Source organism: Denticeps clupeoides, chromosome 17, assembly GCF_900700375.1.
Source record: "Denticeps clupeoides chromosome 17, fDenClu1.1, whole genome shotgun sequence".
Classification (NCBI taxonomy): Eukaryota; Metazoa; Chordata; class Actinopteri; order Clupeiformes; family Denticipitidae; genus Denticeps; species Denticeps clupeoides.
Genome location: NC_041723.1, coordinates 18,295,446 through 18,406,053, shown reverse-complemented (window position 1 = coordinate 18,406,053; position 110,608 = coordinate 18,295,446). Strand labels below are relative to the sequence as shown.

Here is a 110,608-nt window from a genome sequence, read left to right as displayed (position 1 = left end):
CTGTAGTATATTTTTCACAGTAAATTTGCTTTTTGTTTCCTTACACTGATCACCTAAAGTGGTGCTTACCATACAGCTACTGCATGGTAATGTCCAAGGGGCCTTGGCAAGAATGTATGTTACTTACTTCATATTGCAGTGCCCTGTAAAGGTCTTCCTGTCACCCAAAGCAGTAATACTTCAAGGTTTGAAATAAAAGTCACTCATGGGGGGCTTTTAGTGACTGGTTTGAGTGTTTCTCGGGGACGAGGAAGCTCATGCTACATTTGGCAATCTGCGCATGCCTAGCTGGCCATGGTGGGTGTCAGCACTCCTCAGAGTGTGTGTGAGGTGTCAATGAGAGCACAAGCTCGATCATTTTGCCTTTTGCAGAGGAGGACATCTATTTTTTTACCTAGATGCTCTGCCTTTTCATCCTTTTGCTGATGGAGTTTTATTTGTAATCTGCGGCTCTCTCAAATGATCATTAAAAAAAAAAATGATCATTGCAGGGATTTTTCTCCATAGGACTCACATATGCAGCCCTGATAATATTTAAATAGACGTACAAAGAAATGTTGGAGTAATATGCATTGTAAATAAGTGTAACTTATTGGAATAAATTGTTCCATGATAACATAACTGAGGGGTGAAGTGAATAATCTGGTTACAGTAGCATCTGACAATGAACATTTTATTCTTCAAATTGGTGGCCTAGCAGGTAAGGAAGAGGACTCAAATCCTGAACCGCCAAGATGCCACTGATGTGCCACTGAGCAAGGTACTGTGCTCCTTGGGCACCTGTCATGGCTGCCCACTGCTCACTGAGGTTGATAAGTTAAATACAGGGTCTAGTCTATTGGAATCCTATGCATATCATATGCATATCATAGACAGTCAAGCCTTTGATGATAACAATCCTGCTGAAATTATTTCATGGCTGGTTTTCATTATTTAATTGATTTAATAGTTTCCTTATTTAACAGTGTACACCCCAAAAAGAAGAAATCTGGCCTTTATGGAATATCTATGTTTACTTTGGTGATAAATTTTTCAGTGTGATTGCCGTGGTTGTTCCCAGAGAGGTCCCAACTGCTCTAATGTTTTGATCTGTTGCCCAAATAATGAGATCCCTATGAATAATGAATGCAGTTATGCCATATGACCTTGAGGGGGGTAAAATGCATTGATGGGCAGAAAGAGGTGGTCTTGAAACTTTTGAGGAGGGGGGTCTTTATGCAAATAAAGTGGGCTGTGTTCCCTAGACTAATTATCACAGTCATGACCCCAGGCACCTCATCGAATGAATCTTTGATCAATACCCAGTTAACACACAGGCACACACATTGAGAAAGGAGGAATATTGAGTATCTGCACAGAGATTGCAGACCCATGGCTTCAGCTGCTGACTGAGTGGCTGACCATGTTGAGGAGAAAATGGCTACTCAAGGGCTGCGATGGCTACCATCAGATGGGACGAACTTCAGAGGAACCGTTCCACTTCAAATGGTAGCAAAGGGGGTTTTCAAGGCACTTGGTCATACATTTTTTATCTGCAGCTGGCTTTGAGGCAGACAGGAGAGGGGGCGAGGCAGCTGGGTATATACTAAAACCTGGGCTGTCCACGCCAGCCAAAGAAAAACAAAGTCAGGGAGAGGGGAGATAAATAGAAAAGAGCCAGAGACAAGGAATGATTATTATTGCAAAGATGAAGAAAGACTTGGAGTCATTGTTTGTCCCCTGTGATAACATCAACATAATAAGACATGGCATTTTTGATGAAAGAGCTGAACTTTTCTAATGAACTCCTGTAGAGAAAATAGACTTAGATGCCCGGCCAATACAGGAAATATGGCATTGTTAGATGGTCTAAAATTGTTGTTCTGATTTCTGTGTCTCAGCTAAAAGTAGCAAATTACTTGGGGGGTTGTTTAAAGGTTTGTATGGTGAATAGTTGTCTTTTGTATAGAAAATGTTCCAACTTAATCCGTACTTGACACTTGACCATATAATCTGTCATTCTGATGAACAAATTATAGTCTCTTAAGAATGTGTGTTTTCATATATTTTATTTTATTATGACACAAACACTTGTACTATCACAATATTAGTATTGTGATGCAGAGTTAAATATTTTTTGTGTAAATATATGAGTCAAATGTTGACATATTTTGTCATTTATATATGGCTTAAACCCTGATGCAGAACATGGTGCTGTACCTCAACAAAAGAATATGGTAGACCAGATATGAAGCAGACATTTGATCAATAGTTATAAGTAATTCATGTTTTGCTATCATGTTGTGTCTCCAGGGCTTTGCCTACAGGTTCATGAAGTTCACATGTTGAGCTATTGGGTGGATTATGACTGTGTTCAGAACACAAAGCAAATCCAGTCCTGTTTTAAACAATGTGCGAGTGAGTTCATTTTTTATCAGTGCAGTTCCACTTTCTGTAATGATTGACTGTAGGAAAATGCAAATTCAGAGCATTTTTAGAAAGTTACACATTAATGCATCATTTAAAGACAAAGAGCCGAGCCTTTTACTCAAATTTGTGTTTATTCATGTGGTTGTTTGCACAGTGCTGGAATTAACTTGCTGAATGAGGCTTTATTATGTGTTTTTAAGTGTGACAGGTTTTTGCTTTCCACAAGATAACATTTCACATGTTTATGTATACAGAAATGCATACAGAAACACATATCTGAAATCTATGTAATTATCAAACTTTTTTTAAACTCTGTTGTTGGATTTTAGAGAATTGTAAGGGGATAGATCTGGTGGCTGGATGCCCTTCCTCAGGTCTCTGCTGTCAGTTGGAGCTGCACAAAACGGCTTCAGATTTAATGAAAGATTTCCCGGCACTGCCGAAAATCCTCTGGGGGGGCAGCTTCCGCAGTGATGCTAATGTGGTCTGACGTCTGCAGCCTTGTTAAAGTGGACCCTATCACAGAGGATGGGCCACAGTAGAGCGAAATGGAGCACAACAGCGTTAGATCGTCACTTGTATATATAATAAGAAGGGCTTATTATTTCAGAGTTCATTCTAAACCAAATCTACTGAAATGGCATTGCAATTCATTTAACATTTATCACTTTGTTTGTACACTGTAAAGTCTGAAACATTTTCATAACCATTGGACCTAGAGTTATATGCATCATTCTATGACAAGGTATCAATGCCATAGGAAATTCTGCTTTTGTTTATTTACATGGGAAGTACTTGGTAGTAGCCTAGTGAGTAACACAGAAGACCCAGGTTCAAATCCCACTTATACCATTGTGTCCCTGAGGAAGACACTTAACCCTATGTTGCTCCAGGGGGACTGTCCCTGTAACTACTGATTGTAAGTCGTTATGGATAAGGGCGTCTTATAAATGCTGTAAATGTAAATGTAAAGTACTTAGCCCGAAACTCTGGACTCTTTTTTTAAAATCTTGCCCAGACACTGAACTTTGTTACTTGAGATGGAGGCCTTTTTTTAATGAATGGAGAACCAGAGCCCCAGAGTCCTGCCTCTTCTTTCCCCGAGAACTGGAGCATGAAGAACGAAGATGACTAACAGGCAGGTTTCCAGGACACACAGGGGAAACAGAGAACAGAATAAAAAGCCTGTTACTACCATTATTTCCTTCACTGTGAGATTTATTTTTGTAAATCAGTCTTTAATGAGATTTTCATAAAATAAGGTTCAATAGATATTGTTCCCTCTATGTCCCTTGCTGTGTTTTCCCTAATGGAGAAGTTCAGCAGACTTCTTTGAATACTGCATTTAAACATTTTTGTTATCATTCCTGCATATTATTCAAGTACTCTTTACATTCCATTACCGTCCATTGTGGCAAAATAATGTGTTTATGCAGACAATAAATTATTAAAAACCAGGCATTTGTTTAAGTTGCAATAACAATTGGAAAAATACTATATATACTATATATAAAAATTTGCCTAACTCTAACTTCTGGCTTGTAGTGTACATGTTATAGAGTATATTCATTCTGAGGGTGATGGATTTTGCTGCACTTAATGATATATATAAATACATGTAAATGTTACTCCTGTTTAATTAAACCCTAGGGTTAGGAGTATAGACTTAACAGTCTATACTCCTATTCTGGATCTAGTTAATGAAGTGATTTGTTGAGATGTTGGGGGCTGTCAGTAGTTTGAAGTGTATGTTATAGGAAAATGTGTGTGTGTGTGTGTGTGTGTGTGTATGTGTGTGTGTTTTACAGTGTAATCATTCAGAGAGTGTTCAGCTCATTACTAAAGTATTATGGGACTGAATCTTGATTTAGTTGAGCTGCCAGACATTGTTGCTGTTAGATTCTTTTAAAGGTCAACAGGGCTCAGACATTTTAGGAATGTCTGGATTTGGAATTTTTCAGATTTTAAACTATACTGTTCATTGGAGTCCTGAAAACCCTTTATGATCACTCATCATTGTTATAATTTGTTTAAAAAAATCTCTAAATCCAGGTTTATAGGTTTCTGAAATGAGCATCTAGCCCTATACACTTCACCTCTTGTTTCAAAAAACTAATAAAAATGCTTATATTTTGTTTATATAGGTATCCCCTATATTGTGTTTTTAAATTTTATATATTATGCTTATTTTTTATACCTTTATATTTAATGTTATTGTTGTATTTAATGTTACTGTTTGTATTTAATGTTACTGTTTGTATTTTAATGTTACTTGTATGCACCATGGGTCTGAGAGTAACGCAATTTCAATTCTCTGTATGTCCTGTACATGTGGCAGAATTGACAATAAAAGTGACTTTGACTTTGATTATATTTCATAGCACAACATGATCAGAGTTAAAATCCTGAACCACCAAGGTGCCACTGAAGTCCCCTTGATCAATGTGTAAATGAAGACCATAGGTAAAATAAAAATATAAGAATTTGCTATGAGCCATAATCAACATTTATAAATAAACAGAAAAGAAAAAAACTGAAATCCAGTATCTCATATTATACATATATTGAATACAGTACATCTGAATGCTTATCTAAATTATATGATGAAAACATGATATGATTTTTTAAAACTATTATTTAACTATTATTAACTATTATTAATGTTGACCTAATGAATACAGTCAAAAGCGACAGGACATGTAGACACTGTGTGTTGTTATGAGAATAATAGAGATATTTCATGCTTGCCTGTGATCAAATCCTAAATACAAATGTATTTTTTAATCTAAATTAAATGTGATCTTTCTAGTAGCCACTGAGTAACATTAAACTAATATAACTAGTTTTACAGTCTTTTATTAACAAATAAATGCATTCAAGAGGAAAGTGGAAAGAATTTTTTCACAGCTAGATTCTAAAACGATTTTTTAAAGCCACAAAATCAGTATTGATAAGATGTGGTTAAACAACAGCAGCCATTTTCTGCACCCCAGTGAGAAAGCCCTCTGTGAAAACAACAGTCCTGCTGAACATGGCATCTGGATAATATGGAGATTGAAATTTCCTTTACTTTTTACCTCCCCTAATCTTTCTCTCGTTTCACAGAAACACAGAATTTATTGTTGAATTGTACACAATCATGTAATTGGATGATTTTGCTAAATTATTGTTAAGAACACAACTATTCAACTGACATTGAAAAGCCATTTCATCAACATTCAGAGCAAGTCGGCACGTGTTCTTTAACAATAGAGCAAAGAATGTCAATTTAAGGGAAAAAATGAATGTGGTGGATACTTTTAAGCCTGCATTGCACTCGCCTGCCCTTTGCTGAATGCTAATACAATATGGTTTTCTTTCTCCCTCTCCACCCCTCCCTCTGCGCTTTAGCTGAACGTGTGATGGGGAAATCTGTGTGAAATTGCTTTGCCTTGATCTGCTAGTCAGCACAGTTAAAGGCCACAGTGTTGATGATAATTGCAGAGCGTGGGCTTGATTCTGGCAGTATGGTTCCTGCCTGTTAAGTGACAGAATAATTACACATGGGCTTTAATGGCACTCCCAAAGAGTGGCGGAAATGATTTCCCTGCATGTGCTGAGAATGCTGATGGACCAGGTAGAGCTTTAAATCTCTGGCTGTGTCTCTCTCCGTCCACCCTTTGTCCGTCCCAAACATTCCCTGCCTATTACCCAGGAATGGATCTGATTGGACATTAAAGGGGCTGGCCAGCAGTCCACATCGTGAAGTGTCACGCTTTGCTGTTGCTGAGCCATTCGGATCAGGTGGCAATGTGGCAATGTGGAACATCACTGGCGTAGTCTTCGCAACCCAGGCCTGTCCGCCCTGTTTACTGTTCCTGGGCGCTTTCCTTCTGGCTTTTTCAGAGGATTCTCCCTCAACCCTTTGAGGTGCTGAATGGATGTTTTGCCAAAAAAAAAGTTGGCCTGCGTTCCATTTGTCTGCACAACTTCCAGAATTAAGTGCCGCAGCGCAGCAAGCCAGGGTTCACCCGTAGTTCACAGTGAATTAAGATCCAAAGGCACCACTGAGTGAGAGAGGCTGTTAGCAAAATTCCTTTTTTAGCTTTGCTCACATCTTGTTCACTACTGGATTGCTTTTTATACAGTTCTGCCATCTAGGTCCATAAAGAATATTATATTACTGTTCTATGCCAATGCAATAAGGAAAATATTTATTCTGGAAAAAAACATAGTGTTGGTTGCATTGATCAAAAATCAAGTCATCAACATCCAGAAAATGTCTATTTTAATTCACCCAAATGTGAATTTATAGCCCAATTGAATATAGCAAAATAATAATTAACCCTATAGCCTGTAAAAAATGCAGGAAAAGAGGTCTGGTCCTCCTCCCGCTGGCCTGCAGAGGTAATCCTGAGCGTGGCTCTAATTAGAGAACCAGGGATCTGCTGCCATTCTACTAGCGTCCTGTCGGTCACCTTCACCCTGATTTGCCGCCTAATCTCATGCCTTTTTCGCTGTATGCAACTCCCCTGGTGAAGATCTTTGGACGTCCCTCAACAGCATCCTTACCAGTTTCACTCTGCGTTGTGATTGGCCAGAGGAAGTCAGGTGATCTCCAGCAGCTGTAACATTTCAGCCAATGACCTTCTGGTTCCAGCACTTCCTGCTGAGATCCACCCTCCTCTCCTCTCTCAGTCCCTTCCTCTGGTGGATCCCACTATGACTCCAGCATTCGATGATCTGAACCTCCTGACCACACACGACCATTATAGCTGCCGTTGTAGGAAATAGCAAGAGGCTCCGGGGCCCAGCCTGTGATTTCAGCTGAGCCCATCATCCCTGCTCAGTGGCCTGGCTACCTGCCTCAGTTGGTATTGAGCGCGAAGCGTTGCCTCGGGCAAAATCCATCAAAGATGTCTGTATGCAGGGCGGAGAATGTCATGAATAATTTATGCTTCCTTTCGCTCTCTCTATATATGTTCAGCACTGTAAATTGCTAAATGTTTTAGATCCAATTTGCTATGCAGTAAAACTCATTTTTTGAAGTGTGCATTGGCTTGATGAGATAATTTCCAAAAACAGGTTGTTAAATTCATGCACTATGGTTCAGCTCAGCCAGTGTTTTTTTCAGATGTTTGTTCTGTACATTTTCCCCCTTTCATCTCCGTAAACCTCAAAGATGCCGAAGACGGAGAGGATTTTCTCTTTATCACAGCCTTCTGCCTCCCCTGCCCCTAAAGCATCTGTATCCTTTTTATTAATCCATCTCAGGGCCTCTGAAGACTTTTAGTGCATTCATGTAGATTTTGTTTCAGCTGGGATCCCGTCCCACAGACATCACATGTCAGGGAACGTGGGAATTACTTCATGTAAATGAAAGAGTGAGCCAATTCACCAGTGAGACTAGCGCTCCTTAACGAGAAGGAAGCAAGAGGCGGAGTGGCTGCTCTCAGGTAATGGAGGAGCTTTGCTGTTTTCTGGGGCAGGTGAGTTTGCACTTTAGCTGTCAGAGTCTAGTGTGAGCCCACCAAGGGGAGAGATTCTGGGAGTTCACACACGACTGGGCCACCGTTCTCCCCCACTTCACATCAGACAGATAGACATCAATTATTCATCTCCAACTCCATGGCCGCAGCACTGCAGGCAAGGGAAACATTGTGTTATTTATTTATTTCATCATCATTTATTTAGTTAATTTCTCTTAATGGTTTGTCTTCTGTGTCCATTGTCCAATCTGTACCTTTATATCACAATCACTTGATTGATCAAGATCAATTGCATTTTTGACAGCTTTGTTAACGTGGTTCATTGCCCCTAAAAATGGGTTATTTCTATGGACTAATGGAGGACACCCCAGAGAGCACAGCTGTAATAATGGCCCGTGTCTGACCTCCTAGTTCTTCGCACATGAGAGATAAATGTCCACCACTAACTAAAGTCATCTCTAATTCTCGGTTCCAAAATTATTGATGGCTATAGGGATCATTTAAATGGTTAAATCAAAATGAGTGTAGTAAGTATGTGCAATATATTGATCATTTAAATTTTGCCTGCTTATGTACAGGCGCTACGGAATAATACTTAAAGGGGAAAAAATTTAATTTGTTTCCATTACTGCAACTGCACAATGTTTTCAATTACTCTCAGAGGTAGCGAATTACTCTTGGAGGTAGCGAATGAATGACAGGAGAAGCAGGCAGTGACTCTTTAACCAGCAGTAAATTATTGTTCATTACTGCATGGTATGGAGCCCGTGGCAGGATACCAACTCTTGATTGCATAAAAGGGTTTGTCCATCTAATGGGTTTAGCTCTGCATATCTGCATAGTTTAGCAGTGAATGAATTTTGCTCATACACACATAAACTATGCAATTTATACCTGTAACCGAGATATCCAATATTTTCTTATCTTTTCTTTTCATTAATTAAGCCTGTGCTAGAGAATAAGAAATCAACTGTCCACTCTACCCTTACAGAAAATCCCTTCCAGTGTAGCGTAAAATGACGCTAACTTAATAAAAGCTCCTTCCAGTTTCCTTTTAACTGAATCTGACCATTGATTTCCTCTGTGCCAGGAGGTATTGAATAGCAGATGAGTATTAATGCATGTGTGTGCTGGTGCATTACTTTTGCAAAATGATGGATGTGCTTTGGGTGCAAATACACAGATTTGCCAGGATGAAAACGACTTCATTCTGGGTTTCTGCCTCTGTGTCTCTTTCACTCCAGCTCTTGCATTTTGATGTCTATGTTTGATGTTTCCCCTAATCCTGACCTCCACATCTGCATCTGCCACTGGTAAAGAGCTATCGAAGAGCCAACATTGTGGCTGGTTATGAATTATACAGGTAAACTACCTGCTTGTTTATTCATCATTGTCATTTGAGTGTGATGAAGGTCATGTGTCATTAATTGTAGTGGAAGCTAAAAATAGCTATGTTGGAAAGAGGGAGTAAGGAGAGGGTTGTATGCACTCAACTGCCCTTACTGACTGGGGTCCTTTCAGGCCTTAGCGCATGGTTTCCGCTGAAAGCCACTTTAGACCATTCTCAGTGCTTAAAGAGTATCTCCAAACCTCATATGGCTCTGAGGATAGTTAGTCAGCTCTTTGATGTACCCTTAATAGATTAGCTAATGGAACGACTGACTACTGAACACAATTTGATATTTTTCTGCATTTCTCTTCTTTAACTGAATTCTTATACATTAATGTACAGCTAAAATTAATAGCCACATACGCAATACTTACATTGTTTTGTTAGACAGACAGATCGATGGATTGGATTGATGTATGGATGGATTGATGTGCAACAGACAAACAACAATAAAATACATGATGTAATATGTTAAAAGCATACATTTAATAATAATAATAATAAAATAATTAATAATAAATACTCATATAATGTGTGCCATTAAAAGACTCAATCAATATCCTTTAATTATGTACATTATAGAAAATGTGTCAGTCTACAAATTCAAATAATCAATCAAGGGTATCAGACTGAGTGGGACCTTACTAGTCTTATAGACCAGTATAACCAGTACATACAGTGTAGGTTGGTCATTTTGACCCATGCTAACCAGTTTATAATGATTAGGTCACAGGCAGTTTTTTCTGTTTAGATCTAACCACTTCAACCCTGCCTCTGTGTGTCTGGATTCAGATGGGATTGTCTCTTTTTCCACAGCAGGCTGTGTCACTAGGTCTGCACAGCTAATATTAGTGGAGCGGTTGCCAAGGCGGCATTGGAAGTGCGATTCAATGTTTTATTTATTAATTTCTCAGCCACACACACACACACACACACACACACACACACACATACTGCTATATCCTAGCAGCGTTTTTTTTATAATTGTAATCTCCTCGAAAGCTGTTGAGCTGCCACCTTTGTTTTTCATTTCTGATGTGCGTGTGTGCACATCAGAAATCTAGTGATTACACATTGCCATCAAGCATCATTCTAGAAAGCAAACTGTGGCAGTGTCTCTGACAATCAATTTCAAAATGATAAATTTAATGTTGTATTTCAACCACTCTCCTGGTAAAATATAAGTCTAGTTAGGTGGTGCATTAGATTTGCATTTTATATTCTTTATGTGCATAAAGACTCCAGTACTGCTCCAGAAATTGAGAGTAAGGACTCCAGTAACCTTACCTTCACTGTAACACCACTCACAGCTCAGAGCCACGCCCGTGTCTGTCCCCTCATTCTCCTCTCTGCTGTCTCCCACCGCCAAACTCCATCACTGTTTTTATGCCTGTATTGTTGCCGACCAACACACACAGACTATGATCCATTAAGATCCTCATGAAACATGAAAAACTGCTGGAAGGTCATGCACAAGGCTTCTGTGCTGCAGGATGGAATCATGTTTTGGGTAGATAGTAAGGTGACCACCCTTCTGGCAATACTAAAATTAGAGAATGAAATGAAAATATTAATTGAATCAGTACCAACATGTTTCATAACAGAACAGAGAAAAGAATAAGAAACACACAACCAACAGGAAAAAACACAAACAACACAGGTAGACAGTCAGAACAGTAGCCTAGTGGGTAAGACACTTGAGTGTCTTACTGGAGTGTCTTACCAGAGTCACAGGTTCAAACCCCACTTACTACCATTGTGTCCCTGCGCAAGACTCTTAACCCTGAATGTCTCCAAGGGGACTGTCCCTGTAACTTCTGATTGTAAGTCGTTCAGGATATGGCCGTCTGTGAAATGCCGTAAATGTCAGTTATTTTCTTCCTCTTCACTTCTCCATGGTACCAACATGCAAGGATTTAAAGTGACAATGATTCCTCTATAAGGCAGGCTAAGCAGAGCATAAGTGAATCAAGCATAGGCAAATTAGGCTATCTTAGAAAACCCCTGCAGTATAGAAAATGAATGTTTTAAGTATGGGTACTATATGTTTTAGTCCTTAACACACACGTGATTATTCTGTATTTTGTGTGTTGTTTTTCCCCCACATCTACATAAGAATGCAGATTGTGTATCAGCCAGTCTATGTGCTTTCCTGTTTCTCTGATTAATCCAGGCTGGATGACTGGTCTGCAGCTCACTCAGTCGCAGCTCAGTATCACCACCTGCCCTGGAATGTGCATCCTGCCACATGGGTGGCTGTGTGTGTGAGTCTGCTTGTGAGTGTGTTTTACATTGTGTACATATGTCTGCATGTTTTATGCTGAGTTTAAATTGTCTAGGTTTTTTCTCTGGGTTGATATTGAAGTTTGTGTGTGAGTGTTTGCCTGTGATTGAGTGTGTGTGCAATATTTATATATGGAGGTGTGTGTGTGTGTGTGTCGATTTGAGTATTGCTTGTCTTGCTGCTTCTTCACCATCTGTTCTCAGTCAGTGTTGTGGCTTTACTCCATGTCCTCTTGCTTTACTCATTCTTATAGAGCAGACTGCTGCTACCTAATGCAGCCTAATTTTTTAACACATTATTGGTGACCTTTTTGGCTGTTAATGTGAAATAGTGCTTTTAAATATTTATTTCAATGTATTCCAGACATACAGCAAAATTATTGAGATTTTAAGTTGGTGCATTTTTTATATTGTTGATAAAAATGTGTCCTTCTGTTGATTTTTTTACTATGTACAGTTTATCAGTTTTGAAAGGCAGTTGAGTGTTCTGCTGCCGTTACCCAAATACGGGTTGATTATTATATGGTAGCACTCTAGCAGGGTTTATATTTTCCCGTCAGTGACCCAGTGATATTAGAATTTTGTGCTGCCATCTATAAAAATCTCTCAGCTAAAAGGATTAACGAATATTCACATACAAGTAGCTGAGCAGCTTGTGGAATCATTTTCCCTGCATATAGAAAATAAATGTATTGAATGAATTAATTTCCATGATTAGAATGGCTGTAAGCTGTATAATTGCCCTGTATAATGGCAGCAGATTTGGAATCGATAAAAACGTGAGCAGCCAGTGTCAGCTTTGACCTTTCTGTGTGTGCAGAGTGAATGATGTTCTCCTGGGAATTGAAGGACTGCAAATGACACACTTGCCATTTGCCACAGCAAAATTCTAAACAAATCTCCTGATAAAAATAAATGTTCATGTAGAGTGAATCTAGTGTAGTTTCCGCTCCTTACAATCAGTAGTCACAGGGAAACACTCGGGGTTAAGTGTCTCAGGACGTAATGGTAGTAAGTGGGGTTATGAACCTGTGACTTTGTGGTCTTCTGGTTAATAAGCGAGTGTCTTACCCACTAGGCTACTACCACCCTACTATTTATTTTTATGACATTCTTACAGGCTCAGCCCCCCTGGAGAAACCTTATGGTCTGGGAAACATTTAGCCAGCAATGGTAGTATAACCAGTTCATTGACCACTTTTTTTAACACCATCCTATGACCATTTGCATCGCTTTATGGTTTTGGTGATGTGCCACATATCCTGAACAGACGAAATGGACAATCATTTACTGTGAATTTCAGGTCAAACATCTGTTCCTTTGCCAGAGGCTTATTCTGCCCCTCTTCCTTTTGGCCAGGTGGTCTTATACCTCCACATGCTGATTCTCCATATCACTGCAACAACCCACGGTGCTATGGGGTGGGGCGTAGCCAGAACTTCCCCCCACGTATCTTTGTTCACCATCTGCCATCAAAGTTGGCTCTGCCTGCTGTACCTGACAGGCCCCAGGGCTCCAGCCAGCCAGGTGCTGGTGATGCTCACACCTCTCCACAACACCGCTGCCCTCAGGGGGCGACCATCGTTGCTGTGCCAACTGTTTATTTCCATACCGGTGGCACAAATGCAGCCTGGAGTCTTAATTTAGACATAGAAAGAGACAGGCCCTGCTGTCAGGTGAAGAGGAAACAGGGTTCATGAGATTAGCAACAGCATTAATATAATGACTAAACATTTGCACAACAAATATAGAAATAAAATAAGTAAAATTTCAAGTGTATTTCTCGTTGCTGGTCCCAAACCCGGTTAAATGGGGAGGGTTGCATCAGTAAGGGCATCCAGCATAAAACCTTTGGCAGGTTAGATGTGCGGATGGCCAGACTGGCTGATCTGCTGTGGCGACACCTAATATGAGCTGCCAAAGGAAGGAGGGTGGTAGTAGCCTAGTGGGTAACACACTCGCCTAAGAACCACAAGACCCAGGTTCAAATCCCACTTACTACCATTGTGTCCCTGAGCAAGACACTTAACCCTGAGTTGCTCCAGGGGGGACTGTCCCTGTAGATTCTGATTGTAAGTCGCTCTGGAAGAGCTGTAAATAAATGCTGTAAATGTAAATGTAAGGAGGAAGACAAAGTCAGTAATTTCCTTTTGTCACAGAAAATAGTGACCAATATCTTTGGAGGTTTGAATAATACAGCAGATGGGTGGGTGCAAGGTTTATATGAACCAGGGCAATATCAAATACAAATTGTTATGATTGATAGCATTTTAAACTAAACATGAACAAATGTGCCAAAGCAAAATTATCACTTTACTTGTCGAGAAAATAAATGGAATATTTTAAAATATTGACCAACATCCAGATCACGTTTTACTAGGAAATTGCAATTTAAATATTCTGATTGCAGTAATGTCGCTGATATATTATGCTGTGTACTGTACATATCCCCTACTGTGCCTCCGTCTTGTCTGTGTTGTCTGTAGGTGTCTCAAGCAGGGCAGCCTAAGGAGCTGTCAATATGGGATCTGTCACGTGAATCCATCCACGTGACTGGGAGCAACACGGAGATGAGGTAACGTGACTCCCATAAATTGGCAAGATGGCCACTACCAGCTGCTCAGTCATTGATTGGCTTTTGTCAACTAGACTCTGTGCCAGGGGCATGGCACGGTGGATGCGGCGCAAGGTCCTCTATCACCCTTGGTTCCGGAACCCAGTCTGGAACTTAGCGCTGGAGCAGCACCGAGGGGAATGGCAATGTACTTCTAAACACTTTGTCTCTTGTCTTTCACTTCACTTTCACTTTCACGCCCCCACTTCTTTGTCACTGACATATCCAGCCTTTGTGGCAGAAATGAAGACCATGTTCTGCCATCTGGAAGGAGTGGAAGACATCTCATTGTTTATCATCTGCACGAGGGTTTTTCATTAGTCACTCAATTCACTGCGAAATTCTGGACCTTGGCTGCCTCAGGGCCTTGGCTGCCTCAGACTGGGCACTTCCCACAGGGTGCTGGGCACTTCACTGGAGGTGGGCATTCTCTGCAGCAGGCGGGGGCCGTTCTTCTGGGTAGGCATGTCCGCATCCAGAGCTGGAGAGGTTGGTTCTCTGCAAGGCAGTACCAGCAGCGCAGTTGCTGGAAGGAGACTCCCCATCACCCTGTTCTACCAGCTTACCCCTGTGTTGCTGTCTTCCTCCTTGCTGTCCATCTCTCTCCTGTAGTCATCGCACCACAAGTTGTCATATGGGTCCACACAGACCTGTCGATGATCAGGGAAGGGCACGATGGGAGGTGCCAACCCACAAGATCCACCCACGAGATCACCTTGTCTTCGCTCCCATCATCGTCAGTGTCCTCCCAGTCAATGGGGAGGCTTTACAGCAGAGGTCCTGGCTCGACATGGCAAAGATTGTGGGGGTCGTATCATCTGTGCTTGCTCAGTGACCTCCTCGCTGCTACTGACACCCTTGTCTTTGCCAAGGATCAATGTCACACTGAGGTACGACACACTATGGCTCAATCACCGGGAAGAAACCACTCAACCAGTTCACGGGGGTCGGATCCCTGTCCCAGAACACTCTGACCCCACAGATGGTTCTCCAGTGCCCCTCACTGGCGCCCACACTCCAATGCTTTCACTTTCCTCTGCTTTCTACATCTGCGCCAAAACCGGGGAAAACAACAAAGGAACAAACGGAAACAAATCCATGTGGCGATTGCCAGAGATAAAAACAACTATACACATAAATCACACAGTCCACATCAATGTCGCTGCTGGCTCTTGGGCTCCATGACCACACCCTGGGGCAAGATGGTAAGGCTCCACATGGTGGAGCACAGGTGGAATGCACCTTTTTCCAGCTTACAGTACAGTTGGTGGGTGAGCAATCTCTTTAGGACTGCTCTCACATGTTGGATGTGGGTTTCCAGGGTTGGTGAGTTAATGAGGACGTTGTCCAGGTAGTCATTGTTGATGAACTGCTGAAAGACGGGCTGAAGATGGCGACTAGGTCATGATAACAGACAGGGACTGTGTCTAGGACGGGACGTGGGGGTTCTGATGTTTACACAGAGAACGGAGAGGCTGTGGCAGAAGACATTGGTGAGGAGGGTGTAAGATTGGTCCAGAGGAAACGGGCCGACCATGAAGTTACCGGCTGCCCCGGAGTCCACAAAGGCGGTGGTGGAGACTGTGTGCTAGTTCCACTCCAGGACGGATGAGATGAATTGGGGGGAGGCCCAGTCGATTGCGCCGCTTCAATCAACTGGGTGGAATGTTTCTCGGACAGATGGGACAGATGGTGGTGTGAAGAGGAAGCGCGGTATGCACACAGGCCCTCCCGAAATAGCCATTCTCTCTCCTGATCAGTGAGAGCTGCCCGCTCAAGCTGCATGGGTTCCAAAGGTTGTCTGGATGAGTGGCAGCAGGTCGAGGTGGTGATGGTGGAGGTCGGGGAGTCTTGTGCACGACGGGATTTGAAGTGGTAGTTCTTGGATGAGACATCTCATTGTTTATCATCTGCACGAGGGTTTTTCATTAGTCACTCAATTCACTGCGAAATTCTGGACCTTGGCTGCCTCAGGGTCCAGAATTTCATGCTGAATTGAGGGAATTGAGTGAATTGACGGCAATGCCCTTGGATGATTTATTGCGAAGAGCTGGCCCTGTGAATCCACAGCAAGATGGTCAGTCAGGAAATGCCAAAGACATATGAAACCTCACTGGCTCTGCGCATCAACTGCCACCTGCTGTCTCATCCAAGAACTACCACTTCAAATCCCGTCGTGCACAAGACTCCCCGACCTCCACCATCACCACCTCGACCTGCTGCCACTCATCCAGACAACCTTTGGAACCCATGCAGCTTGAGCGGGCAGCTCTCACTGATCAGGAGAGAGAATGGCTATTTCGGGAGGGCCTGTGTGCATACCGCGCTTCCTCTTCACACCACCATCTGTCCCATCTGTCCGAGAAACATTCCACCCAGTTGATTGAAGCGGCGCAATCGACTGGGCCTCCCCCCAATTCATCTCATCCGTCCTGGAGTGGAACTAGCACACAGTCTCCACCACCGCCTTTGTGGACTCCGGGGCAGCCGGTAACTTCATGGTCGGCCCGTTTCCTCTGGACCAATCTTACACCCTCCTCACCAATGTCTTCTGCCACAGCCTCTCCGTTCTCTGTGTAAACATCAGAACCCCCACGTCCCGTCCTAGACACAGTCCCTGTCTGTTATCATGACCTAGTCGCCATCTTCAGCCCGTCTTTCAGCAGTTCATCAACAATGACTACCTGGACAACGTCCTCATTAACTCACCAACCCTGGAAACCCACATCCAACATGTGAGAGCAGTCCTAAAGAGATTGCTCACCCACCAACTGTACTGTAAGCTGGAAAAAGGTGCATTCCACCTGTGCTCCACCATGTGGAGCCTTACCATCTTGCCCCAGGGTGTGGTCATGGAGCCCAAGAGCCAGCAGCGACATTGATGTGGACTGTGTGATTTATGTGTATAGTTGTTTTTATCTCTGGCAATCGCCACATGGATTTGTTTCCGTTTGTTCCTTTGTTGTTTTCCCCGGTTTTGGCGCAGATGTAGAAAGCAGAGGAAAGTGAAAGCATTGGAGTGTGGGCGCCAGTGAGGGGCACTGGAGAACCATCTGTGGGGTCAGAGTGTTCTGGGACAGGGATCCGACCCCCGTGAACTGGTTGAGTGGTTTCTTCCCGGTGATTGAGCCATAGTGTGTCGTACCTCAGTGTGACATTGATCCTTGGCAAAGACAAGGGTGTCAGTAGCAGCGAGGAGGTCACTGAGCAAGCACAGATGATACGACCCCCACAATCTTTGCCATGTCGAGCCAGGACCTCTGCTGTAAAGCCTCCCCATTGACTGGGAGGACACTGACGATGATGGGAGCGAAGACAAGGTGATCTCGTGGGTTGGCACCTCCCATCGTGCCCTTCCCTGATCATCGACAGGTCTGTGTGGACCCATATGACAACTTGTGGTGCGATGACTACAGGAGAGAGATGGACAGCAAGGAGGAAGACAGCAACACAGGGGTAAGCTGGTAGAACAGGGTGATGGGGAGTCTCCTTCCAGCAACTGCGCTGCTGGTACTGCCTTGCAGAGAACCAACCTCTCCAGCTCTGGATGCGGACATGCCTACCCAGAAGAACGGCCCCCGCCTGCTGCAGAGAATGCCCACCTCCAGTGAAGTGCCCAGCACCCTGTGGGAAGTGCCCAGTCTGCCCAGACCATTTTCAGGAGCAGCAGGTTCATTCCAACCCTTCCTTCCCTTGCTGTCAGACTCAGAGAAAATCACCACCATACTCTGGCATCTGACTGGGTCATCTTAAGGCTGGGGTGCAGCCCTGTGGCGGCTGGAAAAGACAGACATGAGTATCTGGGACTTCCTGGAGCTGTTCAGGGCAGAGTTCGATTGGTCGGACCCTGCCCCACCACCACAAACAGAACCAGCAAACAATCCAGATCCCAACGATCCCTGGAGCTGGAAACACCAGGAGGGATGTGCAGGGGTAGGGTCTGCACGTGTCCAGATGTCACCACCCTGTTGTATGGTAAGCAGTTGCCAGATGGTCTTGGACTACCTCCCTGCGTGGTGCAGGGAGAGGAGCTGGGAACACTAGCAGGGACTGTGACATTCCGTGGCGGAGTATGTGTATGTTCTGTTTGTGTGTCTGTCTCTCTCTCTCTCTCTCTGTAATTTTGCAGGGTGGCTCCTCAATCCCATGATTGGACCCCTCCCCCTTCCTGTCATGATTGGTGGGCTGTAATAGAGCAGAGGGCTCAGAATGGCGTCAGCTTTGGGACAAGAAGAGAGGGTGTTGGTGTGAAGTGAGGAAGGTCTTGGTGTGAAGTGAGAAAGAAGTGGTGTGATGTGAAGGACTGTAACCAGAAGACACGAATACTAAAAAAACTCATCACCATCAAGTCAACTAAACAACTTAAGCTGTCAGGCAGGTGGGCCTTCTTTTTTTGAGCTATTCAATATCCACCTGTCCTACCATCCTGGTTCCCAGAAGCAGAAAGCCAATGCCCTGACCCAACAGCACACTCCAGACTCCTCTCCCTCTGAACCCAAAACCATCCTTCCATCCCACCACATCATAGGCCCTCTCCGGTGATCCCTGGAGACTAAGGTCTGGGCTGCCCAGACGTCAGACCCTGGCCCAGCTAGAATCCCCCCAGGATGCCTGTACATCTCCAACACGTGCTGGTCTGATGTCCTCCACTGGGGTCACTCCTCTGTCCTCTCCGACCTTCCAGGACGATAACGGACCATCTCATTAATTCGTCAGGCGTTCTGGTGGCCGTTGTTATGATGGGACATGCAGGCCTACGTGGATGCATGTGATGTCTGTGTTTGGGACTCTTAACACTCCTGCTGTCAGCCCCTTGTGCTCTCTACCAATTTCTCATCGTCCATGGACCCACCTCGCCTTTGGACTTCAGCCTGACTGTGGAGCGACTCTCATTGCAGGAGCTGGAGGTTGTAGGTTGTTGAAGAGGGTAAGACTGAGACATATTACTTGGCAGGACATACTGGGAAACAATGATTTATTAAACAAAAATCACACCGGCATGAGAGCCGAAAACGGGAAATAAAAGAGGAAAACTAAGGCGTGTGCTGATTGCCAGAACTGAAAACACCTAATCATGACAGAGCCCCCTCCATGGGCTATGTCCTCGGAGCCCGAGCAGCACAATACATTATCGAGGAGGAGGTGGGTTGGATGGCACCAACCACCTGCCCTGCTGTGTTCTCCCACTGGAGGACCCGGACCCTCTGGCTGGCTCCCAGACATCGTCCCACATGGTGGCCTCGGTCCCTTCAACCTGCACATAAAAGTCATGGCCAGACCATCCGCTCAGCCCCTTCTGTGTCCATTGGGAAGAAAAGGGGCCTCCTCCTGCATGTCCCAACTGGATCCTCATGCCTTCCAGGAGGTTCTGTGGCCAATGCCTGGTCCGCCCTGCTTACTGCCTAACGGAGGACCCAGCTCTGTCGTGGTGGTGTGGCGTGGAGGGTGGTGGACATCGCCTACTCCACCAACTTTCCCCCACGTCGCAATCTTCCTCCTGGTTGTCAAATTACTGAAAATTGACACTTTGTGGTTACATTTATTTTTGCGATGAAATGTTTTCTGCAAAAATATATATATAAACTGTGTAAAAAAAAATTTCTTAATAACAACTATTCTAATACCCAGCTATTAACAGTAACTATTTAAACATATATTGAGTTAGACCTGGACAAGAGGGGTGTAGAGTGCTTTCATGTCATCTTTTAAACAGTTTGTCCATCTCTTGTCCTGTATTCGGCCAACTACAGCCAAGTCCACACTGTCAGACTGGTATTGTCAGACTGGTATCCAAACTCTAAGTCTGCCAGTCAAGCACATTTTTCTTCAAATGAGGCTGGGTTCTTCTGTAATATCATTTTTCAACACTCACGCCATTAACAAGCCTAACCTCAGTAATGGCAGACAAAAATGAGAGAAGAATCATGGTATTCTAATTGGTCATGAGAGTTGGTTTGTAAAAGCATCAGCTCAGATTTATAACATCTCCCAACTCTGTAATGCGATTACAGAATGGACCTTTGAGATTACAAATCCGTCTCTTTTTACCGCAGCCGGGCCCTACAGGATATCTCCCCACAGCCCTGATGAAATATGGCCGCTCTGCCAAAGCATTGACTGGAGAGGGTACTAAAGCTGTTTTATGCTGTGTAATAATTACTGTTATTATCTTAATGCAGCGCAGTTTTATGATCTCAGAGGCATTTTTTACTGGCTCTCTGGAACCTTCTCAGTCACACTGTTCATCTCCATCAGTCTGGAGCTCAATTGCACATGCCCCCCCTTCCCCCCCACTCCCATCCTCCTTTATGAGGGCTGATTCATTGGAAAGCGGCTGCTGTGTGTTTGGTCCAGTGGGATGGAACTGCAGTTGATTTATGATAGATTGTTTAAAGCCGGAAATGCTGTGGTACCCTACATTATCTTAAACTGCACATTTTCAGCACATTACATTATTGAATTTAACATCAGCAGATTAGCATCAGTCTACGGTCATCCTATACATACTATATAATCTGAAAGGAGGCTATATATTACATTTCACATTTAAAATGAAACTGAATTCAGGTGACACTTATTCAGAGGGAAATTAATTTATTACAAGGTCAGTCTCCCTGGAGCATCTCAGGGTTAAGAATCTTGTTTAGGGCCACAGTGGTAGACAGAAGGATTCTAATCTGTGACTATGTTGGTCATCAGGTTGATAGAAAGTTTGTTACCCACTAGGACACTACCACTTGTCATAATAAATGTTTTGTAATTTCTACTTGCATGAAAGGAATATGCATTTAAATCCACAATTTAAAAATAGAATTAAGGAATGTGCAAAGGATTAGGAACATGGAATATGTTTTATAAGCAACTGTAATGTTCTTTGTTCTGTTCTTTAATTGGCATTAGCATGAACCCCTAACCTCTCTTCATTGTTGTTGTGTAATTTGCATAAAAATAATGGGTGCACCCACATCCACCAGCCCTACGGAGTGGGTGTGACTGGGGTTCCATGATCGTGTTAATTGCATGCGAGTTCTTGCTGGCGCTGGAGCAGAGACAATCCAGGCTGAGGTGTGAACAGAGTGGCTGAAGGCAGCAGATGAGCCTAGAGCTGGAGATCTGGGGCTGAGATGGGGGAACTAGCTACCGGCAGAGGGTCTGCATCAGTGTGTGTGTAAGGCACCCTTATTTCTGTGTTTAAATTAGACTGAATTTATTATTTTCATGTTATTCAGAGAGAAAAGGGGGTGGGTTTGGCAGTTAATAGATGCAGAAGAACCTATACATGAGCATTTTCTAATGTTTTTTTTTGCTGGGAGAAGTTGTGCTTGTTGTAGACTGTCTCATTTGATTTAGATTTTTTTTGTATGTGTGGAACTCAACTCAACTCCATTCTAGAAGAGAGTGTTATTTCTCGGCAGCCTCTGGGTCCATATGTCCTCTTAGTAGACGGGGTGATGTCAAGTCAATATAAATTGATCAATATTAGAGTGATCCCCTTGATCCTGCAATGACACTTCTGGTGTGATGGGATCCGATGTAGATCCAACAAGAGCATCAATGAATGCTGATGAGTTTGAGGCTGTAAATGATATGAAATTACTTTTAAACAAAAAATTAACAGTCATCACTCCATCGTCCCAAGCTACCAACCAGATGACATTTTACTGTTGTTTGTGCCTGTGTCCTTCTGGTTCATATGTAGACTTATCAGTCTCACTTTGGTGCATACACTTAAATGGGAAGTTACACATTTTTGCCTTTGACTCATGTTTGGTAGAGAACATGACAGATATACTGACCACCCAAGGCTGCATGCCAGTATATGGGCAAATGGCACATAAAAAAAGAATGATATCAAATGGAATTGTATCAATTATGTTTATCTGTGGAAAATAATACAATGTTACAGAATATATTGTCAATTCACATTCAACAAATGTTACATGCGCAAAAAAATGCAAAATGCATTTTCTGTGTCTGACCTGAGTACGATCAGGTGCAAGAGGTCATATGTATGGTATTATATTCTAATACCACATCTGGACTCCAGTAATTCTTCCCAGTGTTTCAAAAAAGTGGAAAGGATTAAGCCATCATACATGCAGCCATTGAAAGAGTCGTGTTAAACAGTACCGATCCATTGATGTAGGCCAATCCATTATTCAGAATGGAGTAGCCCAAGTGCCAAATGAATTTGTTTTTCCTTTCCAGTTGGACGCCAAAATAAACGAGTAATCCCAGTCGTATGGTAAATGTGGGGAAATTCATTGGCTTGAGTGTTATTGCTTCTCTGGAAGGGCAGTTGTTCCCTGAGCCAGCAGCCCCATGCTCTGCATCATCTGCTGGTTAATTATCTCCTCCTGCATTCATGATTGCTGTGATTGGAGCTGTTGGAGCAGGTGTGTAAGAGTATGGCGACATGAATATAAACAGCTGACACAGGACATTGTTCAGGACATAAATTTACATTCAGTGGTCAGTTTATTAGATTTAACCCCCTTTTTACCATCTGAAGGCCATTTATCAATCGTCAGTTTCTGGCCACATATTATTTAGATGTGGGATCTCTTATGTTATCAAAATATTCACATATTATTATCACTTCTGGGGGAAATAGAGAGTCCACTATCAATTTGATGACTGTAAATATGTATGTTCCTATAGGACAAGTCTTTCTATGATAGGTAAGGACAGCCTTTATTAGTATGGATGCATGGATGTCCTCTTCTTTGTGTGTAATGTTTTCTAGGAGTTACCTTATGTTCCTTGGTTAGTTATTACCCTTATTTAGTTATCATGTATTCCCACAATCCTATTGTGATTAATGTTATTATTGTGTTGTATTTGCACCCCCTCTAGACCAGGCACTATGCTACCTTCACCTGCATCTGTGGCTTAAAAATTATGCTCCATCGCAAAATTTATTCAACCAAACATTTTCTATAGACTTCAGACATCACAGTGTGAGATTCCACCTCTGAACAACTGACATTGCTTTTAACAACTTCCAGCATTGAATAGTGCATTAGCAGCTTCATTTATAATTAGGTTGATGAGGGAAGTGTATTTTTTTTCCTCATGTGGTATTTGCAAGCAAATGTAGATTGGCGGGTGTGTGGCTCTGTGTGCAGCAGCGGCAGCAGAACAGGTGTTCCCATCACACCTCAGCACCACGGCCAAAGTGAATCAGACAGCAGAAAATGCAGACACAGACATCTGCTGTTTCTAAGAGCATCCGGCACTGGATGTGAATATCAATGCAGCTCCTGCTGGATTTACCAAGCGCAGGGCCTAGCCAGTCAGGACTGCAGGTAAAAAAAAGGGAGAAGTCTGTAATTTTTATCACAGGTACAGAAATAATGTAAGAAACAATCCAGCAAATCATATTGTATGATTTTTAAATAATTTATTTGTATATGGTGCAGAAAATATGAATTTAGCACATACAAATAAGCAAGAATTCTCGCCCTCACAGACCTGTAAACTCATCTATCCTTCACTCTTGAGAACGGTGAGGAAACAGCCCAGAACTACACGGGGAACTGGTCAATGACCTGAAGAAAACTGAGACCACAGTAACAAAGGTTACTATTAGTAACACACTACATCGCCATGGATTAAAATCCTGCAGCATTCGAAAGGACCATTATACAAATAAATAAAATTCATACAGTGTGATTTCCTGGATGTTCTTTTATATTCTGTCTCTGAAGTAAAAATTACAGACTTTAATAATGTTACAAAGATGCTAAATGACTAACTGAAGTGTTTAACCACTATTAAATAATATGATAAGAAGGGTGTAGGATTCAAAACAGGATGAAACAGGGTTTGTTTGTTTGGAGAAATCTGGTTAATCTGATTATGTTGCTAGATTTACCACTGTGGCCTGAGCAAGATTCTTAACCCTGATTATGTTGCTAAGGTGTGCTAGTGTTGAAACAAAATACTGCACATATAACTAAAAAGGCAGACTTCTCTTATGTGTGTATAATATTACATATGTCTGTGTGTATGTGTAATCTGTTGTAACTTTGGAGTTTATATAATAAAAATTGTAAATGTTTGTGTTTTGCTTTCTATTTTCATAGTGTTCTTATGCAGTATACACAGGGGGAAATGGGAGTGTTTGTCAGAAATCACACAGACTGTCTGCAATTGGGCATGCGTGCACACGCCTGTGCGTGAGTGCGTGAGCTGTGCACTCACTTGCTTGACTAATGAGCTGGATGGTGAGGGACGTGGGGGTGAGCTGCATGTCTTTGTTAAAAGGGGCAAATCTTGGCCCCTTTCTCAGCAGCGTGGTCCCAGGAGACGCCAGAGAAACGGCCTAATTGAATCAAGTACACATGGTGCCTCAGCAGCCTCTGTGTGTGTGTATGTTTGTGTGTGTGTGTGTGTGTGTGTGTGTGTGTGTGTGTGAGAGGCTTTAGGCTTTGAAGCTTTTGTTCTCTTCAACACCATGGACAGCACCCGGGGGTCCCACAGCTGCAACTGGTTGTCTACGGCTGGAGTAGAGAGGCATTCTGCTTTCCACTTCTAAGGGGTGTTTGTGTTTATATCTTATGTTGTGTGTGTGTGTGTGTGTGTGTGTGTGTGTGTGTGTGTCTATATGACTTGTGGGCGTTTTGCATCCTATTGTTTGTATTTGCATGTCTGAAGCAGCACATTTGTGTTTGTGTGTGCTTTTGTAGCTTGATGTCTACATTTATTACATTTATGTAAAATTCTATATATAAGAGAATGTGTGTGTGTGTGTTTGTTTTCTGTAAAGCACACTTTGGTAATCTATATGCGTTTGGATCAATACTGAGGCTCTTTGACGTGTGAGTGAAATGAAGACGTGCAGCACATGCCTGTGCAGATGAGGGCTGATGGAGCAGATTTGCTATTTGGCTTCTATATTGTGGGTTTATTTGTGTGTGTGTGTGTGTGTGTGTGTGTGTGTCAACAGATAAGACTGGGCCGCTGGTCATGTTGCTCAGGTGGTAGTACTGGAGAAGTATGAATCTTAAACAGGTCTGAATAATGAGTACATGTATGTGTCTCCATTAAGAGTGACTATACAACTTACTGCGCCCATCTTCCTTCTTCATTACCCTTGTGAATGCGGTTTTCGGACAGCATGCATGCGCTTGCTAACTCCCACCCACCACCACCACCACCCCTAGCTGAACTCAGATAGAGCTCAACTCCTTCATAATGATATTTTTCTGCAGATGCAGGGTAATGAGGAGGAGTCAAGAGCCAAATGTCCCTGCACTGGGCAGCCCGAGCATCTACTGCTCCACTTTGCCTCACTAATGACTTTATTTCCTATTTTGGAATCATTTTAGTTTTTCCTGATGCCTCTTTCCTCCACTTAATGGACTTAAAATAATGTACAATGTGTCACTCTTCTTTAATGTTAATTATCTGTGCTTACAGAGGACAAGACTGATTTGCCTGCTTTAATACATTTCTTTTGTTATGGAAATTGTAAAATGCGTCTATACTGAAAGTAGCCGTTAATCATGTTGAATTGTAATCTGCTGTCAGTTAGCTAAAAATTCTCCTCATTTTGCATTTGAGCCGGTGTGATTTTGTTGATTTGATGTAAGAATTGTTCTTCATTTTAATTAAACCACAATAGTCCAAATCCAATATAGCAGTTTTCTCTTTTCTTTTTTTATAATTTGCTGGAGACAAAACAAATTTCTCTTGCCATGAAATGGCGTCTGTCTTCTGACCATATTTTGAACTCCTGGCCAGAAGTGGGACCTGCGCTCCACCAGTGGCCAGGTCAGTCTGAGTGGCTGCATTGTAATTGTGTTTAACCAATGTATTAGTCCCATCAGCATATATCCGCTGGTAATGACTTTAGTTTGCAGTCTGGAAAACCATTTACAGCATGTGACCGCCATTCAGAGCAGGGATGAGAAGGGGTGGGTCCAGGAAATTATGAGACTGCAGGCGGGGCAGGATGGCAGTGACTCTCCTCTCTCTCTCATGAGTGCCAATTAAAGCGATGTGACCCTGCAGCAGAAAAGCTTTTATTTCAAGGTTATGTAAAGAGACGATTTCCCTACATGTGAGATTACCACACCTCTCAGCTGCCCACGTAAATTGTATGACAATGTTGCCTGTATTCATTGCATGTAACGTGAAACATTTTAGTTATAAATTGATGATTACAGCTTTGAAGTCATAAAAATCTGAAATCATATTACCTTCAAGCAATCACAATTCAGAAAGGTCCAATACTTGAATGGAGATGAATGGTTTAAGGTTTACATTTAAAATGTAATTGTGTAATTTCATATAAATTCAAATGTTTTAAGATGCATTTTCTGCCACTATAAAAAACTAAATTGGTGGCATTCACATGAAAAATGCTTAAACAAAATTGTTACTAAATAAATTCCCCATACACAAAGCCCCGCCCCAGCAATCACTCCGATATTAGGGAGGAACGGGTCATGTCACCCCCCCTCTCCTTGCCTGGAGCACCCCACCCTGTCTCTCTTCTCAGCATCTTTCTGCTAGCATCACACCATGTTCAACAATGAAAAATCCTCTGATAAGAACACATGGAGGCATTTGTAATGATAATAATAACAATGTTTTATTAGCCCCACAAGTGGGAGATTTGCATTACACCATTATTACTGTCGCTACTCTACACTACTGCACTACAATTGACCATTAGCCAGGCATGAATTGTATTCATATGCTGACTGTCAGAAACCCTTAGATTAAAGGCAGTCAATAAGCCCTACATTCAAATTCCTATTTCATCAGGGCTCTTGGTATTGATTATGTGGAGGAAAAGGTTGAGTTCTGCCATCTTCATCCGATGCCATTTACAGTGTTGATAAAAGCAAATCAGTTTTAAATGAGTCTGATGTGCGGATAGGGATATAGATGATGGCGTGCTCTGTAATTTCTTTTGTTAGAATTCTCTACTCTAAAGTAAGAAAAAAAGGAAAAAGACAACAAAAAGAATGCTTGACCAGCCGTGAGAAAAGTGCAGAAGTACAGTATGACCCCCGAAACCCCTACATTATCTAAAGCAGCATTAGTTACACAAATTTGCCATTAATCTGCTCGTCACTAATAAGCGGCAGGGCCATGGACCCCGCTCCTTCCTCTCTTTCCTCCCACCCTCCTCGGGTAACTCGGTCATGTATTTTTTATTGGCCAAACGTGTTTGCAGTTATTGGATGCAGTTGAGACCCGTTGGTTTCAGTTAGAAAAATAATATATGTGCCCTTGCGCCAGAAGGGGGGGTGTGGTGCAATTTCTGAGCTCTTTGCCAGGGGGCCTGGTGGCTCTGGGAGTGAATGGGACCTGTAGAAATCAGGGGGGGTTAGAGACTGATGAGGAATTGCAATGATACCGATTCCAGGACGTATTGCACATGGTACAAAGCAGCAACAGTGTATGTGCAGCAGCCAGCTCATCTCCATTAGAGGAAGAGTCCGGGGGGGGCGGGGGGGGAGCAGCTCCGAGGTAACCGCAAAGGGTCTTGGCCGGTCCGCTGTAGGACCACAGTGACACCTAGTGGAAGTGGGAAAAAAGATGACTGCAGCAGTCGTCCTGCAGCTTGAATCAGGTTTTTCATCTTTCCTGCAGCCCACACTCAGTCTTTCTCCTTGGCTTGAGTCCAGGCTTTATCAGTGAGATCTTCCTGTTCCATTTCTGAGCCAACATTTGCTTTTCCCTTCAGCTCCCATGCAGTCTGGTATAATAAATGGAGCCCACCAGCATCTGAGTATCTGGGGAGGGGGTATCTCCTATTTCATAATAAAGTCTGCAGATCGGAATTCCAAGCTCAGACCTGGCCTTGAGGGACAAAGACGGGAGCAAGAGGAGGTGTGTGGGCGAAGGAGAGTAGGAGGAGAGTGTGTGACTCTGGACGCTATCAGAGATGTGACTGAATAATCAAGGTTGTTCTTATAGAAATCTCCAGTATTCATCCATTAGGTGTGTGTTTCTGTATTTCAAGGTGATGGGGGTGTAGCTAAACTGTCTTGTGCTGACAGTGACCTCCTCGTGTGGCTAATCAGGGTTTCTTTGTCTGAAATAATGTCACCTTTTTCAGGAATTTTCAGGTGGCATTTTCAGGATGTGACTGTTGAATTTCTTTGGGAACTTGTGTTCTTTCTTTCTCTCTCTCTCTCTCTCTCTCTCTCTCTCTGTCATTTTATCTCCACTGACTCATCCTTAGCCGCTGTCCATCGATTAACTGTTTTTTACAGTGCCACTCCCAGCCCCAACCACCACTACCATCTCTCTGGTATCTGGTCCCATGTTATGAGCCAGTCTAGGGGTACGGCCCATAACAAAAGAAAAAAAAAAAAACACTAAGACGAAATGAAGAAATTTAAGAAGTACTTTATTAACATAAATAACAAACATAATAACAAACAAACTCCGAAAAGCAGGCAAACACAACAAGTTGCGTTGGATAGTAGGGGAAGCGCAGGGGTAACCGGAAGTGATGCAATCGGGAAATGCTAGGGAGGCTGGTGGGGTGGATGGCACCGAAAAACGGAAACTGAGGCCCCTTTTATTCTTGCTGTCCACAGCAGAAACAGGTGGGCTCAATTTGCAATCACCAGGCAAACAAACCACAAATACCAGAACGTAACACCCATCTTAAGAGACATGGACTTATGGCACGGCACTGTAAATCCTTCAGGAACATCCTCTCACATAAAAGAGGGTTCAAAGGTTATCCACCGCTTCTTCTTGCTGATCAATTTTCAATCTGCATAAAACCTATCAACAACCCCCCCAGCTCTCTTGTGATGATGCAGTTTTTCTTCGTGGTTCAGTAGAAAAACATTCATTTTCTTTACTGCAGGGATGTAACACGATTCGATAAACCTCTGCCATGATTTTCAATGCTCTGAGAAATCTGGTTTTTTTTTTAGTTGGCAATTTATGTGAACATATTTTCAAATCTAATTTCAAACCTGAGAATATTTCCCCAGAGAAATATGTTCTTATTTATAATATGACTGGTTTAGTTGGAGTCACGTCTCAGATTTGAACCTTCAATTCCTCTTAATCCACAGTTTTGCATTCAGAGGTGCAAGGGGCTCTGTTCATTCATGAAATATTTTGTAAAAGCCAGCAAGCTTTTGTCTATCTGCCCATTAAGAAATCCTCCTTTTTGTTACCTAAAACAATAAACCATTCCAGCATGGCTCCCTAGAGGACACATATTCGTCTTAAATTAATTTCATTAATTGCACCATCTGGACATGATCAGTCATTTTATTGGGGTCAGTGCGGAGGGCGCGGCTCTATTGAAAATGGGTGAGTAGTGAAAACAGCTTGCTGCTGTATGCAGAACAGAGGCAATTTATCAGGCAATAATTTGGTCCATTGACTCTGTGTATACCAAGGTGATTGTTCTATTGAGTTGCCTTCATTCTGCATTTGTTCTTTCTCCCTTCAGTCACAGCTGCAGACCTACAGAAAGTAGAGCAAAGAGGCGAGGGACATGTTGACAAGAAGAAGATCTTTTTTTTAATCTCTGGAGAAATCATCTGTTTTGGATGCGTGAAGATGGAGGGCATTAATGGAACCCATCATGTAACCTTCAAGAAGATTTCAAAGGAGGACACTCTTTTCATGACAGTGATGCGAGTTGCAGGAGTTAGAGGTCATATTTTTTACTGCTGTCCCCAACTGACCCATCATCCAAATCCAATCCCAGAAACAGCCCTGCAGCTCTGCGATGTGCTGTGAATCACATCTGGGATTCATCTTCCCTGCGCATTCATCACTACTGAATTAATCAGGTCTGCTCAAACATGACAGATCTCAAATGACTGCATTTATACATCTACAAAGCCTGTCTGTAACTTTCTGGTTTAAAACCAGAGAATTGACAAAAAAGTCTGAATGTTGGAAGGTCCCAGGCAGGCCATGTGTAACAACCAAATAAAGAAAAGTGCTGTTATTTTTGGTAACAGGCTGGCAAGGTTTAAATGTCAGATTCAGTGTAGGCCATTAACTGCTTGATGTATTGCAATCTTGAAAGGTCATAGGATCCTTTGGGGAGAAATGTAATGCAAAGTGCTCTAGACTGTGGACTTTGTGCTCACGGCTGCATTGAGAGATCAGGTGCATGGTGTTGACTGCATGTCCCGTAGTCCTCTACTCCACCTGGGTCCAGGACCTCAGTGTGTCCTCAGGCCTTGATTGACTCTCAGTATTTATGCTTTGTTTGTTGGTACTGCTGTAGGTGATGAAAGACACCATCAAGATATCTGCCTTTTCCAGTAGCGTCCACTTAATATTGTGTTTTTTTTTATTCAAATAGAAAATTATGGATCAATCAAATATTGTTCACTTTTTTGTCAGCATTTGTATGTTCTGTTTTTAATATGCGTAAAATGGGTAAATATAAAATTTCTGATCCAAATTAATGTGTAAATTGCTGCCGTAAATCATTTTTTTATGTTTTTTGGGACAGCAGGTGTAGCTAAAGCAGCTGTCCTTCAGAATGTCCTTGAAGAAGGCAGCACATTGTCCTTCAAATTATACACACAGAGAGTGAGAGAGAGAGAGAGAGAGAGAGAGAGAGACGTGCTTCAGATGTGCTTTTCATTTGCTGACACAACATAATTAGGATTACGCTGAGCAGGTTGCTCCCACTCAGGAATCAGATGATTTAATTTTGAATTCTGCGCTACCAATTGTGTTCCAAGAATGAGCTGATAATTGATTTTAAGTCTAAATTTACTGTTATTTCATTTAATTCCACAGAGATCAGCATCAATCAAACGCTGTCCAACACCCATCTGTAGTTTAAATGGTCATTGCATTTATAAAATACAAATTTAAAATATTTATTTTCATTACTGATACTGAGGCACTAAGCACAACACTTAAGGTAAGGCGTCATTATGATTTACATAAATAAATAGATAAAACAAGGAAGGACCACAATTTATTATTATGTTTGTGCAAGTGACAAATTGATGGGCACAAGTTTTCATTTTTCGGAATGAGGCTTCTCCTGCTTTTCTAAAAACATTGATAAACATCACTGTTAAAGAGCTTTGACAGGGTAGATAGTTACCCTCCTTTAAGATACAGATAACTACCAAGTAATTTTTTTTTCTCTATTTATACTTTAACCTTAAAGTAGTGAAGTCCCATGCTTATTGCTTTGGGCTACACTTTTTGCCCATTTTTGTAGCATGGACGTTTGACAAATCTCCTGTTAAATCTGCAGTAGTGATGTGAGAATTGTGAATTGTTAAAGAAAACAAATGGATCCAATTATTGATTTGCCGCACACAAGTTAAGGGCTCATTAGGTCCTGTCACACTAGTGTCTCTTATTTAAATTCTGCATCAGAACAGGAGACTCGCATCTGAGCTTCTATCCAGATGCCCTCTCCACCTTGTCTGCTGCTCTTCCATTAGCACTCCGACTGCTTTTTCCACCTCCGCAGGATGGAGAGGGGGAGGAAGGGCAACATGAGAAGCAAAGAGAGATGGTGAAAGGGTGCAGAAACAGACAGGCAGCAAGTGGAGCAAGATGGAGGGAGGAAAACAGACAGCTATAAGAAGGAGTCCGGCTCCTGGGAACTCGCCCTGTTCTGGGATAATTGCAGCTGTGTGCAGACTGGGACTCAGAGCTGTCGGCCCTCTGAAGATTCTATTTGCAGCATTTTTTTCAGGGTGTGACAGGAATACTGATGGCAGGCCAAGATGACTGAGAGGGCACAGAGAAATGTGGACCTTCTGCTCTTTCATCAGTCTCTCTCTCACACACACATGGTTAATAGGTGAGAATCTGTCCCAAATCGGTCATGAACTGACTTTTTTTTCTGACTTTTTAAACATGAGGGGTTCCCAGCATTTTCTGCTGAAGCATTAGACTCTCAGCATCACCTTTCTCTCTCTCCCTCTCTTTAAATGCTAAAATAAGCACTCAGTTTGCCTTTAGATAACATAGCTTCAAGGATGGGCTAAATTATTCATGATGAATTAAAGCAGTCAGTTAAGAAGAGAAATATTTGTTATATTGAAAAATACTCTGATGAGTTCAGCTGGAAATCCTGCACTGTGCCAAACAAAATTTAAATTTCCTTTTCACATGCATAATTTCTGTTAGATGAATAAATTATGTACTCATGTATCCACCTTTAATTACAAAATGAATATTTGGGTACTCCCATGCATTATGTTAAATAAATATTATTTTATTTAAATTTTAGAAATATCATAAATGGAGTGGAAACAAAACAACATTAGTAACATTTGGCTACCACAAAATCAAGCTTGGTGCTTCAGTGCTATGAAGGAATTCTGACTAAGTATTCCAGTGGGCAGAAGGGGATTTTTCAATTGGTCGCCTGCCAGTTATGTTGCCATGGTGACATTCATCAGTAAAGCAGACAAGACATGGACATATTATTACCTCCGTTTTTGAGGCTTTCATTGGGGAGTTTACAGAAAATGTTTTTGTCTTAAGGATGATGAAGGGCTTAATAAGGCTACCTTTGGAAAGTAGTCACTGTGACGCTGTTCATAATCCTGTACTCTGTGTGTGATAAACAGAAAGCATGCAGAGGGCAGCATCAATTGTAACAAAAAAAGACTAATATTTAAATGTTAAAATATATTTACATTGCAAATCTAATTATTATTGGTTCCTGCAGAATTAAATAATCAACAGTTTAAAGTCCTTGGTCAAACAGACCACATGCATGCAGAAAGATACATCAGCTAATGTATAGCTAATAATAAGCCCTGCCATAAAATTGAGGTACACTAAAATTGGCCCAATTTCCACATATTCTCAATCTAACTAATATTCACAATTAGAGCAATTACAAACAAATGAAATAAAAATGTATGATTGGTGTATTTACAGATTTTTTATATAAAAATACACGTTTTACAGCATTTATCAGACACTCTTATCCAGAGCGACTTACAATCAGTAGTTACAGGGACAGTCCCCCCTGGAGCAATTTAGGGTTGAATGTCTTGCTCAGGGACACAATGGTAGTAAGTGGGATTTGAACATGGGTCTTCTGGTTCATAGGCGTGTGTGTTACCCATGAGGCTACTCCCACCATATATTTACATTACATTTAGATGGAACATGTAACATAAATAACTACTTGTAGGTTGCAATGGGATGATATGTAATTGAAAAAATAAATTTAGCTGTGAGGAGGAGGTTTGGGTGAGCAGCACCCTGCTGGTCGAGCACAACAACAGCCCACGCAGATCGTCACCAACATTCCCACTTGATCCATTAAGTGGCAGCCTGTATTTGGCTGGTGGCTGACATTTCCAAAGCAGGAGATCGACTTTGATTTATGATATTGATTTTTCCTTTCTTTCACCTAGGCTTTAGAAAGGTATTGATTTTTATGAAGAAAAGGTCTAATTTATTCTCAACTTTTTTCTCCCCTTTATGTAAGCCTGTTCCTTAATAGCAAAAACTAAGGTTGCTATGGTAGGCTGTTGTAGTAACAGAAGGAACCTGCCCTGCCTGTCACCCTGCCCAAGTCAGGTGGGCAGCTCCTCCACCCGAATTCAGGACCAAGCCCCAGCTTCCTGCTGTGGTAAAGGTAGGAAGGCACACAGTGGTGTTTGTTTATAGAAACGTCAGTTGCTGGGGGGCAGTAATCTCCCACCCAACCCTGCTGCACTCATATTTCATACCCTCAAAGCTACGGTTGCCTGTTGCAGCTGGTGAATTTACATTCTGTTGCAGTGGAGATGGGCTGTAATTGAGTCTGTGTCCTGAACATGCTTCAGCATTACAGGCCACATAAAAGAGCTGTGAGTACTTGCAGGGTCATGCCGCTGCTGTTGGTTTATGTAATGTATGGTCCTCAGCAGGTATACTTTGCTTTGTTATTCATGGCGGGGCTTCGTTATTCGGAATATTTGAATATTTATGTAATTCACACGTCAGGACAAGGATAACTGTGTTGGTAATGTGTTTATAATGTCCAGATTTTTGTGTTATCGTGTTATTGTCACCTCATGTAACATTTTTCAAGGTTATCATATGAGAGTTATCATAGAAAAAAATAATAGTAATAAGGACTGTGAAAGGACTGTTACTAGGAATGTTGTAACTGTTGTACATTGTTGTTCTATGCAAATTCTGACAGGGGATGTGTTTTTCAAATGTATATAAGCAGAATTTATGTTGTGCAGAAACATCTGTATAGTACTAAATATTGTTTGTGTTATAATATTCAGATTGAAGTGCAGACCTGCCTGGTAAAGAGCAAGTCAGATTATTTGCAAGATAATTATGTGCAAATCCCTCGATTCCTGATCCCACAGAGGTGAAGCACGACATCATGTAGAATAATTCATAATTCAAGCTTCTTTCCTACCACAGCTCCAGCGAGAGACATTTGGTCTCCCATCTTTTGATGCGCTTGCCCAGATTCTCCCAGAATACCAGCACTTCTTTAAAACGGGAGGAACACAAAACAAACTGTGAGATTCAGCTTTAATAAAACAGCTACCGATTGATGATGATTATAATCATGTCTGATTAGGGAATCAGGGCTGTAAATGTCTCTAACATTTTGAACAGCCCCAGTGCTCCAGCTCCAGCTGAGGATGCTGGCACAAGAGAGGTCATTGAGCACCAGACAAAAGTGAGTTTTTCACTTAGTACTATAATAAATATATACACATATTTATGTCATATTGATCAGTCTGTAGCACAGCCAGTCCCTATTTCTTCTGGCCATACTTTTGACAACCTCAGAAAAGCAGGGCAGTCTGTTGCCTGTCACTTCAGAGTCATGTGCGATTGGCCGCCTGCTGTTTGCCAAAGAAGAGGTGCTGTGGGTCTGTTTGTCACATGGGGGGTTGGGGGTGTTGGACGATTGAGGGTCCTTGATGAGATGCTCTCATTTAGGCTTTTTGCCATCCTTCCTACAAGACACCTCCAGGCCACCACCATTTCCAGCAGGCCTTCATTTCACACAACATGAATATATTAACATTTAGACTGTGTCCTCTGTGACTTTTGAAAATTTTAAGGGCGAATCAGAGGGATGAATTCTCATGTTTTTGCAAATTTCTGACATTTAAAATTGAGACAGTTTCTGGACTTTTGTATTTATTGTTTTCTTCTGATGAATTTAATATTGTTTTGAATATATTACTTCGACTTGGCTAAGAGGAAATATTTCAAAACCACACTTCAGTGCATCTGCAATATAGAGAATACTGAAATATGAATGTGTTCCTCAGAAACACACACTCACATGGTGTGGTGTAATCCAATGTCTTGAATACAGTACATTGTTGTAAAAGGGAAACAGCATTTTTCCCCTACGATTTTTCGAAAATCATTTTCGGATATTAAATTAAAGGTCAACGATTTAAACATTTGGGTTAGTAATGCATGCAAATACAATCATTGAGAACGGTCTGTGTGTGTATGTGTGTGTGTGTGTGTAGTGACAGGCTGATGTAAAGCTGTTATTCTACCATCACAGAGCAGTTACAATAAGCCATTTTTTCTCTTCATATACAACCTCTTTATTTCACCTCACATGATTGAATTTCCTGCATCCACTTCCTTCTCCTCTCCTCTCACCCCCCCCCTCTCCTTGCCTCCTGTAAGTCTCCCATCTCATCAGCAGTCATGATTATCACCTTGCAAGTGTGTGCCCCTTTCAATTATGTGCTCAATTTCATCCAGAGCTCCTAAGGGAGCGTGCTGGCTCAGATTGGAATCTCCTAATAGTTTGTCCACCGCCACCTTCCCCCCGGTCCATGCCCCTGACTCCCATCCACCCACCTCCACCTATTGTAAAAGTCTATGTGACCCTGACAGAGGATGTGGTGGAGCAGAAACCTCACACTTGTGTAGTGCGCCCTGACTCCTCTGATCACAGCCACACAAAAGCCACATGACAATGCAGCATGTCCAACAATGCGTCCTATTCAATGCCACGCTGAGGCAACAGATGCTTTCTTCGGTGTAAAACATGAGCACCATTGTGTAGGTTTTACAAGCATCCATAGGGGAGGGGGGAAATTCAGTTCTTTTTGACTGTAAATTCATTTACACCTCATACATTGTGCTTATAAAATATTTTATATCTATTTGAAGACTATTGATTGGATTTAAACTCAAAAAGGGGAAACAATTTTGCTCCAAATTCACATTAACTAGTATAAATGTCCCTCCTGAACACATTGTGCAGAATTTGTGATTGTCAAATTCTTTGCAAAGAGTATTTTTACAGAAGCTTGCACTAAATCCATTGACAAAGGATCCATACATGATGAGGGTCAGTTAAGACACTGGCCATCCAAAGCAGTTCCCCTACAGCCACAATGAATCAATAACCTCCTGTAAAAATGTTCTGCTCTGCATATCAGAAAATGATGAATTTTAATAATTCTGACTCTGAGCACTTTGATAAATGTTTTAGACAAGCATTGCATTAGGTGAGGCTGCTGTTACTCCTGTATTGACTGATGAAATTTTCTGCTCATGAGATCCATAGCACTCAGATGCCACCTAGTGGTCATGCCCTGACATTCAGAATTTAGACATTCAGAAAACCCTTTTGAAGCAGGGGTGCTGGACCATGATCTTGCTGATCTACCAAATTCCCAGTTTTAGGTGAGCCAGTCAATCAAACTCAATTGATTCAGGAATATGAAGATGGGAATATAATACTATATGATACATTGGCTGCAATACTGTGATAAATGGTATGCTATATAAGTGTTGTAACATTAATCTAGTGTTAGTGTGCTATAAAAACTTCTTTAAACTTTCTTTCTCAAGAAAGCCCTCTGGAAAGGAAGGGCAAAAGGTTGTCAAGGATCCATAAGTCCATAAGAGTTGCCTCTTTTTACCTTCATAATTGCTTCATTCACTATTGCTATTAAAATCTGCTTGATGAGATGCTCATTAACATGAGTGAATGATAAGAAAGCTTAAACCATCAGGACTGTTGGAAACTATCCCGTTTTCTAACTTAAGGTGGTGGAGAGAAGACAAGATTGTGAAATGCTGCCATCACCAGCAAAAACTCTCTGATTTGGAGAGATGCAAATGTCTTTTAACCTTAGGTTAAGGTCCTAGTGGTTAAGGAAGTGGCCTGCAATCAGAAGGTTGCCAGTTCGAATCCTGATCCGCCAAGGTGCCACTGAGGTGCCCCTGAGAAAAGCACCATCCCCACACACTGCTCCCGGGGCACCTGTCATGGCTGCCCACTGCTCACCAAGGGTGATGGGTTAAAAGCAGAGGACACATTTTGTTGTGTGCATCATGTACTGTGCTGCAGTGTTTCCAAATGACAATCACTTCACTTTCTCAATAACCTTACATGTGTTGTTCATAGTCCTATGTCTATAATGTATATATACATTAAATATATATATTTAAATAATATAAAAAAATGCATGATCCCATAGTATGTACATCCACTGGTACTGGTACTGGTACTGTATATATTTAAACCGTTGAGAAATAACCCTTTTTGTTGTTGTTTTGTAAACCTGGCCTTATTGTGCCAAGCATTAGAAAGTACCATTATGAAGGATTTATGAGAGTTTGAATGACGTTCCTCCTCAGGAACTGGAGAATTACCGAACCGCCATGACCAAGATGGCGGACGACATTATAGATCTGAGGACGCAGATGGTGGCCTTGGAGTCGGAGAACAGCCAGTTATGCAGTGAGCTGAGTCAGCATCAGGACCTGAGACGCACCCTCCTTGATGAAACAGACATAGATGTCATGACCAAGACTGAGATTGTGGACAGAATCGGTATTATACCAGAATACTATAATACACATAATGTAGAGAGAATAAACCTGCAACTGGCCAGACAGGTTTGGAGTTGGTTGGCAACATACAGTCAGTACACGCACAAACTTGTGTTAATCCCCAAGCTGCTGTTTTTTGGCACAGGACTGATAAGCGAAGCTCATTTTGTCAGCGTGAGCATAGAAGGCTGGTAGGCCTTATCTCCTGAAGGACAGTCAGTGACCCTCACATGCTGAACTCAAAACTGCAGGCCTTCAAAGCAAGAAGCAGCTTTTAATTTCCCTTCAATGGGAAATGAAATTTGTCATCAGATGCTTAGATAATCACTTTCACTGGTAAAAGGTAAAAATGACATTTATTTTTATATATGTGTGTGTGTATTATTTACATACACACACACACAAGTGTATTATTTCTTGAAAATAATGTTTTTTTTACTTTTGTTTAAATTTAAAGCAATGGCTTAAGGTAAAACCTATATGGTGGTTGTAGCCTAGTGGGTAACACACTCGCCTATAAACCAGAAGACCCAGGTTCAAATCCTTACTACCATTGTGTCCCTGAGCAAGACACTTAACCCTTAATTGCTCCAGGGGGGACTGTCCCTGTAACTACTGATTGTAAGTCGCTCTGGATAAGGGCGTCTGATAAATGCTGTAAATGTAAATATATGTATCTATATTTTGTGAATAGCCATTTTAGCCATTTTAAGATCTCTCCAGAGATGTTCAATCAGATTAAAGCCTGGGCTCTGGCTGGGCGACTCATGGACTTGAGCTTCAAGAGGTCGTCACCTGAAATGGTTTTCCAACAGTCTTGAAGGACAGAGGTGTTTAGCACTTGTTGGCCCCTTTGCCTTCACTCTGTGGTCCAGCTCACCCCAAATTATTTTGATTGGGTTCAGGTCCGGTGACTGTGGAGGCCAGGTCTCCACCTTTTGTTAAGTACATAACATGTGTTCATTCATAGTTTTGATGCCTTTAGTGAGAATCTACCAAAGTAAATAGTCATGAAAATAAAGAAAACACATTGAATGAGACGGTGTGCCCAGACTTTTGGCCTGTACTGTATGTTGTAGATTTCTTCGCAAACACATAAATATAAAAACAAATATTAGGATGACCTATAACCTTGCTTTTGTATCTTGTTTCAGTGGCTCTGAAGGATAAACTGGCGAGTGAGACAACCAAAACAGTCACTCAGAAGGACAAGATCCATCAGCTTCAGAATGAACTTATCAGAGTAAGTCATGTAAACCCATATACAAAACTTGAAACATATAATACATAAATTGTAATCGTGGTAAATTACACTGCTGTTTTTAATTGATTGCACTTTTGAAGCAGATTGGTGTTTGTTAGAACTGAAATAATAACAAGCACATTTGCCAGATTCACTTGTTGCTGCATTTTACAAATGTTGAGAGATTGGGTTTAAATGTTTAGATGTTTTACATAATTTAATTATATGATATTATTATTTCAGAAGATGGATGGTGAGAAGGAGCTGCTGCAGCTCACCCAGGCCCACCAGCAGCTGCAGGCTGAGCTCCAGAGCCACCTGGGTAGAATGGCCAGCCTAGAGGTCACACTGCTGCAGCAGGAGAAGGTCTAACACTGCCATGTCACAGCCCAGCACTAACCTTTATACACTGATCCATACCACATACATACAGAATTAAACATATTGTACAAATGTCATTTTTATTACATTCAGTATTTAATGCATGGCAGATGTTTTAGATGCCTGTTAAACATATATACTACTAATAATACATAATAGTACAGTATATTATAAAGTTACATGTTAACTGTGCTGTCGTTTTACTGATCAGGTCATCGAGAAGATGGAAAAAGTCCTGAACATGAATCTGATGGACAGAAATAAACACTATGGTGACAGAAGGAAGATGAACAAAAAACACAAAGGTGTACATGAGGCATAAAGAAATAGATTCACAAGGATTCTGTCAATCAATATGGAAGAGTGCACAGATACATACAGAAAACTGATGGTATGTGTGTCGATGTGCATGTGCGTGTGCGTGTGCGTGTGTAAAGATAAGGTGGATGGGGTGAAGAGAGAGATTGAGTCTGCTTTGGCTGTAGAGAACTCCCGACTCCGAGAGGAGCTGGAAAGGATGAGACAACAGCCTCCACAAGTCATTGTGCAGCCATCAATACAGGTCAGTCAGTAATATTGTATATATTGTCATACATTATATACACACATACATGCTAAAACCACAACTCCCATATCTAAAAATTTTAAAGCCTGTTCATATCCTTACATGGTCTATTTACCACTCAAATTCCAGAAAAGTTGGTACACTCCTCAACTTTGAAAAAAATTGAAACTAAAAGACTTTCAAAGTACATGAGCCAATATTTTATTCACAAAACATTGATTACATAACATGTTCAAACAGTGCAATTGTATCCCTTTATCCATTATATTAGTTAATTTCAAATTTGAGGTCATAAAAAGGTGGCATAAAAAAGCAAGAAAGTTTAAAAAGATTCAAAATGTAACTAATTAAGTTAATTGATATCAGGTCTTTAACATAATTAGCTACAAAGGCACCTCTCAGAAGTAGAGAGGTGTACTTTTGCAAAAAGTGCAAAAAGATTGTGGAATACTTTAAAAACAATGTTCCTCAAAGTCAAATTGAAAAGGCTTTGCGAATCTGCAGTGCATAATATCATCAAAAGATTCAGAGAATGCTTGTGGTCTTTGGGCCATCATTCATCGCTGCATCTGGCATAATTGTGTTCATGACATTACTAAAAGGGCAGAATACCCTGGAAGGAAGAAGCCCTTCCAGCGTGTGTTCAGCGTTCAGTTCAATGTCAGCATCTTTGCTACAGTATGGGTAGCTTGCATGTTTTGGGAGGAATGCTAAAATGTACATAGAACAACATATGCTCCCCTCCAGATGACGTCTATTTCAGGGAAGACCTGGTGTATTTCAGCAGGACAATGGAAAACTACATACTGCAGCTATTACAACAGCATGACTTTGTCAGAGAAGAATCCGGATGCGGACCTTGTTTGCATGTAGTCCAGCTTTTATCTGTTGAGAACATTTTTACTCATCATTCAACAGAAAAATATGACGATAAACTCTTCAGCAGCTAAATCACAACTATTTTGTGACCTGTAGTAACCATCCAGCCAGTTATCAATAATGAAGCCTACATTCCAGCACCAAACCAGGTTAACAGCTAAAAACAGTTCCAACATCCTGTGATACTGTTTGTGTGTCTGTGTGTGTGTGTGTGTTGATGTGGGCTTGTGTGTGAGTTTTCTTTAAGGCACCAGAATCTTACCCTGTTAAAGAGAAGCTTCATATTTTGGCACAGTTACAGAGGGCGGAGTCTCGCATACGCATGCTGGAGGCGCAGGTACCACAGCAGCAACTCACTTCTCACATGGTATGATTGTGTTGTACTGACCAGTTTAATTCTGCTCTGTATTCTGTATTAGCTTGAAGAAAATTCAAGATGTTGGGGTAAAGAGAAACAGTCCATGCTGACCAGACTCAGTGAGCATGACTACGGTTTTGCCCAAACCTCCACCATGATTCTTCATGACCTCCCACAGGTCCATACAACCTTCAGCTTACTGTGACTATGAACTTCTGCAAATCTGGATATCTTTAGAAAAAAATCTAACAAGAATGTTCCCTTTTTTGTCACTGTTACCAGTAATGGTGGTGTTCAATAGAGTGTAAGGTGTGAAGTAATGGGTGTAAGTGTAGTAGGGCTGGTAGTAGCCTAGTGGGTAGCAAACTCACCTATAAACCAGAAGACCGGTATAACCACAGGTATAAACCCCACTTACTACCAATGTGTCCCTGAGCAAGACCCTTATCTCCAAGGTGACTGTCCCTGTAACTACTGATTGTACCTCCCTCTGGATAAACAATTCATTGACATCAGAGCAGTTTAGGCCAATGTGAATGGACAACCAAGCTAGATTGGTCCTTTGTGTTGATTCCAATAAGACATGACATTAAGTATTATTCTATATATGTTCATGTTCATAGAATGAGACATGACAAACGTAGATTGGACAGATTGTTTGTCATTTGTTTGTTGATTTGATGTTTCTGTTGCAGAAAGACATCCAAATCTAGCATGGTCAGCTGAAGCCTCTAAAATGACTGTCCACATGAGATCAAGATCTAAAAAAAAACATTTTTATTTAATGCACATTTTAAAAAATAAAAGTACCTGGCCCAACCAAGTACTCTAGTTGTTATCTATGTTGTCAGATAATTTGCAATGTAATCTATCATTTTCTAAATCCTATTCTAATAAAAAAAAAATGCGTTTTTCATTGTTACTGGATGTACCGTCCATCTCAGCTGCTGCTCAGAGGTTTGATGGTCAGAATAATGGGCTTCTCTGGCAGTAGGATAAGTTCAAATGTGCTCCTGACTTCCACCGTTCTCTGTTTCTCAATCCGAAAGTTCTCCAGCATCTGCAGGCAGAACATTTTCAGTGGTATGAGTGTGGGGGCACAGATTCATTTTGGGGTCACTGGCCTAGTTACTGTTTTCACACACAACGTACAGCATAATATACCATGTAACAATGTAATACCATGAATTTATAAGGGCTAGGATTGGGGGCAGGGTACATGGTATTTGGTAGCCATTGGTATTACCATTACATAATATATGTTATTATGTGTATGTGGTATTACATGTTGCCACACCGCATGTCACAAAAAAAATTTTGTTATATTACTTAATCTGTTAATCGGGTACAATTTAGTAATGGAAATAAAAGCAAAACCTTTAGTTTACACAGAAAGTGAATTAAATGATGTTCCACATTAGCAATGCAGGACAAATTTAGTGACCATATAGATTGTATTATTAACATTATTAAGGTCAGAGTCAATTCTAGTCTTGACGCTTTCTGATGTACAACTGAGCTCAAACTTGCACACCAATCATTATGTGAGGAGCTGGGACTTTTAGTTAATTGTTTCTGATATGATGCTATGTGATAATGAGCACTGCTCACATGAATAAGGAACAGCTGCATCTCCGTCTCAGCAATCCTGCGGCCCAGACACTGCCGTGGCCCGAAGCCGAATCCTAGACTCCGGAAGTACTGGTTCCTGGTCCTTGTCCACCGAGATGGGACATAAGACTCAGGCTGAGTGAAAATGCGGTGGCTCCTGCCCATAGCATAGAGGCCAAGCTGCACTAGAGTCTGAGACATGCAGAAATGAGGCAGATGTCATATGGACACATATCAATGTCCTGTCCCAATAATGCCATCTAATGTGTACCTTGAAGAAACTTAAAAGAACACTCACCCCAGATGGAATGTGGTAGTTTTGGATCACTATGTCTTCTGTAATGTACCTCTGCAAACTAACTGCCACTGGGTGCAATCTATGACAAAGTAGCACACTTTTCACCTTCACTCATATCTATTATATATAACTATTTTAAACAACATGTATTGTCCAGTTATTCAGAAAGTACAGATGTTAAAGGGTTAATAAAAACTTCATAAATGGAACAGTGGATTGCAAAAATCAGTGGATGAGAGTAAGGACTATCATCTCAGTGGCTGTTTAGTACTTAATGAGCATGTCTCTTGTGCCTTCCTTCATAAAATGGAAGATACTTATTAGTGCCATTCAGTAGATGTCTTTAGCCCACCTCAGAGTCTCCTTCAGTGCTCCTTTCAGCAAAGGAACCATTTTGAGCATCTGTAGCATGTCGCCATCGGATGCCGTACGAGCTGCTCGGATCTCAGCCCTCAGCTCCTCCTGCAGGTCAGGGTGTCTGGCCAGTTCATACAGGGTCCACTGCAGTGTGATGGATGTCTAAGATACAGATAACATGGTGGCTGGGCATCATTTCATAGGACCATAGGTGATCAAATATGTATTATTTTTTTGTGCAGTTCTTACTGTGTCAACACCACCGGCCATCAGTTCTGTGATGCTGGCTTTGATGTCCTCAATGGACAGCTTGTCCAGCATGAGCAGACTTGCCAGCACCCCTGGGTATTTGTTTCTGTTCCCTGAGTCCTTCCTTAGCTGCCTGTAAATGTTCTGAATACAGCGGTCAGCTGCAGTAAAAGCATATGAGAGATTTGTCATTTGCTGCTCTTCACCAACTTAAGTCACCAGACCATAAGCCCTGCTCATAGCACTCAGGTCACCCTGGTTGAAGATGCCATCCCAAGCCTCCACGTGCTCCTTCCACAACTTGGATCCCACCCGTCGCAGCAGGTCAGGGGGGATGTACAGCATTGGCGACGTGGTTCTGAACATGGCAGAGATGCAGTCAATGAAGTGCTGGGCCTCTGGGTCAATGTGGTCCAACAGGAGCCCAAACCTTTCTCCATAGAGCACAGAGCCCACAGCTGAGGGTCAGAGGTTATAATAACAAACAGCATCCATCATATTAATATACTGCCTTAAAGTCTGTGATCATCATCAATGACATGCCCAAATCCCAAAGCCACACATTCTAATGCGTATTTGAAGAGTTCCTGTGACAGGTCAGTTGTCCACTTGTTCTGTCCACTCCTCTCAATTTTTTTATGGACCCGGGACACAAAATCATGGCCCACTTCATCCAGGAGTGGCACAAAGTTGCCCTGAACCTTGGGTGAGATCACTTCCTTATTGAGTACAATTCGGTTGGTCCGCCAGTCTTCCCCATCTCTGTGGATGTGAACATGAGAAGCACTATTATCAACTATGCTTATTAACCATGCTTATTAATGTTCTCATAATGAAACATGCTAAACAGCAAACTGGAATGCTGACCACAGGTATAAGTGTGGCAAGTATTGCAAGTATTCAATATTTTATGATCTGTAACATATCAGGTATGTGTAGTGCATTGATATTCACTTTTCATGTTTGAAAAGGTGCAGAGAGGATTTGGACACACATTTGAATAGAGTGTAAACACATAAATGCAGACAGTCATACTTAAGCAGGACTCCATATTTACGGTTCCTGAAGTCTCTGTAAGAGGTCCACGGTGCGACTCTGAGTCTTTGTGGGTAGGCGCCTTCAGCCTTGAACAAGATGGCTGCATCTTCAGGGTAGATTATATTCACACTCTCGTAGTATCCAATTTTCTCCCTGAAACACATGGCAGTTTGCTTCATTTACCTGAACTGTTGCTACCAGGATACAAGGCCTCATCATACAATTTTTCATTTGGCAAAGATAATTTAAATGTGATTTGATTTCTCAATACACACAAATAAATTTTTATGCTGCCCTATTATTAATTACACAATGTGTAATTCACTCAAAAATCTTATGCTGTAATACACCACAGGACAGTGGTGGCCTAGCGATAGAGGACAAATTTCACTGTGTGCACCGTGTGCTGTGTAGTGACAATCACTTCACTTTAATTTAATCATAGTGTTCATGTAGTGCAAATACTCATTACAAGAAATTGCATTTAGTATTGCACAAGGGTGAGATTGAGAATAGTGAGAAAAGTATTTCAGATGAATTAATGTGCTGATTAGTAAGACCGCTCTATAAATCTTTTAAATGTTACTGTTTGAATAGTACCTTCATCTCACCTGTAAATAGGCCCAAAAGTGTTGAAGTTCTGAAGCATGATGCGATGAATGTTCCGGAAGCCATCCAGTTTCCAGAAGTTGTACAGGTTGGCCAGACTGTTCTTCCAGAGCCCAGGGAGCTTGCTGAAAGGCTGTACCGTTGAAGTAAAATGGGGGAATGCTGTAGATCTGCTGGCTGGGGAGCTGCTATGGCACATCCTCATCATCACAGTCTCAGTGGAGGAGATGGACAAAAAATGGTGACATAAACCCAACCTGGCCATGGCAGCACTACAGTCCTGCGTCCTTCTGTCTGAAGAGTAACCCACTCTCTGCTCCCTCTCTCTGAGCTTTTATACTCTCCACCCCTACATTCCAAGTAATAGCATAACAATTAAACCCTTCTGCTATTGAGGAATTTATGACAACTTTTTTATCAATCAATTAAAAAGGCAATGTTTATAAAAGTGCTTCAAAATATAAAATTGAATCGAAATCTCTCTGATAAGTATTGCGCGTGCGGGGGGGTCTGATGTAAATACAAATTTAGAACATAAGTAGAAATTCCATAATTACATCTTAAAGCTGTGCAAGTAATGAGAAAAGTGTTTTACATACAAACCAGACAAGACCTTGAGCAGTGATGTCTTTTAAAAGTTATCTCTCTGAAGAGAAGGCCATTTGAGCTAGGGTCAAAGGGCAGCAGTGGAAGGGCCTGCATAGCCTTGTGGCTAAATATTTACTTCAAATGACAAACAGCAATTCTGAAATGTAAATCTAAGATTTTTGAGTGAATTACACATTGTGTAACACATTGTGTAATTAATAATAATAATACACATTGTGTATAAAATAATATCATAAAATGGTTCATGCATGTTATGTGTATTATATTAACATTATGTTATGTTTCATGGAGTCCTTGCCAGCCTATATGTTACATATGTATATGTAACAGCAACTTGTTTTGGCTACTTAGCTGTGTTTTTGCCAGACAATAATTACTCCACAGATGAATATTTAGCCTTGAATTGTTAATGGAATGTTGGCATTGTGTTGACATGTACAGCCACTCTTTTCTTGCCTCCAGTAAAGTGTATATTATATATTTCAGCAACTATATTAAGGTTATTTTGTAAGTAACCTATGGGTCTCATCTAGTTTTATAAGGAACTTATATGTATTGATTATAGTGTAATACACAAAGGTTTCTGGCATGGTCCACCTGTTACAGCAGGACACATTCCATCGTTACCAGATGGTTGCGAGAACAAGCAGATATGATCTCCTCAACAGACTTCTTAGCACCAAAATACGGGGAAAGGCTCCCTCCTTGTGGGGTTTTTCTTAGGTTTTCTGGCTTGGGTGTGGATGTGTCATGACAAGGCAAAACACCAGAAGAGGTGTGTATGGTCTCATTTTTAGTGTCTCAATGTCACCTGTAACATAAATCTAACCAAACCAAAATATTCTTTTTTATTTAATATATATTTTATATATACATTTTCACATATCTATGAGAAGGAGGTGTAGTAAGAGTGTTTGGGACATAATCTGCATGATAGTATTTTCTAAATATTAACTTTTTATGGTGAAAAGATAGAACATTCTGATCACATAGCTATTAAGATGTATGATATTTGTTTTGAGGAACAATCCTATTGCATTCAAGCAGATCAATTTTCTGATCACAGAAAACAAGCTGGAATAATTTATTATGAAAAGCGAAAGTGAAGTGACTGTCATTGTGAAGCACAGCACATGGTGCTGTCCTCTTCTTTTAACCATCACCCTTGGTGAGCAGTGGGCAGCCATGAAAAGTGCCCCAGGGAGCAGTGTGTGGGGACGGTTTTTATATAGTCCATATTCACATAATCCGGTACATTTCATCAGCAGTTCATTGCTAGCGACCAGGGTCCCTCTGGTGGTCTCTTCATTGGACTCTGGAGGTGTTCTGGCCGATTGATTCAGTGCCTCAGAGAGAATAAACAGAAACAGTGGCAGACATACAACTTGTACACAATTATGTATATATAGTGGTGAATTTGTGTAATAGTGGCCCGCGATCCTAACTAAAACCGCCTAACCAAAGTGACTAGATGACTGTGTAATAAAGTGGACTCAATTATTGACGCTGTGTCTGGGATTTTAACAGAAGGCCAGATGTCAACAGATGTGTTTTCAATTTAGATTTAAACACTGAGACTGTGCCTGAATCCCAAACCGTCAAGCCGTTCCGCAACTGCGTAGCTCTTAAGAGAAGGATCTGCTCACAGCTGTGATCTTCTGCACCTCAGTTGCGTTTCGGGATTCAATCTGGCAACCTTCTCAACCCTCATTTTACCGACATGTGTGCACCTTAGAAGTTTAGTCACTCTTATATGCTGCACTATTAAATGCAGCGGTTGTACACACAAGGTTTAAGATGAATTAACTAATCTGTCGGTATCTTATTCATAGAATCACGTGATGAAATTACGCATTGTGTGCTGAACCATGTCGCGTTGGAACGTGCTAAGAACTTATTCAGAAGGGTAACTGGTTCTTATGTGGCACAGTGGCAGCAGACCGGACGCTGGAATTCAGCAGTGATACGTGTTTTATTTAGGTTTTATGGGTTTCAATAAAGATAATGGTTTTAAATTTAATTGTGGCTTTCTGAGTACGCATGCGCACTCCGGTCCATATCGGGTAGCCACAGACAGGAACAGCTCTCGCACAGGGCACCAAACAGGCTACGTCATTTCCATGCGCCGTCAGTAAACCCGGAAGTTCGCAGCGTTCAGTTTCTGCAGATTCTTGGAGATGACTGACAGATTGAAGGCTTGTTTCATTTCAGTTATTGGACCAGTATTGCAGTATTTTTTACGACCGTTAAACTCTGGATTTACTAGTCCTTAATGATATTTAAGGCTTTCATATTGAAAAATCCAAATGTAAGACTTTTTAAGGATCTTCGGAAACCCTGTGCTGGTGGCACGACAATGAATCACATCGTACGAAGGGCAACGCTCAGACGCCTGACTTGAACCCAAACTTTTTAAGATCTACATTTTCAAATAAGGAGCCACAGCAATTACTCTATTATTATTTGAGATATTGCCTTTCTACATAGTTAACATTCTCTAACATTATCCTCCAAATTGGAAAAGTGTAAATTACTGGGACCTTAGTGGGAGCGGCCCAATAGTGAAAGCGTCAGGCCACAGTCGTCATTAAATTAAATTACAGCAATGCAGCCAGTTAAACATTTACCCATTTATTGTATGTTTCTGAGAAAAGCACATGGTTCATACAGTCATTAAAAACCTGGAATTCATGGAATTTGAAAAGAGAATTTTCAAGGCCTTGAAAAATAAACATATAAAGTTATGGAAAAGTTATTGAAATCTGACACATTTATGTACATGAATGTATAACGAAGTATGTAGTTCCTGTAAGACTGTGCAAGACACATTTAAATCTAGCACAGGTCTGTAGTATCTTTGCTGGCTTTACGTAGTGAACCAAATCACGGTGCTTCCTCTGCAGCTGCGTGTCTCTTTTTAAAAGTCATTACATTACAACTGATGCCGAACCCATTTTACTCAAGCTCAGGCTTGCTCGAACTCAGAGGAAGAAACACTGTCATTTAAGTTGATGTTTTCAAGGTTGTCATAAGTTTAGTTTAACAATATTTTGGTAAATTTGACTTGCATGGATGTCATGCGCACTGTTCTGACCAAAAAACACAACACTGGCCTGTTAATGGAGGCCTTCTGTGTATATTAGACCAGGATATATGGTCAAGAAAAAACTATTGTGAAAGATTTAAGGACTATTTAGTGTAAAAGTACCATATAACAATCATACACTAGTTAAACAAACACAAGTTCAAGTCTAAAACACAAGATAATATAATAATTCATAATATCAATATTGAGAATGTCATTGAGTATCTGTAAATAAACACAAAATGATGAACTGGATGAGACACTCATTTATTATTTTTATGATAAATGAATTGTTATCTGTGTGCTTGCAGGGCTTTGATGAGCTCCTCCAGCTTCATGGCCATATTCAAGTCTCCCTGAACCCTCAGCCTCCCACTGGCATAAGCTCCAAAGGGCTGCAGCTCACCCCGAAACATGTCCAGCAGATCCTCCTCACTCAAACACAGGGTGACATCTGGATCCTCTGGTCCAGGTTCTCCCTCCCCACACGCCCCACACCCTGTAAAAGAGGGTCCACGTTATCTCACTCTTCTTCTCTTCTTTCTACCAATGTTCTACTTCTTTCAATGTTACTGCCAGTTTACTCAAGTAACCCAAGAGACATCCATCTAACTGAAACAGAAAAGTTGGAGAGTAAACCGATGTTTTCTTTTTGTGGACAATGTTAAATGGTTATACCCTAGTCACTGGCTGTACAAACAACAGGGGCAGCGGTGGCCTTAGGGTCAGCGGTGGCCTAGCAGGTAAGGAGGCAGACTCGTAATCGAAGGGTTGCGGTCCCCACACACTGTATAGCACGCACCCACCTGGACACTCTGAAGGGAAATTATGTTAAAATGCTTTTCATTGACTACAGTTCAGCATTTAACACAATAATCCACACTAACCACCAAGCTGGAGCACCTGGGACTCAGCTCATCTCTCTGTCAGTGGATCTCCAACTTCCTAACCAGGAGACCACAGGATGGGCGGACATGCCTCAGCCTCCATCACCCTCTGTCAGTGGATCTCCAACTTCCTAACCGGGAGACCAAAGGATGGGCGGACATGCCTCAGCCTCCATCACCCTCAGCACTGGAGCCCCCCAGGGCTCCAGGGCTGTACTCCCTATACACATACGACTGTACAGCCACTACTAACTCCACCACCATCATCAAGTTTGCTGACGACACTGTCGTGGTGCGCCTGATCTCTGACAATGACGAGACGGCCTACCTGAAGGAGGTTGGAAATTTGGTGAACTGGTGCCAGAGGAACAATCTCCACCTGAACGTCAGCAAGACAAAGGAGGTAATAGTGGACTTCATTACCAAGCAGGAGAGGACCTACCAGACCCCTGTCATCAACTGGAGCCCAGTGGAGAGAGTGGACAACTTCCGTAACCTCGGTGTTAATATCACGCAGGACCTGTCATGGTCCTGTAACATCAACACCATGGTAAAAAAAGGCCCGGCAGCGTCTCTACCACTTCAAACTGCCCTCCAAGGTGCTCAGGAACTTCTACTCCTGCACCATAGAGAGCATCCTGATGGGAAATATCTCAACCTGGTTCGGGAACAGCACCATGCAGGACAGACGAGCCCTACAGAGAGTGGTTCGATCAGCCGAACGATTCATCCGTACCAAGCTCCCTGATCTATCTACAGCAAACGGTGCTGTACCAGGGCCAGGAAGATAGTGAAGGACCTCAGGCACCCCAACAATGGACTCTTCTCTCCGCTGCGATCAGGGAAATACTTTCGCTCCCTGATGTCCAACACAGAGAATGAGGAGGAGCTTCTTCCCGCTGGCTGTGCGAGCTCTCAACAACAACAGTACATAGAACTCCAGCACTTTCACCTTCAATCACTCTGGACTCTGCACAAATCACTTTGCACACTTTTTTTTAAACATCAGTCTTTCACTCATTTGCACACCTTCACCCTACCAGTTACAAATATTTTATGTCAAAGACATAAAAGTGTAATATTTGGTTATATTTGCAATATTTGCATTTTGGTTTTCATTGTATACACTTGCAATACTGTAGTCTGTAGCAGTCGCAAAAAGCATTTCACTGCATATCATACCGTGTATGACTATGTATGTGACAAATAAAATTTGAATTTGAATGTACCAGCAGTTACAATATGCTTTATTATGAGGTGTGAAGTGAAGTGATTGTCACATGTGATATACAGCAGCTCAGTACACGGTGCACACAGTGAAATTTGTCCTCTGCATTTAACCCATCACCCTGAGTGAGCAGTGGGCAGCCATGACAGCGCTTTGCTCAGTGACACCTCAGTGGCACCTTGGCAGACCGGGATTCGAACCGGCAACCTTCTGGTTACAGGGCAGCTTCCTTAACCGCTAGGCCACCACTGCCCCGGTGGGGCAGACCACTCACATAGCACTTCTTCTTGCACTTGCAATCAATTTGCAATCAAAACTAGTTTAGCAGGTAGCATGGAGTAATCATAAAAACGTTGCCCTCAAACAATGACAGTAGAATATTCTTCCAGTACTGTGTTCAACTCACATTTACCATCACTTTACTTTTAACTGCAAACATTCCTTTGATCACTATAGAGTTCATTGGTCACCAAACTGTGGCCCACCACATCATTTTGCGTGGAATTTGTGTAAAATATTGTATCCAGCATAAAACTGTTTCCCCATGCATTCTCTATGTTGTCAATATAAATGAATAAATGTTTTTGGTCACTGGTTGAAGTTCCAGTGCTGAACCAAATTCACACTGTACAGTGTGAACAAGGTCATATGGCCTTTTCAAAATATAATACTTTGACAAATCTTGCTTCTATTTAATTCTACCTTATTAGGATGCAGTTTATATTGTTGACAATGACATGAATGGTAAGCATCCTATCATTTACATTTACATTTACAGCATTTATCAGACGCCCTTATCCAGAGCGACTTACAATCAGCAGTTACAGGGACAGTCTCCCTGGAGCAACGTAGGGTTAAGTGTCTTGCTCAGGGACACAATGGTAGTAAGTGGGGTTTGAACCTGGGTCTTCTGGTTCATAGGCGAGTGTGTTACCCACTAGGCTACTACCACCCTATCAGAATGCAAAAGCCTTTGACTAAATCATTACATTTTATGGGTTAATACTCAGTATCAAAGTAGACCATAATACTATTTCCTGGCTATTGCTACCAACATACTGTGGCCCTCTTAGACAGCAAGACAATGATATGGCCCTCCTAAGAAAAGCTTTTGGGTACCACTGACGCAGTATAACATATCGGGGAATGAACTATAATGTAAAATAATTCTGGATTATTCAATATGTACTGCACTATATAATGAATAAGTGGATGTTTTGGTAATAATCTGCCACACTCGTTATTGAAGACTTTTTGTTTGGGCTTCAGTTTTCCTGGAATGATGTTATAGAAGGTGATATCCAGGACAAACGTCTGAGCTGTGAAACAGAACACTCAGGCCTGTGTGAAAGACAAGACCAGTTGATCTCACCTTGGCTCAAGTCCACATAGTAGCTCTTGATCTGGTCAGTGTGGGAGGAGATGTGGAATTGGTAGCCAGCCCCCACCAGTCGCACCAGTCTGTCAGACAGCACTCTACTCACGGCAGACATGATCTGCTCCACACTATCCAGCTTACGTATGCTGGGTGTCTCATAGAGCTGCTCATTCACCACAGACACTGCGGACAAAACAATAGTTTAAGTAGCTTTTACACCAATTCAGTAATGTGAACAGATTTACATTAGAGATACCTTTGGGTGGCTGGTTGGCTGCCATGTTTCCCAGGAAATGAGCGAGCTGCTGAATGGGCCCGACAAGGCCCTCCATTCCTGGGACTGAAGGGGGCATGATAACAGATCCACTTGGAGACAAGTTATCTGGCCCCCTCAGCACACCCTCCAGGCTGAGCTCCACACGATCCACCTCCAGGCCCCACAGACGCGTCATCTCATTAATGTCAATCTGCCATAAAAAGAAGATAAAGGATCAACTCTTTCTGATAAAACACTGCAAATGAAATGTGACTAGTCATATTACATTAACCTGACACTACTGTCCATAGCGACTAGCAATCAGGAAATACAAGAAGCAACTCAGGTTTAAGTGTCTTTTTTTTTGGCCAATTGTGTTTATCTGGTTTCTAGGTTTGTTACCCACAAAAGTGTATTACAAAAGTGTATAAGAGTAAGACATAGAAAATTAATCAAGTGTCCCACATATATACTGTATATCAAATATATCCAAATTAAGCTTGACTACAAGCTTCAATGGTCAAATGTTTTTTTACTAATATGGCTTAGTCTATATTTAATTTTTTTGATCCCACCATGTGACATGTAATAGTGATTAGTTTGCACCATAAGTGAAAATTAAATGATTATCATTTACAAATGCTGCAGCACAGCACAACACGGTGACACACTGAAAGCTGTTCTCTGCATTTAACCAGTCACCCTTAGTGAGCAGTGGGCAGCCATGAAAGGCGCCCAGGGACCAGTGTGTGGGAATGGTGCTCAGTGGCACCATGGCAGTTTGGGATTTGAACAGACAACCTTCTAGTTATGGGCTTTCTTACCTACTAGTCCACCACTGCCCAGCACTATGTGAAACTACAGTTTATCACTACCACCTCAATTGTGATGTGCCTTACCTACACCCCTTATTTATTGTCATATATCCCCACTATCCTATTGTGATGGTTGGTCTTACATTTACACTTACACATTTGCACTCCCCACACACTACTCAGCCCTCACCTGCAAGTGGTCACCCAGTTTGACCCGGTCAGACTGAATCTCTCCAACAGTTCTTCTGCTCAGGCACTGTGTCAGTGCGTTCTGTGCTGTTAGTCTGGTCGAGGCATTCAGATCCTGCACCGCCACCACTGACATCACTGGACTCCAGATTCTGAACTGAATGTCAGCTCCTACTGACACCACACCTCCATCATTAGTGCTGACCTTAGAGGAAAAGCCACAGATATATATACATTACAATATACAATTTGTACAAGAATGTTATATGGTAATACACTCTCCAATGATTCAAACCCCAGCATTGTTTTCCTAAGCAAGACACTTAACTCTGAGTGTCTCCAGAGGGACTGTAAGTACTCAAGTATTCAGACGCCCTTAAATTTGTCTTTCTTTGATATATTGCAGCCATTGGCTAAAATAATTTAAATAAATTTTTTCCTGATTAATGAACACACAGCAGCCCCATATTGACAGAAACACAGAATTCTTTACATTTTTGCAAAATCTGAAATATCATTTACTTTTTCATTTATGCCATTTGGCAGATGCCCTTATCCAGGGCGACTTACAACGTGCTTTCAAGTTATCATCGATGAAGAGATCAATTCCAGTTCAGTAGGACCCCAACTATGAATACAATCTTTTTATTCACTCTGTTGTAGATTATTTACACAAGTTTGACAATAAGAAAAGTTACAATTTAATCTAAATATTCTTTAAAGAGGAAGGTGCTCAGTGATTGAGCTGTTCTGACCTCGAGGGGAAGTTCATTCCACCACCAAGGGGCCAAAACGGAGAAGAGTCTAGATGAATGTTTTCCTTTTACCTTTAGCGATGGAGGGACCAGACGAGAAGTACTGGAGGCAAGGAGTATACGAGGTGCAGTGCAAGGTGTAATAAGGGCTGTGAGGTAGGATGGGGCTACTCCATATTTGGCTTTGTAGGCCAGCATCAGTATTTTGAATCTAATGCGTGCAGCTACTGGGAGCCAGTGGAGGGAACGTAGCAGAGGGGTGGTGTGGGAGAATTTGGGAAGGTCGAAGATCAGTCGTGCTGCTGCATTTTGTATGAGTTGTATCACATGGTCCTAAGTATTCAGACCCTTTGCTGTGACACTCATATATTTAACTTAGGTGCTGTCCATTTCTTCTGATCATCCTTAAGATAGTTATATGCCTTCATTGAGATTTCATCTACGCTCCATGGAGTTTGCAAAAAAAACACCCAAAAGACTCCAAAATAATGAAAAATAAGATTCTCTGATCTGATGAGACCAAGATAGATCTTTTTGGCCTTAATTCTAAGCGGTATGTGTGGGAAAAAAACAGGCACTTCTTGTCCAATAAATTAGCACGGTGGTGTCAGCATCATGCTGTGAGGGTGTTTTGCAGCTGCAGGGACAGGACGACTGGTTGCAATCCAGGGGAAAGATGACTGCGACCAAGTACATGGATATCCTGGACGAGTGCTCAGGACCTCAGACTGGGCCGAAGGTTTACTTTCCAATAAGAAAATGACCCTAAGCACACAGCTAAAATAATGGAGTGGCTCCATGACTGATCTTGAATGGCCTGAACGGGAGAGGATCTGCAAAGAGAAATGTCAGAGGATGCCCAAATCGAGGTGTGAAAAACTTGTTGCATCTTTCCCAAAAGGATGTATTAGATCAAAAGGGTCCTTCTACTAAATACTGAGTAAAAAGTCTAATACTTAGGACCATATTTCAGGTTTTCTTCTGCAAGAATTCGGTGTTTTCTGTCAATATGAGTTTACATTAAATGAATATGACAGGAGCAGACCAACCTTGCACGGTGGGATGTTAAATGCTCTAGTTCGGAGGTCAACTCTCTGCCACTGATCAATAAAAGGCAACACCAGGACCACCCCCGGACCTTTCGGTGAACAAACTCGGCCAAGGCGAAAGTAAACAATCCTTTGGAAGTTTGGCACAACCTTTAAAGCGAACAATCAATCTAATGTGAAAAATCCCCAAATAAACAAGTCATTTAAAGACAATCGTTAACAGTTCAATTCACAAAGATACCTTTAGTACAAACCAACCAGATATGGGGAAGGTTATGAAAGTGCATAATGTCACTAAGAAAACCACAATTCGGTGGCATATGCGGGACAAGACTCCTTGGTTCCTGTCTAGAGAGAGAAATACAGTTATTCGCGTTTTTATTGGCCTCCAGAATAATGAACACATATACTGCCGCGTCATTTGGGAGCTTTAGACGTACCCGTGAAGTCTTCGTCAATAATTTTGGGAACATAGTCAAACGAGTGTCCTCTGTGACTGTAATGGTTTTGCTCCAAGTCTTTATCGGGCACAAACAAACCTGGACCGATCGCGTAAAGTGGGTCTTTATGGGGAAGTGACTGGTACTGATACGGAAATGATTTCCCGAACATTACTGACGTTTCTTTAGCTTGACTTAAATATTTAATTTTGCCATGGTTTACTAAACGCAGCTATATAAATAAAACACCCTGCTCAAACCTCTCTTCCGTGTTTTCGTAAGAGGACGAACTCTCACGATGGGTTAAAAGCCAACGTTGCCCTCTAGAGGTGAGGATGATAAATTACAAACTCGTTCTCAAAGAAAATTGAACATTAAAATTATTTATTTATGTTTGTACAAACAGAATAAGCATTTGTTTCAGCTCTCAAAATAATTAGAAATGTTGCATCAACAACAGTTCCCCATCTTTAAGACTTTCATTAAACATTAATGTTAAAATATATTGCTGTCATATTGCTTTACGCAAACCAACTTGAAGGCAAATATGGATTTGTCTTTATATGGTTCTATCAAAGATGTATGAGACTGTAGTGTCTATTCACAGCAACTAATCTATGTATAACATCAGCAGGGATATGTTTATTTACAAATAATACTGAATCATTTATACAAAAACTAAACAGATAAAGTAGAAAGCTAAATAAAAAAAAAACAGGTTGGAAAGAATTTTTAACTGCATGCTCATAAAGTGTCTCAGATCGTTTCCTCTTGCTTTCTATTCAGTTCTTGAACATGTCACACAGCAGCTTCTCCATGGGTGTGTTCCCTATTGTCCTGTGAAAAAACAGCATCTCTATCCTCTCAGAGCTCACAAAGTGGAGAGCAGGTAAAAGCAGCAGCAGTCGTCCAAATCTGAGGACAATAACATTAGGTAAATACTTATGTTCATATGACAACACAAATGTTGGTGAATATTGTGACTAGGCATCTTCAGAGTCCCACCTGGCTGCTTGGCTGGGGTATAGAGTGTGGATGTGCTGGCCCAGCATGACCTGTGCCTGGTCCTGCAAGTTCTCCACCTGCTCTGGGTCCTTCAACCCCCTGGTCTCTGTGCAGAAACGATATAAGCTTATTCATGACAAATCCATTCTGCTGTCAAGTTGTCATGGATATTATGCTTATTATTTGATTATAGATGCAATATAATCCAAGGCTACAATAATAATAATAATGCAGAACATTTACCAGGCTTGAAGAGGATAATGGCCTTGAGGCAAGCAAACTCAGTTGGGTCCACAGCAAGGTTCTTGAATCGAGTAAACACTTCCTGCAGCAGCCGCAGGTCGGAGGCTGAGGGGCTGGTCTTGCCCTGTTGAGAGGACGGCACGTCGGGCAAAGCCAGCAGGGGGCAGCTGTCCAGCGGCAGGGACCACTGGATGGCACAGAGCAGGAAGAGTTCACTCCATGCCTCCTCCAGTAGAATCACCTGCAAGGCCAAGATTTCCTCCAGTTATTTAATCGATAATCAAAATTCTCTCAGCAAGCAGCTAATGGTAAGGAAGTAAAAGTCCATATTAGACGTCAATGTCAAGCTAAATAAACGTTTTACATACATCCGTCCCTTCTGGTCGTAATCAGTACAGAACAACAGGACACATGAGGTGTGTCCTGTATGCGTGACAGTGAGATTACAGCGATAATCTCACCTGGTCTCTGAATGGCAGGTGGGAGAACACAGGCAGGTTTTTGGCCCACTTGACTGACATGAAGAGGAGACGAGCAGACGTCTCATACACGCTCTCAGGAGCACTGGAGGAGTAAGGGGATGGATTGTACTCGGGGGAGCTTCTCTCTGGCTCATTACTGGTCACGTCAATGTTCTCGTCCACTGCATTGCATAGAAAGATGAAGATTTTTTTTGTCAGTGGCTGGACTGATTATACTTAGGCACACTTAATGAAATTTGGTTTTATTAATAGGTCTAAATATTAAATCTAAATGAAACATAATCATTAAAAAACCCACAACAATATGTTATATGTTAATAACACTTACCATCCTCTGGCTCCAGCTTGGCACAGGTCTCAGCCGTCATCAGGCTGGCCATGAAGCGGTGATTGTTCTGGGGGCTGCTGCTGCGTGGCATCGGGGCAGCTGTGGAGGTGATGGTTGAAGAGGTCAGGTGTGGCCTGCTGATCACCGAGCAGGTGGAGGTGGGCTCCCGGGTGGTGGCCAGGTGCTCCTTCTCAGGGTCCATGTCTAGACTGTCCAGCCGAACTTGGGCTGTACTGCGGGGCTGCCGCTCATTCTGGACGGCTGAGGGAGTGGATTTGAGAAGGAGAGTAAGGAACAAAGACAGACACCTTTCCAGGGAAAAAAATACTCAGCAAATACTCATCTCACTCACCGTCCTTGTTCATGCCAGCCTGGAGGCACTTTTTCAAACGGCAGGCCTGACACTGGTTACGATGAGCTTTGTCCACTGGGCACATACCAGTTCCTGCCTGGCATCTACAATGGTTTCACATTCTCAGCACAATCTTATAAAATTCATCTGTACTTGATGTCTTCTGATTATGTAATTCATTCCACACATCCTCACCTGTAAATGAGTCTACGTCGTACACTGCGCTTGAAGAAGCCACTGCAGCCATTGCAGGCATAGATACCATAATGTTTACCACTGCTGGTGTCGGCACACACTTTGCAGAGCAGGCCTGTGCTCAGGATTTTGCCTGGGGCTGGGCTCTTAACTGTAAGACATAATGAGGAGATTCAGCGAGAATTCTTATTATTTACATTTACATTTACAGCATTTATCAGACGCCCTAATCCAGAGCAACTTACAATCAGTAGTTACAGGGACAGTCTCCCTGGAGCAACTTAGGGTTAAGTGTCTTGCTCAGGGACACAATGGTAGTAAGTGGGATTCAAAACCGGGTCTTCTGGTTCATAGGCAAGTGTGTTACCCACTAGGCTACTACCTTCCTATTTACATTTATGACTCCTTTAACAATGTGCAAATACAAATTTTATAGCAATTTTTGCAGTCATTTGTCACTTTTTAACTTTCTTTTTTTTTCATTACTGTGTTTTGCCGCTGCAAAGCACTTTGAAAGTCTTCTGTGTGTAAAAAAGTATGGTACAATTAAATGTGCTGTACAAATCAAGGTAAAATGATTATTAAACGAAACACAAATGTCTGAATTATACTACAATTTTGTAGTAGTGTAATTAGAAGAAGTATAATAATTCAGCTGTAGTTGACTCACCTCCTTGGCTCTCCTCTGTACTGTTGCTCCTTGGAGAATCTGTAGGGGAGTCCATCGGCCCCATCTTGGAAAGGTGATCATCCATCGGCTTTGGTTACAAGGCTTTGGATGCAGAGGCACTCGCACAGCAGTTCTTGGAACCAATGCCCAATTGGCTTCAGCAAAATGTCCACTCTGAGCCCAGTCAGGTCTATAAAAGTGAACTATTTCCCAATTTGTCTGGTGAAAGAAACAATATAGTTTGCTTTGGCTCCTGATGGATGTTGCCTAGGCCTATGGAATGGAGTCTGTGTCCTGGGCTGTCTGCTGGTGGAAGTCTGTCCACTGGTCCTTTGTGCAGCGATGCTGGGCCGTGTCTGAGAGCTTCACCCTGCCAGGGCTCCCTAAAGGAAGACAAGGGGATTAGCACCAAGCGCTGTGTAAGCAAATGCCTATTTGTCATCCTCTTAATCTTTACTGTCCATCTAGGGTGGATCAATCAGTCACACTGCTAGGAATTAGCCCCATTGTCAACAAGTGGAAAAATAAAAGATTTGATAAACTGGAGAGTTTATTTAAGCTATTGTGTGTGCATACATGAAAAAATATATAAACTTCCAATTCCAATAAACATTTCCCTCTTAAATGCCTATATCCTTACTGCATGTAATGTGCTTTGCTTTTTAATGTAAAGAGTAAAAATCAGGAAAAATTAACTTTTGCTGTTCAGTTAATCATATATCTTTAAAAAACAAATAAACAAAAACAAATTTACAGAGATCAACAGGAAATTCAGAGAGCATCGAAATTAAACTCATCCAGAAAAAATATTCTCCTCCATCTCTGCCTTGCCTGCTGTAGGATAACATGAAAAAAAAAGATTCATGATCAAAATAAAAATACTGAAGGACTGGACCCAACCCTGGTATGGTTGAATAAGCAACTGCGAAATACAAATACATTAATTCAGTGATATTTTCATTCATTCAATGCAAATGCGAACATTGTATAACATGCATTCACAATGAAAATGATTGTAAATACAAAATAAATACAAAATCCAATGTCTACATTCAATCAGTGAAACAGAAATAATAATAAAAAAGAACGACTCCTAATTTTAGTTCCTGATGAACATTTTCAGGTGCCACCACCTCCAGTCAGTAGTGATGCTGGAAGATCATACCTGCTGACCTTGGTTTGCTCAGGATACACTTTATTACTTTTACCTTTGATGGTGGATACCAGATGTCCCTCGTCTCCCATGATTGCTAACATGAAGAGAAATCATTCACAAGAAGTTGAACAGTATCTCTCCAGCATGAGCAAGCTCCACACCTCAGGAAGCTCCAGGAAATGAACTGAAAACCACTGACTCATACATCAAGGTCTCATAGATAGTCAAATTATTATTGTGTCTATGTTGAGATGCTGGTTTGCATCAATGCATAGATAAGAGGAGTAAAGGCAGACTTATTTGCAAAATAGTTTGATTTATTAGTTTAGATAGTTCTGGTGCAGTTTACAGAAGCGAAACTACTTTGCCCTCCTTGAGTCACCACAACTACTCTGATCCAAGCTCCTTTAAATCTCAGAAACTGTAATGCAAGTTCTTTATAGATTTAACTGCTTGGATATGAAATTGATATTCTGGATATGGTGGGAATTTGGAGGACCTGAACTGTTTTGCAGAGTACAGAGTGTCGAAAGCTGTTCTGATATGCATGTTCTGATGTTTTTATGACTAGCATAAAGGTTTCCAGCATTTAGTTCAACAGAAGTAACTCTAATATTGAGACATTAGAACACCTCTTTTTTGTTTGCAATGCCACACATATTTTTTGGAATGATTTTCAAAATTGGATAATGTGTAAAAAATCTATTCCACCTTTGAGCTTTGAGATAATAAGGGTTGGTCTGATAGGAGATGAAGAATCAGAATACTGTAATAATAACTTAATTCTTATGGCAAAATCTTTTATTCATAAGTCTCGATTTCTAAAAACCACCCCCGTTTTCAAGATTTTTGCAAATGAAATATATTTATTCAAGGAAGTGCTAAGTCGCTGTAAAAATACTGAAGCTCAATCATTATACCAGTATATAGAAAACTTAATATAAGAACTGGAAGTCCTCTTGTAAGCAAAAACGATCAGTGTTTTTGTTTTTTGTTTTTCATTTGTTTGTTCATTGATTGGTTTTGCTGTTTTTTGGATTTTTTTTGTTGTTTGTTTGTTTATTATTATTTTTTTTTTTATTTATTTATTTATTTATTTTTTGTTGTGGTGATTTTGGTTGTAATATTTTGTACTATTTGTGCTCAGTTTACAATGTTCTGAAGACATTCCTTAATATGTGAAATGTGCCTTGTAATTTGTAACACTAAATAAAAGGTTAAGTGAAAAAAAAAAAAATTCAACAGAAGCTATGCTCTGTTGAATTATGTTCTGATCTGAACAAATGTAAGAGACTGATTCTCTGAGGTGTACAAGGATTATAAGCTTGTAATGTTAGACTCTGAAGCCACATCAAAACTGAAGAAGTTAAGTTTGGTAGTCATCTTAACTTTAAAAAACACAATAACTTTATGCAAAATGGCACATCATCATCCAATTATGAGTGCTTTAATTCAAGCATTCTGATTGGTAGAATACTGAAGCTGGCAATCACAAACACTCCCCACATGTATTTTTATTGAATCATTACTGTTGTTTGTACTGAGTGAGGTTACTGTATACAACATATGAATCTCTCATTGATGCTCACTGACCATGTTTGTTCATATTTCATCATTGTTTGAGACTGATCAAACCACTTTTCTTAAACATGTGATGACTAATGGCGATGCAACACAATGCCTTCATAATAGAGCATCATGTTTCTGATCACATAATCAAATCAGAAATATTAGTCAAAGATCCATGTGCTCTCAAAAGATTAAAATGTTGCTCCATTGTTAAAGGTCTTGTGATTTAAAGATACTGGGGAAATAAACACCCATCTCAAATCAGCTAACAAGCTTATGTGCTCTTCTATGTTAACAAAGACCCAGGGAGGAGGTAGCGCTCAAGGAAAACAATTAGCCTTCAGACAGAAAGAGCAAAGTGGACCCTTGTTGCAAGCCCATCTCGGTGCCATATGGTGGCTGCTCTCTAGATCCCAGTCTGACTAATTAGTGACTCCTCCATGATTTACTGGCAATTAGAGAGCTGAAGTCAGTGATTTGCTTTTTTCTTTGATTTGTGGGTTTATCTTATTATGGACTTACAGAGTGCCAGGTCACACACAAAAGCCAGACAGCAACACAAGCCTTCTGTGTACCTAGGAGAATGATGGAAGAGTAGAATCAAGGAGATCAGTTACAGCATTGTTATGGAGAAACTTTTCAGTGTGTGTCTAAAAAGGTCTGAGTTCTTCTCATCAACATCATATTGGCATTTAGAAACCATGTGTATTGTCAAATATTGCATAATGTTGTCCACTAATTAGCACTAGTTGATCTATCTATCTTTTCATTATGACATTTGTAATTGTTGGTATAGAGAGTGTGCTAACATAAAAATTCTGAATAAACACTGATTCTTCTGCTGTAAAGCTGTGGGATCTGTGCTAAAATCTCTATTCATTGCTGGCTTGGTGCTGAGTGCTTTTAACAGACCCCTCTCTGTTGGTCTAAACTAGTGTGTAAAAAGATTAGAGATCCCGATTAGGGGGGGAGGGGGTCCTTGTCTGGACGAGCAGACAGAACCATTTGAACTCTAACCTGCTTGTCTATATTAGCAGCATTTTCTGTGAGGTCCACACAAAGATCTACAAAGTAACACTGGGATTTCTGAAGACAAGAGGATCTCCATGACTGCAAGGTCTAATGGTCTTTATGAAGCGAGAAATGCCACGTCAGATTTAGTTAACACGCTGTTTTTAGTTATGTTGTGAACAGTGTGCAGTCACAGAGGAATTACAGGTAACAAGCCCTTTGGGAACAAAAAATATTTAACCTGTTCCACTGGATATTTTTTACATGTGTTTCTTTTGCAATAATCAGGTCAAGGTGTCACCAGGTCATTCAGCCACAGAGAACTGTTTTCGTTTTTTTCTCCAGCTAAAAAAAGATAGGAGAGAGATTCTTGTGTCTTTAACTGAGGAGTAAACAACAACAACAACAATTATTTCTTATATAGCCCAAAATCACATACAGTATGTATCAATGGGCTTTGACAGGCCCTACAGTTGACACCCCCACACCCCCCCACACTTTTTCTCTCTCTAGGAGAGAGAAAAAAAAGAAAGGAAGAAACCTTGGGAAGGAGTGGTACAGAGAGGGACCCCCTTCCAGGGTAGAGTGAGCCTGCAAATGGTGTCAGTGCAGGGTTGGGGATGATATAATAATAAATCCTACAGTTGTAGGGTTGGAAAAGTCCAGAATGTAGTCCAGTGTCATGGTCTAGATTACGTGTCCATAATGATGCTACTGGTCCACTTGAAGATCCCTGAAGCTGTAGTTGTAACGGTGGTGGTGACTGTGGTGACCGTCTGGTTCATTTCATGCTATGTCCTCGTTTAGCAGTTGTCAGGAACCAGGATTTATCTGCTGGTCTCTTCACTGGGGTCTGCCAGTAGTCTGGGTGCTTGATTCCGTGTCTCGGAGAAAACAAACAGAAGCAGCGGCAGACGGTGGCATCGTACGACTGATACTGAAATATGTGGTAATAGTGATATATTGGTGCTACAGTGGCCCGGTACCCTAACTAGGACAGCCTAACCAGGGTGAATTTAACTTTGTCTGTGTCTGTAAAGTGAAGATAAGGTGGTAAATTTATGCTTCTTGTCACTGAAGGACAAAAACCATGTCAAGAGTTTAGGAGTAAAGTCTGAGATCATCATTCATATTAAACTCATAAATGGATGTCTGGTTTGGAAAAAAATCTCACACAAACATATTTAACAATAATAATAATTATTTTAGATATGGTTATGGTTAGAGGTAGAAGTGCAACAAAAAAAGTGCAAAAAAAAAAAAGTATTCCCTTCTCTAGTTCATCATAAAAAGTCTTACATTTTCAAGAAAATCAGAGGAACAATAGTAAAACATCATGATGAGTGGCCAGACTTGAGAGCATTAGGGTAAGAAGGGAAGCAACATTAAGTGGCAATACCATGGTCAGCTGACTGGCCATCACAGACTTCCAATCATTGGGATGTGTTGAATTTATGTAGCATTTTGACTTTTTTATTAAATAATTAATGTGACATCTCATAAGTATAGTGTACAAATGCTACAGCAAATGCAAGGCTATCCAATATTACAGCATGCATCTTTTTTGACCAGGCCATTGTTCTTTAAAATTTTCAGAGACCTGAATAAACACATTATTTGGGATCCCAATCAATCCCTCGGTGGTACATGCAGCAAACCTCTCCTAACGTTTACTTTGAATCAGTTCAGATCAGGTTTGCATTTGTCAGGATTGACTGCAGCTGTGCTCATCACCTGCACCCAATCCTGACAGTGCATAAAAACCGCAGATTGCCACCCCTTTGGAAGGGACTACATTTTCGTGGACCTGAGCATGAACTTGAGTTTTTGGTTGGTGTTTTGAGTTCTGGCAATCGCCACATGCCTGCGGGTTTGTTTTAGTTGTTACCCGTTATTTCCAGTTCTTGGCCACCGAGCCATTGTTTATTTATATTTATTGTTTATTTTATAATAAAACCTGTTCCCAGCATGTCCTGCTTCTGCGTGTCATTCCCCCGTCAGCAAGCCGGCGTGACAGCATTACCTGCATTTATGTAACAGGCAGGTGGCTGTGCCAGAGTTTTAGGCCAGGACTTGCTTAGATGAGCAGAGCAGAGATTATGGCAAAATGAAGAGATTATGAGTGGGTATGGGGGAGGGTTGCCCTGAAATAGAATGATTATACATGTTGACTAGATGTGATCTGGTTTGATTGTGTATACACTTACCTTAAACTGTAAAGTGAAGTGATTGTCACATGTGATGTAATGTAATTACTACCGATCAGTATCAAGTATTGAAACATTTGCAAACTTTATTAAACAGATTATGAATGCCATGGTTGCTTTAGATAACTGATCAGATATCTCACATGGGTTCAGTTCATTTAGATTCTGTGTCCCCATTCTTACACACCAAACAATTAGAGCAGCCTGGTTCATATCATGCAAAAAAGGGGTCCATCCTTTCTCCTGCCTTCACATCTAAAATCCTTCCAACATGGAGGGCCTAAGGTGTTTAGGATATGATCTGTGCAGTGCTGACTGAGGAACTCTTGAGGCTCTTATTGCACCTGTGTTACATAACCAGGTGCTAAAGTGGTGCTGCAGGTGCTGCAGATGAGCCTCTTAAAGCACCTTCACGTCAGATGGAAAGCCGTTGGTGTCAGCCTGTCCCCTCACAGTTCAATACAAAGGGACCCTGCCATGGTAGATTAATAACTTATAATTCTTTGATCAGGAAATGTCACTGGTTTTTCATTATGAAACAGTTGTACATACTTTACAATATTCAGTTGCATTATATATAGTTAAAAATGTGTCTAGTTCTAACATAACAGTAGATGTTTTTATTACAGATATTATTCTTCATGAATGTCTTTCATTTATTGAAATCAGTGGTAAGGTACTTTCAAGGTTCATTTCTGCATTTCTGAAAAATTTCATAAGCAGTAATAATTGCAAATCACACACTGGTTCTGGAGCCTCTTGTCTTTTTAAATAGGATGGTAGTAGCCTAGTGGGTAACACACTCGCATACCAGAAGACCCAGGTTCAAATCCCACTTATTAATATTGTGTCCCTGAGCAAGAAACTTAACCCTAAGTTGCTCCAGGAGTACTGTCCCTGTAACTACTGATTGTAAGTCACTCTGGATAATGGCATCTGGTAAATGCTCTAAATGTAAATGTAAAATGGACCAGCAATTGTCTATCTTATAATGCAAATTTGTCTATGAGCAAAGAGACAAAAAAAAAACTAGATGGAAGTCAAACAATTTGAATTATGGTACTGAATGCTAAACTTGACCAGCTTCACAATGTGGACAAGGCCCAGAATCTAAAAAATAATTATTTTCCATTATGTTCACATGCTGTACACATAGACTATAGTACTTTGCTCTAGCCACATTATTGCAGTGAATTTGATTAATCAGAAACTAAGACATGCGAAACAGGCAATGGACAGATATGTACAGAAAATTCATTAGTTCTGTGCTGGTGCTTTTCCAGTTGATTACTGTACACCAGGTTAGCCCTGGTGTACATATACAGGAATGAGGCATTACATGTGTTGGAAGGAACCTCCCATCTCTTAACACACACACTATCTGACCCCTCCCCTACCGGTCCTCACCCCTCCACCATGTCCTGACCTAGATCTCTGACAGTAAACAGCTGCCACCGGGTGCAAGGTGCTGCTGCCCTCAGCAGAACGTGGCGGAAGGGCCGGGCCGGCAGGGGATCAGTGTCAGATTGCTCCTCTGCTGAGCCTGCTGATGGGGCTCAGCGGCCCTCAGATTGTTTAGGAGATCCTGCAGCACTTAAAAACACACCACCAGCCACGGGCCGCCTGATTAAGGCTGACGCCAGCGTCCAATCAGAACCTTTTTCAGTCATTGCAGGCCTGATGCCCAATGGCCATGTGCATGATTTAGGATATCATGTCTCTACTTTTCTGTGTGTGGGTGTGAGTCTTACAAACTACCATCCAGAGCTGATTGTCAATGAAAATCTAAGAATTACAGTTTAGCAAAGTAAACTACGGGCAGAGTAAACTACGGGCAGAGTAAACTACGGGTGCATCGCAAATTTTGTCTAAAAGCCTTTCAAGCTTTTGCCTTCATTCTGCCGCTCCACTCTTTAGATAAGACGTCCTTGAAGACACGTTGACATAAGTTCACATCTTCATGCAGCAGTCTAAGCAGCTTTATGTATAATCTCTTTGAATGTCAGCTATTGTCAAAGAGTGAGATTAACTTTTTAAGAGGTGCTGAGAGTTGCTCTTCTCCAAGCAGAATAGGAAGAATAAACCTCCTAAAATTACTGTAATTCAGCCCATGTTAGAACTATGTAGAGGCAATGAATCTGTCATTTGTTCAACATTTTTATGAACACAATATTCTGTATATAGTACACTTAGCAGATTTTAAAGCATGAGGTTATTTATTATTATTATGACACATACTGTATTTTTTTTATATTTTATAACAAATTTTATAAAGTCCACTTGAGTCCAAAAGTCCATGTATAAGTGTCTGAATCAGCGTCATTATTTCTCTCTGTTTGCAGGATTAGCAGTTTTAATAAACATAAGATGCCATATGTTTACCTATCCTCTTCTGAATTTGATTCAGTACAATAACAAACACACCAGTATTGCTGACTAATCAGATTCTTAACTAAATTGTCATCGACTGCATAGCTATTGCCACTTGACAGGACATCCTAATATATGACAAGATTATAGGGGCAGTGGTGTCCTACATTTACATTTACAGCATTTATCAGACACCCTTATCCACACAACTTACAATCAGTAGTTACAGGGACAGTCCCCTTAGAGCATCTTGCTCAGGGACACAAAGGTAGTAAGTGGGATTTGAACCTGGGTGTTCTGGTTCATAGACGAGTGTGTTACCCACTAGGCTACTACCAGGAATCAGACCCGTAATTCGAAGCAGTGTGTGTACCCCCCCCCCACACACTGCTCCCCAGGTGCCTGTCATGGCTGCCCACTGCTCACCAAAGTGATGGGTTAAAAGCAGAGGACACATTTCACTGTGTGCACTGGGTGCTGTGCTGTGGTAGGTCAAATGTGACAACTAAGCACTTTTCACATCGTCACATCGCGATATTCATGCTGGCTGAAAGAACATACTACAAAGATATAACAGGGAGGTGAGGGGGACAATGACAATTAAACTGCACTCTTCATTTCACAACCCTTTTATATCATATACCCATTGTTTGAAATAACCCAGCCACTGGGGACCCATGTGACTATGCATTTGTTGGTGCCAGTCCCAAGCCTGGGTTAATGGAAGGGGTTGTCCAGCGTAAAACTTTTGTGCAAACCTTGACGGGAGCAGCCAAAGGGAGATGATGGCCCCTTATTTGAAATCAGTTTGAAATCTGGATTTCTGTTCTCAAGGAATTTTCACGGTCCTCAGCATTTGTTGTGACATTACAACTACTGACACCACGGTCACCTCAGAACAACAATCTCAACAAAAGCATCAATGTCCCAGACATGACTGACAGGGACAGATTGCAGCTTCTGTTTGCCCATACAACCATTCACCCACCACATTCACCCAATCAAACACAAACAGTGGGGGTCATTCAGAGGTCTTGCTACTTCCCTAGCCCCTGAGATTGCTGAAATGGCTTTTCCTGGGGAAGGTAGGCGGGGTCAGTAGTGCTCACAATAAGGGGAGCAGCTGGAGAGAGGTACCGTATCTTAGAGGCACCACAGCCTGCTGGGATTAGCCAGGCACTCCCATCTGCTGGCAAGTACATAATCCCAGCAATGAGCAAATCAATCATCCTAGTAAATATCAAAGGCACATAAGGTCATTTCAACAAGTCTGTTGAAATGACGTTCGTGTGAAATTCACTTTGTTAGGGAAGTGGAATTAAGGAACAAAAGTGTGCTGGAGAGTCAAAAGAGGAATGAAAAAATAAATTTATTTCAGTAAAAGCTTAGTAAACAATCAAGTTATAAAAACATCACCTCAAAAAAATGCAGCCAGTAGAACAGATATAGCAAACAATCTTTCTCTCCTGAACAGTCCTGAACTTTAGCAAAACTTGTACAAAATTAAATCATACAAAATATTTTTGTATATTGTGTAAAAACTGAAGTGCTTTAATCTATGGTAGTTCATTTATTTGTTTGTTTATTTAAGAGACCAAAAGAGACAAAAGTTGCTTTGCTTCAGTATCTAATGTCTAAAACCAATCAGGGCTAATCGGATTGCCCACGATGTGGCCTGTGACACTGGATTGGCGTTATCAGGCACATGCAAATTCATTAAATGTGTACAGCCTCCTAATGCAAAACACACAGACAAGCAAAGTATTGCTAGTGAAAGCTTTTGGTTAGGCACAAGGTCCCAAATAATATGTGAAGATGGTGCAATTATTGGGTGAAAAACATAAAAATTTCTGCACTGGCTTCACCCCCACAATTGACCCTGGTCTGACTCTAGTCTTGAACTGGTTGCCCACTGCAGTATCCAGCCGGCTCTAAGGGTTTTCTCAGGAATGAAATTAATTCCATAAAACTTCAAATAACACCCTAATGATCAACTGTGATGAATGATTAGAAATCAGCTACTGGTTCTGCAAAACTCCATTTTTTTTTTGTTTATATTTCCTTCAATGGAGACACATTGATGGAAAAATCTCCATTTAATAATGGAGACACTTTATTAAAAGTTTTAATGAGAATAGAGTTTCACAGAATAGCATGCAGGAACTGCTTATGATTGCACAGTGATCAATGACTGATAGAAATATAATTCGGATTTGTTTTCCATGGTAGTACGTCAACCTAATTCATGGGTCTAGTAAGGCAGGTTGATATTTAACACTCACACACATCATCCACTCTCCTTTACACACACACACACAGACACACACACACAAAAAGGTATATCTGCATCCACTTCATCCTGAAGGAAACACACCCTTCTTCAATGGCTCATATGCCCTGGTATTCATTCTTACAGTGGCCAACATACAGAGGCTCTGCTTGGATTCCACGCCTACAGAGGAAGACAGATGTAGTTGGGTTTTTTTTACCCTAATAAATACAAATGTTTAAAAATAATTAAAGAAAAATTTTGATACCTCAGAAGGCGGCAGCGGAAGTCTGTGAGTCGGGGGAAAGCTTGATCCACGCTGGAGGTCTGAACCTCATCGCTCCACAACCTCTCAGCTGCTGCACATGCTCTGGGCCTGCAGATGAACACATACATTTAATAAACCAGAATATGGACATTGGGGTTATTAGTCAATAAAACCTTTCTAATAATTGATATTTGTTTGATGAATGACTATATGAATGAATATATATTTTGCTATGAATGCATGTACAACCATTACAGAAAATAAAAAGTAATACGCTCTTAAGAGTACTATGAAATACATTTTTGAAATGCATGTTACACTGTGCTGTAATATTTTTTTTATTAATATCATTTGATAAATTCTGTCACAATCGCATCTCTATTCTCCATCTTCAACATTGAATCAACCATTGAAGTGTTCATAACATTCACATAATACTTTGTTATACATTTATTTATTTATTTTCCATAGTTTCGTTATACGTTTTTCTTTTTTACTTAATTTACAACATTTCACTTAGTTTAATAAATCATTTAACATAGTTACCAATATTCCCCTCAGCAACTCAATGCCATGAGGTAGGTAAGTACCTAGCTCTGCCCCTTCCACAATACCCGGGAAACCATCCCCACAGTCTTTTCCTGTTTTTTAACCAGCCAATATCACCCCACAAGTGTTTATTACCAGAACACAGCTCACTGGACTTTGGCAAGAGCTATACCATCAATAAAATAATTACCATCAATTAACTCAAGAATTCAAAGTTCTGTCTTGTAAAATGAATGTAATAAAGTCTTTAGTTACACCCAAAATTCGTGTGTGTAAACCTTTTTTTGTTGCATACCACAGACGTGGACTTAGATTGGTTGCATCAACATACTCTCCCCACATGCAAACCTCTCCACCAATCACCAACTTCTTCTGCTCCTCTGTACCTGAACAATGATGTAAAAGACATTTCAGGAAACAAACAACTGTGTGCATCTTGTCTCACTACAGCTTCCACTTCACACTGATCAGTAACAGCATTATTATTTAAATAATTGTTTTTAGTCAGAATCCAAGATCTGTATCTGCAAAACTAAATCTGCAAAACAGACTAGTCTAAAGCCGATAACCTGGCAAGCGTGACTAAAGTGCCTTCACACACACCAGAAAAATTTTGTGGCTGCACGGTGTATGAATTACGCCAGTCCTGTCCATAGCTGATGTGGTTGATGTACCAGGGTGCAGACAGCAGTACTCTGTGCCCAGCCTTGGTAATCCTGCTCAGCTCCTTCTGGTACTCCTCAGGGAGCCCTTTCCAGATCTCTAGCACAGTGTCCTTAGGGATCTGAGCAGGGTGGCAAAGAGCAGGTGACAAGCTGTAATAGCAATGTCGCCTTTTCACACTGTCAGTTGGAAACGTCTTAATGTACAGCCAGCTTGCAATTTGATAGATTTGGAAATACCAGTTTTCAAAAGGTCTAGTTCATATTGACAAGTATTAATACATTTATATGCAGTAATAGGGATTCTTTTGTTCACAATGACTCTGGAACTCCACACAAAACTCTCTGATGAAAATATAATTACATCACAGGTTACATAAGGTTACAAGGTTACATAAAATGTGTTAGAAAATGGTTGCGTAAAGCCACACTCCTTTCTGTCTGTCTGTGTTGCCCTCTAGTGGTAAAAGAATCGCAGACAGACACACAAAAAACTGCACCACATTTTTCAAATGCAACAGAAACAGCATATTAAACAAATAAATTTACTTGAAGACACATCTACAAAATTCTTTGCAGGCACTTAGCAGTTTTATGGGGATTTGCATTTGTTTCGAAATGGTTGGCATAAAAAATACTTTTTTTAAAAACCTTGTCCTACTACTGGAGCAGGATTAGACAGGTTTTGCCCTAGAAATTCACATACAAAAGGGTTTTCAGCTCTCCATGATAGGAATTGAGTGTCACCTACCATTATGATCTCAAGAAAGCCTATTAATTGTTGAGAAAACAGGTTAAGGAAATCTGGGAACTCTCTACAACCAAACCTGCCCACCCCTGTAATGAACAACATGAACAACACCATTCTTATCACAGCAGACACATGGGCAACATCACAGCAGGCAGCTCACTGCACCCTGGTTCTGACCCTTAAATGCGAGGGGCCGCACGTTGTAGTAGCGTGCCCAGTCGTGGGTGGGTCCAGGTAGATCAAGGTACCAGGGGGAGGCCAGGATTACTTTAAGACCAGCCTTGGTCACTCTCCGTACCTCACAGAGGTAGCATCCCCATTTCCACACCTCCACCACATAACGGGGTCTATTCTGGGAATAGAAATCATCTAGATAGAATCAAAAGAAAGCAGTGTGTGTGTGTGTGTGTGTGTGTGTGTGTGTGTGTGTGTGTGTGTGTGTGAGGTAGCATTTGCTGTGCAATTAGGGAGAATGGGAAAGCAGGTGTTCTACTTACTATTTCATGGTAGTCAAATACATCCTGCCACACAACGGAGGACCTGTTGAGCATAGTGCTGATGTTCACGATACTGTGGAGAACAAAAAAAATCATTCACCACTTTTTAAAGTTCTTGCATGCCATAACTACCAGAAGAGTAGTCAACTGAGTCGCGCCTCACATCCTTGCCCTGCTGATATCAGGCCAGACTAAACCTGTGTGAATCTGAAACTGTCTGATCTGATGTCACACATCTGTGCTGCGCCAAATCTGCCACAACGCACCCCGCCGGGCGCTGGTCCACGTTGATGTCACTCACAACAATGCTGTATGAAAATCTCAGATGGGTTCTTACTTCTGCATGTAGAAGGACTCTAGTTTGGTGAAATCGCTGCCAAATCCCATCTTCTTCATAAAAGCCTTTATGTCAGGATTTGATTTCCTGACAAAAACATTACAAATAAAGTGTATCATTCTCTTAACTAAAAAATGTTCATAAAGACTCATTCCTACAATCATATATTTATTTTTACACAACACTCATTCACTATTCACACTATCTAATGGAGTCCATCCCAAGACAGAGCAGGGACTCACTATCCACTCACATATATATCATCAAATATTCTGAGCCACCAATCCACTTTTTAAGATGATTATGTTGTGCTTTTCAAGTAACTAATCGTTGCAGATATTTAATTTTATTCAATAAAAATAATAAAAAGATTTGGAGACTGTTGTTACCAGCAGCTGAAGTCGACTTCGTCCCCTCCCAGGTGAATATAGGAGTCAGGAAAAACAGACGTCACCTCCTTTAACAGGTTGGCCATGAATACATAAGTGGAGTCCAAGATCGGGTTCACAGGACCATATGTGCCTGAGGGGACGTCTCCACGGTAACAGGGTGTAAGCAGACTGGGTTGTCCTGAAATGGTTAAGGTTTCAAAACATCTCTATAAAGCTATATTAAGTTGACACTGCACGTCTTCAACAAGGTGCCTTCCTTACCATTTCCCCATGACTGCGTGTGTCCCGGCGAATCAAACTCGGCCAGCACTCTGATTCCTCGAAGTCTTGCATGCTCAATCACCCTTCTCACATCTGTCTGTGTGTAGATGTGGGTGAAAGGGTGGTAGGCCCCCTAAAAAATCAGTTTGTGTTAAGTACAATATTGATAGCGTTTGTCTACATGATGGCCACAAAAGCTGCTGAATTAAAAATACAAAAACTGAGAAAGCACATGTACCACTTTGTAAACAACTTTGTGAGTAAATAGTCCAGCAGTTTAAGAACAATGTTTCTCAATGCACAATTGCAAGGAATCTACTGATTTAATCATCTATAGTCCAAAATATAATCAAAAGACTGCATTAAAACTACATTAAAAACCGATTTCATTCTATAAAGGATATTTCTACATGGGCTCAGGAAAACTTCCGAAAATCACTGTCAGTTAACACAGTTCGCCACTACATCTACCACTGCAAGTTAAAACTCTACCCTGCAAAGCGAAAGCCATATATCAACAACACCCAGGAATGCCGCAGGCTTCTCTGGGCCCGAGCTCATCTTATTCTGGACGTTGTGGAGAGAGGAAAAGGACTGGCCAAATTGCTATCAGCAAAATTGAAAAGACAGCATCTATGACAATGGCCTCTGTGAAGGCACCACTAATGCTGAAAGGTGCAAACAGGATTTGGAGCAACATATGCTTACATCCAAGCAACGTCTTTTTCACGGACATCCCTGCTTATTTCAGCAAAACAATACATGGCCACATTCTGCATGTGTTACAACAGTGCGCAGCTACCTGCAGTCCAGCATGCAGCCTGCATGCAGTTCAGACTGGTCTGCCATTGAGAATGTGCGGGCCGCATTATGAAGAGCAAAAAATGACAATGGAGATCCCGGACTGTTGAGCAACTGAATTTCATCTAGCAAGAATGAGAAAGAATTCCACCCACACAGCTTTAACAATTACTGTCCTCAGTGCCCAAATGCTTGTTAAGAGGCAAGGTGATGTAACAAAGTGGCAAATATGCCCCTGCCCCAGCTTGCAGGTATCAATTTAAAAATGATCCAATATTTGTACAAAAAACAATAAAGTTTATCAGTTAGAACATCAAATATATCTTGTTTTTGTAGTGTATTCAATGGAATGTAGGTCGAAACATTAGCATATTATTATTATTATATGTATTACACAAACCTTCTTGCTGAGGTCAGGATATTTTCGGCTCTGATATGGGAAGGAGGGGTCATCTACAATGTGCCAATGAAACACATTAAGCTTACTGTAGGCCATGGCATCCTAGGAAACAAATGAATAATAAAGAAACAAAAATGGTCTAAATCCATTTGTCACAGGCAGATGCCAGACTGCTGATTATTATTCTTATATAAACTATTATGTATTCTTATATAACTATTACAGGGGTAATTAATTCATATTTTACATTGATATAAAATTTGCACATAAGTTCTGCCTTTGTTTCCAGTATATACTTCAAAACAATTAACAGCTCTATATGTCTCGCTAAGTGATAAACAATTTACCAGAGTCTTCAGAATAGCTTGTAATGGCAAATAGTGTCGCGAGGTGTCCAGTAACAACCCTCTGAACTGAAACCTGGGGAAGTCTTCGATTTCCGTCTTATTGATATAATACTGTCAACAAGAAGACAAAGGATCCACGAGCATCATATTTGAAGACAATTAACAAGATTACAGAATAATTTGTAAAGAGCACTTACAGCCCCATAATCATCTTGTTCAACCAGCTGACTGAGAGACTCCAGGCCTGAAATGTTCAAAATTAAATTCCATGAATGCATGTATACACAGCAATGGCTTTTCATTAGAAATTAATAATTCTCATCATGTATGAAAAATACAGACCTCGCAATGCTCCCCATACAGTTACGGATGTCAGAACAGCTTGTCCAGGAGACACAGTCAGCTTATCTAGCAGGAAAATACAAGCACAGCGATTCCTACAGACAGGCCCTCATTTCCACAAATTGACCATAGCAGAAAGAAAATCACACGTGGTTTTCTGACTTACAATTCTCTATAGATCCCTCAGCTGGATAGCCGTCACATGGGCCCTCTGCCACATTCACCTCCACAGTGAAAGGGTCAGCCTCAGTCCAAAAATAACGGTTGTGAGCTCCACCTGAAAAGGAAAACAAAAGCTTTTCCCACTCAGTACAAAAGTGCAAATCGATATTTGTAGGATTGTTGTTATTATCGCAGTAGCGTGTTTATCAATGCTGCCCCAGTGTCACCTGTTCCGCCGCCGCCGGATTCGGGAAAGATGAGCGTGAAGTATCTGGTAAAAGCCTGGTCCAGCACATCGCACCCCGAACGAACCGCAGACACGTCCGCGTGTTTAAACAGAAAGGCCCGGGCGCTGAGGGAGTAGCGTTCGGCGGAGTTCCGTATCTGCTGGGGCTGCGGCCATACGGCGAGCACGGACGGGACGCCGCCGAGCAACAGCGCCAGGCCAGGGATCAAAAAGCGGAGATTACATCTAGAGGACATCCTGCTTCAGGGGCGTAAAGGCTGGAACAGCTGCTGCCAGGAACCGGCGCTGGAACCGCATCGAAACGTCAAGTGCGGAGTCATGTGATTCAGAAAACAGCGTGCCACGTGACCCATGATAACAACAGAACTGTGGCTCGGAGATTTGTGAAAGGTAGAAAAGTAAAGTAAATAACGAGGTTCGCCTATACTTACCTTTACGTGTTTTTTGTTTTAACAGGATAACTATGATATACTGGAATTAAATGGAACAGGGCGTTTTAAACTAATTTAGACTACTTAGCGAATTTATTAAATAAGTAATTAATTAACAATCAGAATCGTGTTTATTTGAACAGTATGTTAACACACACAAACAATGAATTTGGAATTGTAGTACAATACAATAATTTACAATAGAGCTCAATATATACATCACGGCAAACTTTACATCAGCTGTTTACAACAACGCAGCAATAAATTAAATCGCATAAAAAATTCATAAATTTATTTTGCTTTGTTGTATATCATTGACTGCGGCGCGTTGACCGCGCCAGAAATTTCTTACGTCGTGTCCTACGTTGCGTCGCCGCGTTACGTCACGCCGTAAGTTCCTGACGCTACGTCTCTTTGTTGGCTCAGCAGCGGCGACGTTTGTGTTGTTATTTTCTCCCCACTGCTGATTTTTGGAGTGCTACTCGGCTAGCGAAACACCTCTCAATTCTCTTCTTTTCGCTGTTTTTAACTGGCCGCCGGGCCCGTCGACCAGAACTCGGCTTGTCATAATCCCCTGCTGCTTTTAGTAATGGACTCGGACGAGGGTTATAACTATGAATTCGACGACGAGGAAGAGGAATGCAGCGAGGACAGCGTTGAAGAGGAGCCCGAAGACGACACCCTGGACGGGGAGGTGGAGCTGGTCGATCCCGTTGTAGCCGGCGGTGAGCGAGACGAGTGTGGGGAGACTGGAGGAAGCGGCCTCGGGCCTGGCCAGGAGGAAGAGGACTACCGGTTCGAAGTGCTGACTGCCGAGCAGATCCTCCAGCATATGGTGGAGTGTATCAGGGAGGTCAATGAGGTCATACAGGTAATATGGCTCTGGAGAAAGTAGGTGTTTTCTAAGTTACTTTGACCCTAACTTTCTCTTCTAGTGATCACCTTACTGGACACATGTGTTCAATAGGGGCAATATTCCGAAAAGGAAGGGTGTAAACTCTTTTGGTGCCTATATATGGGGAAGGGCTGGATCAAATGTAATACAGCTAGGAGACCTGACCAGCTAATTTCACCTGGCCGGACTTCTAAAGTCTAAAGAGGTCTGAGGAGTGTGTGAGTTCTAAAACACTTCGTGGGTGGAGGGAAGAAATGCTTGTCTTCATCACCGTGTCACGCATTTGGCTTTAGCTGGAGTTAAGATCGCTGTCCGCCTGAACCTGTGCGAATAGTAACCACACGTAGAGACTGCAAATCTTTAAAGTAAAATGTTAAAACAACAGTGACCCCACTGTAGAAATTCCCGGACAAACAAATGTCTCTGCTGGGCAATTTTAACTAAATAAATCCACAAAGAAGCTAATTGCTGTCTGGCTAATTTTACCCATCCCCGTTTAGCCTGGTGCCCGAACGGTAACACAGCGTTACCGACCACGTAGCGACCCAGCCGCCGGGCCCGGAAAACACCTAGCTGCCGTTAGCTCCCTGCGCTGTAGCAGGGTAAACCGTCGGAGCCAAGATGTGGGTTAAATCTCCTCCTGGTTCGGCCGAACGGGTGTGCTGTATGTTTTATCGCAATGAGTGCTGGTCGGCACCGGACGGTGTTGTGCGGTCGGTTAGCTGTTTTCTCTGTAATGACAACAACATGGCGGAGCGGTTTCCTCATCATGGCTGGTTATAGGCATGGGAAAACTCCTTCGGCACGAAGAAATTGAGCGGTTTAATCAGTGTAGCGACTCTTTAGGGAACTTATAAGGTGTTTCATGATGCCCTGCACTATTTTGATTTTAGGTGAAGCACCAAGCTAATATCAATTAGCATGCTGCATGCAACATTAGCAAGTTAATGTAGCTGTGTCAGACGCCATAAAGCGTCCATTTAATAGCAAACTGTTTGTTTGCGTTTTTCTTCTGTCGTCGAAAGACTGGTAGTTAACAAGAATGTCGTTAACAAGTTCTTGGTGTTTTTTCTCATATTGACCTTTCAAGCTGCCTACCAAATATGGAGTTATCGTTCCTTTAATGTAGTCTCGAGTTTTGCTCCGGAAGTGTTTTAATTAAACTGTTATTGGCTCAAGAGTATGCTTTCTAGCCTTACAGAGGAAGATACTGAGAGTTAAGGAAGTATCTGTGTCTGTAATGTTTAGACACTGGTAAACAGCGATCCACATTTACTGGAGTGTATTTAAGGAAGGGGGTTAAGGAAGATTGCCGGTTCGAATCCCGGTCCGCCAAGGTGCCACTGAGCAAAGCACATTCCCCACACACTGCTCACCGGGCGCCTGTCATGCCCTCTGCTCACTAAGGGTGATTGGTTAAAAGCAGAGGACACATTTTGTTGTGTGCACTGTGTGCTGTGCTGCAGTGTATCACAATGACAAGCACTTTACTTTCACTTTTTAAAAAAAAAGCAAGAATGGATGTCCATGGTATTTTGAATGGTATCCCTTCAAAGACAATTTTTGTGACCCAGATATGCATGGCTCTGGTCCATAAGGATTAGTGGTTCTGCTTGTGGGTGACCTGCCAATTACAAACTGGCCCTAATGTCATTAGATGTTCTACAGATTGCTGACATGTTGTTTTGAACATACAATAGTCTTCATACAGTGTAGTTCTAGACCAAACTATATCTTTGAACTTTCTTTAAGAAAGTTCTTGGGAATATAGTTGTTCTTTTTCTAGACCACTTTATTCTGGTAAGCATATTTGAATCTATACCACTGGGCATAAAGAAGGAACAATGTCCAGAAAGGGGGAGAAATGGTTATAATGATTAACTGTACTGATTTCTTATCATTTCTAATGGGAATTGTGCCTCAGGTTGCAAACTGGACAGGCGGCGAGGAGAACTGAACCATGCTTGCCATGTTCAGGAATTCTTTGAGAATATCCTGTCTATTCTCCTGTCTGCATGCTGAGCTTTGTTAGGTCTCTGCTAAGGGCAGCAGTGCCCTAGGGGGTAAGGAAGCGGACTCGTAATCAGAAGGTTGATTGTTCAAATCCTGAACCTCCAAGGTGCCACCGAGCAAAGTAACGTACCTACACACTGCTCCCTGGGTGCCTGCCATGGCTGCCCACTGCTCACTAAGGGTGATGGGTTAAATGCAGAGGACACATTTTGTTGTGTGCACCGCGTTGTGTGCACATTTCACAATGACAATCACTTCATTTTCACTTTCAACATTCAGCAGCAAAAGTAGAAAAACTTTTTTACATATTTTTAATTATCACAGGGCGAATTGACGGATAAAATTATGTTATTAGATATTGAGGAGGGCAAATATATACTGATTTATATTGTGATACTTTCTTTGGTCATGTATGAGCAATACATGGCTAGCAAATTCTTAATCAATCAGAATCAGAAAACTTTATTAATCCCAAAGGAAATTGTTTAATCTATATGTGCAAAACTTGGGGGGAAAAAATTCACCTTTCACATTTTCCTGTTCATATTGTTGAGAACTGTTCTACAATGTATGAAGCTTTGCCGAATCATTGTTATCATGGATGATGTATTTTTGTTTTGTTTTATTGTGGGACACGCATTGAATTGTTGGTATGAAAGTGCAGTTAAAAGTGAATTGAGATGCAACTTGTACCTTATTGATTTGATTTTTTTTCATTTTGTCCAAAAACACCGGACTGTAGTTTGGCATGTTATGAGGTGGATAGACACTTGCACCATATAAATGTGCTTTGTGCTATTAAGGTTTATTTTAACACAAACATTGATTTCTTTCCATCTCAGAATCCTGCAACAATCACAAGAATACTACTTAGTCACTTCAACTGGGACAAAGAGAAGCTGATGGAAAGGCAAGTGTTTCTTGGAATTTCATGAATTATTTTGGTCCAAACTGTTGCTATAAGTAATAATTGTTATTTTTGTCAACACATCCTCAGGTATTTTGATGGTAACCTGGATAAACTGTTCTCTGAGTGTCATGTCATAAATCCCAGTAAGAAAGCTCGGACACGACTGAACACAAGATCGACTGCGCAGGACATGCCGTGCCAGATCTGCTATTTAAACTACCCCAACTCTGTGAGTGCCTTTGTGCCCTTTATAACTGTTTCTCTCTTTGTCATATTTCTGTGCAGAACTGCTCTGCACACTGACAGTGTCTGAATGCAGGTCCAAGCTGCTGTTCTGCATCCAGGACGGTCCGTCGGGAGGGATATCTAATGAGTTGCTTTTACTGCCAAACTGCTCCCTGGATTATTAAATTTACAGGGCAGGATGATTACAAATGGGTGCATGTATGATTGCAATACACCACACTTGAAAATTTTGACCCTCACCCTCCCTAAATACAACCTGTTGTTAATCACAACCTTCAGCAATTGTTGAACAAGGTTTGATAGCTTTTTCATAAAAGGAAGAAGGGGAGAGACATTATACAGAGACATAATTAGATTCTTTGCTCCACTGTACAAGCATCGGTTGATGTCAGTGGTGGCCTAGCAGTTAAGGAAGCGCCCTTGTAATCAGAAGGTTGCCGGTTCCAATCCCAATCCGCCAAGGTGCTACTGAGCACACACTGCTCCCCAGTTGCCTTTCATGGCTGCCCACTGCTCACTAAGGGTGATTGGTTAAAAGCAGAGGATGTTGTGTGCGCAGTGTGTTAATTTAACCCAATACTAACAAATTATTCAACATGATGTTCCAGCATCAGTAACAAAGTTAGAAGTTACACAAAGGTTGGATGTTCAAACAAGATATTGACTTAAAACAATTCAAAATCTAAAAAGGATTTCATTCAGAGGGTGAAGGACAACTGATCCAACTGCCTTTGAAACAGCCAGTATTTCTGGTTCTGTTAAGCTATATGCGATCAGATCCGCAAAACTCTCATCTGTTCTTATTCTCCTTGACCTCTCTGCAGCATTTGAAACAGTTTATCACAAGACTCTCCTGTCTATCCTGAAAAGACTTTGGGAATTTGGGGTTCGGCATGGCAGTAATTTATTTCTTGCTATGATGAGCATCTTACCAAATGACCTTGAAAGGTCTTTTTCTTGTAGACTCTCGACTGGCATCCCTCAGGGCTCAGTACTTTGTCCTCCCCTTTTCTCCATTTATACAAGATCATTTGGTGAGGTTATTACCTCACATGGGTTATTCTACACATATTTCATCTTCTCTTTTCCTCCCTCAGATGTACATGTCTTTTCCATGATCTCTGCATGTCTAACTGACATTTAATATTGGATTGCAGCCCATCATCTGAAATTGTCCCACCAAAACCGAACTAATATTCGTTCCAGCAGATTCTTCACCACATCAGGATCTTGCTATCTAGCTGAACAACTCACAGGTCTCTCCTTCTGCAACCAACTCTCCTTCTCGACTCACATCACCAGTCTTTCTTGAACATTTAGATTCCTTGTCTACAATATCAGACTGATTCGCACTTATCTATCAACACAGGCCACCCAGATACTTGTTCAGTCCCTTGTAATCTCATGACTGGATTACTGTAACTCTCTTCTAGCTAGTCTGAATGCCATCAGGCCTCTACAACAAATACAGAATGCAGCAGCATGACTGGTTTTCATTTACATTTAAGGCATTTGGCATACGCCCTTATCCAGAGCGACTTACGACGTGCTTTCAAGTTACCATTGATGAAGAGATCAATTCTGGTTCCCTAGGACTCCCAACTATGAATACAATTTTCTATTCACTCTGTTGTAGTTTCTGTACACAAGTTCGACAATAAGAAAAGTTACAAGTTAATCTAAATATTCTTTAAAGAGGAATGTCTTGAGCTGTCGTTTGAAAATACTCGAGGGGAAGTTTATTCCACCACCGAGGGGCCAAGACGGAGAAGTGTCTCTGAATGTTTTCCTTTTACCTTTAGTGATTGAGGGACCAGGCGAGCAGTACTGGAGGTTTGGAGTATACGAGGTGCAGTGCGAGGTGTAATAAGGGCTGTGAGGTAGGATAGTGCTACTCCATGTTTGGCTTTATAGGCCAGCATCAGTATTTTTCAACTTTCCCAAATTGTCCCACCCCACTGCTATGCTCCCTGGCTCTCAGTAGCTGCACTTATCTGATTCAAAATTCTGATGCTGGCCTACAAAGCCAAACATGTGGTAGCCCCATCCTACCTCACAGCCCGCATGCTCCGACCCTCCAGTACTGCTTGCCTGGTCCATCCACCTCTAAAGTTAAAAGGAAGACACCCTTCTGGACTCTTCTATCCCCACAAGGTCAGAACAGGACATTTCAAACAGCAGCTTAAAACCTTCCTCTTTAGAGAATACTTACGTAAGAAAAACTACAACAGAGTGAATAAAAATTATTGCATCCGTAGTTGGGGTTCCTAGTGAACCAGAACTGATCACTTCATTGATAGAAATATCAAAGCACGTAAGACACTCTGGGGCGTCTGCCAAATGCTACAAATGTAAAATGTAATGAAACCAGACACTTATCAAGGGCTATAGGAGTCATCTAGAGGCTCAACTAAGGATTAACATGAATTCTCGGGTGGGGTGCTCAAGTTTTGCACCTGTCTAATTTTGTTAGATGTATATTGGGCATATTTCGTTAATCTAATAAATTGTCACTGCTGAAATACTGCAGTTTCCATAAGGCATGACATATAGTTGTTAAATCCCCAAAATTGAGAGGGGTTCCCAAACCTTTTAATGTATATTTTAATTATCTATTAAGTGATTGTCTGTCTGTCTTAACCAATCACCCTTAGTGAGCAGTGGGCAGCCATTATAGGCGACCAGGGAGCAGTATGCTGGGACGGTGCTTTGCTCAGTGGCACCTTAGTGGAACGGGATTTGAACTGGCAACCTTCTGATTACAGGGGCGCTTCCTTAACCACTAGGCCACCACCACGTTAACTGGCCTGATAAGAATTTCAGGAGCAACAAGATTTCTAAGGTAGTTGTGCCTTGCTATTGGTTAATCCTGACTTCAAGCTTAATTCAGCTAACTGAGAAATTCTGTTTCGTGTTATACTGCTCAGAATGACCAGCCACAAGGCACAGTGAAACACTGGCTCCCAGTAGCTGAGAAGGCACAGTGAAACACATGATATCGTATAACCATGGGACAAACTCCCATATAGCAAAATACAGTATTATCTGCTGCTGTTGTGAATAAAATATGTATTTTTATTATTAAATCTGTATGAGCATGGTGGAATCTTTGTTTTATACAGATGGAAAAGTAACACTATATATGTTTATCAACTCGTAACCCCTGTATCATCAATATATCATAAAAACCTTGCCAATATATAGCTCTTCTTATTAATATTGTATTTTTTCGGGCTGTCGTAAAGCTAAATGGAATACAAATATTTTAGTGTATATATATATATATATTTTTTATTTTATTAATCATAGAATTGGATAAAAATAAATAAAAGCAGTAATTTCCATTTATTCAAAAACTAAAATTTATCAGAAAATTTAACTGGATTTGTTTGAATATCAGAACTTGTGCTCTACACTAGACTGCAGATGCACAAATTTTATTCGCAGAGGCACACACTTTTGCAGACGAACACACTCATAATCTCTCACACTGACTCATATGTTTGCTCTCTCTCACTCCCTTTGTTCAGACATTTTTCATGGCAATGCAAAATGTGAGCATGTTCACATGCTTCTGGCACAGGCTCGCTCTTTTTCTTTGAGGCTATGTTACCTGCTGCAGAAAACAACCGCTCAGATGGTGTTGATGTTGCAGGGATGAAGATGTAAGAAGTGAAGTGATTGTCATTGTGAAACACAGCACAGCACACGGTGACGCAACGAAATGTCCTCTGCTTTTGACAGTTTGAAAGGGGAGCTTTGACCAGGCGTCACGCATGGTCCATTTTAGCATGTGTTAAAAAAAAAAAAAAACTGCCTGCTTCCACTAGCAGCATCAAGCAACCAGCATTAGAAATGCTGTTCAAAGCGCAGCTTTTTTCATAAAAACATCCATGTTTAGCTTAAAACCACACGTTGAAATGCAGGCGAATTATGGCCTGTGTGTGTGTGTGTGTGTGTGTGTGTGTGTGTGTGTGTGTGTGTGTGTGAGAGAGAGAGACCTTTTTACTTTTTTTTTTTTTTTTTTTCATGTTATCAAAGCAAGTGTTATTTTGATCCTGTCACTCCCAGTGCCAATCCTATAATTAAACTGTAATTTAATTGTTTCTTAAGCAATTATTATTTATTTTCTTCTGAAAACAACTATGCTTCTCCATTTATGATTTTACTGAGCAAGTTTAAAGTGACTGGCACATGTGTGGCCATTTCTCCAGACCTTAAGAGGCCCAGGCGCTGTTCAACAATGTGCTGTGGGCTCTAATGATTGGCTGAGACGTTTGAAAGGTACTCCTTTATTTTTGTGGCATGAGTCACCTTCAAGGCACATCCAAACTTTTTTAACTTTAGCTTTGATTTTGGTCCACTGTTTCTTTTTGTTATTCTGATGCAGACATTAAGGCCTGTTCGTGAAAGTGATATGACTGAAATGTCCTCTCAAGCTCAAGGGAAGCATTGTTACTGAGCATAGACTTCAAGATGAAAGATGTAATCAAGTGTCTTTTGCATCTACTTTTATCTTACTTTTGTTGAGTGGTTTAGGATTGTCCTTCTATTCCACAGTACTTCACCGGTCTGGAGTGTGGACACAAGTTTTGCATGCAGTGCTGGGGCGACTACCTAACCACCAAAATTATTGAGGAGGGAATGGGACAGGTAATGAAGACAACAGTCACCTAAAAAATTGCACTTGTATCAGAGCCCAGTTTTCACAGCTCTGCCTTCTGCAGCGCTGTGTTTTGACTAATCTTTATAATGGCCGCTCATCAGAAGTCCTGCCTTCAGCACTTATTCTGTGCTTATTTTTGCTGACGTGGATTGCAGAAGGGTCAAGTGTGGGGGGTGTCAACTGTAGTGCTTGTCAAAGCCCATTGAGACATACTGTATGTGATTTTGGGCTATATAAGAAATGCATGTTGTTGTTTATTTTCTGTAATTCTGAGCAGCTTGCCACCCTGTTCTTTGGCTGGCAGTGCTGAAATGAACTGTTTATTTAAGCTTCATCTGGCTTTATTTAAATATCAAAATCCTTTGTGCTATACCTTTTGAGTATCTGTTTGGCTGAGTGGATGGATTTGGGTTAGGCTGTGGGCTTTTGGTAGAGAGGGGTGAATAGACCAAAAGAAAAACACAAGTAGTTCAGGGTGGATGTATACAGCAGACTTGCATGTCTACTGCCTTTGCCTATAGACACATATAGTTAATTACCTTTTAATATGTCTGCAATTAAACGTGACTGATAGGATTTTAGAATTATGTGGGACTAGACAAGATTTTAAAATCATTAGTCAAAGAATTATTGAGAAAATCTTATAAAGATGTTATTGGCCTGACCATGTGAACAGAGAACATGCTATGTAGGCCAGTCAGTATGATTGTAAGCAGTGGATTAATAATTTTTTGTTGTGTGGTTCTAATCCACAACTGCATGTTTTATTTATTTATTATATTTAGCCACATTAAAGTTGTGAGTATTGTATAATGTGGTTAAAATCACATCATAGCTTACTTTCATTTAATGTTTTGAATGCTAATAATAATAATTCACATATAGTAACAAAGTTAGTCTGTCTTCTACCCTGTTGATTGTCATCTGAAAGACCTTCTTTTGTTCCTGACAGACTATTTCCTGTCCTGCCCATAGCTGTGATATCCTTGTGGATGACAACACAGTCATGTAAGTCCCCTAAGCTTCCTGATCTCATCGCATGCTGGTAATTTAAAACGCTACACTTCCAGGTGTCACGCTATGCCCACGCTGACTGCTTCTTCTCCTGACAGTAATATAAAACCGTGCAGTTAGCCATGTTGGATAAATCAGCTGGGACTTTAGAGAGCTACTTTTTTGTTGGTCTGTGTTGCTGGCAGATGGCCTCTGAGAAGGAAGAGCAGCCATGCAAAGGTGCAGCGTCCCCGTCTCACATTTCTTTTATCCCACACACAGGCTGACAAAGATTATGAGCTGCTGCTAAACTGCCAGAGCTTCATCAATAGTCCAAATGTATTGATCGAAAATATCTTTCATTAATGATTAAGTGTATTAATAAGACCAGCAAAACCCTGTGGCGATGCACTTCCTGCAGCCCACACAATGGGGTGGAGTTTGTCCTGTGGAGAGTTGTGATTAATCTTCAGCGCCCTGCCTTAGCCGGGCCAGTAATTGTCTTAACCTACATACTGATCTAGCTGTGGGGCTGAGAATGTGCAGACTGGAGGCGCTGGAAGGAAGGAGTTTCGGCAGCTGCTCAGGCGTTTCCACTTACACCTGTTTCAATTCATAGCTGGGTGTGCATTTTTCAAACTGATATGAATGGAATCCCCCACAGGACTCTGTGTTTGCATTCATTTGTAGTATAAATGTAATTTATTTTCTCTTATATGGGGGTGGGGATTAGCAGGCATCTGTTTAATTCATTTACATGGTCCCATTGGTTTAATGTTTATACACACACACACACACACAAATATATATACACACACACACACACACGTTTTTTTAGTTGATGTTAAAGTCTGTAAAGCTTGAGTGGTAATAACGATCATTGTCTCTGCAGGCGACTGATCACAGATTCTAAAGTAAAGTTGAAGTACCAGCATTTAATTACAAACAGTTTTGTAGAGGTAAGTTTTCTGTTTATTTTATCAGATTTGTAAAAGTGGTCTGGTAGTAGGTAGTAGTGGGTACGACACTCGTCTATGAACCACAAGACCACAAAGTCACAGATTCAACTCCACTTACTACTATTGTGTCCCTGAGCAAGACACTGACCCTGAGCTTCTCCATGGATTGTAAGATGCTCTGGATAAAGAAGTCTGACAAATGGCATTAATGTATAAAATGTATAGATTTAACTAATAAGTAATCTGATCAAATTAACATTTGTAACTGGTATGAAGGCTTGTCCAATATGCAAAAAAAAACAAATTCAGTGTGTTTACACCAATATCATGTTTCCTTTTGGCTCATCTCTAGTGCAATCGACTGTTAAAATGGTGTCCTGCGCCCGACTGTCATCACGTTGTCAAGGTCCAGTACCCCGATGCCAAGCCAGTCAGGTGCAAATGTGGCCGGCAGTTCTGGTAAGATAAGCACCTACACACCGTATTCCCTTTACACACATGTCAATCATTCGTTCCATGCCTGTCAAGGATTGACGTTCTTGTTTTTTTGTTTTGTTTTTGCCTGACATAGCTTGTCTGACCAACTCCACATCACAGCAGAGTGTTTTTACTAGGGGAAGGTGGAAGGCAGGTTAGCTATAACTCGAATTGAAACTCGATTTCCTATTTCTAGTTCTTCCGAATCCTTCTAGCTGGAACACCGTGGCGGAGGGTCTAGAGTAATTACCTGCAGTCCCCCCCACAGCCACAGATTATGAACAGTATTTGTCTTGGATGCTCGTGTGGCATAGTCACCCTTTAAACTATGTATTAACTATAACGAAGTTCATTGGGTAATCCTATTGCATGCCTTTTTTAAAGGGGGAGCTCATGCAGGATTGCTCATGTAAGTCCAGTTTGACAAAAAAAGGGGCAGTGGTGGCCTAGCAGGTAAGGAAACGGACCTGTAATGAGAAATTTATGAGTTTGAATCCCGCTATTGATCGAGGTGCCCACACACTGCTCCCCAGGTGCCTCTCATGGCTGCCCACTTCTCATTCTCAAGGGTGATGAGTAAAATGTAGAGGACACATTTTGTTGCCCTAACCTGTAAAACTTTGGTAGAAACCCCACCCCAACTGCACAAATAGTTTCACTGTACACAATGTTTTAAGTCGTCTCACCTCAACACACCACCAAGCAGTGATTCCACTCTTTTTGCCTGAAAGTGTGCTTTAAATTTTTTTGTCTCTTAAGACCAATGCAAGTTATGGGCTTTCACAGGAAGTCATGTGAAGGGCCAGTGTACATCAGACATCTGTTAATGCCCAGTGGCTGTGGTCTTAAAGAGGCTGATTTTCACTTTCTTCCTGCTGTACCTTCAGAAGCTCCATCTGAAGGATCTGGCCTTGTGGGGCACTCCACCCTAATGTGCCCACTGCAATTGTAGTTTCTGCCAGTGCTTTGATGTCCCAGTGGTACTAAAATTGTTTTATCTTTTTGCCCTGTTTTCAGCTTTAACTGTGGAGAGAATTGGCATGATCCTGTCAAGTGTAAGGTATGTTCAAGAAAACTTGACATTACCCAGCTGGTGGGAGTAAATGTTGTTAAGTGTGGTAGAATGGGCATTTCATGTAGTGTTAAGATGGTGAGAGGACAGTGACAACTTGAGCCAGGATGGAAGATACTGAAGGATGCTTGTTTGCAAGACAAATCCCATTCTGAATGGACATATGCCTTTTCTCTATACAAAGGGAGTGCAGAATGCCACCCTCCCACCTTTAGGCCAGGTCTGTGGAGGCCACTTCTTGTTAAATACATAACTCCACATGTGTTCATTCATAGTTTTGATGCCTTCAGTGAGAATCTACCAATGTAAATGGTCGTGAAAATAAAGAAAACATATTAAATGAGAAAGTGTCTCCAAACTTTTGGCCTGTATTGTACCTGTGTGACTTGGCATAGAAATCTAAACCTGAAAAGAAATTATTTTGTATACTTAACATAGACAGTCTAACCTCCGTTTCTGTGTTCGCAGTGGTTGAGAAAATGGATCAAGAAATGTGACGATGACAGTGAAACTTCAAACTGGATCGCAGCAAATACCAAGGTCAGTGGTGTGTCCTCTTGGCAGGTTCTGTTTTGATTTTGACTTTTACTATTTGACTTTCAACCTCTTACTCACTGTATCTGTGTTGACAGGAATGCCCCAAATGCCATGTGACCATTGAGAAGGATGGCGGCTGCAATCACATGGTATGTCGAAACCAGAACTGCAAAGCCGAGTTCTGCTGGGTCTGCTTAGGACCTTGGGAGCCCCATGGCTCTGCCTGGTAAGACCTTTCAATGTCTGAGTCTTTACTGATTAGGGGTGTGTGTGTGTGTGTGTGTGTGTGTGTGTTTCACATAATTCATTAATCCAGTTGATAATTTTCTGAATAGAATTATGTGACTAGGACTAACTGTTATTTCCTTTCGTCCATTAATTGGCCTAGTTGAATTTGAGGTTTTAATTAAATTTAACTAGAATTTTGATAATTGCACACACAAATTTTCCCTCCCACATATATGAGCATCTTGTACTGCTATCTGCATGAAGTCTACTATTAAAGAAAGTCTGATTTATTCATTTGAAGTCATAATCACCAATAGAAATTCTGATTGTGTTCCACACCATTCCCAGGTACAACTGCAATCGCTACAATGAGGATGATGCGAAGGCTGCCCGGGATGCGCAGGAGGTAATGATCTCTTCATGAGGCCTGGCCATCTTAACACAGTACATAAATTTAGAATTTTTAAGAGACAGATTCCCAGCTGTATATGTTTTTTGTAATTATTATTTTTTTTTATTATTTATAAACAATGAATTGTGCACAATAATCTACAAACTAAAGTATTGTTGTTTTTTTTTCCCCCACTCTCCTCTTCCTTTTGTCAGCGCTCGCGGGCTGCCCTGCAGAGATATCTATTCTACTGCAACCGCTACATGAACCACATGCAGAGCCTGCGCTTCGAGCACAAGTTGTATGCCCAGGTCAAGCAAAAGATGGAGGAGATGCAGCTGCACAACATGTCCTGGATTGAGGTGCAGTTCCTGAAAAAGGCAGTGGACGTGCTGTGCCAGTGTCGCTCCACACTCATGTTCACCTACGTCTTTGCATTCTACCTCAAGAAGAACAACCAGTCAATTATATTTGAGGTAAATACAAAGGCATATATAAAGTTAGATCACTGGTTATGTCACTGGTTTGCCCTAATTTGTTATTTTAATACAGACTTATCTGTAAAAAATCCTTATCTAGTCCTAATTGCCTCTAGGATACAGGTTTAGGAAAAGTAATGGCAAATTGACATAATTTCAATTAAAATTATATGGAGGGGGGTATTCATTAATTTATCTGGTAGGCTTGTGTTTTGCTGTCATAATTCATCTTCAGAGTGCATTATACTGAGTGCACATGGTGCACACAATGAAATGTGTCGTCTGCTTTTAACCATCACCTTAGTGAGCAGTTGGCAGCCATGACAGGCACCCAGGAGCAGTGTGTTGGGAATGGTGCTTTGTGCAATGGCACCTTGGCGGTTTGGGATTCCGAACCCACAACCTGCTTCCTTACTTGCTAGACCACCACTGCTCCCTAACTCTTTGTAAGAGTTTCTTACAATGAGAGAGCATGCCAGTTTTAAGTTTAAATAATATCACAGACAATATGATTTGGGGTGTTGCAGGTGTTGTCGCCACAAATGTGATTTAGTGAGACCTTTAAACTTTAATCTTTTCTTTGTTTTTTCAGTGTATTTGTATGTTTATATCCAGATATATTTTATGATTCCTCAGAACAACCAGGCAGACCTGGAGAACGCCACTGAGGTCCTGTCTGGATACCTGGAACGAGACATTTCCCAGGATTCTTTGCAAGACATTAAACAGAAAGTACAGGATAAGTACAGGTAAATTGTATTTTGTCCTGTGCTATATTTAGTCATTAGAGTCTGTCTCTAACTGTCTGTATTTGTTTGGAATGGTGAAATGTGTGTATTTGAGAAAATGTTTTCAACCCTCCTGACCTTGCCACCCTGGCTGTGTCTGTCTGACCACATCATTTTTACCACTATATCTTCTATTTATTTCATTACTGAAGATGCCATCTGACATGCCTTCTTGCTCTTTAGATACTGTGAGAGCCGGAGGAGAGTCCTGCTGCAGCATGTGCACGAAGGTTATGAGAAAGACCTGTGGGAGTATATAGAGGACTGAGATGCACCAAAAAAAAAAAAAAAACACCGCCCTGGTCCTTCAACACAGACTCTGTAAGCAGAACTCCAGACTGGAGCATTTTTGCAGTGGGAGAGACACAGCCCAGACTGCCCTCCCCCACGTCCCCATCAACTGTTCTCCAGCCCACCATCAGTCCACCACCACCTTCTACATGCCTCTCTCCTTCTTATGTTTTTTTTTCTCATGCTTTTTGTTCTTAATTGTCCAAGTAAATGACATGAAAATAAAAGGTAGAATGGTAAACGGTGCGTGTTCCGCAGTATTGTTAGAAACAGGGTAGTGTGTGTAGGGTCAGCAAAAGGCAAACATCCCCTGTGGGGTTGGATTGTAACACAAATTATTGCTTACAATTTTTCTTGTTCTATTTTTCTCCTTATTAAAAATATATTTTTATTATTATTGTAGTAATAATAATAATCATAATTATTTTCTCTTTTTGGACTTTGATTTGACCGCTTTAACTGGTCTGACGTGTCTGCTAAAAAGGGGTGAGAGCTGTGTTCAGAATGTTGATCGTAAGGGGCAAAGATTTTGGTTTAAAAAAAAAAAAAAAAAAAAAAAAAGCTTATTAAAAGCAAATCTGTATTTTTCAATTTGTAAATAATGCATATATGCATGGAAGTTTAAAGAGCAAGAGTGGCACGTGTTTGCATAGTTTTTAAATTTATTAAAATATTTATTCTTTACAAATACGTAAAACGAAAAAAAAAAAGTATGTTTGCTGTGTAGTTGGAGTAGCTCTACCCCACCATTCAGGCCTCTTTACTTCTGTCCATCAATCTAGGAGCTGCACAGGGAAGGGGTGTGTGTGTGTGTGTGTGTGTGTGTGTCTGTGTGTGTGCGCATCATGTGAATAATGCCAAATGAAAACTCCAGGCAGAGATATAAAACAGTAAGCGGATTGTTACATTTAAATTGTAACAATGCCAAGGATTTAAGATGGCTTCCTATAGATAAAAGGGCAATGGCCTGAGACATACCATACCATAGTACAGGCCAATGAGAGAACTTCTTCTGCATCTGTCTGTCTGCCTCATGCCCAGCGTGAGCCTCCTTACTTTTGGTTTTTATTTAGAAAAGCAGCTGAGGGACAACTACCAGTTACTTCTGAGAGCCAAACTGAGTGACATTCACTCATATTCATTACACATGGGCCCTTCCTTTTTTGGTGTGTAAAAGTGAAGTGATTGCAGCGCAGCACACAGTGACACAACGAAATGTGTCCTCTGCTTTTCACCATTACCCTTAGTGAGCAGTGGGCAGCCATGAAAGGCACACGAGGAGCAGTGTGTGGGAACCTTGGCTGTTTGGGATTTGAACCGGCAACCTTCAGTTTCTGCTTCCTTACCTGCTAGGCCACCACTGCCCCACACACCACTGTGGGTGTATGTTTGTGTGTGTGTTGTTGTTTTTTTTCAGTGTGCACCTTTTATGAGACTGTGGATGGTGGAATGTACAACTAACAGCACAGCTGAGTTGTGCATTTGTTGGATTTTTCTGTCATTAAGCGGGCTTCAGAATAAGGGTTTTTGTTTATATATACATTTATATTACATACACTGCAGTATATAGAGTAGGCGAGGAATGCAAGTTTTTGTTTTTCTTATTGTTTTCACTTATCGCTGTGTGGATTGGAAGCGTAGTCGTGCCTCAGGATGTCAAGGGTTTTGGCGGGCTGAGCGGGCTCTGATTGCACTAAAGCGACCCCCTTCCCCCGGTCTGATCCATTCAGACTCGCCTGCTTTCTGGATGAACTCCTCTGTGCATTCTCTTCTCAGATCTGAAAATCCTCCTACTGGCTCATGTTCTTCTGTTTGGTCTTATAGGCTCAAAGAAAGAGCAAAGATACAAGTTGATTGGTCTACAGAAATTAATGTCATCTCATGGCTTTATATGTTTTTATTTAATTTCTGTAATGTATGTTTAATCCCAACTTTACATTTTAAAAGTGTCATGACAAAAGAATCTTATTTAACATAAATTAGACTAGGCTCACTTTTTATGCATATTACTCTTAAAATTGGGTGTCTAGGATAAATTGAAAAAAAAAAAAAAAAAATTTGATTGAGATATATTGTGGTCTTCCAGCTTGAGGGGTCATGTTAGAATTTTACCTCTTCTAAATTGATTTAATGCAATTTTTTTTTTTTGCTTTATGTTTTGAAGCTGTGCAGTTGTCTTTAGGCTTTTTTTTCTCTTTGGTGCAACAGTTTTTGTTCTAGCTGTGACCTTGAAGTTCTCAGAGCTCTTTGTTTGGATCACATATGCTAGTTCATAAAAATTTCCATTCAATATCCACAGTAACAAAAAAGCAGCTGATTGTCATCCCAAAAACTTTTAATACTTTTCTACATTTAGCTTTTCTTTTTATGCTATTAAAATTTTGATTTCTTATATGCATAGTGTAAAATGTGGAAGAAAATAGTTGTCTTGGAGTTGTTTTGGAGAAAATAAAAGTGCAAAATATTGCAAATGCTCAGCTGATCTGTACCTGATTGCTCACAGTCACCATGGTCATAATGAACCATACGGTGTTATGGGTGATTCCTGTTTTGCTTTTCTTAAAATTGAAATTTTGTTTTAAGGTTTAAACTTTTTGTCAAGACTTCCATACTTATCTGTGAGGAATGCATGTTCCTCATAGATTGCCAAGCTCAGGGGTTGAAAATATTATAATTATGGGATCTTTTTTTCCATATATATTTCTCCATGCATTTTCCACCCAGTTAGGGACATGTACATTATTTAAACTCTGTGATTTTACCATGTTCAGGTTAAACAATACTGAACTTTTCTTGGATACAATGATAAAAGTTTCCTTATTGTAGCATTAACGGTTTTAATTTCTTCCCATTTTGTAGTCTTTGAGGGATTTTATTAAATAGAAATGAATGAGGTACATGAGGACATACTTTTAACAAAATGCTATACAAATCTACCAAACACAGGGTGGAACAGAGTAGGCCTCTTAAAAAGTGGATTTTAGATTTCCTGCATATTTAACCTGTAAACTAGAGACTCACAGGGTAGAAAATGAATGTGCGGACATAAATTATAGTATAATTTTACAGAAAAGTTACTATTACTATACCCTAGTCTATCATAATAATAAAGAGTAAATTTTGGTTTTTATAATTTTATAGTTTTATTTTCCTTAGTATTTTGAATACATTGCATTTAAATTGCTACATTTTGTTTATTCCAGAGAAATTGTCCTTTAAAAAGATTTGAAATAATTTCTTTGTTAGAGCAATTGAAAACACCTAACACATAATAAAATAATGTCTAATATTATAAAAGAATATGAGCCAGTTAAATACATGGACATGAAAATGTGGCTCAAAACAAAAATTACCTAAAATAAAGCATACATTCAACCATCAGTCCTGGTATCACAAAAGATTTCACATAGGGTCATAGGCCTGGATTAACTTTTTTTTTTTTTTTAATGGACACTAGGCTTAATCTCTGAACAGAAAATGATCTTCTGATATCCTCTTTTTTTATGTCCTGTTGTTTCTGGACCTTCAGGTGCCACCAGGAGGCACCATCCAGCACCTATATCAGACCAGACTGCATTGTATGAGAGGCCGTATAAGACATTATCCATACTTGGTCTCACACACACACATTACTATACTCAGTCACAAACACTGACTGCACATTAAAGAGGGAATAGTAGTCATAATGTCCTTCATTTACTATTATACTCCCCTTCACAAATCATACCACTGTAAAAAGAAATATGATAGTGAATGTAAGAGAGAACGATATAATGTGTGACTGAGAATAGGAGTCTGTGAGAGTTTAATTGAAACAGAAGTGGTTCTTAATTCTCAGTTCCTGAAGAGGGAAAAATTAAGAGGTAAGTCAAACAGTTATCTTCCTGTTAGCATAGCATGCCTAGAAGTCCTCGGGTGACTAGATGTTTCGTTCTCCCCCCTAATTAAAAATAAATCTTAAGAATTTCATTAATTTAATTTAAATCTAAGAAATTTCAAATAACTCTTTGACTTACCTCTTCCGTGACTTTGATGAGCATCCACCGAAATAGTGTTGAGTTTGATAACGGGGTCCCATTACCTGGCTAACATTGTTGATAAGGAGCGCATCCACCGAGCAGCTCTTTCAATTTTCTAATCTCTCCCTCTTAATTCTCTGGAACTTAGAGTTAAGAGGGAGAGATGAGAATTAAGAACCAATTATGTTTCAATCAAACTCTCACAAAGACTACTATTCTTAGTCACACATCACATTGTTCTCTCTTACATTCACTATCGTACTTGTTTTTACAATGATTTGTATAGGGGAGTATAATAGTAAATGAAGGACAGTGTGACTGCACATGAAAGAGGGTATGGTAGTGTTTATGACATAGTATTGTGTGTGCGACACCAAGTATGGATAATGTCCTACACAGCATTGCACAATCAAAAAGAAAACTTTCTGATATTAACAGCTGGCACTGTCTCGCTTCACACAACTAAAGTAAGTAAGCAAGCACAACACAGATCAGATTGTGACACAAGGACAATAGCTGTGGCTCATATGCTTTATTCACAACCTGGAACATGGTTGCACCATCATATTATTTCGAAATGTCAAGAAATGCAACGAACAATAAAAGATTGCCAGTCATTCCTGAATTGCCAGATTGTAATAGATTTGACAGTCTAATTACATCGTTTGGTCACATTTCACATGTGAAATGTCATTTAAAAAAATGTTTTTTTAGTTTGCAAAAAAAAAAAATAAAAAAATAAAAAAATTATACAGTGTATAAAATATACAAAAGAACGGTCATTCAGGTACATTCAAGTCTGTTTTGGTCAACAGTATAAAATTACCATGATAAAAGTATTATAAAACCCTCAGTCTTCAACCTTCAGCCACCCCTTTTTGTAGTCCATGAGCAGCTCCAGATAATACTGCCACTCAGGCTCGCTGTCGTACTTCACTTCAAACACTGTTTTCAGTGGGTTGGGGTGAGGTTCGTGCACCCTGAGTACCACGCCACGGTACCAGACCTCAGTTTTGTCATTGTCCTCGTACAGATGGCGAATTCTTTTGCCCACCAGGTTGGGGTAGGAGCTGTTAGCGATCTGCACAGCAGAGCGCAGTACCCACCTCCGGCGGTCTGCTCTGTGGCAGGTGGAGAGGTAGGGGCAGTATTTCATTGACCTGCGCGACTGCTTTTGCAGGCGGTCCAGAGAGACATTTGTGGCTCGTCTCTCCCTCCTGGAACTGGGATGGCTCCTCTCATGTTTTCTCTTATTATGCATCTCACGCCTGTGTCCCCTGGATCTCGTAGGATCCAGGGTTTCTGTTTTCTGCTGGTCAGCATCCTTAGAGAAGTCTGACACTGCCTGGTAGAGAATTTTATCACCTCGTCCGTTTTTCCTCAAGAAAACCTTCCTCAGTTTGAGGATCATGCCCGAGTGGCTCTTGGGCACTACCTGAGTCTTAGAACAGCTAGAGGCCGATGGAGACTGATAAGACACTGTACTCTCAGATTCAGTGTCACTGTTCTCTGGTGACAGCTCATCTGATGACACTGGGCCACCCCAGGGTACCTCAGGGTCTTGATTGATTTCCTGCTCCTCCTCTATTTTGATCAAGTCATTTTTTTCATCAATATAGCTTGCCTCTGGTTGGATTACCAATGTCTCCTCATCCAAGGATTTCACAAGACCCACGTTTTCAGCTTCCTCTTCATGTGAAGAATTTTGTTGACAAGCTTTCTTGCTCAAATCTTTCTTCCTTAGAGTTTTGAGGCAAGAATAATCTGGGATAACAGCACACTGCAGAGGATATTTTCCTGAATTTTCCTCAGTATGATCCATGCCCCTCCTCTCTGCTAGGTCAACACATACTACACCTGCAGAACAAAAAAAACAAATTACTACAAACAGAAAGCAAAGGACTTTATCTGAGCTGTAGTGGAGAAATTTGAACATCTAATTAGCCTAAGTGTATAGACATGGTCAGCCTGTTCCTTCTTGGGATTGCTAACAGAAATTACTAAATCTCAGGAGCCACTGGTTACTGAGAGTCACAAACGTAATGTGAAGTGATTGTCATTGTGATACACAGCACAGCACAGGGTGCACAACAAAATGAGTCCTCTGCTTTTAACCCATCACCCTTGGTGAGCAGTGGGCAGCCATGACAGGCGCCCGGGGAGCAGGGTGTGGTGATGGTGCTTTGCTCAGTGGCACCTTGGCGGATCGGGATTCGAACCGGCAACCTTCTGATTACTTAGCCGCTTCCTTAACCTTTTAACTGCCCCACTGTCCCAGAAACATTGCTGTACATACATTTAACAGACAATTCTATATTCTAAAAGGCACAACAGAAACAAGTGGATGCCACTACATCTTAGAATGAAGCAATAAGAAGCAGTGCATGTGGTTTTCCAAGAGGAATCCTGAAGCTCACAACATAAAAGGAAACCAGAGAATGGACAAAATTATACACTTATTTTGAAGTGAAAGCAAGTAAATATAGACTAACAACCAAATCAAGAACCATAGCAAATGTCATGTGAATAGCCAGGATGTGCTGAGAACATATCAATACCTTTATGGCATTTATCAGAGGCCCTTATCCAGAGTGACTTACAATCAGTAGTTACAGGGACAGTCCCCCTGGAGACACAATGGTAGAAGTGGGATTTGAACCCGGGGACTTCTAGTTCATAGGCGAGTGTGTTGCTTACTAGGCAACATTTATTTAAATCAGTCTATTTAATTAAATAAAATTAGTTATAGAAATGCAAATTGATCATTGATATATACCAAAGCACACATACACATATAGAAGACATTAAATCTTAAAGCACTTAGTCACACTAAATTATAAGCATTTAGAACCTTACTCTGATCCTGGCTGTGCCCATAAATGTTAAGTGTCAAGCATATTTTAAATACAATTAGAATACACAAATATGCAATTAGAAAAACGAAGAAAGGCTAGGCATGCACACCGGTCCAGATGTTTTGATTATGCATGACCAATTTTTGAATATGAAGCCCTGGTGAAGTTTGGGCCAGATCCATGGCATTTGCAATAAACGTCTGCCTCTATAATTTACTGTTATGTACGTTTCTTGACAGAATCTTCAGCAAATCCTCCAGAGCCCATGCCGGCATATCACAGGGCACACACATCACTCACACTCACACCTATGTCCAGTTTAGTACCATGAATTCACTTTGAGTACAAGAGAAACAAGAGAACCCAAGGGAAAACCAGGAGATGCATAGCACACACAAAGCCGGATATGAGGGGCAATTTAGGACTTGTTACACAAACACGTGAAACACATTCACATATGAAACTGACAAGCATGCATTTATACTACTGAAAACTCGCACACACACATATGAAATGCTCACGCAGATACAGGTGAAATGGACTTATGTAACAAACAAAAATGTATCTTAAACAGTGTTTCACTATAACCGGAAGGCGTTTCACTATAACCGGAAGGCGGTTCTATAGATTCTTGTGTGGCGACCAGATTCAAATTGGGTAGCGACACCGCTCTCCCTTCCTGCTCGCAACCAGCCACAGTGCGCCTATGATTTATTTATTTTATTTTATTTTTTTTAAACTTAGCTCATTCCCGGGAGTTTGGGCCAATGAAGACATAATACAGTTCTTCACGGATACACTGCGATGTATTGAGATGATACAGAGCGAAAGAGAAGAGAGAGCGGTGTCACCGATTTGGACTGCGCATGCGCAAAATTCCATTACCGTTTTGAATTGGGTCGCCACAATCCATAGAACAGTCTTCCAGATGCACTGAGTTTTCACTCATGTGAACATGTGCAAAGCTTCACTTATGCTAAACGGTGTGTTAAACGCATATATAAGTTACATTTTTTGGTTACATAAGAGTCCATTTCAGCTGTATCTGTGTGAGCATTTCATATGTGTGTGTGTCCATTTCAGCTGTATCTGTGTGAGCATTTCATATATTCATGTGTGTGTGTGTGTGTGTGTGTGTGTATGTGTGTGTGTGTGTCCATTTCACGTGGATCTGTGTGATGTATTCTTATATGTATGTGTGAGTTTTCAGTAGTATAAATGCATGCTTGTCAGTTTCATATGTGAATGTGTTTCACGTGTGTTTGTGTAACAAAAGTCTGAAATATTTCCTAGCCGGGATACAAACTCACAATTGTGTGCCCATCATTTACTGCTCATCATAAGAAAAGCCACACACCTGGACTTCGCCATCTTCCACCCCCCAAATCATGTCATTCTACTAATACCTTTCTTTTTTTTTTTTTAAAGTAAGGTTCTTAGCAAGTCTCTGTTGAGCCGAATTTGCAGATTTAAGTTTAGATATACAGGTATGAAGATCAGATTTGGACTACTAATGCATGAATGAAAAGGATATAAGAACGGCATTAATGAAGCACCTACTGCATTGAACCTGTGCTTGGCACAAGAAGATGGATTGAAGCTTACCCAAGGGGCAGTGCAAACTTGAACAAAAACAAAAAAAAAAAAAAAAAAAAAAAAAGATACCTGGGATGATTTTGGGGAACCATCAGAAGAATTGGAATCTGTAAAAATAACAAACTGCATTTAAAAAGAAATAAAACAAAAAAAATGAATGAAAAATATAATTGTATGAATTAAATGAATTAATATAATTGTAGAATTACAGTCTAAACATTAGCTTAATAGCTCCCCCCCCTCCCCCCCGACAACCCAAGAGCCTATATTACTTGGACAAATGTTATGCAATTAATTCTATTGAAACCTATATCTGTGTACTATTTACAATATGTAAATAGTAAATGAAATCAGCAGATTTCATAACTTTTTATTGCTGTAGCACACCCACAGGGCATTTGGCAAGGACGAATAGCCCTATGTATACTTACCGTAGATATATTTCTTTTAAAAATCCATAATCAAAATTTTATTTATTCAGTCCCATAAACCAATGCTTAATAAATAATCAATTATTTTAATGGACAATACAATTGTTTTCTATCAAAACATCCCTGAAATATTTTGAAATGTACGATATGTTTGCTACAGACAATTTGTGCCACAACAAATGAAAATGTGCAAGCCTGAATATGAAGTTGACTCCACTCACCCAACACCTTGTTCACACTGACATAGTAGAGCAAGTTCAGCACATCAGGGTAAACTTCTGGCAGATGTTTCAGTGACAGGAGCCGACGGAGCTTCGAGGAACAGGCCCGTTTCTGTAGCTGGGTCAGATGTCTCTCTTCTGACAGAGTAGCTGGCCTCAGCTCCACACGATGCTCCTGCAGCACCTGGTCAATGAAGGTGCCAGGAACCTGTGGGAACAGGACCTCTTTAACCAGGAGCATGGGGACAAAGATAGCTCCGGCCCTGATGACATGGGGGAAGGGGCAGGATCCAGAGGCAATGTAGGTCCTCAGCTTTTCCAAGACCTTCAAAAGCACAGCAGATAGCTCCTGGTCAAGAAACCACACAGCCCTGACTCCAGTGCCCACAAGGCAAGAGATCTTCTGTGATTTAGCAGGTGGGTAAACAGGTTCACCCAAGTTCAGATGGGACAACCAGGTCCTCAGGTCCTGCAGAGGCCTCTTTGACATGAAGTTGTGTAAGAGTCGCAGGAGTGACTGATGCAACTCCATGAAGTGGTGACGGGCCTGCCTGGAGCAGTCAACAGCAGCCTTGGTTTCGACTGGTGATTTCAGGATCTCTACAGAAGTAGAGGAAGCAGGGATCTGGAGAACTTTTGGCAGGACCATCTTAAAGTTGGTGATCTTAAGTGCTTGTGGAGGAATCTTCTGAAGGCAGAAGTCTGTCTCTGAAGTCTGTGGTGGCATTGTGGGTACAGGAGGTGGTGAGACCACAGGAGGAGTGTCTTCTCTGATGCAGTTCCCTGTCAGAGTTGGCTCAGTATCATGTTTTACAGCAGTCTGAATCCTGCATTCAGATGTGATTGGGTCTTTAGCATCTATGAGGACACTACTCTTTAACTCACAGTCACTTTTCACCACAATGTTGAGGCCAAGCATTGATTCAGCATTTACAGAGTCACCAAGCTCCTTCTTTACTATTGTTCCAGTTCCATCATGAGTATTAACATTCTTGACCATGTAAGCTCTTATGGCACAGGGTATCTCCTCCAGTTCCATTTTCTCAGATTTAATCTTCACTTCCGTATATGCATTATCACACAAAGCTCTTTGCAAATCATCCATTTGTGGCTTCATTTCTTTCTCAACAACTACATCTTGCTTCATCTGCTTTGGGGTCATGGGATGGTCATCATTCTGCCACTGCCTTGCTGGAGGTAGCATTCCAGTAGCATCTAAATAAGCTTTGTAAGGGGCTAAGCTGAATACATTATTAATGACTGGCATGGGAGGGGAAGGGGGTGTCTGTCCCTCATCTGCTTCCCCATGATCTTCACATTGCATATAACTGCCAGGTATGCAGTCTCCACACTTACTAAATGTTCCCTTCATAAATTTGCTTTTACTCTGATCACAAATGACCAACTTAGAGGTTGGTGTATCAGGCAAACCCCCAGAGGTAGCAGATACTCCGCAACCCCCAGTTGGATAGGCTGGTCTGTTCAGATGTGGACCTTGCGGTCTCTTCACAGGTGACCGATTACTGAAGCTTCCATTATCTAATTCGAATGGTGATTGCAGGATTCCTGGAGTTCCATGTAGTCTATGAAGAGGTTTTGGGGGAAATGTGGGTTTTGTCCTCTGCATAGAGTAATCGAGAGGTCGATCTACTTGCAGATTAGGTACAGACATGTGATACTTCTGAGGGGGTGCTGTAGATATTTCCCCATTAACGTGAATCTGATAAGCAGGATGAGGTGGTGCAAAGTTCCTCAGAATAAGGTGAGATGGTAGGGGCAGATTAGTATAAAATGGAGGCGCAAATGCCTGGTGAGGAGGGACGCCTTCTATGTACTTTTGCCCAACACCTCGACAGGCACTGGTGCTCTCTGCATCGAAATGAGGCCGAGAATTATATAGGAGATTCCTCTGTGGTATCTGCATGTACCTGGAGTCAGGTGTTGGATCCTGATAGGCTTCGGGTGAAATTCCACATTGGCTCAGTGCTTCAGGGTCATAGTTGTGCAGATGGGATGGAGGAATGTAGTAGGCTCTAGTGGGGACCTGAAACCGCTGGCATCGCTCTGGAGTCGGACCAGAGCGAGAGGGTCTGCAGGTGTAGCAGTCGTGGCTCGGGTGGCTAAAGGCTGAAAACCTATTGAGTCCAGCTGAGCCCATGCCTTGACAGTCTTCAGCGGTCACTTCTTTTTGAGGTATCCTCTCTGCATCATGCTCAGACCTGAGCTCTCGCTGCTGCATTAGTCCCTTGGGGTCTCTTCTATGTAAAGATGACACATTACCATAGTGTCCAAACCACTCATCATCAAAGATGTTAGGCATGACCCCATGGGGTCTGCTCTCCAAGCCATACCCTGGTCCCGTGGAACATGGCAGCTCTGTGAAACAAGGATGGGGTCCATAAACCGGCTTGGGAATGGCCAGGCTCACAGGGTTCTCCATCTTCTGTGAATGGTCTGCACCTCCCAGTGTCTTCATGGCCACTGGTGTGATCAGACTTGCCACATTGGGACTGCAATTACCTGGGCTGGGAGAATAATAAGAAGCAAACATTTGCTTCAGCATTAGCCCCTTTTCCAAGGTAGGAGAGCTGTTCCCCAAGGACATCGCACTATCAGGGCCGTAAACAACCTTGCTTGTGTTTGACGCCCCCGTGAAAGTAGGGTGACACAGAGGGCTCCTGCTGTTCCTTATGCACATCCTGCTCCACTGGGAAGCCGTGTCCACTCTCTCCTGACCAGGGAGGTAATAGGAAAGGCAGGCTCCAGTGTACTGTGCAGACTGACTGCTAGAATAACGTGGCACATCAGTGGACTTGGAGAGTTCTGGCAGGGGAACGGCTCCCACGTCACCCTCCAGCCTGGCCGCCTTGCTCTGCGGCACAGGATCCATGAAGCTTTGTTGGCGTTTGCTGCCCATCATGGAGTCCAGTCTTTCAGATAATCCAAACACTGTGGCTTAGACTGTAAAAAAAGCAAGACAATTCATTTTAATACATGATGACATGAGAGCATATTCAAGTGCCTACAGTATGCATTTTCCTACAGTCTATTGTTTTTTAAAATAAACATGTATAGAGAGACTTAAAAGTGTGAGTGTGTTTGTGAGAAGGTGCTACATCATAGCTCAAAGTCATACGGTCCTACCACAACACCCATTACAAGCCAACAAGTTCCACCTGGCAGGCGTAGCCTTCATATATGACATTCGCCACAGAAGATTGTGTCTTCAGCCCACCTTCCGCTGTTATCTGAGGTTCAACACTTGTTCTGGTTTCCTGTGTTCACAGAAGCTACAGTGCACGCTGAATCTCGAATTCATCTTCATAAGACATATTTTGAGAGTTAGAGGAAAATAAATAAAATAAAATAAATAAATAAACAAATAAAGTGCAGTACTGGACTATACTGTGATAAACCGTGAACTAATACTTTTACATAACTCACTGGTTTCATCAGCTGTAAAAACCACAACCACTAATACCGATAAATTCCAAGAACAGGAAATGTACCAGTGGAGAATCTGAAACTTTGTGTGCGTAGAAGTCCTAAAAATAAAAGCACTGCCCACATTCTCACATATTTACATTAAATTCAATGATTTTGCATGCTTAATGTTTCAGGATAGAAGGAAATCAGAACTACTGAATCTAGTGTCTGTACAGGAACCCACCATAAACTAGAAAGTCCAATTTATATATTCTGCACGCTACCTGCACAATGTCCATAAAGCCAAAATATAAAACCAACCTGGGTGTAATCATTTAAAACCAGCATATTCTGAATATTTAGGCACTGAGCTGACAGTAAAGGCACAAACTTTTCACAGCCACAGTGTATTTGGAGAAATATTCCATCCTTCTTAAGTGTTAAAAGTACAACGGCTGGGATCATGCAGTATGTGCAGCGACTGAGAGAGAGAACGTCGACTGTATCAGTCATTTATGAAGCAAAGTTTGAAATTTGAAATGAAGCAAGTGAAAAAAAACTCACAAAGTGTGAAGTGTTGATCCTGTGCAGCTCTCTGAAGCATGACATGCAGATACATCAACTTACATAAACTGGAGTAAACATGAAACGCACCTAATATGGAGTATTTCTTGGAATACAGTTTAGTTTCTGTATTTCTAAGGTTTCACAGCTATGGAAGAGGACAAGCAGCACAAACACACATTGCACATGTAGCCAATGAAAGTGCACATTTTTAAAGTACACTAAAAAGTAATAAGCACAATCATTCCTCTGCCACTAAGTATATAAGAAAAGTTCAAGCCCCAAAGATAGAAGGTTCTCCTCTGAAAACAGCCCTAACTTAATGGATGCTAGAACTGGGAAAGCAGTTCCCTCCAAACACTTTTGCAGGGAAAACTCAGACTGGCTATACAGAGCATCTCGAAACTCACTCTGCTTTCCTTTTGAGTCTTGAGTTTCCTTTTATTGTGGCAGGTATTTAAAAGTTAAGATGTGCTTATTTAGGTGGACACCCAGAAAGTCGAAAGGCAAGTTCAATTTAATGTGTGCATGCAACAACATTGGGGGGAAATAATAAAGCGCCTCGGCGTTTCCCGTGGGAAAATGGAAGATCCACGCGACAGGCAAATAACATGCAAATAGCCACCCAGCCCTAAATACGGGGCTGCATCCACCCGGAATCCCGCTCTGTTGTTCACCAACTTTTCCGTCCAGAAGTTCCGTCGCGAAACGCGGTTTTGAAAGTAGCGCGCAAGAAGGAACTCACCCATAAGTGCGCGGCTGGTGAATAAACTCCATAACCTCCGAGGCTCCCCGGAGACAGGAGCACAAGGAGACCCGACAAGACGGGGGAGGACAGGGGGAGGACGGGATACACGACGTCTGCTGCGCTGCCCGCCGCCGGTGAGAGCTTCTCGACCGCCGCCGCGTTCAGGGCGCGCGCGCGGCGCGCAGCCAATTACAGGACGCCGGGAGCACGTGGGAGGCGGAGCCACGCACAGAAACCCTATTTATTATTCTAATATCCAAATGAGTGATTAATGAAATTGAGACGCGTTTTCAAAAAAAAAGAAAGTATTGTTCTGTGCTGGAGGTGAAATTCAAATTCCAGTTTAAATTGAGCGTGTAATATTTTACATTAAAACATGCTGTTTTTATTCTGAGTTAAGAAGTGCTTTAATGGAAAAAACAATCACATTTGAATGTAGAAAACAGAGAGGTAAATTTAGATCATTTAAAACGCCAATAAACTCATAAAAAGGACACATTGTAACTGCAGTAAAGGACATTATGACACTGTGTGTGGGGATAGGGGCTGGGGGCTGGGGAGGTTGTCAAGATTTTTATTGCCTTCCAGCAAATGCACAGAATTGTGTATCATATATTAGAACTTTAAAAATATAATTCAGAGCAAATCATATGATTGAAATCAATTGAAAGCATGATCCGTGTCATCTGAGTCCCAGATTTTCATTACATAATGAAAAAAAAAAATTTGATTTTTTTCTTTACACTTATGAAAGAGTTTGCACATAATAAAACACTAATTTCCATCCAAACATCACAGCAAAACCGAATTCAACATAAAACACACTGTGTCTGTTGAGCAAACATTAACCATGCAGCAGAGGGGTTGTTTGTCTCCATCTTTCCACCCAACCAATCCACATGTGGTTTGTGGATTTGGAGAAGGTTTATGACCATGTCCCCGGGGGCACCCTATGGGGGGTGCTCCAGGAGTATGGGGTGAATGGTGGCTTGCCAACTCTGGGTCAGGAGAGCTGGTGGTCAGGAGAGCTGGTGGAGGTGGCTGGGGAGAGGGTTGTCTGGGATTCTGCCCCGCGACCTAGAAAAGTGGAGGAAGACGAAGACGTAGAAGACCTTTTCACCCACAGCTGCTTTTTAAAGTGTCTTTGTAGCCAATGTGTTCCAGAGGATTATCAGGCCTTATGTCATCACGTCCTGCCAGGTCCACTGTCAGGTCAGTCCAAAATGCGAAATTATGTGAAATTAAAAAACACAAATTCCTTTTCGAGTAACATAATTCTGATAAGTACTCACAAAAAAGGAGCGGTTGAATTTTTGGAAACCTGCCCTAAAGGTCTTTCAGAATGAGAATAGTTTCTCAGGAATGCCTCTATTATCACTTTCATTTTTATATAGTACAGAATGTGGATTTTATTACATTTTATTTTCATACATAAAATGTATAAATGTTAACGTATGTTTTCTTGTTGTTTTTGCTTCTACCTTATACATTTGTATTTTATAATTGCATAATCAACATTAAACTACTGAATTAGGTAATATAGGTTGAATATGTGTATGTAGTGTGTTGAGCTGAATACTGTGCCACACCCAAATGCATTCATTTTTGGTCATTGTTGCATCATGTACCAGTGTGCATCTGTTAGAAGTGTTTAATTGTCTACCTCCTGGGACGTGCCACAGACACAGTGCTGTCTAGACGTGATAACACTTCTGCTGCTCAGGCTGTGAAATGTACACTTGAGAACGGCTTTGGAAAACCCTGTCCCTGTAGAAAATACCTCTATTCCTCCTGTATGTTCAGTTTCTATGGCATCAAACCTTGAGGCCAAGGGGTGGCACCAAGAGATTTACACCCATAGCTGAACAATTAAAGCCATTCAAAAATGAGTAGTCAAATACACACATTGTTTCTGAGTCTGAATCTAAAGGAACTATGCATGTACATGTTATCACACACAGGCAAAAAAGAAATCAAAATAAAATAAGATTAAAATATTACCATAACAACATAAATGTAAACTTTTTGCACGATATAATTTAAAATGTAAATGATTTTGCATTGACCCTTGTGTGCTTAGCATAAGTGTAATTAGTGACTAAAGAGGAGTTTATTGTCACATTCTCAGAGTACAAAGCATGCATCTTCAGCTGTTCTGGCCCACTCAGCAGCAAGTAGATACACGAGTGAAATTAGAGAAACAAAGGTTATGAACTTCTTAAAATAAGTAGCTTCAGTAGCTTAACTATAGCAATCTTGATTCTTCTAGTCATTTGTTCTGTAATAATCAATCTGTAATAATCAATCTGTTTTCATAATTTTTACTAGATAAGAATATTAAACATTTTGGCTGTTCCACCTGAAATAATATAAAGAAATAATGTCATGGTTGTCTAAACAAAAAACAGTAGGTCTGGAGAAAATAATTAATCTACAGTACCATTAAGGTGACCAGCAATTTACATCTGACTGCTGCATCTATAATTCACTTAGTACATCATGTTAACCTGATCTAGGCTACGAGAGTGGTACCAACCTAGTGGGTAACTCACTCGCCTATGAACCAGAAGACCCAGGCTCAAACCCCACTTACTACCATTGTGTCCCTGAGCAAGGCACTTAACCCTGAGTGTCTCTGTAACTACTGATTGTAAATCACTCTGGATAAGGGAGTCTGATAACATTCGTTCATTTTGTGTGAAATGAAAATAGACAATTGTTTAGGCGACCTCAGTGGAGCTGTGATCTGAGGACACACACAGCTTATATTGTATGGCTCTTGAGAAGTGTGATACCTGCACAAAAGGTTGTTGAGCAACCTCTTTGAACAATAAGGATCAAAACATGTGTATATCAACAGTAATTTTTCAGACTAACAGTAAATTTCCAGACTACAGGTGTGTTGATGATTAATGTGTCCTAGGAGGTTGAAATATCCTCTAGTTAAGACATGTGGCTACAGACTGCTCGATATGCTCTGAAATCAACATGTTCCAGAAGGGAAAAGACATAAAGACTTAAACATGCTTAGACATGTTTTATATGAACTTTACTACTGCCAATGTTTCACTTCCTTCTTGTATTGTAGACTACAGAGAGGTTATAGATAAAAAAACAAAAACAAAGTCAAAACAAAAAAACAATGATGAGAAACATGAAAGAATTGTAATATTCTGAAAAAAATTAAATGCAGTTTATATTGCAAGGATCATGTTGAGGAATTTGACACCTAAGAACCAAGAACCCATGATTACCTCCTCAACAAATTAGTGAGCCACATGGAATCATTTGTTTTTCTGCATTTAATAAATTGCAAATTATATCACAACAAAATGCGTATAGTTAAAGATGCACCCTGCGAACTTTAGGGGTATCACTGGCTGGGTGTCAATAATAACCGGTAATGATGAATCATTGTGTTTAAAATTAGCCCATAATTGAGAGTTATGTGACCAAAACCAAACACTGTCTCTAAGGAACTTGTGTTGTGTCTGTGGTGCTTAAATGTCTAAATGTCAACTTGTATCCAGCTGCAGTTGAGGAAGTCAGTAGCTGGGTGTGCACCGCACTCTATGTCTGCAAGATGTATGTTTTTTTTTTATCCATTTAAATCAATTTATCCATTTTATTTTAAAAGTTAAAAATGAACCCTTAGTCCAAATAGTTACCAAAATACTTTGTACTTGTGGAATTGTGGCCCTCTGAATTGGTTTGAGAACCACAGGGTTAAAAAATCCAGGGCATGAAAATGGTAAAAAGATTCCTTTACTGGCCACAGCCTCATTGAACACTTTCTGTAACTGCTGTTCAGACCTACTCAGTGATCAGGAGTTACTTTGGTTACTTCTTCAATTCAGTTCATGTTGCTGCAGGGCAAGAGGTACCACGCATCTATTAATTATCTGCAAAGACACCAAAACCCATGAATCAGTTAAAAACCACACTTAATGTATACTTTTACAATAGTCTTCCTTCAGAGTACTTGAGTACTGCAGCAGTGCAGTGCGATTCACCTTGACAGTTTGAAACATTGAGAGATAATGACTGAGATAAGCCTGTCTTTTTAACTGTCTTTATTTATTATTATGAAGATCATTTGACGCTCTTGGTGTTTACACAGACAAATGTCCCAGCAATTTTCTTGGAATGTGTATATGATTAACATGTGCTCATATATACAAAGAATTGTGCAAAAGAAAATAAAGGGAACACAAAAATAAGACATCCTAGATCTGAATGAATGAGATATTATTATTAAATAATTTGTTCTTTACATAGTTGAATGTGCGGACAAAAAATTATTGATGGGAATTAAAAGACATCAACCCATGGAGGTTGGCTGCAGGCTGATCCAACTTTGATGTGGTGGTAGTAGCCTAGTGGGTAGTGGGTAACACACTCGCCTATGAACCAGAAGACCCGGGTTCGAATCCCACTTACTACCATTGTGTCCCTGAGCAAGACACTTAACCCTAAATTGCTCCAGAGGGGACTGTCCCTGTAATACTGATTGTAAGTCGCTCTGGATAAGGGCGTCTGATAAGTGCTGTAAATGAATGAAATGAAATGTAATGTCCTTAAAACAAGTCAAAATGAGGTTCAGCAGTGTTTGTGGCCTCCATGTGCCTGTATGACCTCCCTACAACGCCTGGGCATGCCCCTGATGAGGTTACAGATGGTCTCCTGAGGGATCTTCTCCCAGACCTGGACTGAAGCATCTGCCAACTCCTGGACAGTTTGTGGTGCAACATGATGGATGGCGCGCGACATGATATCCCAGATGTGCTTGATTGGATTCAGGTCTGGGGAACAAGTGGGCTAGTCCATAGCATCAATCACTTTGTCATGCAGGAACTACTGGCACACTCCAGCCACATGAAGTTTAGCATGGTCTTGCATTAGGAAGAACCTAGGACCAACCGCACTAGTATATGATCTCACAAGGTGTCTGAGGATCTCATCTCGGAACGTAATGGCAGTCAGGTTACTTCTGGCAGTCTGAACCACTCCTGTCCTGCCAATTGCCTATAATTTCCACCTGTTGTCTATTCCATTTGTCCATTTCCAAGAAGTGGACAGTTTGATTTCACAGAAGTGTGAAATCAAATATATGCTGTGTAAGCAAGATATAAAAATATATGTATGTAGCCCTTCAGTTCATTAATATATGTGTGTGTGTGTGTGTTCAAGGTAGCAGTCATTAGACTCCTAATTAAAAAGCCTGATCTTGATCGCAGTCAGCTTTCAAATTATAGACGGATATCCA

General features: G+C 41.1%; 7 protein-coding genes and 2 long non-coding RNA genes across 14 annotated transcripts; 4 read left to right on the top strand and 5 right to left on the bottom strand.

Annotated features, from left to right (window-relative positions):
- Positions 1 to 7,112: 7,112 nt before the first annotated feature.
- Positions 7,113 to 14,553, top strand: LOC114767301 (uncharacterized). 2 transcript variants are annotated; one of them, XR_003742918.1, is made up of 7 exons: positions 7,113 to 7,262; positions 7,571 to 7,636; positions 7,820 to 7,877; positions 9,122 to 9,240; positions 11,441 to 11,531; positions 14,037 to 14,125; positions 14,200 to 14,553. It is a non-coding gene; the product is annotated as an uncharacterized LOC114767301 (long non-coding RNA). The 2 variants fall into 2 exon arrangements; XR_003742917.1 differs by having other exon boundaries at positions 7,820 to 9,240.
- Positions 14,554 to 17,793: 3,240 nt separating this feature from the next.
- Positions 17,794 to 24,227, top strand: LOC114767300 (uncharacterized). The gene is made up of 2 exons (XR_003742916.1): positions 17,794 to 21,332; positions 23,293 to 24,227. It is a non-coding gene; the product is annotated as an uncharacterized LOC114767300 (long non-coding RNA).
- A 9,608-nt stretch (positions 24,228 to 33,835) lies between these two features.
- On the top strand, positions 33,836 to 42,302 carry ccdc33 (coiled-coil domain containing 33). Of its 3 annotated transcripts, XM_028958932.1 has the most exons (11): positions 33,836 to 33,969; positions 34,544 to 34,644; positions 34,745 to 34,808; positions 37,760 to 37,955; positions 39,109 to 39,197; positions 39,441 to 39,563; positions 39,790 to 39,883; positions 40,016 to 40,140; positions 41,270 to 41,359; positions 41,442 to 41,558; positions 42,076 to 42,302. In XM_028958932.1, the coding sequence occupies exons 1-11, from the start codon at positions 33,937 to 33,939 to the stop codon at positions 42,091 to 42,093; spliced, it is 1,050 nt and encodes a 349-aa protein (XP_028814765.1). In that variant the 5' UTR covers positions 33,836 to 33,936; the 3' UTR covers positions 42,094 to 42,302. The 3 variants fall into 3 exon arrangements, with proteins under 3 accessions (XP_028814765.1, XP_028814766.1, XP_028814764.1); XM_028958933.1 differs by having other exon boundaries at positions 41,318 to 41,359; positions 41,442 to 42,302; XM_028958931.1 differs by having other exon boundaries at positions 41,442 to 42,302.
- Positions 39,857 to 46,384, bottom strand: LOC114767299 (cholesterol side-chain cleavage enzyme, mitochondrial). The gene is made up of 9 exons (XM_028958939.1): positions 45,545 to 46,384; positions 44,931 to 45,086; positions 44,458 to 44,657; positions 44,150 to 44,353; positions 43,896 to 44,056; positions 43,642 to 43,808; positions 43,290 to 43,368; positions 42,992 to 43,183; positions 39,857 to 42,440 (listed from the first exon to the last, which is right to left on the bottom strand). Exons 1-9 carry the CDS (start codon positions 45,805 to 45,807, stop codon positions 42,321 to 42,323), a joined length of 1,542 nt encoding a protein of 513 aa, XP_028814772.1. The 5' UTR covers positions 45,808 to 46,384; the 3' UTR covers positions 39,857 to 42,320.
- A 2,382-nt stretch (positions 46,385 to 48,766) lies between these two features.
- On the bottom strand, positions 48,767 to 56,525 carry stoml1 (stomatin (EPB72)-like 1). Its single transcript, XM_028958929.1, has 7 exons — positions 56,234 to 56,525; positions 56,035 to 56,141; positions 55,794 to 55,943; positions 53,991 to 54,194; positions 52,986 to 53,196; positions 52,724 to 52,912; positions 48,767 to 49,735 (listed from the first exon to the last, which is right to left on the bottom strand). The coding sequence occupies exons 1-7, from the start codon at positions 56,403 to 56,405 to the stop codon at positions 49,530 to 49,532; spliced, it is 1,239 nt and encodes a 412-aa protein (XP_028814762.1). The 5' UTR covers positions 56,406 to 56,525; the 3' UTR covers positions 48,767 to 49,529.
- A 72-nt stretch (positions 56,526 to 56,597) lies between these two features.
- Positions 56,598 to 59,852, bottom strand: nr2e3 (nuclear receptor subfamily 2, group E, member 3). Its single transcript, XM_028958928.1, has 8 exons — positions 59,509 to 59,852; positions 58,839 to 58,989; positions 58,644 to 58,747; positions 58,292 to 58,552; positions 57,943 to 58,124; positions 57,482 to 57,722; positions 57,239 to 57,344; positions 56,598 to 57,148 (listed from the first exon to the last, which is right to left on the bottom strand). The coding sequence occupies exons 1-8, from the start codon at positions 59,591 to 59,593 to the stop codon at positions 57,016 to 57,018; spliced, it is 1,263 nt and encodes a 420-aa protein (XP_028814761.1). The 5' UTR covers positions 59,594 to 59,852; the 3' UTR covers positions 56,598 to 57,015.
- A 9,320-nt stretch (positions 59,853 to 69,172) lies between these two features.
- On the bottom strand, positions 69,173 to 77,567 carry hexa (hexosaminidase A (alpha polypeptide)). Of its 3 annotated transcripts, none has more exons than XM_028958925.1 (14): positions 76,087 to 77,552; positions 75,864 to 75,974; positions 75,698 to 75,763; positions 75,553 to 75,599; positions 75,356 to 75,466; positions 75,009 to 75,110; positions 73,808 to 73,940; positions 73,544 to 73,724; positions 73,155 to 73,241; positions 72,818 to 72,890; positions 71,511 to 71,691; positions 71,186 to 71,293; positions 70,359 to 70,466; positions 69,173 to 70,273 (listed from the first exon to the last, which is right to left on the bottom strand). In XM_028958925.1, the coding sequence occupies exons 1-13, from the start codon at positions 76,340 to 76,342 to the stop codon at positions 70,360 to 70,362; spliced, it is 1,563 nt and encodes a 520-aa protein (XP_028814758.1). In that variant the 5' UTR covers positions 76,343 to 77,552; the 3' UTR covers positions 69,173 to 70,273; position 70,359. The 3 variants fall into 3 exon arrangements, with proteins under 3 accessions (XP_028814758.1, XP_028814757.1, XP_028814759.1); XM_028958924.1 differs by having other exon boundaries at positions 71,203 to 71,293; positions 76,087 to 77,546; XM_028958926.1 differs by lacking the exons at positions 69,173 to 70,273; positions 70,359 to 70,466; positions 71,186 to 71,293 and adding an exon at positions 72,498 to 72,672 and having other exon boundaries at positions 71,578 to 71,691; positions 76,087 to 77,567.
- Positions 76,650 to 92,060, top strand: arih1 (ariadne ubiquitin-conjugating enzyme E2 binding protein homolog 1 (Drosophila)). The gene is made up of 14 exons (XM_028958927.1): positions 76,650 to 77,408; positions 80,288 to 80,355; positions 80,443 to 80,584; positions 85,162 to 85,254; positions 86,220 to 86,275; positions 87,153 to 87,219; positions 87,572 to 87,678; positions 88,714 to 88,756; positions 89,237 to 89,308; positions 89,401 to 89,531; positions 89,882 to 89,939; positions 90,140 to 90,400; positions 91,040 to 91,152; positions 91,375 to 92,060. The coding sequence occupies exons 1-14, from the start codon at positions 77,127 to 77,129 to the stop codon at positions 91,457 to 91,459; spliced, it is 1,578 nt and encodes a 525-aa protein (XP_028814760.1). The 5' UTR covers positions 76,650 to 77,126; the 3' UTR covers positions 91,460 to 92,060.
- Positions 92,061 to 96,115: 4,055 nt separating this feature from the next.
- On the bottom strand, positions 96,116 to 105,480 carry c17h15orf39 (chromosome 17 C15orf39 homolog). Its single transcript, XM_028958907.1, has 3 exons — positions 105,340 to 105,480; positions 100,605 to 103,565; positions 96,116 to 97,358 (listed from the first exon to the last, which is right to left on the bottom strand). The coding sequence occupies exons 2-3, from the start codon at positions 103,522 to 103,524 to the stop codon at positions 96,352 to 96,354; spliced, it is 3,927 nt and encodes a 1,308-aa protein (XP_028814740.1). The 5' UTR covers positions 103,525 to 103,565; positions 105,340 to 105,480; the 3' UTR covers positions 96,116 to 96,351.
- Positions 105,481 to 110,608: the final 5,128 nt, after the last annotated feature.

What these genes read in the sequence shown, in the direction of transcription:
- ccdc33 (XM_028958931.1), top strand. Translation starts at nt 33,937, where the DNA reads ATGCTTCAGCATTACAGGCCACATAAAAGAGCT. An exon ending in TGAGATTGTGGACAGAATCG is followed by an intron (nt 37,956 to 39,108) that starts GTATTATACCAG and finishes ATCTTGTTTCAG; the next exon opens with TGGCTCTGAAGGATAAACTG. An exon ending in CACTGCTGCAGCAGGAGAAG is followed by an intron (nt 39,564 to 39,789) that starts GTCTAACACTGC and finishes TTTACTGATCAG; the next exon opens with GTCATCGAGAAGATGGAAAA.
- LOC114767299 (XM_028958939.1), bottom strand. Translation starts at nt 45,807, where the DNA reads ATGGCCAGGTTGGGTTTATGTCACCATTTTTTGTCCATCTCCTCCACT. An exon ending in AAATATGGAGTCCTGCTTAA is followed by an intron (nt 44,658 to 44,930) that starts GTATGACTGTCT and finishes TCACATCCACAG; the next exon opens with AGATGGGGAAGACTGGCGGA. An exon ending in ACTACCACATTCCATCTGGG is followed by an intron (nt 43,184 to 43,289) that starts GTGAGTGTTCTT and finishes TGCATGTCTCAG; the next exon opens with ACTCTAGTGCAGCTTGGCCT.
- stoml1 (XM_028958929.1), bottom strand. Translation starts at nt 56,405, where the DNA reads ATGTTCGGGAAATCATTTCCGTATCAGTACCAGTCACTTCCCCATAAA. An exon ending in TATTGACGAAGACTTCACGG is followed by an intron (nt 56,142 to 56,233) that starts GTACGTCTAAAG and finishes TTCTCTCTCTAG; the next exon opens with ACAGGAACCAAGGAGTCTTG. An exon ending in CTGGTTGGTTTGTACTAAAG is followed by an intron (nt 55,944 to 56,034) that starts GTATCTTTGTGA and finishes TTCGCTTTAAAG; the next exon opens with GTTGTGCCAAACTTCCAAAG.
- nr2e3 (XM_028958928.1), bottom strand. Translation starts at nt 59,593, where the DNA reads ATGGATGATCACCTTTCCAAGATGGGGCCGATGGACTCCCCTACAGAT. An exon ending in GGCTGGCATGAACAAGGACG is followed by an intron (nt 58,553 to 58,643) that starts GTGAGTGAGATG and finishes CCACTCCCTCAG; the next exon opens with CCGTCCAGAATGAGCGGCAG. An exon ending in CATTATCCTCTTCAAGCCTG is followed by an intron (nt 57,345 to 57,481) that starts GTAAATGTTCTG and finishes GTTTCTGCACAG; the next exon opens with AGACCAGGGGGTTGAAGGAC.
- hexa (XM_028958924.1), bottom strand. Translation starts at nt 76,342, where the DNA reads ATGTCCTCTAGATGTAATCTCCGCTTTTTGATCCCTGGCCTGGCGCTG. An exon ending in AACAAGATGATTATGGGGCT is followed by an intron (nt 75,467 to 75,552) that starts GTAAGTGCTCTT and finishes TCTTGTTGACAG; the next exon opens with TATTATATCAATAAGACGGA. An exon ending in GCAGCCACAAAATTTTTCTG is followed by an intron (nt 71,294 to 71,510) that starts GTGTGTGTGAAG and finishes ATCATTGTTCAG; the next exon opens with GTACAGAGGAGCAGAAGAAG.
- arih1 (XM_028958927.1), top strand. Translation starts at nt 77,127, where the DNA reads ATGGACTCGGACGAGGGTTATAACTATGAATTCGACGACGAGGAAGAG. An exon ending in ATTTAAACTACCCCAACTCT is followed by an intron (nt 80,585 to 85,161) that starts GTGAGTGCCTTT and finishes TCTATTCCACAG; the next exon opens with TACTTCACCGGTCTGGAGTG. An exon ending in GAGCCCCATGGCTCTGCCTG is followed by an intron (nt 89,532 to 89,881) that starts GTAAGACCTTTC and finishes CACCATTCCCAG; the next exon opens with GTACAACTGCAATCGCTACA.
- c17h15orf39 (XM_028958907.1), bottom strand. Translation starts at nt 103,524, where the DNA reads ATGATGGGCAGCAAACGCCAACAAAGCTTCATGGATCCTGTGCCGCAG. An exon ending in CAGTGTGAACAAGGTGTTGG is followed by an intron (nt 97,359 to 100,604) that starts GTGAGTGGAGTC and finishes TTTGTTCTGCAG; the next exon opens with GTGTAGTATGTGTTGACCTA.